The sequence below is a fragment of the Perissodus microlepis genome, chromosome 5 (genome assembly GCF_051167445.1).
Source record: "Perissodus microlepis isolate ML-2025 ecotype Zambia chromosome 5, ASM5116744v1, whole genome shotgun sequence".
Taxonomy (NCBI): Eukaryota; Metazoa; Chordata; class Actinopteri; order Cichliformes; family Cichlidae; genus Perissodus; species Perissodus microlepis.
Genome location: NC_140465.1, coordinates 18032878 through 18176126, shown reverse-complemented (window position 1 = coordinate 18176126; position 143249 = coordinate 18032878). Strand labels below are relative to the sequence as shown.

Here is a 143249-nt window from a genome sequence, read left to right as displayed (position 1 = left end):
CATGTTTGTCAGGAAACAGCTGTATAATGTATTCACAGCTATGTAAGAATGAAAAGACTCAAGCCCAGAGGCTCAATTTTTCACAAGGTACAAACACCTCGTCACAACAAAGTTTATGCCGATCAAATTCTGTTTTCTTTTCTTTAAAAAAAGTTTACTTATTTATTTTATTTTATCAAAGAAAAGAAAACAACCTCATGAGCCACAACCTTTTCCTTATATGCCTCTCCTGTTTAATTTGGTAGGTTTACAGAAGAATGATAAAATAAAACACCTACATAAAATTTCATTCAACAGAACCCAGAAAAACCAAATATAACTGGGCTGCAAAGCCAGACGTTTTATTAAAAGTCCTACTTAATAATAATAATAATAATAATAATAATAATAATAATATTATTATTATTATTATTATTATTATTATTATTATTATTAGAGGGTATTTTTTAAAAGGGTATTAAACAGGAATGAATTAGCATAACCCCTGCTTAAACCTCCTCACTGTCTCTGCAGAAGTACAAGTTCTGATCATGTATAAGGAATAAAGTCACACACACAGGCAGACACCCCTCTTTTAGTGAGTCTTTACCTTAAAGATGGTGTCCTCATCCTCGTGCTGGGGTGTGTGCCGTGTGGCGTGTTTCCATGGGATCCTGAAGCGCATGTTCTCACGGTCAAGCCACGTCAATCCTGGGTATCGCCCGCTTTCCACCTGCGCGACCAGCCAGGGCTTCAAGCGGACACGCCGAGGGGTGACTGCCATCCTCACTGCCGAGAAAACCCAAGTGAAATCAGTCCACCGTCAGAAGTCTTAATAACCCCCCCATATCCCCCCATGATCTTTAGTGCACCCCACGGCAAACTACGCTGCAGCACTTATCAGGGGGAAACAAACATTTTAGAGCTGCTGGACTTCAGCTCTGGCAGACGGAGCGACTTTTCAGTTGTTTGCCAGGTTACTTACAGACTAGGCCTCGTATGACGATTTTGCACGGTGTGTTTAAATAATATGTGAAGTGCAGTATCTGTGTGTCAGTCCAATCCAGTCCAAAAATCAAACACCCGACGCAAGCAAACACGAAAACAAAAGACGACACATACCTGTGGGCAAAGCAGGAAGTTGGATTTCTAGTCGGCCTGTTAACCAGCAGCTGGAAATAACACCGCTTCGGTGGGTCTAAACTCCCCACCAATCTCCCCTCGAAGCGAACTCACCGATTACCGGTTCGACGAAAGGCGACTAATAACAACGACAGGCGGAGAGCTGGAGCTCAGAATGGCTGATGTTCCTCACTCCTTTGGTCCTTCCCTTTCCACACCGAAACTCAGGTAGGAGTGTGACGTCACACCGGCGGCACACCTTTTCTGAGCAGCTGGGTGATCGTTTTTCACCAAGCATGTGGACAGGGCACTTTATTTTTCCACGAATATCTCAGCTGATCTCGGCGAGAACGACATTTTTTATTTTTGTCCTTTAGGAATTTATTTGATCAGATTCGTAATTTGGATACTCTACATTCCTTTTGATATTTATTTATAATATATCCATAAATAAATATAACGAGATACACCGTGCTTTTTGGGACAATTAATATTAAGAGCTTTTTTGGCGGGGGGGTAAAGCTGGCCTTTTTGAGAACACTTAAACTAATTGTGTCCTGTCAGCTTTACATGCTTATTTTTTATACTCACACACTTGCTTTGTTTAGCTAAGAAAAGCGCGACCGGTGTGACATGACTCAGCTGGCAGGAAAAGGAGGCGTTTCGACGAAAAAAACAAAACAAAACAATGCACACAATGAGTTTGCTCCAGACAAGTGGACGGTTGATGATGATCCTATCACCATTAGGAACCAAAAACAGGCCGACAATATCAAACCACTCCCTGAAACCGCTCATGGACTGCAGAAAGCGTGTCACTTGGCCTGCTTTTGTGATTTTTCCCGGTGTTGGCACAGCATACATCATGTGCTTGTTGCTTCCTGTGTGATGCTAATTGTGGGGTTTTCTTGGTTTTCTTTTGCTTGGGGCGATAGGGTCAGTTTACTGCCAACTGCCTGCAGTATCACCACGATCTGTCTGATCCAGTTCGGTTAACAGATGTTTCCAGTTTCTCCCAACATAAATGTGACCTTAGGGGCTGCAAAGGGTTTAATAGATGATTTAACAGATAAAATAGTGGGAGGCACTCCAAGAACTGAGATACAAGAAAAAGTCATGCGCAATCACTCATTTCTTTATATGTAGAAGTGGAAATTGGGAATAGATGCAGCAATGTGTTGAAACATATTCCGGCAGACACGGGAATACAGTTTACTGATGTAAGTAGGTGCTTTGCCATTCAAAGCCCAGAAGATCATTGTCAGAACTTGGAATTGAATTCTAAATTGTACCTTTAGCTACTTAGTTGCTAGCAGCCTGCTGCAAAAACACATAATTTGTTCCAATTTCTTTAGTTGAATCTATAAAAAATGCCAACAATAAAAAAACAACAACTATCTACATCAGATGAACAGTACCTGAAAGTCATGTCCACAAGAAATAAGTAAAAAAAAAAAAAAAAAGACATGACACAGGACCTGAGGGATGAATTTGACTCTTCAGTTGATCCGTCTCCTGTTCACTGAAATCCAAATTACACAAGAACTGGAATTCAGTGAAAGTCAGTGGCAACAGCTGTTATGATGTGAGGAATCCAAATTTGAAATTCTTGGTTCAAATCATGTTGAGTGTGGGTATGGTGGATGTTAGGAGAGAGGTACAACAGTTCTGAAGACTAGTTAAAAATTACAAAACAGCTTGCGTAAGAGAGGGTGTTCATACGAAAATCATCATGCCAAATACTGACTTCCAAGCTTCAGAGAACTGTCCAAATTCATTTTTGCCTTAGATACTGTTTTTCCAATGTATGTTTGCACATGTTTCAATGAAATGCTGCATTTTTCTGCATGCCATGTCGGATAATAGATTTAACAAAAACACTGGCCCGAGTATGTGTGAGTAAAATGCAATGGAAATATATTAAATAAAATGTTTATTCATTCACATAAATAATCATTAAGGACATCGTGCTTGGTATAAACTGAATGTATACCAATCAAGTATTTCATTCTACTGGATTCCATTAAAATGAACATTTAAAAACTGTTCAAAATTACATGGAAAAGTTGCATGTAATTACTGCAAATTAGATAAAGTCAGCATTTTGGATTCACATGATGAAACTACTTTAACTGACAAACTGTAAGTTAACGTCTACTTAAATATTGTTACCTGCCCAACCTTCTGTCCACCAATTAAGACCAAACTATGATCTCTTTTACATCTAGTATCAAAACAATTTCTTCAGTTTCACTAACATTTAGCATTAGGTTATGGCTCTCACACATTGCACCATCCCTTCTACCTCTGATGTGTCAAACAATACTGCCAAGTTTGTAATGCATAATAAACACTGGATAGAAGTCATACAGGAATTGGCAGACATTGAATCTGAAGACTGAAATGGTGTCCCACTAAAGCAATTTTCCCAGCCTCTACGGCTTAAAACAGTGGTATCAGTAGATAGCTTATACACACAAAAATTCACTTTCAGATCATTTGTTTTGATTTTTCTTGGATTCTTGAACAATGTGTCTCATGTCCAAACACTCCCTCATATAAATAAATAAATAAATAAATAAATAATTTTTTTTAAAAGTCTGAACTAAAATCTAAGAATGGACAGTAATATGAAGCACTTTGAGCATGCTGCAGACCTTCTGGGCAGTATTTACTTTTGTATTTTTTATATTTGAAAATATTACTTTTAACTGTTGACTTATGATGAGTGGAAGAGGATTGATGGATGATGTATAGCACACATGTAGCATTCAATTCATTTTTTAGTAAAATTCATTTAAAGGTTTGTAACAAAAATATCATGTGAAAAAAGATTTTGATCACAAGTTTATTTTGGGGTTTTTTTTTTAATACAATACTTTACTTTTCTTATTGTAAACAGTTATAACCTGTTACTGTAATCTAAATAACAAGCCACAATAAAGTAATGTGATATTTAGTATCCCAATATTTTATTATCTGTAAGCCTGTATGTTGCCAATGCAAACAATGGCAATAAGAAATGAATTAATTCTATGTCCCGTTATTAGCACTTTGCCCTTCAGATCAATCTATTGACCTTGAAGGAGAGGTCAAAGGTTAAATATGACAGGATATTTTAAATCTTTCAACATGTTAACACTACACACCACACTTATAAGTCTTTGGGTACACTTTGGCTCGCATACACCTCAGTGTTAATTGTTTACATGACTCCACTCTCCTACAAGGTTTTATCAGAATTCATTCACAACTCTTCAAGCTCTAAAGTTCACAGACAAAATTATGGCACGCACTCACAAACGGTTGCAAAAACATAACCTGCTTGGCTCAGTTAATAACAATCTAGTAGTAAAATAGTGCAGCTATCGGTTTCTCTGTGTACTCTTTTTGCTTCATGAAGATATCACCACAACCTGGTATGCAGTCGCTGCGGTTGTGACATTTTGTTTCATTTCACACATCGGTCATGTTGTCTTCTTCTGACTTCCTGGAATTACGGTGAATAAATATGACACAGGAGATCCGGGTTAACAAGTGACTCAAACTGACTGCTTCATTGTTACATTTGTCAACCAGCAGGTGTCAGCTTAGTGTCAGTTATCACTGCTTTATATAATTCTCCCTCTGTAAGCATTATTGAGCTTTTTGGTTGTTATTGACAGGAAGTATTATTTATCAAAAGGGTATGGATTTATGCAACTCTTTATGTTTACTCAAAGCTAATACATTCCTCCTTCTTTCCCTTTTTTCTTCAATATGTCTGCGCTAAAAAAAAGCAAAATAATTGTAACATCAAAGCTGAAACATTTAATCATGGTTCACGTGAAAAATCACCGGATCACAAATCGCTCATAAATAATCGGAACAAATTAGCAAAATATCCAGAAGTTGTTGAGATAGTTCAGTTTGGAAGAGGCGATGTAATTTCTACTCGAATGGTTGAAAGAGTGAAAAACTTCATATAATTTTATGTTGATAAAACAGCAGCATAAACTATAAATCAGGACTGAGTACGCGTGGATAATCTTCTTCCTCAGGTTGTAGTCCTGTCACTGTCCCACAGGTGAAATCAGGGCCACAGCTGGCCTGAAGTCCCTCAGCCAACACAGTGAGTCTTCTGCTGCTACTGTTTTAATGCAGATGTTGATAAGAACTACATTCAACAAGCACTCAGAATATTTCCCTATAATAACACGTCCTTTCTCCAGTCTTCTCTCTGTGATCTCTCAACTTACCCATTTACTGCGCTACTATCCAAAATAATACCACATGTAACAGTGATACGCTGTATTAAAGTCGGTACACCGTGTTCTAAGCTCTCACTTAGCAGCAGGTATGCATATAGTTTTGGTTTCATTAGACTACTGCTTCCGTCACCAGAGAAGGTTTCTTTAACAAGGAGAATGATACACTAATAATCAAATTAGCCACAAGAAGCACCAACTTTCTTTGACATGCCTCATTACACTGAAACAGGTTTTGAAAAATTTCATAGGAATGCAGAGTAGACAAAGTGAACTTTCATGAATTAAAAGAAACTCATACATAAATACACAAAAGTCACTATTCTCAAACAATAGAATGAAAGGACAGTAACAAATGGAGATAGAGGTATATATATAACAGCACCCTGACGACACACAGTGGTGAACAACAAAGACTTGAACTAAAACTCAGCATCAGGATTCACACCAACAGTGCCTTCATTCCTCGGGAGAAGCCGCAGATCTTCTTGTGAACACTTTTCGCAGTAATAATGAAAATGAAAGCTACAGTGTGGGTCTACGATGCTGCCATGCACCGAAACTGCTTTATTGCACACATTCTTTCATTCAGTAAATTTTAAGATATCATCAGTGCTTTCATTTCCACTTCCAGCCAGTTTACACCACACCATAATGGAATGCAAAAAATATTTGTGTTTTTTAGGTCTTCATTTCCTTTTACTTCAGTGCCTGTAAGCTGTCTGTCTTTTCATGATTCATAGCTAAAGTTGCAGTGGAAACAAGTGGGAAAAAGGAAGAAGCTCAGTTAAATAAAAAACAGCAACACTTCCATTGCTTATTTGTGGTAATTGGTAACTAAGTGAATGACGCTCATGCTGTGAGTAACTCTTTCTGTTACTGCTGTCTCATCCTGGGCAGTAAGTCCAGTGCTGTCAAGCAGGTAAACCATTAAAAGCGCATTCACACCACACATTCCTCACATTTCAATGAAAATCATGGCCACGATCACCTTCCATCAAGTACAGAGGAACTGGATGGACCAGCTTGTCTCCACGACGACCTGCTGCTACAGACAGACTTTTTTTTTCTTTTCTTTTTTTAAAAGGACGGACTGGTTTTCTGGACAGCAATAAAATAAAAACAATCAATTAAAGCATTGTGCCAAAACTGCGCTTACATAACGACATACTATATTTTAATGCGTATATTCCTCATCCTGTAATTTATAAAAAATATACTTAAGTTAAATCTGGCCCTACACTATGTGAAAGCTACGTATTATCCTCTATTTATCCAGGTGAAAAGTCTCATTGAGATTTAAATCTCATTTCATATCTTATGTTTACCAAAAAAAAGCAACTCAAGCATGCCTCAGAGAAAAAAAAACAACTTATGTTTGTGCAACAGTTACATTAAGCAGAGCTACTTACTTAAAGCATAAGTTGCCAGAGCTTAGTGTGCAAAATTAAGTGAGTTCTGTGAAATCTTAAGTTTGATTCAGTTAATATGCCTGAGTTTATTTCACGTAAAAGCACATCAGCGCTGGAAAAATGATTCACAGAGGCCTACGTTGTATATTTTGAAATCCAATCCAATCCAACTTTATTTATAAAGCACTTTAAAATACCCAGCACAGGACAAAGTGCTGTACAGTAAATAAATTAAGAACAACAGAATAAAAGAAAACAGTAGAAAATAAAATACATAATACACAAAAATTAAAACAGCCCTATATTTAAAGACAAGATAAAACAGCATAGAATAAACTAAAACAACCAAAATGAAAATAAACTAAAACCAACATCTCACAAAGTGTCAAAGGCCAGGGTGAAGAGATGGGTTTTCAGGAGTGATTTAAAAAACAGGCTTGTCTAATCTCTAAAGGCAGATCGTTCCACAGTTTGGGAGCTGCTACAGCAAAAGCACGATCTCCTCTAAGTTTAGTCTCAGTCTTGGGTACATTCAGCTGATCAGCTGACCTGAGAGAGCAGGTGGGCGTTTAAGGCGCAGCTCAGAGAGATAAGATGAGGCTAGGCCATGGAGGGCTTTAAAAGCCAATAAAAGAATTTTAAAATGAAGCCTAAAAGGAGTGGGCAGCCAGTGAAGTGAAGCTAAAATAGGGGAAATGTTCTCAAACTTTTGAGTGCCAGTTAAAAAATACCTGCAGCATTTTGCATCCTCTGTAAATGAGTAATGTATGAAGTACTGACCCCTATATAAAGTGCATTACAGTAATCCAGATCAGGTGCTAACAAAGGCATGGATAACTGTCTCAAAGTGCTGCTGTGAAAGAACTGGCTTTATTTTAACCAGCTGCCTAAGCTGAAAGAAGCTTTAATCCAACTGTCAAGCTTCAGTTCAGAGTCCACTTTGACCCCCAGGTTTGTGACAGTTGGCTTATTATACTGGGCCAAGGTATCTAAAAACACACTGGGGGTCTCAGTGGGGCTACCAAAAACCATCACCTCAGTCTTTTTGTCATTAAATTTTTAAAGGTTAAGAGACATCCAACCCTAATGTCATCAAGATACTGAAGTAATGGCTGTATGGAATATGTGCCTTTTTTCTTTAGAGGGACATAGATCTGACAGTCATCAGCATAGAGATGAAATGCAATGCCATGTTTTCTCAGTATAGAACCAAGAGGGACCAGATACAAAGAAAAGAGGAGGGGCTCTAGAACTGAGCCCTGTGGGACACCACACAAGAGAGGAGCGGAGGACGACACATGGTCACAGAGACAGACACAAAAAGTTCACCCAGCCAAGCAGGACCTGAACAACTCCAGTGCTGTGCCCCTAATGCCCACCCGGTGCTCCAAACAAGAGAGTAAAATGGCACAATCCACTGTATCAAACACAGCCGTCAAATCTAAAAGCACATGAACAACACAGTTCCCAGCGTCAGTAGCTAAAAATATGTCATTAAAAACTTTTAAAAGGGCTGATTCAGTGCTATGTGAGGGTTTAAAACCAGATTGGAAAACGTCTAAAACATTTTCCAGGAATGTCATTAATTAGCTGTGAGCTATCTTTTCAAGAATTCTGGAAAGAAAAGGTAGTTTGGAGATAGGCTTGTAATTTGCAAAAATTGCAGGATCAAAAGCAGGTTTTTTAATCAGGGGTTTGACTAGAGCATGTTTAAAATCTTTAGGGCATCAAACTAACATCAAACTGTGTTTTACCAGCTCAAGAACCAAAGGTCCAACTGCTGGTAACGCCTCTTTTAAGAGTCGAGGAGGGACATCGTTTGGAGACCCTGCAGGCTTAAAATGACCAAAAATCTCCTTTAAAGAGAAGAGAGTCACGGGCTCAAACCTGTCAAAGACAGCAGCGCAGGAAGTAGAGACTGAGGGGTCATGAAGGAGAGATTTGAGGCCTGTGGAGGAGACCTTCACAATAAAAAAGTGTAAAATATTTTCACAGGCTGCAGGCGAGGGCTCGATACAGTCAGTATGTGGTAAGAGTACTATGAGGTCTTTAAGGTAAGAGCTCTATATGTTGGGTGACAGGGATCTAAGTTATTGTGTTAGTTGTACTTCTCTAGATCGTAGCTGGATATCTATTGAAACCATTCTTTAAATTTAACATTTGAAAGAGAGAACCTTGAAGATGAGCACCGAGGCATCAATCAGTTCATCTGTTTCAGCAGCTAAATCTTAACACAAAAACACCAGAAAACATATCAAATAGTGAAAGGAATCAGCAACAACAAAACACAGCCAAGTGTTGGACTCTATTATCATATACAGTCTCCTGTTTTTAGAAGCACAAAATGATGTGGAATGATGTGAAATACTGTGTGCACAGTTTTGCGGCATTTGGCTGAATTTGAGCAGAGAGTATAACCCTGTATACTTCACAATCCACCCTGCTACGTCTATCAGCAGTCACATGATTAATAAACGCTAATGACCTTGCTCCACTGGTTCCATTTAAGAGTGTACATGACTGCTGATTTGGCCACTCCTTTTTCTGTTTCTCAGACTGGTTTATTTTGATTGTTCAGCCTAATGATGGCTTTCTTTACTTACATGGACATGTCTTTGGACCGCATGTTTAGAATTCCAGTTAACAATAGCAAATGAAAGTTCAAGACCTGAAATCAACTCCAGATCTTTTATCTGATTAGTTAGTTTGAAATAACAAGTAAGCAGGCTTTACTTGACCTTGAAACAGTTTATCACTTAATTGTCCAAGTACTTATGAGAACGATGTATCTCCAATAGTTAACTCAGAAATTTAAACCCATTGAATTAAAGCTGAAAGTCGGCACTCCAATTACATGTTGATTATCTGGTCTAAAATCCACTGTGGAGGTGCACAGAAAAAATGTATCATTGTCCAAAAAATTAATGTATCTGTGTCTGTTGCTGGATGACATGAAAATAAAATGTCAATTTTAAACCACATCATGTACTTAGTTATTGTAATGCTCGGACAAACTGAAGGCCTAAACTTTATCTCAACACTATTGTCAGAAAATCAGAATATTTTTATCAAGAATTTTATGTTTACTCATTATAATTTCTCCATTTTTAAGCTTACTGAAGTGAAAGGTTTAAGAGTTTAAGAGTTGACTATAATGCACTTTAGACCAATCAAGTACATTATTAATATACTGATAACACAGTTTATTAATAACAACGAGTAACTGCAGTTTTGAATTGAATATATGAGCACCACAAATTAAATCCTTCTAAAATGTTACGAAATATAAAGTAAAAAGTATAAAGTGTTTTATGAAACTGAATATCAGTGTAAAGGAAACATACTTCTACAAATTATTACTCTGCTACCAGCTGTAAACAACCCCAAATACCCACAGGTTGTTAAACTGTGATGCAGAGTAGATAAAATGCTGTTACAGGGTTACTTTAAGGGGTTAGCTCATCTGTTTAAGATTTTTGACCCCTTTTAACCAAAATCAAATTTATGAGTATCCTGCTTCCACGTTTCTCATCCTTCACTATCCTTAAGAAAGTCACAACAAGGAATGAAGGTTTTCCTTCAGTAATATCAAAGATTTATTTAAGATTAAAAACATGCATTTATCACACAAATGTAATGTTCCAACGTGAGCTAATAGCTAACTGAACAATTATCCAGAGGGTTGAATATAACTCTTGTGATTTGTTTTGTTCAAGCACCTTGCATACCTTAATGGAGAGAAAAAGTTGATTACTTTTACAACACGTTATAGCGCCATCATATCTTTGCTTGAAGTTTTTCTAATGTTTTCCAAGAAGACTTTATTTTAGCTTCCACACACCATAGCATTTTCAAAACTTCAATTACTGTGATTTATGTTGTTCTTTAATAATGTTTGTTTTATATTTCTATGTCAGAAATGTATTTTAGGTCTACCTGTAAATCACATGTGACACATTTTTTCTTCGAAGTGGAAACTATGAGGACATTATGATGCCTATACCTTGTGATGGAAATATGTTTTTCTTTCCTTGTTTTTTATGGCAGGCTCGTCTGTCACTCTGGTTCCCGTCTCAGCTTGTCTAACAGAAAGCTGAATGAACACATAGAGTAAGAATCTTTAAGTGACAAATGTCTTTCTACAGTCACTCTCTGACTGGATCACCAATGTGACTGAAACAAGAATGAAGAAATTATTTTATGATTTCAGTTCAGTGCAGTTTGGTTTTATTTATGTAGTAAAAGTTATTCTTACAATTTAAGTCCAAAACGTTGTGCTGACAGATTCATTTTATTTCTTCCCCACTGCTATCAGACTCCTGAACAGCTGACCTACCTCAACTACAATTTGCACATCAGGACAATTTGCACACTAAGTTCACTTTGCACATTAAGCTCCTTTGTATATCCTTTGACATTAACAACTGCTTAACTCACTTGTCTTCATTTACTTTTTTTTTTACTTATTTATTTATCTTTCACTATTTTTTTTTATCCTTTTTTACCTTATTTATCTTAATAGCTTGTCTTATTTTTTTTTATCCTTATTTATGTTGTTCCTTCAACCCTACCTAACTTGGCATTTGTGTATGGACAGCAAAGAAAGAATTTCATTGCACAGAGAAATGCTATTTCTTCTGTACACATGACAATAAACACTTTGAATCTTTGAATCTTGAAAAAAAATGGAAGGAAGGAAAAAGGAAGAGATACTATTGAAATAGGACTTCTTTTTTATATTAAGATATCTTAGGTATATCTGCTTAAATTTCTGTACACTGGCAGAAAGAGGAGTTTCACTGGTCCGGCTCACATGAGATCATAATGCGCTGTATGTGGCCTACAATGTAAAATGATTTTGACACCCCTGCTAACAGAGCAATTAGACAAGCCCCTATGAGCAAGCACTTGGTGACAGTGGGGAGAAAAAACTCCCTTTTACCAGGATCAGAGAGGGACAGACAGAGGATAATAAGCTACTGTGAGGTCTTTCAGATATGATGGCGCCTGATTATTCAAGAATTTTTATCTGAAGACAAGGATTCTAAATTTGAGTCTGAATGTAAGAGAAATCCAGTAGTGAAGTTAAGTCAATATGGGAGAATAATCAACAATTGTCCAGCCTACCAGTAATAAATACATAAACTAGTTTTTCAGCATCACTCTGAGACAGGATGTTTCTAATTTTAGACATACTGTGCAAAAGAATGAAGGCAGTTCTACATATTTGTATAATGTGCTCACTGAACCACATATCCTGGTCATAAATTACTCCAAGATTCCTCACAGTGGTATTGAAGGCAAAGGTAATATTTTTTTAAAGTAAGGCAGAGTACAGCAACCTCAGTTTTGTTTAAATTTAGAAGGAGGAAATTATAGGCTATCAAGGTTTTTATGTTTTCAAGACAGGCCTGAAGTTTAATTAGTTGACGTGTATCAACTTCATGCATATCTCCAAAAAGTTGATTCTGTTCATCTGGACGTAGCGTTTTGTGGGAGAAACGTTTCGTCTCATGGCCATTGATCAGTGGTCTTTGATCAGTGGGTTTTGGTCAGTGGTTGTTGATCAATGGTCATGAGAATTTGCATAATTAAGATTAAGGAACTGACCTCCCAGCCCATTGTTCCTTCAGTGGGCTGGTTTCAGTCATTATGCAAATGTACTGTTTATAAGATTGGGGAAACCTGCAGTCAGCTGAGACTGAAGAAGTCACTTGGATGAGTGACGAAACGTTTCTCCCACAAAATGCTACGTCCAGATGAACAGAATCAACTTTTTGGAGATTTATTTTCCCGGATGATTGAGAATGCATCAAGACAAAACTTCATGCATAGATAAAGCTGGATATCATCTGCATAGCCATGAAAACGTATATAGTTATCTATCAGCCAGATATAATTCAGGCCACTGCAACGCAGTTCCTTTAATACCAAGTGTGTGTTCTAATCTCTGTAGTAGCGTTTTATGGTCAGCACTGGTACTGAACACTGCACTGAGATCTACCAGGGCAAGCACAGAGATGAGTCCATGATAAAAGGCTGTAAAAAGATCATTTGTAACCTTCACTAGTGCCGTTTCTGTGAAACTCTTCAAATAAACCATTCCTTTGTAAACAGTCAGTTAGGCCTAACTTTTTAATAGCTGCTCTTCTAGAATTTTTGAACTAAAAAGGAAGGTTACAATAAACAATGGTTTTACTTTGATAATTGGTTTTATTTTATTCTTCAGACTTTAAACTATATTCATATGTCATAACAATTGTTTTAGGTGCACATGCAAGACACACAGATAGGGAAATAATTAATCATGTACATAAAAGCAGCAACAGCACACTACAAAATACCCCGTTACAGGTGAAATGGTACTCAAGCAAAAGTGCAATCAGCAAAATGTACTCTATTAAATGTAAAATCACCGGGAGATAGAAGGAGCCCTTTCAGTATTAGTCTACATCCTTACAGAGAACCAGTTTATTTAATGTTGTGGCTTTTAATTCATTTTGAATGATTTAATCAAGCACACTTTACAATCTGATTATTAGGTTTATACATTTCTTGGATCAAATTTTTAAGCATAAGCAAAAAAAAAAAAAAAAAAATAGGATACTAAAATGTTTCGACGTGTTCAAATGCTTTGTTTTATTTTACTCTTTGTTTACATTTATGACCATAATAGCAGTGACCTACATGCAATAAACCCTTGTTGTCTTTTTTGATTAAGATTAAGACCCGCGTTCCTGAGCATTTTAATGTGATCACTTCGCCCCATATTTAGAGATACAGGTAGACCAGTGCGCTAAAGCTCGGATGCGGATGGCAGACTCATCAAACAGTGAGAGTACAGGCCATTAACGTAAGCAAACCTGTGATTAAAGGACCTGATTCTTTCCACAGGTGAGGTTTGCGCTGGAATGTAAGGAGAGCCGAGGGCCTCACCTGCTGCTGCTGTTGCTGGGAGAGTACAGTCAGAAATAGGGAGGCACAATGAAAGGCGAGTGGGCGGGGTTTGCTCCATTTTCTCTGTCTGTCCGAGAAGTTTGCACCAAATCACTGGAGTCAGGTGTACCTGGAGAAACGCCGTCATTCAGAGCAGCACGTTTGCGGTTTATCCCGGATTTACCTGCCGGCGAGAATGCGCCAATGATCCGCTGAAGCCGAGAATCGTAGCTACGCATCAACTAATCAATAACAATGAAGAAGGGGTCGCTGAATTTTCTGGGTCGAAAGAATCATTCTCTTTTCGACACCAATGTCAAAATGCAGGAGATGGGTGAGTAGAGTCTTACAGTGCGGTCTGTTTATAAGAGCAGGTATCTACGCCTACAGTGAAGAGCAGCACGACCTTTGGACTTGGTGTTGCAATAGGACACATATGTTTCCACCAAGCTCCAAACTTTAGACGTGCTGACAGGAGTGAATCCTTCAGGTGCTTTAAACAAGTAGCAGCAGGTGTCATCTATGAAATTTGTTCGGTGTTTTTAACAAAAGTAAATCCATATTTTAAATCCAAGAGTCTGGGTCCTCTTCAGACTGTTCACTTTGATCCAAGTTAAGATTTCTCAGACAAAACTGAAGTTTTCATCTAGAATAGCTAAGTGTGTACCTTGGGTGTATTTCATATGAGTCAGCTACTCTTAGACATACACGGTGTTATAGATGAAAACAGAAATCTGTTACTTTTATTTACCTGACACAAACAAATTCACTCTTCTGGCCACAACAATGCATAACAGCATATTTCCATAGTACAACAGCTGGGCAAGCGCCATCTGCTGAGCAAGAGTGTGTGATGCAGTTTAAAGCCTTAAAAAAGGAAACACAACTTAATAGCTTAATAATAAAAATATTACTTTCACACACTGATATCAGTTTACTGATAAGCTCTAAGTGACATTAGTGCCATTTGACTAGCGAAAGCAGAAAAGGAGAGGACAATTTCTATGCAAAGCTGCAACACAGGAGAGATCATTTGCCTATTTAAATCAGAAAGGGGCGCAATAGGAAAAACAAATCATTTGCTTAGACTGGTTTAATACCGCAGCCAATTCATTCTGTAGTTCCCACATTTTCCTGAAATGACACAGAAGTGCATAAAAGCTATGAGGACCTACACCCTGTGACTACTGGGAATAGGTGGGAAAACAGTTCCCTTTCCTTGTCTATTATGACAGGCTCCTCTGTCACGCTGATTCTTGTGTCTGCTTTTGTAATAGAAAGCTAAATGAACACATAGAGTAAGAATCTTTAAGTGGCAAGTGTCTTTCAGCAGTCAGTGTCATACTGGAACAAAGGAATGTGTGACTTCTAAGTTTACGTTCTTAAATCATCAGTTTCCCAGGAATGTTATTGCTTGTCTTCCATATCTGAAAATGAGTATGGTCATGTTTCGGGTCTCTGCCTCGGTGCACTTTTAAGTCATCATTGAGTGTCTTGTGTCATCCCGTGACATAGATACATACAGAAAAACCAGGCTTTTCCACTGACATGAAAGACAAATGTGACTGGTCTCTTAACCACTTTGACTTAAGAATGGACGATCATTGTGTGGCACTGTTTGTTTAAAGAACAAAGGGTTATGCAACATAAAAGCAGCAACATTTGGCTGCATGTTATGAAGCTCCTCTCAAAGAGTGAACACAGTTAAAGCGTTTTTTTCCCAAGAATAAACCTGGAAATCATTCTTCCAGGCTTTGCGACAGATAAACTATTTACGTCTGGCTATATGATAAACATTGTGGTGTTGTACAGCAAGCAGAAGGTGGTGCAATGGATTTCAGTTGGCACCATAACTGTTTTCCCTTAAACACAATGGTGGACTTTAAATAAAGACTGCAATCATCGGCTCAGTTGTGCATAGCTATTTTGTTGTCAGCAGCCAACGGCCACACAGCAGATTATTAGGCTGACTGACAACTACTTAGAGGACACTTGGATGCACACAGTATCTCATTACCTGCACACTGCAAGTGTACAACCTCATTGTTTTGGCCTTGACTGGCAGATTAATGATGGAGATTTGATTAGAAATTTAATAGCTGAATCAATTCAATTGAACTTGCTTTGCTACCAGAGGCCCGCTGGATATTAATGATCTACTTTTTTCTTTTTCACAGACAATGTAGAGTTGGTCCTGGGGTCATCTGCAACTCCTGAGTCAGGGACTGCGAGCGTGCGAGCTAGACCCACAGTGAAGCATGGTGCTGTGAGTATCTCTGTGAAACCATGTGGTTCACATCAATTTTTACGTTCATTACCCAGTTTCTGAAATTGAAATGACATGTTTTACGTGTCTCCTGTCTCTCTACCCTCACCATAACCGGTCACAGCAGATGGCTGCCTCTCCCTGAGCCTGCCAGAGGCTTCTTCCTGTTAAAAGGGAGTTTTCCCTTCCCACTGCCACCAACTACTTGCTAATTGGGGGTCATCTGATTACTGGGGTTTTCCCTGTATTATTGTCGGGTGTTTACCTTACAATGTAAAGCCCTTTGGGGCAACTGTTGTGATTTGACACTACATAAAATGGAATTTAATGAATAAGATTTGCATGTGAACAGCTCCACCATTTTATTCAGTCTCAAACCCTGCGCCTGCAGATGCAAAGGAACTGATAGCTGACAGTTTAGTGTTTAAAGAGTTTATTTACTCGTGCAGTCTGATGTGTGACGTGGTCCGCACAGTAAAAGTCTCCACAGAGAGATCTCGACTTATTTTCTTCCAGTATCTCATGTGGGAGTGATAATGCTCATTTCTTTTTTTAGAATGACATGCAATATGACTATGACTATAAAAAACGACATATCTCACAGCGATGCTGTCACAACAGGTAATTTGCAGAAAACATGATCAATGATCTTCTGCAGGTCACATCACACTGCGCACAAAAGCTACAGCTGCCAAAGTTGCCATAAGAAATTAGAGCAGGTCAATTACAATTTAGTCTTGTACTTAAAGCTTGTGGTTCACTTCACATTTGATACTACTACTTTACCTTCCAGTTACTAGCTAACTGACGTGGCAAGATTTTGTTTTTAAAAAATGCAGTAAGCTTACTGATTGAATGTGTCTAGATAAAGATAAAAGTGACCAGTTTGGGTCCTTTATATGAGACTTCCTGCAAATTATTTAAGATGCACCACTTTTGCTTATAATATATTTTTTTAGTACTGTTCTATTAAAACATTTTGTTAAGTTTTGAAGTTTGGAACAATTCATCTTAACCACACGTCTCCCATCGCATTGTCATGGTGCAGACAAAAATGCAAAGCTCATCTGAGCACTTGGTTCACACACCTCAGCTCAGTGTTTTCTGGGAGTGTTCTGTGAATGTGTCTGTGGCATGTGGATGCGGCACACCCTGCAGCACATGGGCAGGACAGCTCTGAGCGCTGCGACAGATGAACGTGAGTCATAGCGCGGAGAAAAGGCGAGATGGAATCAAACAGGATCATACGCTGTCTTTAATGGCACGCCCTCGCTCCGTGATGCAGTTTTCATACCTTTCCAAATAGCTACGCAACTGGGATTATTAGCAAAAGAGGGTGTTATTCAAGGTGTGATATATCTTTTAGGACGGCAGCTGCCTGAAACTGAAGATTTTTATTCTTATCTATTGATGCTGATTTAATTCATTACTGCATACAATCAGCATGGCTGAAACATGGTAAAAGGGGAGCTCTTAGGGCATAAATTGAGTCCAATTAAAAAGTTGCTTGTTGCTTTCCTCCTCAAATGATCTGCAGCAGACTAAGATCAAAAGGATACAGCTGTTATGTATTCCTGGACTGAATACCTGCCCATTTGAAGGACATATAACTTTCCAAGTCTCTTAGATTTGTATTGTGTCAACACAGTCTCTATTTATTTGGTGTCGTAGAGAGAACAGCAACTTACTTTCCATAACTCTTCCTCTATTTTGCCCCTCTTGCCTACAACATAAAACACCCATGTATCTAAGTAACACGCAGTTTTCTCAGCCAGGCCCATCTTAGACAATGTGATGAATAATAGGTGTATCCTCTGATTCACCAAATATTTCTCATCACTCAAGTATGCAAACGTGTTTTCTTTTATTTTTTTAAACCTCTAGCTGTTTTATGTTGAAGAAGCCTAAAGGTTATACATGTACCTAAGTTGCTGCAAAGCAGTCTGACATATTTAGTACTTAATTTTGTGAACATAACCACCATCATAGAATTTTCACGTAACAGCACATTGAAATGATTTTGGCAGCTACTTCAGTTCTGCTGACGCTAAAAATGCTGCAAGCATTGGACAGGCCAACCTGTTTTCAAGGAACACTGAGAGCTGATATAGTTGAGAACTGGTTTGTGCACCTCAAGACCAAATACTTGCCAGACAAAAATCTCTGTACATACAGGCTACAGTATGTAGCCTTATCTCAATTTTACTGTTGATCTTTGTCTCTTGTGTTAAGGGGTTTGAAAAATCAAGTCTGATGGTGTTTAATTTTCTTCCCTCGCAGTCCTTGTCTGAGAGTTTCCAAGGCTTTGCTGTCCCAATGCCGAAAGTCCCTCTCCTGCCCCCTGTCAATGGTCCAAAGACCAACGGTTCAGGTGAGCATCTAGCTACCTTCCAATATGTACTTTAGGTTTAACTTGACTAAAAGGCAAGAATCCCATTAATTAGACCCTAAAAAGTCCACATAACTTGTGGGGCTTTTGCTCAGACTCGGTTGATGGATCACAGCAATCAAAATAAAGAGGAAAAAAAGGAGGGCAGGTTAATGTTTGCTCGGGCATTGCTCAATAACTCCCCCTGAAAATGTCCAAACGGTCATACCAGATGCCAAATATATTTAGATAATGGGAGTGTTAGCATTCTCAATAATAAGTGGAAACCATTTACTTCTTTTGTTTCCTTTTTTAACAATTCTAAATTTATGTAAGAAAGCTGAATTTGAAGCTTTATAAAGAATTTCCTTATTCTTTATAATCTTTTCTGCCTCTTTAATAATATTCTTATTATTGCATATTATATGCACAAATGAATTGCACTCTTTAAATGAAACAGAAGGATTTCAATTTTAGTCTCTTATTTATGCAGCAAGTTTGCATATTTGAATACTGTATCTGTTTCTGCAAAAACCTTTCTCATTTGTCCTGTCTTCTCATCCACAGTTGGTTGGGATCCGTTGTCCAATGGCTCCATTACTTCAGTGCCTAACCTTGATAAAGGGGAAATATTTGTTCCTCCTCCTCCTTCTGTAGCACCTCCACCACCTCCAAGTGAATGGATTCCACCTCCACCAGACTTCCTGGGTGACTTAAACACTCTAGACCTAGCAACCATACAGCCTCCTTCCATGCCCGCACCAAACCCTCCTTCAGTAGAACCAAAGGATTTATCCTTCCTAAAACCACCACCAATGGCTCCACCAAAGCCTCCATCTACCACTTCTACTGGCTCTCCATCATCCATACCCATCTCTAGTCCACCATCAGCTCAAGTTCCAGAGCATCCAAAATTTGCCGCCCCACAGCCCCCTACTGAAAGGCAGCAGAAGACTCAGAAGAAACCTCCTCCAAAGCCCATTAGAATTTCCTCAGTCTCCAACTCTGACTCCCCCCCACAGACTCCTGCACCACCACCCCCTGTGCAGACACCCACATTGTCCACTTTCAATCCCCAAAACACAGCAAAGGTTAACACTGCTCCTAAGACCTCATTTCTCAATGTGTTTGAAGACCGTGACAAAAAACCTAAGCACATGTTACTCCTGGAAGATTCCGGGTCTTCCAGCTCTGGCCCTGTTCTCGTCAAGGTGGACGGTAATGCTCCCAAAGTGCCTACACTATCTAAACCAGTTCCCATTGTAAAGGAGCTGGAGGAGAATTTACAAGTTGCCCAACCTTCTGAATCTACCCCATTTGAGCAAAAGACAGTGACTAAGACAGAGACTAAGACAAAGGCTAAAACAGAGACAATTTCAGTGCAACCAGAAATAACCAAACCAGTACAGCCACCGCCTCAGAAGTCTCTACAGCTTGATGAAGTTGACAATACTCAGATTAATTTAGAGACAAGGAAGGACAAACTTGGAGAGAACCAAAGTCCAAAAGCAGAAAGTCCAAAAGCAGAAAATCCTAGAGAGTACCAAACTCCAACCCCAGTCAAACCTGTACGGTATCAAAATCCAAACCAGAAATACAGTCCGATATTGGATCACAAACTACGTAACCTGAAAGGAAGTGAAACCCACGGAGCACGAGACGGGCATGCAGCTTCTCCGCTGGCTCTTCTAAAGGCAGCTAAAGAAAGAGAGAAAAACAGAACGACGCACTCTGTTTCACAGGAAAACAGTGGAAAGAACAATGAGCAGCCAAGTATTCACTCAAGTGACCTTTCAAGTTCTGGCTCTTCAGCTGTAAAAGTGACAGGAAAAATATTACCAGAGACTCCAAAATCCTTCAGTTCAGTAGACCGTCCACAAACAAATGATGCTCCTGAAACTTCAAGCAGTCACGCCCTGGTCAATGGTCAGGCACCATCTACCAGTCCAGCTCTCAACAGGATCATAGAAACCCCTGCTGTTAGCAAAAAAGCAGAGGAGAGACAAAATGCATATCAAAGCAGCTCACTGTCTCAGACTCCACAACCTGAGGGCAATAAAGATGGGTTCAGCATGCCATTACTGCCTCCACCACCAGAGTTTGATGATTTAAGCAAGATTATGGACCTGCCACCTTCCATCATTCCACCGGACCCTCCCACAAAAAAGGCACCGTCACCACCTGTAACCTCTCTTTCCCCTGCCTCAGTTCAGTATCCTTTGAATAAGACACAACCCTCTGCAAGTCCTCCCTCTTCAGTTCCACCTCCTCCTCTGAAGACAGCACCTCCAGCTTCAATTCCACCTCCTCCTCTGAAGACAGCACCTCCAGCTTCAATTCCACCTCCTCCTCTGAAGACAGCACCTCCAGCTTCAATTCCACCTCCTCCTCTGAAGACAGCACCTTCAGCTTCAATTCCACCTCCTTCTCTGAATACAGCACCTCCCTCTTCAGTTCCACCTCCTCCTCTGAAGACAGCACCTCCAGCTTCAATTCCACCTCCTCCTCTGAATACAGCACCTCCAGCTTCAATTCCACCTCCTCCTCCTCTGAACCACCCACCTCCTAATGTCCAACCAAAGACACAAGTCCAGACAAAACCCAAGCCAGACTCCACACAGCCAGCACGCACTCTGGACCAAAGACATTTTGATCTCCAGTGCATCTTAAAAAAGAAGCTGGAGGAAATGGCCCCCAAAATTTCCCACCAAAAGGAAGATGTAGAGCCTTCCTCTGATGAATGGGAGTCCAATGACCAGCTCAAATCACCAACTACCAAATATCACCAGAAAGCAGCAACTCTGGACATGAGGGAGCTGCAGCGTAAAGTGAACAAAAAATATCCAGATAACTCGCCAACAAAAGTTTTGACCAGGTAAGACTGTCATGCTCAAATGTCACACATTGACTTTTTAAGATGCCAAAACTCACTGGTTGGCTAATATATTCATACATAAAATGTTCTTCTTTTCAGCAATGGGCCGAAGTCTAAATATCAACATGGTATGACTTTCACAGTTCGGCCTGGAACCAAAAATCCTATTACTTATAATGAGTAGCGGAGATTATTAAGGGTCTTTCGATTCTTGGACATGTTGGGACCTTCAACACAGACTATGGGACACAACATGTGTGAAAGTACACTTTTATCAGCAGCAGTGTGTACCACAGCTGAAAAAGAAGGCTTCACACAGGTTATTTACACATTGGGTAGCAAATATGTTAAGAATGCCTGTTGACAAAGGACTGCCGAATCATAAAGACGAACACGACAGTCACTGTCAAATGGTGTTTTCTTTTCCATTGTGTCACAGTCAGAAAGAACGTTTTAAACATTTGTGTAGTTGCTGCTAATTATTTAGTCTTAAGCTATATTTTGCTATATGTTGACTTTTTAACCATAGCTTTGGGTAATGTTATTGTATAGGAAAACTCCATTAATATTCAAATAAAAAAAGTTAACAAAAGTTTTTAAAAAGTCTTTTATAAAACAATGAGAAACTTTAATTGTAAAATATAGTAATTTGGAGCATAACTGTTATTATTTCATGCTGTAATTACCTGCCAAATAATGGGAAATGTTCTTTCACTGTTACATCTCGATTATGAAAGTCTTATGGCGCAAAGTAGTAGGGGTCTAGTGTGATTCTCACATTTATCCCAAAAAATCCTTTATGGTTTGTATTGGATTTTCTATACCACTACAATAAAGACTGTTAATCTAGTTACGTATACATTGTTATTGATGGAGATATCAATTTGTATAATATGAAAATCACATTTGGACATTGCAAGATGTAGTTATATGTACATGTTAAAGTTGTATATAGAAAGTCAAAGTAGGAAATAAATAAATGTAACAAATTGCTGAGTACACATGGCTTGCATGTGTACTCAATTGTATGTAAAAACACTGCAGTGATTTGCATCATCCTAGTAATTAAAGCTTTTAGCTGTGGCTCAGAATGTAAGTACAGATTTAATATACTGGTAAATTCCCAGGGTACAGTATTGTTTAGTTTGTGGCTTTAGTTTGTTGTTAGGTGGTTGCTAGACAGTGTGACATCATCATAATATGTCATGCTTAGTTTTTGGGATATAAATTATGTGTTACTGTTGTGAAATTAAAATGATACAATACTTTTATAAGGCTCTTGTAGGTACATAAAAGCTACAAATGTGTCATTGTGCCACATTGTCAGGTGGCTGCTAGGCAACATGATGACCTCATAATATTTTATATAAACAAGAATCGTCAGGGCCCCATGAAGAACCTGTGTGCCAACTCCAGATCATGTAGGAACTTGTGTGCAAACAGAGATTTTTTTTTTGTATTAAAGTAAGATATAAGCTAGCTGAAGAACTGGTGTAAGTTTTTTTTCCCTCCTAAGAATTGTCCCAAGTAGCATCACACAATTAATTCCAAATAATTCCAAGATTCTGCTAACAAAGAAATTTAGCAGATTTATTTTTTGCTGTTTTTTTGTTGTTGTTGATGCAAATAACCAAAACATATCAAAGCACATGTAATTTAACAGACCTCCATGAAAGGCCTTAAATGTACCAAAAGTTATAGATCATTATTATCTACAACATCAGACCTCACATTGACACTGTTAGTGAATGACTGGGGTCTGCGTCAGCCACACCCTTACCAACACAGTGGTTTATATTTACAGGGCATGTGATCAAAAAGTTCCACCAATAAAATAAGTTCTGCCCATAAAAAGCAGAAAACAACAACAAAAAGAAACATTCTCAATTTAAATTTAGCTACTGTGCTACTCAAGATGGTTTCCTTCATCGCTTCTCCAGGGCTACCATTGCTTCTGCTATCCCACCCCATGTGTTGAAATGTCTTCTGCGTCAAAGCGAACCATTCTAGATCTGGAAGATTTAAGAGTGGTTGGTCTGAGGTCGAGCATTTTTGTCCTGTTTTTTTTTTCCCCTATATTTACTGGGTAAAGCACCATCACTGTCAGTGCACAGTTGTACTGTAACATCCCGAGGTTTAACAGGGTAAGCATTCTTTTCAAATAAAAACCTTTCACTCACATCCAAGTTGTATTTCCTTCTACTATTGGCCTTTTCCACAAAATGAATTTCCAAGTTAAAAGCCTAACAGGAATTCCAAGTATCAACTCCAAAATAGCTGCAGTGCTGGAAGCAGTGCAGAGGTGCATAAGGACATGACCTTGAAGGAGGGGGTTGAGGTTTATGGCTTTTCGGGGAAGAGGAACTTATTGACTGCACTTTGTGTATCCTTGAAAACTTCTCTTATTCCCACTACCTCACAGTAGTAACAGTTTATCATATCTGATGTCAGTAAACACAAAGAACACACCAAATGATGCCACTGATAACATTAGGTTACCTTTAATGTAAAATTCTGCAATACAAATGTGCTGCTTTGATGCAGTTACACAAAGACAAACTATACAGTATGAAAGAAGTGGATAGTGAGGCTGTGATGTGATTAGTAGTCATAGAGAGTATAAAAATATGGACGCAGCTATCTGGTCAGAAAAATGTGAAGACCACCTAAGGGCGAAAGCTGCGGTTGCAAAAAGACTCTCCTACAGAATTCCTCCTATACTCTTCAATAGCTCACTTAGTGGCTAACGACGTGTCAATCGCGTCACTAGCCAATGACTAAGCATTTTAAATCAGACCTGCCCCTCTGTAGCATGTCCATTTTTTGCAACCAAGATGGTGACAGCAGAAACGCTCATCACTAGGTAACTAGGTCCATTTTATGCTCTCTATGTTAGTAATGCACAAAAACCATGACTAGGAGAGCAGAATTCCCAATATTGTGCGGTTTTCGGGGGCTAAATTAAGGTGAGATCTTTCAGTAGATTTTCTTTTCTGCAAAATGACACACCTCAGGAATGAGGGGAGAGTAGTGAGGGGAAAACAGTGCTTTCCTTCAGTGCATTTCCAACTGATGGGTCTAAGAAGAGGAACTAGGAATGCCATCAGCTGGACCCACTTTATGGTGAAGCACAAGATGATCCCAGCCTACTGTTGTGAGGGTGGAGGAGCCATTGTGAAGCCAGCTCACACCTTTGACATAGTCCTGGTGCCGCCGGTCTCTGAGTCTACAAACAAATATGTGATTAGTGTTTTCAATAGAACAACAAACTAAATGCTTTCAGCATGAAGTACAAGCACTCACATTTCTCGCAGTTCAGAGTCCATAACAGCAACGCTACAGTCATCACTAACAGAGGCTAGCAAGGGTGTGCTGGGAAGAAAAGGAAGAAGTCAGAATTTTGTAAAACAGCAATAAAGCCAAAGGTGAGATCGTGACACACTTTACGTTTACCTGTGTGTGGAGAAGGCCAGCCCATTAACTCTGCGGCTGTGAACATTCTCCACCTGAGACGGCTCCGATCCCAGGAAGTCTTTTACAGTCACCCTGCCGAGCTCATCGCCTGAGACACAATGAGAATGTAAAAGAAAAAAAGGAAATCAACTTTTTCTCAATTAAACTCAGCTTTTAATCAAATGTGACTAAGTGCAGCGTCTTACCAAAAGCAATGGTGCTTCTGTGGTGAGGGTGCCAAGCTAGAGAAGTAGGGGAGCAGCTAGGTGACTCTACATCTGAGGCAAAACAAAAGCAGAAACTGAGAATGCGCTTGCCATCTCTCATTACTTACACAGGACATCCTGTACAGCATAGACATTGACATATTTCCAAGACAGCCTATAAACAGATTCCAGGAACAATAAGACAAAGTCCTTCTTTAATCATCCAGACAAAAATCAAACACTAGGTAGCTAATTAGGTAATTATGGAGCACTTCCAAAATTTGGAAGCACTCTATATAACTCTTTACCCCTTGAAAGCAACCCTTAAAGCTCTTTTGTGAACTGAGAGGTTTCTGTCATATTTCAGGCCTGCTTATAGTACTAAATGATGGATCTAAAGTTAGTGAGGGTGGTTTCTGCCTATGCAGCCACTCCTGGACAAACCTGAAAACTACTCTAATGGTCCTGAAATCACATCTTTATGGGGTTTGAGGTGTCAAAATCCATCATTCAGAGGACAGATAAAGTCTTCAAATGTGGGGGAAAAGTTAAGGCTCTACCTGCTGGGTATTAGTACATACTCCTATTTTAGCACAGATACATTTGCAGAGTGAATGACTGCTGCATAGTGTGTGTACTGGCATAAATATGTAAACATAACTGTTTGTTTTGGAACAAATTTTACTCTGTCATAATTCATTTCCTGTGCAGCTCTACCAAATCTCGACTATTCTTGCAGTAGTGTTTGGCAAAAGTGGTTATCAAAGCTTGGTGACGTAGCTTACATATTCTTGATGCAGGTTTGTTGGGCTTCCTCCTGTCCCACAACAACACACGGCCGTCCTAAAGAAGGGGTGAGAAGAAGTAGTTGAGTTTATCTGAATGATTGCAGCTCTGTGGTCCAAAAAATAAACCTCACCGACAAAAATGCAAACAACACGCTGATTAGTATCTTACTTGGCTACAGGAGAGAAACAGAGACTCATCTGTAGGACTGCAGGCAACACAAGTGACTGGCTGTGTGTGCACTGGGGGAAGAAAAAAACCAAGAACTGTTGAGTTAAACTTTTCACATCAATGACATTTATGACATTTTTGGCTTTTTAAAACCATTTTAATATAAAACTTTCCTTCAGCAATTAATTGTTCCAAAGGGTCAATAGGAATATGACACTGGGATAGTCTGGTAATGTCAGCAATAGAAAAAAAAAACCTTAGTAAATTAATTAATCTAAAATCTATACATACAGGAATGCTACAAAAAATAAACATTCTTTGCTTTTATTTTTCCACATTAAGGGAAAAAAAAGCATTTTCATAAGTTTTGTGCATTTCTGTATGAAGAAATGTTAAGATGATGCTTACCATTGTAGGTAGTGACAACCGTTTCCTGACTTAGATCCCAGACTTTAATTCTGTAATAATAAGCAAAGATGCACTTTAAGGGATGACAAGGGTAACTCAAAAATTAATTAAGCCAAAGTTTGAAACAAAAGCAATTAACATTGCTTCTGCTCTGTTGTGACAGGTGGAATGGTGCATGTATGTTCATGTAAAACAAGTCTAACCTACAGTCCATGCTGCCAGTGACTGCAGCGGTTGCTCCAACCACAGGGCTTACTGTAGTGACAATATGGTCATGATCATGCTTGGTAAAGCGATTAACCAGTAGACGTTCATCCTCTGCCAGTTCCCAGAGCTCCAAGGCACCTGCACAGACAAATGAGGCCAGTTTCATACAAGCTTCAAGTGCGTGCTTGATTCATCTGCCATAAAAAAACATTTCATTACCTGAATCTGACGCAACAATAATTCCTTTCTCTGACACCCATTTGACATCTGTGACACCAGCCTCAGTCTGCACACCAGCTTTGCAGAATCCCTCACTGGGGGCCTGGTCAGGGTCGCTGTAGATCCAAACAGATCCCTGCCAGCTTCTGCCAGAGAGGCTGGAGGCACCAAGTAGCAGGGTGCCATCTGTGGAGAAAGCCCAACGAGAAAACCCTTCAAACATCTATATTTTCATTCATCGCCTGCCAGTTAAGATTACTCTGACTGGTATTCAACATAAAATGTTATTTATTTAACATTTTCAACGTAGGACTTGAACAGTTTAGCACAAATGTAAACACACTAATAATAACCAACTAGCGGCTCCACGTGTTTACACGTTAACCTTCAGCTAGCGCTCCTTTTCCCAACCTTCTCTGTATTGTGCCGCGCACAGGTGCCTCTCCATGCACGCTGGAGCATTGGGGGGTATGTCCCACGGGTTTTCCTTGATCATGCTAGTATCCGCGGAACTATTCATCCAGAAACCGCACTTTAAATGTTGATGAGATTTCCTAAACTTCTACAACACAACTCCTGCGTTAGCTAGCTAGTGCTACTGCAGAAATGCTGCAGGCTTTGTCTTTAGTTTATTTGGAAAATATTATTACTATTAATATCATTAATAGTACACAGTCGGTTCCTAAAAAACACGATTAAGCCTGAATGCATGAAAAACGAGTCCGTAATTTTTTCGTTTCGCGAATGAATGACCGAGAGAAGCGCAACACATGGGACTATTAGCAAACACTTCCTGTCTGGTGTAGCTTTTTCTTCTTCTTCTCCTTTTCTTGGCCGCATGCACAGTTCCAGACGTGTTACTGCCCTCTGCAGTATTATTAGGCTTATGCGGCCTCTTCAAAGGCATAATGCTGTAATGTAATGCAGCACTGCCACCTGGAGTTACTATAGTTTTGTATTTCCATATCATGTTTTTATGTTTTTATTTATTTCGTTTTAACTTTTTGTTTTGAACGCTGTTTAGTTTCAGTTAATTTTCGGAGTGTGTTTGCTCATTTAGTTTGAGCTTTTATTCGTTTCAGTGTTAGAAATTTTGTGATGATAACTCATATTCAGTGGCGGAGGGGGTGGCTTACTGGGCTTAAGCCCGGGTTGTTTTTTCAGAAGCCCGGGGTCTTTTGGAGTGTAATTTTTTCATAGTTAGATGTAGGGCTGCCACGATTAGTCGACTAGTCACGATTACGTCGACTATCAAAATCGTCGACGACTGATTTAATAGTCGACGCCTCGTTTGAAGCATCACAAAAGACGCAGGAATAAGTAGTAGGATTTAAGAGTGTAATAACGGACTGAAACAGAAGATGGCAGCACCTGTATGTACTAGGATGCCAGCTGCCGTTAAACCCCAAAGAAGAAGAAGCTGTATCCCAGAATTCATAGCGCAGTGCAGCTCAGTTTACAACAATGGCGGCAGCTAGTTAGTTTTAATATTACTCTTATTATTCTTTCTGGGTTACAAAATAAACGATTAAAATATTTTCAGGCGAGAATGTAACTGTATAAACCTCAAATATTTGCTCAGTTTATCAAGACACCACATATTTTCAGAAGCGCTCCGACGTTTTCGGAGACGTCTGTTACCCACTAGCTCGGTAGCTAACCGGGGGCAAGGCTCACTAGAGCCCGTGAGAACACCGGACTCCCGCAAATCGTTTTCAAACCCACCGCTGTCTTTCGCTACTCAGGTTAAATATATATAAGTCACTTAGATAACTTCAAAATATTATTGTTTGGCTTTTTTTTAGTATTTTATTTGTTCCTGAGTAAATCGGTTTGGCTGAGATTAAAGTTATAGTTTTTACGCAGCTGAATAAAAGTCAAGCAGACAACTGATTACCAGAAGTGTGAGATGCTCGAGAATATACTCCGGTGTCCCGTTATATTTTAGATAGCAAGGAGCAGACGGCTGAGTTTATTAAACTTCACCGAAACAATCTGCAAATTTCATTAAAATTTAATAAACTATCATCTTGTCTTTATTTTTAGTTAGCACATACCTTAAACACTTAAAGCTGTAAACTAATGATAGTTATATAAGAGCAGATGCATGCTGGTGGAATAAGCTGTACGTTTTACGTCCAATGGATGCATGATCTGATTAGTCAACTAATCGCAAAAATAATCAGTGACTAGTCGACTATCAAAATAATCGTTTGTGGCAGCCCTAGTTAGATGCCTGGCTGACAACTGTATAAAACAAAAAACTACACACAATATTCGAAGCACATAGTGCACACTGTGGGAATTTACGACTGTGCGTAAATCCCCCCTAATATTGGTATGATCCGAGCTCAGGCACTAAGGGGGCGGGGCAGCTGCTGCCTGCGAGTGCGCTGTTGGAGAAACGGAGCCAGGCAGACAGAGGAGAACTGAAGTTCGACCAGGTACCAAAGCAAATCATTCGTACTGTACAAATAATGTAAATATGACGGTGTATCACGAAAGATTGATATCAAACTGATCACTTGGCCCATATTACATTACTCGCTCTTCAAGTGAATCAACAAATGGCGAAATGAAAAGCGGAACAACAACAATGCTGTTTCTTTAGAGAGTCTTAGCTTACATGTGTGTTTATTTCATATTTTCAGTTGTTTCCCTCCACGGCTAAATAAATCGGTTTCAGTAATGTACTGATATACAAGAATGGACATAAGGGGCTTCTTTCAAAGAAAAAACTCAGGTAGTATTTTATATATTATGCTTTGTATGTTGTTCAGTATATTTCTATGCAAAACAAGAGGTATTTCAAACCACAGCAGTATATTCACAGTTTAAACCAGATATTTACATACACTTTATGGAAAACACAAGAACATTTTTTTACTGTACAACATCAATTTAGAGTAAACTTGTTTTGTTTTGGATAAATAAATATTGAAATATCTTTTGAATTAGTTAAATGTCAGAATAAAGAGAGACAGAGCTGTCTATTTTTTTTTATCACTTTCATCAAATTTAGGAGTACATGTACACTAAGTTTATTGTTAATTAATAAGAAAACTCCAGACGATTCCATTCTGAGCTGAAGAAGCTTCTGAGAGTCCATGTGAGTAAATTGGTGGCACAGCTGTGGATGCATATAAGGCAAAACACAGAGTCTGTTTCTTTGACATGGGAAAATCCAGAGATGTCAACCAAAACACCAGAAAAAGAATTGTGAAGCTCCATAAGTGTGGCTCAATTTTGAATACAATTTGGTGCCATTTACAATTAAGAAATACAGATAGTTTCTCTCTTTACTCTTAAAGTTAACAAATATGTTTTTTATATTTATCAATCTAAAAAAATAAACATTTAGTCTGATTTGATGTTACAATTAAAAAAGTGTTTGTGTTTTGATCTGAAGAGTATGTAAATATCTGGTTTCAACTGTATATTTGATGATTGTCAGCACAAAGAGAGAGAGAGGAACAGAGAGGGAGATGGAGAATGAGGACAGAACAGAGATGGAACAAGAGCAGGTGAGAAACACATGTTAGTCAAATGGTTGTTTACCAAAAGTATCACCGTGTCATAGGTACTCGTGTATCTTGTACCTAGTGTTTCTTTTTAGGTTTGCTATTTTTCAAGTTATATATTTATTAAGTTATGCAGGCTTGTTTGCACAACAAGGCTAAATAATTATATAAACTTTTCTGAATCTGTACTTGGTAGAAATAAAAAATAAGTGTAGTGCAGGTCTATGATGATTTTTAGTGCTACTATCATCTAGTTTTGATTCTGGTTCTGTCTTGGTTAAGTCCTAAGTAGTCCTGATTTTGAACGGTTGTAGTCCTGTTTTAATTCCGGATCAGTTCTGGGTCTGGTTGAATTGGGGTTTAGTCCTCGTGTCTTCATACAGCCCTGATTTTGTTCTGCCTTGCTGCTTAATTAAAAGCACCCCCCCCCCCAAAAAAAAAAAAAAAAAAAAAAATCCCACATGCATACTACCCTTTAGGGCTAAGCCCCGGGTGTTTCAAATGTCTGGCTCCGCCTCTGCTCATATTTATAACTTATGGATGGCAAATAATGCTGATGCCATTTTTTTTCTCCATGTGGCAGAAACAGGTTTTTGTTGTAGCTTCTTTCTTCCGAAAAATAAGACATAATTCCAGCCTGTACTTTGATGTGAACTCCTATGTCAGTTAGTTAGTATGTTAGTTACAGACAAATCAGTCTGTGAGTTATTAATCTTTTCTTTCATTACATTCTTTCATTCCCAGGCTGATACAGCTAGCTACAGATACGAACTTCTAGATTCGCAATTCGGCAGATAGCCTATTTTGATGTTTATTTCACTTTTGTAATGCTCGTGCTGAGTGAACAGGAACATCAAAGCTAACTGAACAGCTTTAAAGCCCTTCAGCTTTTCATCACACCATCTGGTTTTGATCATAATGATAAAATAAACCTGATCACTGCCTTTTGTAGATGGCATTGTATCTGCTGATAGGTTCATTATACCACTGTAAAACTTGGAATTTCTACAATAACTTAAGGTATTATTATTATTATTATTATTATTATTTACAGCATATTTACTGTTTTATAATTTATTACAGGATTAGCACAGTTTTTTCCAGTTAATATGAGTGTAGCACTATTAGCTCTTTGAAAAATAAAGCAAGTATAAACATTACATTTAAACCATCAAAAAATGTGAATGTCTGCCATCCTAATATCGTCTAGTAACACAGCTATTTCATCATTAGCAATTCTATTAAAATATTCACCTAATGATGGAACGAGATGCAAAGACAGAGGACCACAAACTTATCTTGAAGGGGTATCTGTCTACCACAATCTATCCAATAGTTGAGATTCCTCTTTCTAAATATCACAGTAGAAGAATTGAGAATAACTACTTTATTGTCACACAACAAGATCAATGTTCATATTAGTGAATCTTTCAATAAAAGGATTTCAAGCTGGGTGACAGGTTTCCCCAGTGCCCTCTTATTGCCCAAGAAATCTGATATTGTCCTTTTTTCTGGGGCTTTAGAAGATAAATTCTGTGCCACAAGTCATATGTGACTATGGCATGACTATTTGGCCAGCTACCTTCAGAACTTAATTTGATGTATAAATTATGTTACATATATTTTACTTTTTTTTTCAGGTCTTCAGGATCGGGAGGACATCAGACCCCCTTCTGCTATTTCACAAAATTCCCATGTCCTCCAAGATCCTATTGTTTTTTTCCATCTCTTATCAAACAGGAGGCTGAGCTGGAGGTGGAAAAGCTGAAGACTTTTATTGGGAGTGATCACAACTGACAGCTCAGGCTGAGCAGTTTGGAGAGAAAGGTAGAGAGGCAAGACTGAGAAGGCTTGGACGTTCTCACTGGGGACAGTGGAGATATTGGACAAAAGATGTTAAATATGTAGCCGCCATTCATGGATTTAGTGATGGAGGACATTCAGAGGGTTGGTTGTCAAAGAGAACGCTAGGGATAGGGTGAGGTGGAGGCTGATGATTCACTGTGGTGACCACTGGTTGCAGCCAAAAGAGGAAGAAAACATTGTTGATATATTTTAAAGCATTTTTAAACTTCATGTGCATACTGCAAAAAAAAAAAAAAAACGTAAAAGAAGAAGAAAAAGCCATGACATAACATTATGGATGTAATATCCATTGGAGGTAGAGCCGGTCATCTACTAATCAGAAGGTTGGTGGTTTAATGGTTTAACTGGCTGCTCCAGTCTGCATGCCAAATATCCGCGGCCAGATTCTAACTCCAAGTTCTTATCCGATCCATCCATTGGAGTATAAATGAATGAATGAATGATTGAATGATTGAAAGAAAGAAAGAAAGCATAGAAAAAAAATTATGAATAGGTAAATGAGGAATGTTGTATAAAGAGCGTGAGTGCTCAGGTAGAGTAGAAAAGCGCTATATAAGAACCAGTCCATTTACCATTGTTTTTCTAGACTGAATGTGGCAAAAAGTAGTCCCTTTTATGTCAACTCCTTATCGAACAAACCCCACAGTAAAGTGACAAGAGAAGAAAAGCAATTACAATAATGTAAATGCGCACGTATAACTACGTCAAATCCATCTGCGCTTTTATTGTGAAGGTAAGCAAACGGAAATAAAGGTTACATTGGCGAAAACGTTACAGTTCTGTCCCCCTACCTAAAATCGATAAGTGATTGGCTTACTTGATGGTTAAGATTTTGTGGGTGTAGTGCTGTCGTGTTCACAAAAGGTAAGCACACAGCCATGTCAAGTTGTAAAACGTGTGTGTGTTTTCTCTCCTTATACAAGTGTCGTCGGTGCACATAACGGTAGCTTTGTAACGTTAGTCGTCGTTACAGTGATGCCTTTGTCTAGGCTTTAACCCACCAGGTAACGTTAAGGCTAACCGTTAACTGTAGCTAAGGCTAGCTGCTCCGAGGTGCGTACCTGTCCACGCTGAGTGACAGACACTCAGGTGTGTGGACAGCTGCCATTCTGCATGCTAGGCTGCTGATGTGTGCACGCTGGACGGCAGCCTGTGCGCAGCTGCTGGGGAGCATTAAGGGAGAGCTGTTAACATTCTTGGCGAGTCAGACCTCCAGACATACCAGCATCATTGCCGCGCACTCAGAGAAATGTCATTCGAGGTGAAAGCAGTGAGCTGCTGGGTCTGCAGCATTTAACAACGTAAAATAAGGTACTTAAAACCTACTAGGAGAGCAGAGGGTTTGTTTATTTTTATTTTTTATTTTATTTTTTAAACACCTTCATTTTCCTAGTTCTCCTCTCCCGAAAGTATATGTTAAATACCTTTAAATTCATCATTTAAGGCTCCAACGTGCCTTTTTGGTCCTCCTTCCACTGTACACAGTGCCAATAGTATATTTTTTATTACAGTTATTGACATTTCTGCGTTAGGCCTATTGTTTGATATCACATATGTATGAGGATCACTGCTGTTTACTCTGTAAATGAGTACAGTTAGTTTTAGAGGCAGACTAAGCTTTCTACTACTACTGCTTTTCTACAGGGATATAGCAGCCAAAAATCTGCATTACATTTACTGAGAGCAGTGGCCAGTGTTCACCTATGGTGCTGCATAAATCCTACTTTGGCTGTTTCACAAAGAGGAATGAATGACAACAATAATACTGATCATTTGGTACTTTGTCATTTTACACATTAGCGTTGGTACAAGAATTGACAGTTGGAGCATCCTCACTTTCTGTACATTAAAGAATACTCCTGTATAATGTAAAAATGTCATGTATAATATAAAAGTAAACATAAGAAGACAAAATGTGTGCATTTCACAATCCACACTTTAAATGGATATGTATGTATTAAATAAAATGTAAGCTATGGGCTATATTGACTTGGGGTACAGTGATGCGGTATTTTAGAGATGGGTTTGGATTCTACAGGCTGGTTTGCATGTTCTGCCTGCAACTGTGTGGGCTTCTTCTGGGTACACAGTCTACACACAGTCGTTAGTTTTAAATGGGTGTGAATGTCAGTTACATGATAGGTATCAAGTACACCCTACATGAACATACACTCACTAACCACTTTATTAGATAAAACTGTCCAAGTCCTTGTTAATATAACTAATATACAATCAGCAAATCACATGCGACTGCAGTTTATTCAATAATGCAAAGATCAAGTAGACGTAATCAGGATGACCAGCTGAAGTTCAAACCGTGCATCAGAATTGGGTGAAAAAAGGTGATTTAATTACTTTGAACATGGTATGTTTGTTGGTGCAAGACTGGCTGTTTCAGAAACTGCTGATCTACTGGGATTTACCCAACCATCTTTAGGGATTTACAGAGAATGATCCGAAAAAGGAAAAATATCCAGTGCGGGCAGTTCTCTGGATAAAAATGCCTCGTTGATACCAGAGGGTAGAGGAGAATAGCTTTGAGCTGATAGGAAGGGAACGATAACTCAAATAACCACTCATTACAACCAAGGTATGCAGAAGATCATCTCTGAATGCAAATCATATTGAACCTTGTCAAATCACCATGCCTTATATTCATGGTTAAGCCTGATTGTGGTGTTGTAATAAGGCCGGTGATATTTTCTTGACCCACTTCAACCCCTTCTTTTGATCAAGGTCTTTTTGTTGAACAAAGAATTGCTTCCAACAACAATTACGGCAATATTAACAAACAGTCGTGCCCCCCCACCCACCCATCCAGAACAGTGTAACTAAAACCCAGCCAGAGAGGAAAGAAGAGATAAAATAAAAGAAAATTACAGATACAAAGTAAATAATAAAATAAATGAACAACAGCAAGGGAAAAAAAAAAAAAAAAAACAACAAAAAACAACAAAAAAAAAAACCCCACTCACACGCACATCAAGCGATAGTATCCGGACTTAATCTTTCAAAGTAAGTAAGAAAAGGTTTTCAACCCCTTCTTAAACTGAGCATCGTCTAAATACCACAACCTACCTGAGTAATGTTTCTGACCATGTCCATCCCTTTATGACCATAGTGCATCCATCTTCTGATGCCTGCTTCCAGCAGGATAATGTGCAATGTCACAAAACCGGTTTCTTGAAAATGACAGTGCACTGAAATGGTCACCACAGTCACCAGATCTTGATTGAATAAAGGACCTTTGCGATGTGGTAGAACGGCATATTGGTATTATGGATATACAGCCCATAAATCTGCAGCAACTATGTGATGCTATCATGTCAATATGGGCCAAAATCTCAGAGGAATGTTTCCAGCACCTTGTTAGATCGACGTCACAAAGAATTATTGTATTTCTGAAGGCAAAAGGGAGGCCAGCCTAGTACTAGCGAGATGTACCTAATAAAGTGCCTGTTGAGTGCATGTGTAAAGGAAAAAAATGTGGGTTTGAGGAAGGACTTTGAGTTGGGAATAAGATTAGTAACTACTAACTGAACTACTGTAACTAATACTAATAACTATTGCTGAACCCCACAGAGTGACAGTTGATAAACAGCCACTCCTTTCAGTGGGAGTCTCTCATGCTCCCCATTCTCATACTCATTTAAGCTTTACTTGCTTAGATTTTTAATCATTTTCATAACTATTAGTCATACAGTGTGGTTGTGTGTACAACAAAGGGTTTGCGGAAATTGTTTTCACTGACGTTCTTGATTTTACTGAGACTCCTTTAACTAAATACTTAATTGCTTTTACCATAACGAGAAGTAACATCATTTATTGCTAGTTTTTCAAAGTGAAAGTGTATGCCAGAAATCCAGAATACTTGAGAAACCTGCATTTTTTTTCTTAAATCAAGAAAACAACAGCCACACTGTATGCTTTGAGCCTGATTTCTTTGTGTTTATTTTCTGCCCTTTTCACGCTGTTTGCAGTACATGTTGCGCTTAAGGATGAGAGGATCTGTCAAGAAGGGGAAGAGACCAGTTCTAAACCTTAAGGCAACTTTTTATGTTTAATACATGAAATCATCTTAGTGAGATTTTGAGACCACGTTATCTGTAGGTAAAGGAAATCACATGTCAAATTGTTATTTTATGTTCATCCCTTTTGACTCCAAGGAAAGTCACAGCAGCGCCGCCATGAACAGCTGGCATTTCAAATCTTTTGACTTCATAATATCAGTTTATATTTTTCATGAGTGACAATCTTATCATCTGCTTCTGATACAGTACAACTGAGTATAGCTCTGTTATTTCTGTGCATTATTTCCCAAATGCTGTTACTTAATTGGACTTTGTCTTCTCAGGGGTTCGTCATGGCCTTGAAAAGGAGAAGGGCGACGTCTCCCTCTAGCAGTGTGAGTGGAGGAGATTTTGACGATAGCCAGGCTTCGTCGTTAGTGCCTTCATTTGGGAGAAAGAGGAGAAGGACCTCAAACATTCCTACTGTGGATCCTGTAATTTTACAAATTTCAGTTACCATTTCTTAAAAAATGAACTGTGAGAATTATAGTGCCACACTGACCGTAAGTATTTAATGACGAAAAGGGTGTGGGTGTTTTTAAGTGTTTCAATTTTGCCTTACAGATTGCTGTATGCCACGAACTATACAACACAATCAGAGATTACAAGGATGACCAGGGGAGGATGTTGTGTGAGCTCTTCATTAGAGCCCCGAAAAGGAGGTGATGAGAGGGATGAGTGATCATTAGATATACTTACATTATTAAAATCCTATAATAGCAATCCCAAAATGTGAAGTTGAATACAAACATTACAAAAAATTATAATTTTCCTACAGGAATCAGCCAGACTATTACCACGTGGTGTCTCAGCCTATTGACATGATGAAGATCCAGCAAAAATTAAAGATGGAGGAGTACGATGATGTTGAACAACTAACTAGTGACTTTCAACTTTTATTCAACAATGCAAAGACTTATTATAAGGTAACAAATAGATATTTCTACTCTAAATGGTTTAACATATTTGTAACGGAAGTGTAAGGTCCAGAGTATGAACATAAAATTAATTTGTCTTGCCCTAATGTAGTCGGACAGTCCAGAATACAGAGCAGCCTGCAAACTGTGGGACCTTTACCTGCGCACCAAGAATGAGTTTGTTCAGCGAGGGGAATATGATGAAGATGATGAAGATGGATACGATGCACAAGACAACCCTGGAGGATCTACCGAAGATGAGGTGCATTTTAGGGATACATTGTTATTCTTCAGTATAAGCCATCTACTGGACAGAATCAGTATTGAATCAGCTCTCAGTGTATTTTGTTAGTAATCAGCAAAGTTTCTACAATTTATGGTTGTCCCTCAGTTGCATTTTTACTACAGCTTTAGTTAGTGTAGTTGTGATCAAAGCTAAAAAATTATGTTAGCCATATTAGCCCTGCAACAACTGGAGTGTCCCATTCTTTGCACTGTTCCACACTTGCATATATAGTATTTCACTGGGTTTTCAGTTTTCCATGGGATTGGCAAACAGAAAAGTTTGATTTGGGCTATTTGAAGTTTATACTCAGGTTATTTGATTTGCTTTACTTACCTTCACAGCTATTTTTAATATTTTACCAGCGCTAAACCCACCAAAAGACCAAAACCAAAAATCTACAAACATGAGGTTGCTGTGTTAAAAAATATGAGTCACACAAGCAAACTAACCAATAAATGCAGCAACAGAGTAACAGGTTGTTGCTTTGTTTTCTGACTGCAGCCTACAGTTAAAATGATAATGATCAATTAATGCCATTGTGCTCTTTAAACAACAAGATTTCTCCAGGGGTTAATTTGTTAATAAAGCTGACCATTTTTATGTGTAGTAATAATGAGAAAATTAATCATGAATTACAAATTTTTTTAATAGAAAGTGTGATTAAATTTTAATGCATTATGTAAACTTTATACCAAGATACTAACACTGATCTTAACAGAAGAAGTAGCGACCGGATAGGACTTTAAATTTTTCTGAAGATATTGCAGTTGCAGTTCTGTCATGTGAAACATTTAGCTCATCTGTTTTAAGGACTTTTAAACTCAGTCCCAGCAGTAACAGATCTAAAAGCCATCTTTTACTGTGTCAGTGTTTATACGGTCTACAGCTGACATGACTAAAGATGATACTGTATTTTGCTGCTTGACTGATGTAAATACTTGCATATCAGAGTGCACCTACCTGTTTGAAAGAAGTCCTTGAGCAGCTCCTTGATGCTGTGGTGTCGTACACTGAGCCCACTGGTCGCCTTGTCAGCGAGCTGTTCCAGAAGCTTCCCTCCAAAATGGTACGAGAACCTTGAGTATGACTTGTAAAATGAAACATAAAATACGTTTGTTTAGTTTGATTTGCAGTTTGCCTTTTTCATTTAGCAATACCCAGATTATTATGCCATCATTAAGGAACCAATAGATCTGAAAATCATTGCTCAAAAGATTCAGGTACGCTTATATTTTCCTGTTAAATTCTGATTTAGTGTTTTTAAATATTTTCTTAATGAAATGTCCAACCAATACTTTTGCTTTTAGTTGGGCCATTACAGGAGTGTCAATGCCATGGCTAAGGACATAGACTTGTTGGTCAAGAATGCCAAAACCTACAATGAGCCTGGATCACAGGTGTTTAAGGTCAGGGTGCATCTGAAAGCACGATGCAGGCTATTGCCGGTGTCCAAGACTAACTTGTGACTTGCTGTTGTCTTGCAGGATGCAAACACCATTAAAAAGATTTTTGCACAAAAGAAGTCAGAGATAGAACACGGAGAGCCAATCAAGTCCAGCATTCGTATCAGGTACTTAACACCTGGAATAATGTAGAGAGAAGTTGTGTTAACTGTGTGGTTTTAACTCGGCTCTTTAAATTTTTCGGTCTGTCTTTGCAAGGAATAGAAGATCTGCACAGGGAGACCGCCTCTCAGCTATCACCATGGCTCTTCAGTATGAAAGTGATGAGGAAGGCATACTCTCCGGTACATCATCATCTCATTGTTAAACTGTTGGATGTTGATTAAGTTGCTCTTTACGGTGTTGTAACAGAGATTAGCCATTAGCCATTTATCTCCTTCTGTGTTTGACAGGGTCTGTCCACTATGATGAGGGAGAATCAGAGGCAGAGAGTATGACCTCTAACATGGACATGAGTAATCCCATCTTCCAGCTGTATGAAGCTGTGCGCGGTGCCAGGAACAGCCAGGGCCAGCTGATTTCTGAGCCTTTCCTGCAGCTACCGTCCAGGAAAGACTACCCAGACTACTACCACCAGATTAGTCAGCCCATCTGCCTTCATCAGATCAAGTATGACAGAACTGTGTTTTCATAGTGCTGTTTTCATGCTCTTAAACTTGTTTTTTTTTTTTTTTTTAAATTTTGGTAAAATTATTTGTGGTTCAGAATTTAAAGAAATCAAGAAAGAAAACTTCATTTTCTTATATTGGCAAATATCAGCTCGTTTTGTTCCTCATTTGTTCTTCAATGTTTTCATCAATGATTTGTTTTTTGTTTTTTTCACCTGCATCCTGTCTTTTTTATCTTATGTGGGAAAATGTGGCATCAAACACACTCACTGTACAGTTCAGTTTCCCTGTGCCCTCCTTCCCAAATGTGAGAGCCCATAATTCCCCACAGGAACAAGATGAAAAACAATGAGTATGAGAGTGTTGAGCACATCGACTCAGATCTGACATTGATGTTTGAGAATGCCAAGCGATACAACGTTCCTCACTCTTCCATCTACAAGCGTGCTCTAAAACTTCAGCATATTCAGCAGGTCAGTGCCTGCCCGTTCCTTGTAGTTGTGCGTCTATGTTGGATTTGCTTGGAGATTCTCTTTAAAAAAGAGCTCCTTTATGGATTATTAAAGATTACACCTTTCTGTCAGTTTTGTGGTGTTTTGTTTTGTTTTGTTTTTTTGTTAAAGAATTATTGTAACTCCGGATTGTTTTTATCACCTTTCACCTAGATGAAGAGAAAGGAGCTTTTACAGAGAGATGATGATGATGGAGACAGCATGCTCTCCTCTGCCACCTCTGACACCAGTAGCACAAAAAGAAAAAGGTGCACTTTGTCACGTACTTGTTGAATTCTCTGAAGTTGGTCATTTCTTGGAAAGGGGATACCTGTGTGACAGTTCTTTGGTGGTTTCTCTCTGGTTTCTAGTCACAAGAAGAATACGAAGAAAAACAGGATGAAAGCTCTCTTTGCTGCTGTGACTGAGGCGCGAGAAGCCGGCACTGGTCGCAGATTGTGTGACCTCTTCATGGTCAAGCCTTCGAAGAAGGACTATCCCGACTACTACAAAGTCATCCTGGAACCAATGGACCTGAGGACCATAGAGCACAATATCCGCTCAGACAAGTACCTTACCGAAGACTCAATGCTGGAAGATATGAAGCTGATGTTCCGCAATGCGCGACACTACAATGAGGAAGGCTCTCAGGTTTGATGCGCCTCCCTTTTTTTGATACATTTTAGAGATCCCAGTTATTTGTTCTATATTTTCTAAAGTTAAAGAAGCTGATTTGTTTCTTGTTCCTGAAGACAAGTCCTTTCACTATTAGAGTAGATAGTATGACAAAAATCAAAGGTCTCCTTTGAGCTTTTAATTATTTTCAATCATATACACACACCTATGAGCTTGAAGCTCAGACTTTATTTATTAAGACCAGATATCTTTGATATCATCATCTAAGCCACGCAGTTCTGTCAGCGGAGCCACTTCAAATCTTTTGTTTGCAAGGGGCAGCCAATCAAAGGAAAGTTGGCTTGTTTGACACAGAGATTGAACCTAGAGGGGGTCTACCCTGAACTTCTGTATCTGTAGGTCTACAACGATGCAGACGTCCTAGAGAAGATCATGAAAGACAAGCGCAAAGAGCTTGGCCCAGCAACTGATGATGATGACATGATGTCCCCAAAGTTGAAAATAAGTATGTCACTCAAGTAACATAATCAAACAATATATGCAAGTATGTAAATTTCTTATCTGTCAAGAATTAGAAATGTTCCTACTTCTGTTGCAGGAAAGAACAGCATTACTCTAAAGAAGTCAAAGTATTTAACACCTCTACAGCAGAAACTGCATGAACTGTACGAAGCTGTCAAGAACTACACTGATAAGCGGGGCCGTCGTCTCAGCACGATCTTCCTGCGGTTGCCTTCTCGTGCTGAGCTGCCTGACTATTACATTGCCATCAAGAAACCTGTGGACATGGAGAAGATCAGGAGCCACATGTTGGCTAACAAGTACCAGGATGTAGATGCTCTGGTTGAGGACTTGGTGCTCATGTTCAACAACGCCTGCACTTACAATGAGCCAGAGTCTCTGATTTACCGCGACGCTCTGTTGCTGCACAGGGTGCTGTTAGAGACGAGGCGTGACCTGGAGGGAGGAGAGGATGCCCATGTACCCGATGTGCCTCGCCTCATCCAGGAACTCATTCGCAGCCTCTTTGTTTCTGTGCTCGGCCACCAAGATGATGAGGGACGTTGTTACAGCGATTCACTCGCTGAGATCCCAGCTGTTGATCCCGCTAACCCAGAGAAGCCATCGCTCAATTTTGAGATTATCAGAAATAATGTGGATCGAGGCCATTACAAGAGGTTGGATGTATTTCAGGACCACATGTTTGAAGTGTTGGAGAAGGCCAGAAGACTGAATCGGTAAAGTATTGCTGAACATTGTACACAAAACCAAATCAGTGCTTATTATTAAAAGAAGCAGAAGTTAGTGTTACATCATTTGTTCATTACAGGACAGACTCAGAGATCTTTGAAGATGCTGTGGAGCTGCAGCAGTTCTTCATACGTATCAGAGATGAACTGTGTAAGAACGGAGAGATCTTGATGTCCCCAGCGCTCAGCTATACTTCTAAGCATCTGCATAGTGATGTCGAAAAGGAGAAGAAAGAGAAGCTCCCTAAGGAGTTTGAAGAGGACAAAATTAAGAGAGAAGAGGAGAAAATCGGTATTATGTCAAACACTTTATGTATTAAAACTAAAAGTCCATAAAAAGTGCTATCATAGACTACCATGCATCTGTGCATATAGCCTTGTTTTGCTGAATATGTGGTGAATTCACAGAAGCAGAGAAGAGGGAGGATCCTGTTGGAGGATCATGGCAGTCGGGCCTACAGCGCACATACAGTCAGGACTGCAGCTTCAAGGACAGTATGTACCATGTGGGAGACTACGTGTACGTGGAGCCTGCGGAGCCTAACCTCCAGCCCCATATAATCTACATTGAGCGTCTTTGGCAAGACAACACCGGTCAGTCTCTTAATACTAATTAAATTGTTTTGTCATTAAAACAAAAAATCATATTGATATTTTCAGGCAGTAAAACTGAGTAAGTTTTTCTACCGCTTATACACACAGGGGAAAAGTGGCTGTATGGCTGCTGGTTCTATAGGCCAAATGAAACATTTCATCTGGCTACAAGGAAATTCCTGGAGAAGGAAGTTTTTAAGAGTGACTATTATAACAAAGCTCCTGTCAGCAAGATTATGGGAAAATGTGTGGTCATGTTTGTGAAGGTAATTCACTGCTTTTTTTGTTCTTTTTAGATTAATAATAGGTTTTGTTTTATGGCGGCTGTGTTTTAAATGCGTTTTTCATTGAAGGAATACTTCAAGCTTCATCCTGAAGGCTTCAGAGCGGAGGATGTTTATGTCTGTGAGTCCCGTTACTCTGCCAAGTCCAAGTCCTTCAAGAAGATCAAGATGTGGACGATGCCCTTGAGCTCTGTTCGGTTTGTTCCCAGAGAGGTACCCCTTCCTGTAGTCCGTGTGGCATCCATTTTTGCCCAGAAACAGGAGGAGAAGCCACCAGAGATTGCAGATGAAAGCAAGATTACAAATGGTATAATAGACAAGGTAAATAGCGATTTGACTGCTTCTATAAAAACTGGTAGTGTGCATATAAGTCTCGCTGTCAGCAAAATGATTTGTGTCTGCAGGAAAGGGAAGATGTGCCATTGGATGTGACCAATGGGGAGCCAGGGTGTCAGTACTACGAGCAACTCTGCTACAACAACCTGTGGCTTAAAGTAGGAGACTTCGTTTACATCGCTTCTCATGGACTTGTGCCCCACCGAGTTGGCAGGTAGCGTAGCTGCTCCTGTGAAAGTTGCGTTATGACAGACAAAACTTAGTATTATATTATAATACTAATATTTTTGCTTAGTTATAAAGATATGCTTACAATTCAGTTTGCTTTTTCCAAACTGCCATTTGGAATATGCCTCATGCTTCCCTGCAGTTATAATAATTGAAACTCTATTGTTTGTATGCTGATAATAGTTAATCAAATGCTTAAAAAACAGCGTCTTTTATATTTTTTATTGAACAGGATTGAGAAAATGTGGATGCGCGATGGAGCAGGTTACTTTTTTGGTCCCATCTTTATTCATCCTGAAGAAACGGAGCACGAACCCACAAAGATGTTCTATAAGAAGGAAGTGTTCCTCAGCAACCTGGAGGAGACTTGTCCCATGACCTGCATCATAGGTACCCTAAACAGAACACCGTCAGTTTTGTGTACTACTTTATGATGATAACATTATCAGAAGAATCCTTAAAAGCATTAATTAAATCTGTTCTCATTTCACAGGAAAGTGTGTCGTGTCGTCCTTCAAAGACTATTTGTCATGTCGGCCGACTGAAGTGCCTGAAGAGAACGTTCTGCTCTGTGAGAGCCGCTACATTGAGAGTGAGAAGCAGATGAAGAAATTCAAAGGTCTGAAGCGCTTCTCACTCTCTGGGAAGGTGCTGGAAGATGAAATCTACTATTTTAGGTGAACAGTCTGTACGCTATGTATGCCTATCATTGTTGGTTGGTGATAAATCAAGATGTCTCAGCTATTAAGTGTTAAAGAGCAAAGTAATAAATGTTTTATTGGTCCAAACTGTTTTAAAGACTGGCATAGTTTGCATAGAGACAGCTGATCTTTTCATACTGGATGGTTTTCATTTCTGTGTGTGCTTTAATTTTCTACTGCCATCCATGTATGTATTTGAGTTACTGAAAGGAGAACTTAAATCAATTAGCAAGCTTTTCCTAACTGAAGAATTTATTTGAAAAAGAAGAATAAATTACACTGAATGTCTTGTACAGGAAGCTAATAGTACCCCAGAAGGAGCCATCCCCACTGTTAGATAGGAAAATTGAGGAACTGGAAGCTAAGTTTGCTGACATGACTGATGAAGAGCTAGAGGATCTTGGGGATGATGATGGCGAGCTAGGGGACCAGACTCTTCCACAGATGCAGTCTTCCATGTCTAGTGACATGGATATCATGCCTTACACTCCTCCGCAGGTTAGTATGAAAGTAATTATTTTAAATAATTTTGAGCAATAATAATTGTGCGGTATTTTTACGGATTATTCCCCTTTGATTGGTTACAGTCCACACCAAAGTCCATAAAAGGGCTTTCAAAGAAGGAAGGCTCAAAGAGGAAGATCAACATGAGCGGTTACATCCTGTTCAGCAGTGAGATGCGAGCGGTGATAAAAGCTCAGCACCCAGACTTTTCCTTTGGGGAGTTGAGCCGCCTTGTTGGCACAGAGTGGAGGAACCTGGACAGTTCCAGGAAAGCAGAGTATGAAGGTGAGTATTTTTATTTGATATTCCTATTCAGTTAATAGCATAGAGATTGATTGATGGATTGACTGATTGAATCTATCGATCCACTTATTTATGGCTCACGAATTGTGAATGATAAAGTTAACACCTTATACTTATATTTCTTGTGTTTCAGAGCGAGCAGCAAAAGTGGCTGAGCAACAGGAACGTGAGAGGGCCCAGCATCAGACGTCCCCTAGAGCAGGTACCCCAGTAGGGGCACTGATGGGGGTGGTGCCTCCCCCAACCCCCATGGGGATGCTAAATCCCAGCATGACGCCTGTGTCAGGTAACCCCTCATAGATGCAGATGGATCCCCAGTGCACACTACAAGACTGGAATAAGAAGCTTAACTGCTAGAATTACTCACATTTTCAATTTTTTGTTTTGATTTTGCTGTGATTTCCTTTTATATTGCCTCTAACATTATTTCACCTAATTCATAAACTTAAATTGTGCATAACACCCATTATGCATCACCCAGACACATAATAAAAATTGTAGAATCTGCATTTCAATTGGATCATGGAGTGTCCTACACATGAAAGGGTGGTATACACCATTTAAGGGTTTATACGGTAAAATGAATGCTTGGCCATGCTGCACATACACTAAAACGATTTCATGCACATTTCCCATTTGTGTGACCTTTTCCCATTCATTTATATATAGTAACATATAACTGCATGCCTGGTAGTGAATGCATGTTTGACTAATGCATGTTGCTGTTTTGTGTTACTACTGTTCCTTCCTAAGAAGGTAGGATGGGTGCATATAGGTCAGCTATGATGCCCCTGCAAGGACATGTTGAAGGCATGGTTAGTATGACTGGCATACCACCACATCACATGGGGGTGCCTGTCTTTCCCCAACATCTCCTACGCGTTATGCCTGGGTTCCCTGGAATACCATACTTTGGTAAGAGTGCTGTCATAGCCACACCACCTGTCAAGCAGTTGCTTCCTGTCTACCAATCTGACTTGCTGGAGGGGCTACCTGTACCAATAGGCTGAGGTCCTTAAGTTGATGACTAGACAGCTGAGAGCGCATAGTCTCAACAAGGACTTGGGTATTTATGCAGCTCATTACCAACAGACCTGATGGTAATGTGTTAACATAACCTTGATTATGATGCTAATAAATCCACATGTAATCATCTTTTTAATGATTGGCATTTCTGAAATTCCTAAAAACACTGGTTAATTTCTAGTATTGTATTTTTAACATAGTATTTGGAATATAAACCAGTAGCACTTGGCTGGCTCAAATTTGTCATGGATTAATATCTTCACAGGTATTAATGGCGTAGGTGGACCTGGAGCAGGAAGTGTTCATGGATCTCAGGTAATCAGTTGGGCTCTGAAAAAGAAATCCCTTAAAACTGTATATAAGATTTGTGTCTAGGTATAGTTTGCAACCTTGATGCAGATGTGTGTTTGGATATAAGCCTGGAAATCATCAGGTCATTGGTTTAAAGTTTACATCAAACAACTTCAATACAACTTCAGTACCTGAAAAACTTCTTTAATGTTTGCACTTTATTTAGCTCCCTCCAAGAAAGTGTGCCTTTATGCCATTTGCATTTTTACACCTCAGAGTTTGTGGATCCGCTAAATCGTGAACGAGGTGACGTAGGAGTTTGAAATTGATACCACAGGTATATCTACTAATAATTTTGGACAAGTTCGAATTCTGGTGACCTTGATCTTAAGGTCAGGGGTCAACTTTTCTGAAAATCTTGTAAATACAATAATTCAAGAAGGAAGTCACCTAGGTTTATCAAATTTATACCATACTTGCATCTACTAGGAGGGGTAGCACTGGCAGCTGCCAATATTTTATAGCTTTGTATACATGTCAGTACTGATGATGATCAAATGTAATGTGAATGTCCTTTTTATATTTTTTTCCTGCTTGTAAAACCCTTTCAACCTCCACATGTGATATTGGGCTGTATAAAGAAATTGAGTGGAATTGAGCTGAATTATAGTTTGAATCAGAGAAATAATGGAGTTCTTGCATTGTTATGTTTAGATGGGTTTGGTTGGCCCAGGACAGCAGGCTCCACCACCGTACCCTGGTCAGGCTCAGATGGGACAACCTGCACTGCAGCAGCCATCCACCCCAGTGTTTGTGTCCCCGCCTGCCAAAAATCAGCGGGTGCTCCACTCTGAGGCTTACCTGAGATACATCGAGGGCCTTACAGCAGAATCCTCAACTGTTAGCAAGTGGGACCAAGCTCTCTCAGGTTCATTTTATACTTCAATAGTTAGTCATTCAGCCTACATAGAAAGGTAGTTACAGTAGTAGAAATATCTTCACATGCTGCGGGTATTTCTTATCCATGAATACCAATATTTTGTTTAATTGTACTTTTTTCATATTCATCTTTGATTTAATGTCTTTGCAATTTCAGTTCAAAAACAAGATGTGCGTTTGACAAAAGAGCAAGAGAGCAGACTGCCATCCCACTGGCTGAAGAGTAAGGGCGCCCACAAGACAATGGCAGATGCACTTTGGCGACTACGTGACCTAATGCTGCGGGATACCCTGAACATCCGTCAGATGCACAACCTGTAGCATGCTCATACTGCGAGCCTCTGTTCCGAAACCTGTGAGACAGGATGAGGGTTAAGCTCACTAAAAAGTCTTTACTTTGTGTTGTCATAATAAAAAGAAATGTTTGCATTCATACAAGCTGCTTTCTGTGTTGATGCTGTTTTCTGTTTTACAGTTTAAATATGCTGTTCAAAGTGCATTATTGTTAATGACTGTCATTCTGTACTGAAGGATTTCACGCGTTCACAATTAAAATGTGAAGAGTTCAGCACGGCTGCATTCCTTGACTGATTTGCTATTTGTTTATGTTTGAGGAGCATGACTTGAGAGGTCTGCAGCAGCTGTCTGTATCCATTACATTTCAGTAACACATGCTGCACTCCTGCATTTTACACATTGCTCTGAATCATGTTTTCCTAATGGTCGTGTGGCTGAACTTATTCCAGACCTATTATTAGCCTAGAGAATATGACTTCCTTTTTTCTATTTCTTCCAGTTGCCTTGCTTGGCCCTACTCTCTTGTATACTTTATCTTCCCTGTTCTACTGTGCGGCCACTTCTTTTTCATTTTCAACATGATTAGGAGGTTTTTTCTTCCTATTTTACCAAGTGTCACCTCCATGCACTGTTGTAGTACCTGTTTAGCCCCATGTGTGCCATTCCACCTCCCCATTACCAGTGTGCTGGTACCCAAATAAACTCAGTTACCCTCCCCCCCACCCAGTCTTCACAGTAAATCTGGCTGGTTCTTTGAACTAAAGTGATGCACACTTTGACTTAGACAGTCAGAGATAGTATAATTCTGATCATTTATCAGTACTGACACTTGTGAGACTCGTGAGATGTCGGGTCCGCGCTTTGTGTTTACATCTTTGTGTGCAGTCCATTTACCTGCTCTCATTTGCTGTTTTAGTTGGTTGCTGAAAAAGTTTTGTGAGCTTTAACCTGAGATTCTGTCGTTTCTGGCAAAATACATTTATATTTATAAATCAATTCAGGATTTAATGAATCGATATTGTGTTATTCAAGCTAAAATCGATTTGAATCGCAAAATCATTTTTTAAACCCACCCCTACATTTAATTTTTAGTAGGCACCTTTGAAAACATTCAAGGGCTCCTTACAAACAAATATGTGATATTTAGTTTGCGTACTTGGATTATTCCAATGAATGATTAATATATTATGCTAAATCCATACAGATTTTTCAATTTGGATATCATAGAGTTAGTAAACCTCTATTAACATCTGTGAAATGAAATGAAACTGAATTAAAAAAAACTAACATTTTGTACCCTAGGCAACCACCAAGATCCCAGTGCCTACAGACATTGAGTAACACTCAGAAAAATATGCTGGTAATTAGATAGTGTTAATAAATATCTTTTACTAAATATGAAAGTTTTTTTTAACATGTCCTAGCTTATATTATGAACAAAATCATTATGAGTGAGAATCTCTTGAATGATGCCACTCAGGCATCATTCATACCTGCTCTGTAAGCAGTTCCTGTCAGAAGGAGGGGGCACAGCGCGGGCGTTGGGGGGCGGAAGGCGGTACCTTAGTGCCTCTCTCCTTCTGAGAGTTTAAAAAATTTTCTTTTTTTATCTATCTATCTGTCTGTCTGTCTGTCTGTTTTTTGTCAGCAGATGCGGTTTGAAGTGTCTGTGTGGTGCAGCTGGTCTGGTCTGTCTCTAGGCAGTCCAGGCTGCACCCACCTGTAAAAGGTGGAGGCTCACCAGGACATACACAGCTCACAAGCTCCTGGCTCTGTCCACCCCTCTGTAGAAGGGTTTCTCTGAGAGGGGAAGGGCAGTGAGGCACAGCTCCCCGTTCCCCAACACCCCCCGCGAGGCCACCACTTCTTAGGGAAACCCTCTGCAGAGGAGTCATGAGAGCCAGGAAGTTGTGAGTTGTGTATGTCTACTCAGGCACCATTCATACCTGCTCTGTAAGCAGTCCCTTTCAGAAGGAGGGGGCACTGAGAGTTTAAAGGCTTTTTTTTTTTTTGTAAATGTGTATATAATGTTTATATAATGTCATTGAATATTTTAACTCCACTTGGTCCCGACAGGTGGCCACCTCTTCCTGAGCCTGGTTCTGTCGGAGGTTTCTCCCCGTTAAAAGGGAGTTTTTCCTCCCCACTGTCGCCAAGTGCTTGCTCATTGGGGATTTTGTTTTTTGTTTTTTTAAAGCAACCACTGATAAGTTCACTGGCATCAAATTTAGAACTCAGCAAATATGTAAATGGATGATTTGTCATCAAGTGAGGAATCATCCATTTAAAACACATTTGTAAGTCATGTTTAGTTGTATCTAAATATGATTTCTGGGACACTAAGGCCAATCACAGACTAATTTGGCCAATGGGGAAAAAAATAAATTAAAAAAATAGAAATTGATGTGTCATCGTTTCAAATAACATACATGACGTCAGCATATTTTTGCATATCTTATTTGTGTGGCATAGGGTTATGACCGGTGGGGTGCAATTTACCTGGCAGAAAAGTAACGTGGACCTAATGTTTAACATCGGAATCACTTTTACGGTAGAACAAAGAAATTAGCCACAGTTGCGTTAATAATATGCATATCTACTGCTGTCCCAGGTTTGAATGGTAGTCAAAATGGAGAGATATTTGACAGTTATGAAAAGAAAAACGTGTTGCATCTGAGACAAATGAGGCAAGTGCCGATAACTAGCCAAAAAATAAGCCAGGAGAGGCACTGAGCCAGGAGCTCATACTCCCTGGAGCTTTAAATACGGTGTCAAGTATGCTCGATGAGATGAATGCTGCAAATATTAAAGGCTGTCCCTCTCTCCAATGACACAGTTGCAAGGCGCATATGTGATATTTCATGTGACACTGAAGAACAACTCATTGATGCGCTGAAGGACAGACTTTTTGCATTACAAGTAGGCTACAGACAGCAACAAAGACTGTCTGTTAATTGCTTATGTGTGCTTTGTCATGTCAGAGTCTCTGTGCGAGGATTTGCTTTTTTGCAAGTATGTCTCAAGTAGAGTGACAGCTGATGAGCTCTTCAAGCTTCTTGACTGTTATCTTACAGAACATGACCTTCAATTGGACAATTGTGTGAGAATTTGCATGGATGGTGCACAAACTATGGCAGGGAAAAAGAAGGGTTTGCACGCACTTATCAAGAAAGTCTCCCCAAATGCGCAATGGACACACTGCCTTGTACACAGAGAACCCCTCGCATCGAGGCAGATTAACTCCGAACTCAAGACTGTTTTAAGCAACGTTGTTGCCGTGGTGAATTTCATGAAAACAAGACCCCTCAGCGCACAACTGTTTACCGCACTTTGTGAAGACATTGGAGCTGAGCATGTAGCTGTTTTGTTTCACAGTGAGGCAAGGTGGCTTTAGTGAGGTTAAGTGTTGACACGAGTCTTTGAGCTCAGAGAGGAAATTCTGATGATTTTATAGGAGGAAGGCATGCATGAAGTTGCAAGCAAGTTTAATGATGAAGTCTTTCTGATGAAGCTGGCCTCATCGATATATTTAAAAAGCTTAATGATTTAAATCTTCAGCTTCAAGGCAGCTTCAAGGTAGAGGCAAACATCCAACCAAACAAAATCAGTGTATTCACTTTAAAACTTGAGATGTACAGCAGATGACTTGATGAACAAAATGTTGATTCCTTTGAGAATCTAATCAACTTTGCCGAACCCAGTGAGCTGGGAGCTAGCACAGTGATCTTGTGTTTTAAAGAACACATCTCTTCCCTGAGAGCATTTTTTCAGAAATTCTTCCCAAACAACAGTGCTCAGTATGCCTGGGGGAGAGATCCATTTAATGCATCTGTACCTGATGATTTTACTTCTGCTGAAGAAGACCAGCTCATCAAGATCACCTCTGACTCCACACTCAGGCTGAGGTTTGCAGCTCAGACACTGAGTGAATTCTCGCTGGTGTGGAGAGGGAGCATCCACTCATAGGACAGAGCTGTGGACATTCTGCTTCTGTTTGCCACGTCCTATCTCTGTGAGATGGGGTTTTCTGCTGTTGTCTCACTGAAAACAAAGCATAGATCTAAGCTGAACATTAAACATGATTCGAGAGTGGCAGTATCAAGTCTGCAACCACGTTTTGAAAAGCTCTGCAGTGGAAAACAGGCACACTGCAGCTACTAAGAGTGAAAAGTATTAAGCTCTTACTAAATTATATTTTTTCATCTCTGTTCGCAGGTTTCTGGATTTCTTTTTTTAATAAGACTAAAACTGAACTTTATTTTTGCGTTCCTGGCAAAGTTCACATTCTGTTTAACTTGCTCCTTTTTTGTAGAAGTGGTGCAGACTAATGAAGCAGTCTAGTGACAAAAGTCACAAATAGTTGTTTGAAATGAAAGTTGTTCATTTAAAACAAAAATTACTGAAGAATTCATTGTGAATGAGTTTGCTATCTAAATAAAGATGCAGCTAGGATTTTCTGTCATTTGTTTGTTTGCATGGGGCGTGAAAACATTTCTTCCTGTCATGTGGGGAATGATGTAAAAAGTTTGAGAACCACTGATCTAAAGTATGATTAAAGTTCAGCCTGATTAATATAAATGTCACTGACAATTACTAATATTTTGGAAAACCAACATTTTTACCACTCAGTTGATGTCTTTCTGTTCAACAGCTCCTTTTCTAGACTTGTAGGAGTTTGATGTAATGTGGGGAGTGCTGGTCCCGACCCTCCAAGACAGTAAGAAGCAAGCAGAGGGAGAAAAACCATAAAATTATTTAGAAGCTGATTTAATCCTTAATGGCTGTGCAGCCGTTATAATTTACAACACAGAAGGTCAATGCAGACCTCATACATCCAAATTAGACAGTCACATATAATATTAAAAACACCATCTACTACTGTGTCTGAATGTGTGGTATTGCCACTGTTTAGACCTAAAGAGATATGTGTTTTAAAAAAAGACCACCTAATTTAAATATAATCATTACATCCTTGTCAAAAGCTAACTTCTAATATATAACGTTTCTAATAAGCACAATGACCAAACATATCACAGTGTTTATATGTAACATAGGCAACAGCAAAATGTTTCAACTGTGGAATTCAATTATTTGTTTGGCAGGATGAGCTAAATTACTTTATTTTCAACTATAAAGCCAATTTAGGCCACTGGTCTGATTTATGGCTTTGGACTTTCACAACAAAACTTGTATCGAAACACATTTTTAACAAAACAAATACTATTATTATTATTATTATTGTTGTTGTTGGTTAAAATGTAATTAAACAGAAATGTTTGTTAAATGTAAAAGCAGTATGCTTCTGTTGCTAAAGAAAGGGTAGATTTGACATTAATAGGTACCACAGATGTTCAAAAGCACCCACAAAGCATTAAAATAATACAGGAGTTAAGAATATAAAGTTCATATGTTATAAAAGTTCATATGGATTGAAAAAAAGCCCCCAGCCCTAACAGCTGCACCTTCCGAAAAAGCTTTGTCTGCGCTCTTATCAAGTAGCTGCTGACTTTTCTATTTCAAACAATCAACAGAAAATTTCACGGAGAGATTTTTATATGAGGTTTTTAAAGCCGTGGGGTTAATCTTTAAGTAACATGAGCCTAGAGGCATCAGCGATGCTAGACTAACACTAGCTAGCAAGCTGTTTATAAACCTGGTGTTAAACTGAGAGAAGGCACAAAACAGTTTGAATAAGAGTAAACATTTACTCAGCAAATCAGTGTATCACGCAAAGAATCACAGCAATGCCAGCAATAATCTCTTGAGCTGAAGCTTCTCCAGCTGAACCCAGGTTTGGACAACACATTCCAGAAAAATATGTGGGCGCCATAAACATGCAGACTGATCTGTGCGAGGGAGGAGGAAAGCAGTGACATGGCATTTTCAAACCATTGTTTTATCCTTCCCACTGGGAAACAAAATTTCCAACTTAGTTTTTTAAATTTAAGACAACTCACACTGAATTGATCAGCTTTCTGAATAAAAAGTAGTGGTGACTTAAACAAATTGATAAAAATCGTGTTCAGTCTACTTCATCTTATGTTTGTGGCCTTAAATTTGTTTTCAAATTGTAACACATACATTTAATTAGTGCCGGGTATTGTCACTGGTTTCTATTATCGATTCGATTCCGATTCACAAGGTCCAATTCCATCCTAAATTCGACTCGAATCGATTCAGTTTTGAGTCAGTCAGAAATAGGGGAGACCGGGGATAGTTGTAACGTGGGTCAGTTGTAACACTTCCAATTTCTCCAATCAGGGCTAAGTTTCAAATGATGTGACTCACCCTGTGCACGCCCAATTCAGTTCTGCTACCACATGTGAAAATCAGCACACTTTGTCAAACACAGACAATTTAACACGAAAAAAAGTAATTTGTATGCCAAAAAGTAAGTTTTTCTACTTTATTTCAATTTCTAATAGCATTATCTGCTTTGTAGTTAAACTCATCAAACTTAAATTATGTTATTTGTATGTCTATGGGGATATATTCTGTGTAGGTCTTTGTCATGTATTGAGATATGGCTATGTCTTAATGTGATGACTTTTGAACCGGATGTTGTTGTCCGAAGGAGGCCCCGTTAAGTGGCTAGTTGTCAGATGGACAGTATTCAATAAAGATAAAGACCGTACTTTATGTCCTGATTCAATTCAGAATGCTCTGCCTAATTTAGTAATAAGGTGGGCACACAACAGTCTTTAGTGCTAATGTTTTAGCCGTTGGCTGTAATGTTAGCTAGTTCATGGCTATAGGAGTCTGGGTCAGTTGTAACAGCAACAGTCTGGGTTAGTTGTAACAATAATGCAGATGTTACAACTTACCACACTATTACTTTAACTTATATTAAACAAGTTGGGGCAACGACATCAGCAGAGAGAGGTTCACTGGTCGCTTTTGTATATGCGGTTAATGCCATTGGCAACACAATTCCTCCACTGTTTGTGTTCCCACACATACATTATGCAGACCACTGTGTCAGAGATGGACCAGTAGGAAGTACTGGTAGTGGAAATAAATCAGGATGGGTGCAAGAAACAGATTTCCTCATCTTTCTGAAGCACTTTGCAAACCACACCAAGGTAAGCCATGATAAAAAGTAATGGAATTGCGATGCTGGTGAACAACTACGTTTTTTCAGCTTCATTGTTATGTTCAAAATTGGTGCAAGAGTTGTAGGTTATAATGCCCACTGAGCCAATGAGGCCAAACTCAAGGAAGACCAACCAAAATTAATGAAATATTCAGTTGCAGAAAATTCCATAATTTGTCTTTTTTGGGGGGTTGGAATATGTTCAAAAGCTAGATTTCTGCATTCTGTCACACACACACATAGCTACATAAATGGCTCTAAGTGCATTCATGTGTTGAATAAACAAAGATTACATGTTAATGTTTTGTTAGTACCCTTATTTCATTGTGTTACATTTTACCCCAGGATATGTTACAACTAACCCAGACTATGGGGTTAATTGTAACATTTCACTCTTTGTGTTTGAGACCATACCATGCAATGGGTAATTGTGCTGCAGAGAAAATAGCTGCACTATTTAATAGCAGAGACATGTAAATACTTTGCATTACATTTTGAATCCACTACCTTAAAAGAGCTCCAATTTACAGACAGAAATGTCAAAAATGTTACACTATCCCCGGTCTCCCCTACTATAATTCTGATTCATTTATCAGTACTGACACTTTGAGATGGGAAACTATTCTTAAAGTATACTGAGAGGGAGAGAGAGATGTGCAGGAAGTGTGATTTTATCGTGGTGGAAGCAAAACAGCAAAAGTAAGAGGGGATTAATGACGATATTTATCAAATGTGAAGCGTAGTTTTGATCTTCTTTTGCTGCTGATTCAGTGAACTTTTGTTGGAGCATCGGAATGAGGCTTCCAACCGCGACGGCATGTCAGTACGTGCCATCGAGTGACAGCCTACATCTCACTAATTCTGATGCGTCGGGTCCGCGCTTTGTGTTTATATCTTTTTGCGGAATCCGTTTACCTGCTCTCATTTGTTGTTTTAGCTGTTTGGTGGTTGTTGGAATTCAGGCATTTCTGGCATAATACATTTATATTTAAAAATAGATTCAGGATTTAATGAATCTATGTTGAGTTATTCAAGCCAAAATGGATTTTTTAAAAACCCACCCCCGACTTCCACCTCAACTGGAACATTGTACTTAAACCTAGACAAGGGGCGTGCCTTACGACGTTTGCGTGACATCTGCGCTTGCGCAGTACTCTAACCGCGCAGTTCCTTTTACTCAAGGTATTTGAAAGCTGGCTCGGGAAGCGGTACGTCTGTACGACTTGTGGTGGCTCTCCATCCCATCCTAAATTAAACTCACTATCACGGTAAGGCGTCCCACTGCTTTAACAGTTGTGGTATTCAGTGACAGTTAATTCGGTGTCTGACATTTGTTACGGTTCAATAACTTAAGAGGAAATTCACATTGTTCGGAAATTAGCTAACTTTATGGTTAGCAGCAAACACATTAGCAAGCTAGTGCTAACTGTAGCTGGATGACTTGGACAGGACCGGCTGCTGGATCAGTCTATTCACTGGAATCGAGATCCTGCTTTCCATCTTGCTTTGAATAGGCTTTTTTTATTTCTTTTTGCTTTGTTCGGGACAGTGATGAAATGGTTTAATATAACGTAGACCTTGCATACTGTCCAATACATGCGAATCTGCGACGGCCATGTGCTTATATTAAAACTCGCAGGAGACTAGACAGCCTTTAGCCTGCTAGCTCAGACGCTACGCCGCATAAACCGATCTGGAGTCAGCAGCGGTGCCAAATTATGGCTACATTACCTCAATCTGGCATTGGCAGTCTATAGTGCTTAGCTGCTACCAGGCTAAAATGAATGCATGAATGATTTAGCCTAGAAGACACACTGTAAACTTAGGAGTCAAGAGTCAAGTTGGGTTGTTAGAGCAATGAAACGGCTTTCAATCAAACCAAGTCAAATTACGTATGCACATGGGAACTTTTATATTATTTTGCTGGAAACAATGCACAGGTTTTAAGGCATTGCTAAAAATGTTGTAGATTTAGTTAGATCGTTACATGTTGTCAACCTATATGAGGTACTGCATTTAGTGTCTTGCAACGCACTTTTTGTTTTTCAGTAATTTACTCTTTCAGTCTTTTTTCCACTCCCTTATAGTTTTGATCATGGAGCTGAATGATGCTAACCTACAGACCCTGACTGAGTTCCTAAGAAAAACCCTCGACCCAGATCCATCAGTCAGACGTCCTGGTAATACACTCTAATGACAGCTTGCATATCAAAAAGGAGTTTACAATGAATGTTGTTGTTCACTTATTTATTGAGCTATGAATTATTTATTTACTTCATTTTACTCTAATAATTCCTTTACAACATTTCTTTTTTTTTTTCCTCCCTTACAGCTGAAAAGTTTCTTGAATCTGTAGAAGGAAACCAGAACTATCCACTGTTACTTCTCACGTTGCTGGAGAAGTCCCAGGACAACGTGATCCGCGTCTGTGCTGCTGTGACATTCAAAAATTATATAAAAAGAAACTGGAGAATTGTGAGTCTTGCTGAATAACAGCCTGATTGAAAGTGTTTTTCTCTGCACATGTTTAATATCTTTGAATAGAAATACACTGTGTTATCATTGAACCCGGGTCCATTTGAAATTGTTAGAGTTCACTTTTGTTATCTGCTCGCTAAACTGAAAGAAACGTTCTCCTTTGTCTCTCCCATGCACATAAAATACCTCAGTGTTAGCAGTGTGGCATAAGCCCTTCAGCTTCGCAGTCCAGGGGTGGGGGCAGTTAAAAATGCATTGCCATTCATTTACACCGGCACGGCACTACATAAGCAGTGTATTCAGCACTTTAACAGCACAATATAAAGCTGATAGGTTGTAGTGATCTAGATTAAGATCTTTTTCCTCTTTATTCCATTAATAATTGTTTTGATTTTGTCATGTGTCTGCTGAGGTTCTCGAAAAGTATGTGTGTAATACAATTTAACACCTGTGAGCAGGTTTGTTTATGCTGGCCTAATTCTGTGGTTTGTTTACTCACAGGTTGAAGATGAACCCAACAAAATCTCTGATCCTGACCGAACGGCAATAAAAGCAAACATTGTAAATTTGATGCTGAGCAGCCCGGAACAGATTCAGAAACAGGTGCGTCCCAACATGCCATTGTCCCTAAAAGGTGTACTTTAAAGCAAAAGAAGAATATCCATAAATTCACTCCTACTCATGTGTCCAATCTGTCTTCACAGTTAAGTGATGCCATCAGCATCATAGGACGTGAAGACTTTCCACAAAAATGGCCAGACCTTCTAACAGAGATGGTGACTCGCTTCAGAAGTGGAGATTTCCACATCATCAACGGTGTGCTGCGCACTGCACATTCACTCTTCAAGAGGTAGAACTCTCTTCTCAGTGATTTTAAAATCTTTTATGAATCTGTTTTCATAAAAAAACTTAATGTGTTCTGCACCTTTTCTTCTTTTTAAGGTATCGCCATGAGTTCAAGTCAAATGAGCTTTGGTCTGAGATAAAACTGGTTCTGGACACGTTTGCTCTACCTCTGACTGAACTATTCAAGGTTTGTTATCGCAATTAAACCAAATGTTATGTAACACCTAACAAAATGAAACTTTTAAACAAGGTTTAGGAATACATCTGACTTTGTTGCAGGCCACAATCGAGCTGTGTCAAACTCATGCTACAGATGTCAATGCCTTGAAGGTCCTCTTCTCATCACTCACACTTATCGCCAAGCTTTTCTACAGTCTTAACTTTCAGGTCAGTTCTATGAAATAATAAAATTAAAAAAAAAGAATTTTAATGTAGGTTAATGTAGTTGTATAGTAATTATTGATAAATCAGGATAGTTACAAAAAAGGTAGCACTACTATGTTGCCAGTAACATCTGGTTAGCTTCAGTCTGTTTAGGAATTTATTCATGTGCACTGTAAGTAAACGCTGCCGTGTCACACAGGACCTTCCAGAGTTTTTTGAAGACCATATGGAAACCTGGATGACCAATTTCCATGGCCTACTGACTTTGGATAATAAACTTTTACAAACAGATGTGAGTTATCTTCTCCTTTACATTTACTGCAACATAGTTTAATCACTTATTGCAAAAGTGTTTTTGACATTTGTGTGCGTCTCCCAGGATGAGGAGGAGGCAGGTCTCCTGGAGCTGCTGAAGTCTCAGATCTGTGACAATGCGGCTCTTTATGCTCAGAAGTACGATGAGGAATTTCAGCCATACCTGCCACGCTTTGTTACTGCAATCTGGAACCTTCTAGTTTCTACTGGCCAGGAAGTCAAATATGACCTGGTGAGAACAGTGAGACCTGACTGTGTTTCTGTTATTTTTGAAGTTCACTTAGCCCATACTTACAGTTCACCTTGTCTTTGTTGCAGCTCGTAAGCAATGCTATCCAGTTCTTGGCATCGGTCTGTGAAAGGCCACACTATAAGCATCTGTTTGAGGACCAGAATACACTCACAAGCATTTGTGAGAAGGTCATTGTGCCCAACATGGAGTTCAGAAGTAAGCCATCAAATTACACCTGGAAGTGCTTAGAGATTCAGGGCGCTGCTTGCTTGGATACACATGTGCTTATGTGCTGAGTGTCACTGACCAGATTGACATTTAATGTCGGATTAGGTGCAGATGAGGAGGCCTTTGAAGATAACTCAGAGGAGTACATCCGAAGAGACCTGGAGGGATCTGGTAAAAATGCATCACCATCTCTTAAATTAAATTTGAATGAAAAAAGTTTTGCTTTTTACTTAATTTAAAATGATCTTAAAAACGTATAATGATGTTATATAGTTGTTATAAAACATTTTATCAGAATGCTTGATGATAATCCTATTTTGCCATCCTTTCTCAGACATCGACACTCGCCGTAGGGCTGCGTGTGATTTGGTGAGAGGACTTTGTAAATTTTTTGAGGGACCAGTCACAGCAATCTTCTCCGGCTACGTGAACTCGATGTTGGCCGAGTACGCCAAGACACCTCGGGAGAACTGGAAACACAAGGATGCTGCCATCTATTTGGTCACATCGCTGGCATCGAAAGCCCAGACACAAAAGGTGTGGTTGACATACACACTCCAAAGTTATTGAATTTGACGTATATCATATGTAACTGCTAAAACATTTGTGTTAAATGTGAAATCCTTTATACTTGTTTTATCTTATCCAAACAGCATGGAATAACACAAGCCAACGAGCTGGTGAATCTGACAGAGTTCTTTGTGAACCACATTCTCCCTGATTTAAAATCCCCCAATGGTAAGAAAACTGCTAATACTTCACATCTTAATGTGCCAATGCCTGTGCGATACAGCAGTTTCTTCACATTTATTCCTCTGTAACCAGCTGGATGATAGAGATACTATTAATTTTGAGATCCTAAAGATTTTGAGATATTGTGTAAATGTTCTGCCATTTACAAACGAAAATGTGAATTTTCTTCATGTCATTTTCATTGTAGTTAATGAGTTCCCAGTGCTGAAGGCTGATGCCATCAAGTATGTCATGATCTTCAGAAGTCAGGTATGACTTCCTGCTTTTTTTTCCTCCCCAATGACTAGCTCAGTTTCAGAAAAAAAATCCAATACTGAGAGTGCTTCTATCTTTTTTTTTTTTTTTTTGTCTTCAGCTTCCTAAAGAGCAGCTGCTGCAGGCAGTCCCTCTACTAATAACTCACCTGCAGGCAGAGAGCACAGTGGAGCACACTTATGCTGCACATGCTTTGGAGAGACTGTTCACTATGAGGGGACCCAACAACACAACACTGTAAGTATCAAATAATATTGTAACACATATAATCGTAATAATAATAAAGATAATTATCATAAATATCTTTGATAGAAATGTAAGGCAAAGTTAATGGAACTTCTTTCCATCCATGTTTTGATAGGCAACACAAAAGTCCAATTATAGTGACAATAATGCTGAACCAGTCATGTGGCTGGAATAGAGCCATGTTGGGTTAAATTGATGCATGCAGCACAGAGCATAGGAGAAGCATCTGGCAGCAGGACGTGTTACTGTAGCTGTATGCCCCAGTATGTTGAAAGTGTGAGAGGGATAATAGAAAAAACCAAAAGTAAAAAATGTTGATTAAAACTCGAGCAGTGGCGTTACCAAAGAAGACACCCTAGCAGACACGGCCCAAGGCTCAAATCGCAGAGAACAAAGAGGTCAGAGGACTGCTGTGGGGATGTTTTGGCTTTTTAACTCGAGAAAGAAGCAGAAAACAGTGCACTGCAAATTGTGTTGGTGCAAATTGGTTATAACACCAATTGTTTTTAAGCAGTGCCATCTTTAGTGCACACACAATGCAAGACTCTATAGTCCCATTTTGTCCATCGCCATTTCTTGAGTTTAAAAAAAAAAAAAAAAAAAAGTGATACAGAACATAAATTTAAATTAGTGGTTAATGAGTTGGACTGATCTATGAAATAAAGCTGCATGTTAAAATCAGCATATAAGAAGGTTTACATTTCCCAAATGTAATACCAGAGTTTCTACAGTTGTAAAAAGGCTGCAAAAGTCATGGACATTTAGGGTGGAGCATTTTGGGGAAAATCCTGGAAATGTCAACCCTAATTCTGTGGGGAGATTAATCAGTTTTCATGGCCTATGGTGTGGATGTAAGTTTGCACAATGCCAGGAAAGAACAGATTTTAATGTGTTGCATCATGTTTGGTGATAGTTAAAGGTAACTAACGTCAAACTAGGGATTGTTTTGATCATTGTTTGCTGAGGTAAAGCTTACAGCGACTAGTTATCAGCTACAGTCGTGTAGCATAGACAGTATAAAAGGTGGATGTAGCTTTTAAGACAATACTCACTGTTTTCTGAAGTCTGTACTGAAGCCTTAATAAGAGTTTCTGCCATCACCATCTTGGTATCAAAAACAGATGTGATGAGGAAGAGTACATGTACAATTACAGGTCTGTTAGAGCCGCAAATGTATGTCAAACCCTGTTAGTGAAGTAAATTTTAATATTAACTTAATTTTTTCATTTGCAATAAAGAGCATTTATTCTCATTAGAATGTTGTCTCAATCATTAAAGGGGAAAACTGTGTATTAATCCTGTAATGTTGTGAGCACTCATGCCTAGCAGTGGCTATATTGCCTGTTAGTATCCTTTTCTCCATCCATTTAGTATTAAACTGTAAGATGAAATGATTCCAAAGTGCAGTCAGTCTTCTTCTTTGTGTGTTATCAGTATCACTGCTGCAGAGATGGCACCGTTTACTGAACAGCTGCTCAACAACTTGTTTAAGGCACTGGCTTTTCCTGGTTCTGCAGAAAATGAATACATTATGAAAGGTGAGCCTGACGTGCCTGTTATCTAAATGCTCCTCACTCACTGTCACACAAAGTCCAAAGTTAATAACATAGCCTAATTGTGCATATTAATTTTTTTTCGTTTCATTTTCAAAGCCATCATGCGCAGCTTCTCCCTGCTGCAGGAGTCCATTGTTCCCTACATCCCAACGCTGATTGGTCAGCTCACTCATAAGCTTCTCCAAGTCAGCAAGGTAACACAATGTTTGTTAGTACTTATAGATACAGATAGATTTGTTTTGAGGGGAAACGCTTCAAGTATTGAAAATGTTTCGTCTGCTTTCAGAATCCCAGCAAACCTCACTTTAACCACTACCTGTTTGAGTCCCTGTGCCTGTCTGTCCGCATCACCTGCAAGGCGAACCCCGCTACTGTCAGCAGTTTTGAGGAAGCACTCTTCCCCGTCTTCACGGAGATCCTCCAGAACGATGTTCAGGGTACGTCAGTTATTTAAGTGTAGATTGTGTTAAAACACAGTTGGTGCCTCCTTTAGGGACAACTCAACATCTTTATCCGTCTTCTTTTGCAGAGTTTCTTCCATATGTGTTCCAGGTGATGTCTCTCCTCCTAGAGATCCACTCCAACTCTATTCCCGCCTCCTATATGGCCTTATTCCCTCATTTGCTGCAGCCTGTACTTTGGGAACGAACAGGGAACATCCCCCCTCTGGTGCGCCTCCTTCAGGCTTACCTGGAGAAGGGAGGTGAAACTATTGCTAGGTCTGCTGCTGATAAAATAGTGAGTATGGCTCCTCCTCCTCCTCCTTCTCCTTCTTCTTCACTGAAATTTCATGAACAAATACTTTTAAATTTGATATTTACAAGTTGTTATTTTTTTTAATATTTATTTATTTATTTTTGGCCAGAAGATGACTAATTTAAAATCTAGCTCAACCGAGTACTTTAATTGCTAATCAGTAAAATAACTATACAAGTTTTCTTCTGATTCTCGTTTTCTTACTCGGCAAAAAAGATGGCATGTTTTTCTTATTGTTTGTCGACTTTTTCCTCAGCCTGGCTTGCTTGGAGTTTTCCAAAAGCTTATAGCATCCAAGGCCAATGATCATCAAGGATTTTACCTTCTCAACAGCATCATAGAGCACATGCCCCCGTAAGCTGATAAATCTTCTCCTCAGTGGTTCATTTATAAAGTGTTGTCTTTGGCAAAAGACAATGTTTTTTGCTGTTGTTAATGTTTTCCCTTCCTTTTGCCAGAGAATCACTCATTCAGTACAGGAAACAGATCTTCATTTTGCTCTTCCAGAGGCTACAAAGTTCCAAAACCACCAAGTTCATCAAGAGTTAGTATACCATTACCATTAGCAACATTCAAGCTTTAATCTACTCCAGCAGTGCCAGCGACTGAACCTTTTTATCTCCCCTCTCATAGGTTTCCTGGTGTTTGTCAATTTGTATTGTGTCAAATATGGAGCTATAGCACTTCAGGAGATTTTTGACAGCATCCAGCCAAAGTAAGTGTTCCAAAAAAAACAAACCCCAAAACAAAATGTTGTTTGATCCATCAGTTGCACAAAAGAAGCAACAAGTTCTGTTGACAAGCTAATTTGATGGCTTTCAAACTTACTGCAAAGACGCACAATTTTCTCTGATCTATTTTAAAAGTAACACTTATGTCAAAACTTAATTAATCATGCACCTCTTTTAGTTTCTTCGCTAGCTTGGGTGCTTATGAAAAATTAAAACTATAGTTGACTCAAGTGATGACATTGCAAATTTTTGTGTGTGTGAGATTATAGAGTGCAGTAGTTACCAGTAGCTGTAATTTAATTTCAAACCAAAGACCGATTTAAAAGTGTATTAAATTCACTGACTTTGTGTTGCAGAATGTTTGGTATGGTGCTGGAGAAAATTGTTATTCCAGAGGTTCAGAAGGTGTCTGGACCAGTCGAGAAAAAGATCTGTGCTGTTGGCATTACAAAGATCCTCACTGAGTGTCCTGCAATGATGGACACGGAGTACACGAAACTCTGGTAAGAAAACATGAAGCTCGAACATTTAACAACTTTACACAGCAGCAATGCACACTTTTCATTTACACTGCCTGAGATGTCAGGATGCCACGATTGAAGTGGACAGTGGATCATTATATTACAGTAACTTCAGGGATGTCAGCTTGTCCAGTTAGGAACTATAAACCGCTCTGAATCCACTTCATCTGCAAAGAGAGCAGGTTCACACTCAAACGATTATTTTGATAGTCGACTAATCAGATCATGCATCCACTGGACGTAAAATGTAAAGTTTATTGCACCAGCATGCATCTGCTCTTATGTAACTATTATTAGCTTACAGCTTAAAGTGTTTAAGGTATGTGCTGACTAAAAAGATGATAGTTTATTAAACCTTTAATGAAATTTGCAGATTGTCTCAGTGGAGTTTAATAAACTCAGCCGTCTGCTCCTTGCTATCTGAAATATAACAGGACACTGGAGTATATTCTACCATCTCACACTTCTGTTTAATCCCTTCTCTCTTTTCTGTTTATTCAGCTGTGTGAAAATTATAACTTTAATCTCAGCCAACTGTTTTCTCAGTAAAATACTGACAAAAGCCAAACAAAAATATTTTTAAGTTATCTAAGTGACTTATACATCATGTTTAACCTGAGTAGCAGAAGATCTGAGCGGGGATCTGAAAACAATGTGCCGGGAGTTTGTTCTCGCCGGCTCTAGTGAGGCTTGAACCCCCGGCTAGCTATCGAGCTAGTGGGTAACAGGTGTCTCCGAAAACATCGGAGCACTTGTGCAAAAATCTGGTGTCTTAATAAACCAAGCAGATATTTTCAGGTGAGAATGTAGCTGTGTAAACTTTAAATAAGTTAAAAGTTTATTTTGTGACCAAGAAAGAGTAATAAGGGTAATGTTAAAACTCAGTAGCTGCCGCCATTGTTGAAAACTGGAATTGGCTGGGCTGCGCTATGAATTCTGGGATAGGGTTGGGCAACGAAGGATACACCCGACCCATCTTTCAAATCTGGGGAAATGAAGGACGAATTTGGAGGAGTCTTTGAATTTGGACAGCCTTCCTTGCGTCGCTGTAACGTAATTGGCCAACAAATGTGGCCTCCGAAAGATGCAGCCCCTGAATTTGGACACAGCTACGATACCGGAGACTGATTTTTCTTCTTCGGGGTTTAACAGCAGCTGGCATCCTTGTACATGCAGCGCTGCCGTCTTCTGTTTCAGTCCGTTATTACACTCTTAAATCCTGCTACTTATTCCTGCATCTTTCAGGATCTTACAAAGCTTCAGATGACTATTAAATTAATCTTTGACGATTTTGATAGTCGACAAATTGTGGCAGCCCTAGTTCACACTGAGCACATGAGTCTGAAGATGCTATGGGAAATAATGGGCTCCTTGCACTTCAGGTGTTCTCTGGAAAATGCCAGATGATGCTGGGATGTAAGCAAAGGTCCCACTAAAGGATTTGGGACCACAAACACGCACACGTAACCCACAGCACTCCTCCTGTTCCTCCTTGGGGAGATGGCTGCTGAGAATATTACATATTAGTAGATACCAATGTTTATTTGTTGTCCTGAGTAAAACAAAGACGAGTTATTGTATCTCTTCAGGACCCCACTGCTCCAGGCCCTCATCGGTTTCTTTGAGCTTCCTGAAGATGACAGCATCCCAGACGATGAGCACTTCATTGACATCGAAGACACACCGGGCTATCAGACTGCCTTCTCACAGCTGGCCTTTGCCGGGAAGAAGGAGCACGACCCAATTGGAGATGCTGTTGGCAATCCAAAAATCCTGCTGGCCCAGTCGTTGCACAAGCTTTCTACTGCCTGTCCTGGAAGGGTAAGTTCACAAATGCAGGCAGTTTTGTTCTTCTTCTGGTTTGATTCAATGTGTTTGGAATCCAAGAATTGTCACTTTGGAAACCATATTGATAAACATTGTACTCCCCCCCCCTCCCCTCTGTGCAGGTTCCTTCAATGCTGAGCACGAGTCTGAATGCAGAAGCTCTCCAGTTCCTGCAGGGCTACTTACAGGCGGCTACTGTGCAGCTGGTTTAAAACCAAAGCAAAATCTCAGTACCCTGCAGGAATAGCTACAATGACCCCCTGGTCACATGACAGACCTGCTTCAGTTGAACTCGAGACCTGACAGTTAAATGGATTTACCAGAGAAGTAAATTTTGCCTGAATTCAGGGTGTGTACTCCAATGGAAGTCATTTTAAGGTTTTTCTTTTAAGAAAAGGAAAAAATGAACACGACCAAAACTGAATTACTTTAAGATATCTGGGCCTTTTTCTTTTCATGTGATAAAGGCTAACAAGGATTTGAATGTCAGGTTGTGAAGCACTTACCAGTTTATTTCAAAAACATCAGCAACAGCAGCAGATGTAAAAATAAATAAAAGAAATTGAACGTGTGGGACGCTGAACATGTCTTTCAAACAGGAGGGTTTAAATCATTTCTTTTGTATGTTTGACTTCCTTTTTACGGTTATGATGCTGTAGTCTGTGGCTCAAACATAAAGCTTAATATTTTTCTGTTGCATGTTTCCCTTCATTTGTTAATGTCCGTTTTTGTTGTTTCTGCACTGTTTGTTAATGTGAATAAAAAGAGGCACTTGTATGGATCTGTTATCACTGCAGTCGCTATTCTATCCACACTGTTGTGAATTGTTTTTATTTCATTTGCGAGGCCCTTTAGCATCAGCAGTGGATACTTAAGCAGCTCAGCATTCGCGACAAATTGCTTCATACAATTTTGCCTTTGGGAAGTCCTGGAAAAAACGAACGTAAGCAGATTTTCACAGAATATTATAAAGACACCATTAGAAATGTTAGCACGATTTGGTATGGCCGTTGGAGGTCTTCATTTCAATGTTCTTGATGAATGGTAGCATGCACTTGTCGCCTCCCATGAAGCGATACGTTGCAACATTTGCCTCCCAAGGTAGTAAGCTAGAAGGAAAAAAAGAATGAACTTTGTTTTAAAACTGGGATTTTTTTTCCTCTTGGGTATGCAGTGCTAAATGGCTGCATTCACATAATAAAAACCATCAACAAAAATTAAACCTCTTTCCTGTAATGCAACTCCAGCAAACATTCAGGTACGCTGTGATAAATTCCAGACCTTTTAAACTGTTCCAAGCCTTTATTTAGAAGTACAATAGATTTTGAGAGGACTAAGTGCTTATAGCGGTTTGCTTTACAGTTGGTTGCTTTATACCAGGAGTCAAGCATAAGGCCCAGGGGGCTTAATCGGCCCAGCAAAGGCTCCAATCTGATCCACTATTGACAGCTTTGGAAAATGTGAAGAAGGGCACGAGTTTCGGACCTTTAAAATGCATTTGATTAGGTTTAACAGCTTTTTCATGCTGATAAAATAATGAAGTAAAAGATAAGCAATTAAAAGACAGCCAAATTTTTACGTGTCCACAGTAGGATATTTCCCGTAAAGTAACAGAATCTTCGTTTTTTAAATTATAGCAGTGTGTGCAATGAGCTACCACAGCTGTTTGATTTTTTTTTTTTAAACACATTTTTCTCTGACAGTTTAACCCCAAGGAGTCATGCTGACTGATTTCTTTCATTTACTACAGAAGCATTTCTTTATCATGTAGAAAAGCTGAGGAATATTGTTTAGACGCCTCAGGAATTAAATGTGTAGTTTAACCGTTTTCAGTAGCAGACAGGATAGCCTCACTGGCCCCGCCCTATTTAGATCATCATCTCATTCAAAATAAGTTTGACATCAGTGCTCTATACAGTCTCCATGAGAGTAATAACTCTTGAAAAGGGATATGGGATGGATCATCAACAATTTTCTGAACCTGATGAACAACAGCTTTCTCATATTTTGGTTTGAGAGACCGGTGTTCTTTGTTTCCTATGATTTTCATGGCAATTTTTACCTGTTTCTCAATTGTTGATTTTGACTTTACTGTAAGTAAACTTTAGAGCTCACGCCAAACAATCTGCGCCTATGAGGCAATTTTTCACATTAAAAAAACAACAACATTGTATCAGTATAGATGCCCAAGTACTTACATGAGCTAACATGCTCTATTGTACATCCATCAAGAAATGGAAAACAAAAGCCCCATATTAATTTAAGCCTTGGTAAAAGCAGCTGATCATGCCATATAATCCACTTAGTACTTACGCTCTTGCAAGAAAGAGGATGTACATAAGACGAGGAATGCAGATCATCTGCTGTTCTGCTAGGATGGCTTTCATAGACTGCTGCACAGTGTAGAGAGGCTCAAGGGGTGGAATTATGCTGCGAAGCTCTTTCCTGGTAAATGCAATACAGAGGCATTAAAGGACATACTGAAATGCAGCTTTACTTCATTTTTACCACCCAGGAAGCTCCAGTTGTGAATAATTGCATCTCACCTGATTTCACAGCCTGCGAACATCCCTGTGTCTACAATATAAGGACATACTAAAGTGGTTTTGATGCCATTCAGGTCTTCTGCTATCAACTCATGTGTCAGTGACTCGTGGAATCCAACAGCTCCAAATTTACTAGCACAGTAATCCTGTAGGGGGAAGTAGAAAGACCAGAGAGAGGAGCCTTTAAATGAGTTGTCGGGTCAGTTAACATACGCTTTGGAAATTATGTTTCTGTTAAGTTTGTGCTCGAACAGTCCTTTGCAGGGTACCTCAACGCAGGCAGTGCTGAACAGTCCAAGTGCACTGGCGACGGTCACGATGTGGCCGTGATTTTGTTCTTTCATCCGTGGCAGGAACGCTTTCGTCATCTGTTGGGTGAAATTAGGAAGGTTGTAGCAGTAAGTGAAGCAGTAAAGCTTATCATGGGGGCCAGGAACCATAAACCTTTGCTTAAAGCTCAAAATCTGATTTGCATACTTTATGTGTCTACAACTTTTCAGAAATTAAAGTGGAATTATTGTGCTTTTCCTTATTTTGATCTCGTGCAGTGATGATATTTAAAAGTATGCAAGTAAGTACTCAGGCCAAGTTCGTAAGACAATTACAAGTCCAACAATAAAAATATGGAGCTGCAAACTTGCACAGAAGCTCCTTTTAAATGTAATTTAAGAATGCTTTAAAAGCCATTTAATGGGGCAAAAAGTCAAGTGAGGACATTCCCAAAGAAATGCTATTAATGGCAAATGAACTTTTGATTAGACATGCAGAGAAAAATAGTTGACTCCAGGTAGGCTTTAGTGTAAAATAGCTTGTGTAAATACATACCAACCCCCCAAAACCTATGAAGATATGGGAATATGCACATGAAGGTTGGCTTTATTGTTTGGAGGATCTTGGTTTTGAAAACTGAAAATGGGACATTGTTGATGTTTCACAGCTTTATGACTTTAACTGATACTGTATTTGTGCTATGAATATGTTTTCAAACAGTGAAACTTGGAATAAAAGCTAATACGTGGTTAAACAGGAGAGAAACCGGAGAGAAACAAGTCTCATTTGACGGATCAGGTGTATCTTATTTGATAACAATAAAGAGAAAAGCCGCCCACCGTTTGTCTCTCGTCGATTTTACGCAAATCCGCTTATTGCCACTTATTTTGTGAGCAGGAGATTGAGGCTTTAGGAGGATCAAAAGCAGGATCACGTACCTAACTTGATGCTGGCTTGTAGCGTGTTTTTATTTACATGTGTACATGAGTTATGATCATCATTATGACGCATCAGTGCACAAGTCCAACCGGAACCAGCGAGGAGGACGCTAAATGGGTGTTACATAACCCCTGTGAGACCGGTGGATCGGCCTTTTGTTTTTTTCTTTAAAGTGGTGGTTCACGAATGTGTGCGTAAAAAAAAGCATCAGATATCTCACCCAGAAAAGCGCGTGGCAGTTCACCAGCAGAGTCCTCTCCAGAAGCTCATCCGGACAGTCCAGCAGCCTCCGTCCAGCCACTACGCCTGCGTTGTTGACCATTATGGAGACATGCCCGACCTCCGCTCTCACCCGGTTTGCTGTCTCGTAAATGTTCCGACGCTTGGACAGGTCCACCGTGTAGGTGTGCACCCGGACGCCCAGTTCTCGCACCAGCCTGGCAGTCTGCTCGTTGGCAGCCGCGTTGCAGTCCCACAGCACCAGGTGCGCCCCCTCTTTGGCAAACTCCAGGGCGAACAGCCGACCCAGCGCGCCCCCGGCTCCCGTGATCAGACACAGCTCCCCATCGATGCATTTAAGCCTCGGCCGAAGGAAAGTCTGCAGGATGGCGCTCAGGATAGAGCCGGTTAGGTCGATTAGCATCAGCAACAAGTCTACTAACACAATCATGACGCTTAGACACACCTGCTCCGTCTGCGTCCAGGAGAAGCCAAAGAGTCACACAAAAAAGAACGCCAAGCTTTGGAGTGCAGTTACCTCTCCGTGTGACGTTGGGGTTGGAGGCTTGTTTTATGTAACTGTGCCGGATTATAGGACGGCCGGCTGATGGCGGCCGCCAATAGAGCAGCTTTTTGTTTGATAAATGAGGAGCTGAGTGACTCACTCGAACACACTCATAAAGAGCGGCTGTGGGATTGAGGCAGGGATTACGATAACACTCAGTGGACCCAGAGTTATTGCAGTCTTTTACTTTCTAATGAGCTGTTATTTTAGTTTTGGGTTCATGTTTTCATCGTAGTTTAGAATCAAAAAGTTTTCGGGGGGAATCTGCTCAGTTGAGCATTTTATTCAAACATATAAACATATAAAAGTCTCACTGTTGCTTTCGGTCATTTTAATACAATACGATTTCTGTCGGCGTTTGTGACCACCGGAATAGGTGTTACAATGCAAACACTTGGCGAAGAAGACAGCTGTTCTCAAAGTCATGACGTAACAAATCAACAAACGTGCACGGAAGCCTCATCAAGCAGGCTGTGCAGTTTTGTAAGTTCACAAAATGTTTATTATCTCAAGTGTAGATTTTATTTTATTTTTGTATTTAATTTAAATGAAATATTTTAAGAGTTTAACTTTCTTATATATTTTTATTTTATATTTTAACTAAGTTATTAAAAATATTTTAAAAGTATTAGTTATTATAACTATTTTCTAATTATACATTTTGAGGTAAAAAAAAAATCTGTCCTCCTTATAATAAATAAACAGGGTCTTATTTCAAAGTGCGACTTATAACCTTTAGTTTAAACGTGTCACAGTTACTACAGTAAACGACTTTATGATATACATTCCTCTCCTTTCATCTTAGTATAGAAGTTATTCCTGATCCATGATGTGAGGTGGATTATCCAACTCTGTACAAAATGTTAAGCTGATAAACTGTTCATCATGTGCGCACAAATCTCTAATAAGTAGCGTTTTTCATAAACTCATATTCTTGGAATATTTTCTCGTGATCTGCTGTTTTTGTGTTATTGCAGTGCTCGTGTAACAGACGTGACTACTTCAGTTAAGGTTGTTGCTGGCGTTTACTGTAGCTTAATCCTTTTCACAACCTCGGTCATGGTGTAGAATGATGTAACATAACTTTTACAGTCACTGAAAAATATTTTTTGTTGTTTGGTTATAGTCTTTAACAATTTCTTCTTTTGGGTGCTCCCTTTAGGGGATCATCTGCTTCCATCTCACCCTATCACTAGCATCTTCCTCTGTCACTCCAGCCCTCTGCACATCCTCCTTCACTAGATCCCTGAACCTCCTCTGCAGTCGTCTTCTTTCCTCCTGCCTGGCAGCTCCATATTCAGCATCCTTTATCCATTTTGTCCACTATCTCTCGTCTGCACATGGCCAATCCATCTCAGCCTTGCTTCTATAGCTTTACTCCATACCACTCAACCTGAGCTGTCCCTCTGATACACTCATTTCTAATCCTGTCCATTCTGCTTGCTCCCAATGAAAATCTTAGCATCTTCAACTCTGCCACCTCCATCTTAGCCTCCTGTCCTTTTTTTCAGTCCCACTGCCTCCAAACATACATCATATCAAGGCTCACTACGATCTTGTAAACCTTCTTTTTAAAATGGTTAAACTATAACATTTTTAGAGTGAACCTTCCATAGAAATCTCTACAGTGACAATATTAAAAGGGATTAGAAAATGAGATCATACTTCTCCTATATCAACTTCTCTTTATCGGCTCCCTGTTAAATCCAGAAGTGAATATAAAACCTGTCTCCTCTCATAAAACTCTTGAATAATCAGACCACATCATATCTTAAAGGCCCGATAATACCATATTGTCCATAAAAGCACAAAGCACTTTGTTCTCAGACTGCACACTTTCTGGTGGTTCAGAGAGATCCTAAAAGTAGAATGTGGGACTTCCCATGATGCACTTCTTCTCCATTCCTGTCTTTGCACACCCAGCGTGTTTGTAACCCCACTACTGTATGTCATTAAATTAAATTGTGTCTCTGCTCTTTCCCATATTGTTCATATACTGCTTTCATACATTCACACTTCCACTACAATGGATCCATTAGACCAGACTTGGGGTTGAGTATCTCGCCAAAGCCTGGGCTCATTAGTCAAGCAAAAATATTGTTCTGGTCCCAGTGTTCTAATTGTGTTTGCTCCATTTTTGCTTCTTATGGAAGAAAATGGACAGTTGGATGCATATTTTTACCTTGATATCCACGTCACCTTAAGCTATTGAAAAATGCAATAAAAATAACAATAACTGTAAAAATAATCAACAAGTAATTAAGTGTTGATGTTGGTATTGGTGGTCATTGTTGGCACAGAATAGAAACTTCACTGGTCACTCATCATTAAAACTAGATGTACTGTCTTTGATGCAGGAAATACAGTTTGTTCTTCCATGTAAATTAATGGCATACTGGGACTGCTGTGGAGAGTTGCACCAAATCTGCTCAGTATTTCTCTATATGAACTTACCGGTGAACCCCTCCACAACAGTCCCAGTTTCTCATGTGGCGTCATGGGAAACTTAACCTCCCACTCCTGAAAGTTTAGTCAGAGACATCGGATCCGTACGCATCTTAATGGATACGAAAACATACCACTAGAGGGAGCTATTGTATAAAACAAGCAGTGTTTATCCTCGACCCTTTAGCTCAGGCTTGTACAATCACTGCAGTTTGCTGTCACACGTTGTTATGTATGGAGGACCACAAGAGCCACGCGCATCGAAATAAAGAATTCTGTGCTTAAATAATGAACTGTCTTACAAGAAGAGTGAGACTCGCAGGACCAACACTGGATTATTGTCTTTATTAAGCATCAGTCAATAAAATGAGAAATCTGCTTCAAAACTGCTCATTATAGACATTTTCCTATAGCTTTTTATTCTCTTTTCTTTTCTTTTTTAGATAATATTTACAAGTTCTGTGTGTCAAAGTTTCATAGCGCTACATGCACTGAACAATGGGAAATCACAAATATTCTACAAAGTCAACTGGTACAAAGTACTAAACTTTACAAAAGAGACATTTTCCCAGACACAGATGGGGCGACGTACAGACATGCGTGAGTTGAACAGAATGATTATTTCCCTGAAGGAGGGGGAAGAAAAGGATTAAAATCAAATGAAGTGTCTGTATTTGGCTTGAAATGCTTACTCAGTGATCAAACTTGTGCTTTCCGGAGTTGTATTTGAACCAATGTGTAACTTTGTATTCTTTCAGTTTTTTCTTTGTTTGTGTTGTTATTCCTATTCTCGTTAAGAAGCAGAGGGCTTAATTTAGGCAAATTAAATAAAGTGCAGTTCAGAAAACAAGAGGAAATTATATAAAAAGCAACAAGGACATTGTTAACATTCACCCAACACAGAAAAAAAAATATTCAAATAGACTATGGCTTGTTTAGAAAGTCAACTAGATTAGAGGCTCATTTTCCAAAATATTATTTACTGCATGTCTGACTGTTGAATGCTAATGAGCCTTCATTCTTCACCGTGTGACACATGCTCCCCCCTTTCCTTGTTCTTTTCTTATGTCCCTAGCACCTTCAGCAGCCAAAGTTATATGACCATTTGTCAGTTTGACATTTTTATTCTATTACAATGCAGCATTGGGCTGGGCTGCAAGAAAAAAAAAAGCAAAGTAACTACACAGTCAGCGGTGTAGCTGTGTAGCTTCCTCCAAGCCACCCCTTTTGCCAGACTTGCAGGCAAAGTTTGTTCCTCAAAAACTGCGTGACGCCATCTGACCATACACACTGCTGTAACTGAGCCTTTCCTGCAGGCTCAGACCTTTCCGGTGCATGCCCAGGATTGTATTTACAGACTCACTGAATTGAACACATCCTCAAAAGGTTGCCTCATCTGCCTGCTTTGCACTGTCATTCTTCACAGAAGACTCGAGCAGAAGGCTGGGCCTTGTAATGGAAAATGCATACGAGTGATATAATCTGACTGCATAACTCGGCTTCTTACTGACAGAATGTCAAGGCAGTTCTTTTGCCTGAGAGACGCTTTACTCTTCCCAAAAATGAGCGAAAAGAAAAAAGGAAATTTCTTTGTTAATACTTCCATGCTCTCCTCTGAATGATTAACTTCTGTCTTTGTTGGTCATGAGGTGAAGGAGCAGAGGAACGTCAGTTATAATCAGGGTAACAGTTCTACTGCACAGCTAGGAAGCTGAAGTCTTTATTAACTGCATCACCTTAGATGGGGGCATATGTTCATACTCTGTCTGCTGTCTTGTAATTTGCTGAAATGTGTCCATGTTTCTATGAAAAAAAGGGAATACGTGACTGTTTTTAAGAGGCCCATAATCCAGTTTTCTGTTTACACATTTGTTTTGAAGCCTTCACCACACTCGAGTGACAAGCGAGCAGGGAACAAACTGAGAGGAATGAACAGAATGTGAATGCTGTCTGCACTCTCAATATGCTATTTGAGTCTTTAAGGACTCCATCTCTACAAATTCGACTACTTGCTTGCATCAAATCTGAGCCATTCAGTCATCTCAGCCATCACCATGGAAACAGTGGTTGTTCACTCTACCGAGCGAGTCCCCACCTGTTTGTTTGTGTGGACCGGGCCTTTTCCGTGCACCCGTTTGGTGCTTTTTGAGTGAAAGTGCACAGGAAAGACATGAGAGAAAGGGCTGTAGATATCTAATATATCAGTCTGACAGTATGATGACCCAGTTCTCTATGTGTTTATTCGCTGTTTGTTTTATTGTCATTCAGGCTCCATTAGACAGGGCACAGCGACAGATTCAGTGTGCAGAGTAGGCGTTCTTAAAAGCAAAGGCACCAAAATATCTAACTCATATTACGTCTAATGACTGCAGACATTGCACAGCAGTGAATATTTCTTTTAAGCTTAAGGTCCACTACTGAAAACGACTGCTCGTAGCTGGCTTGCATGATATGTTGTAAGTTACAATAATATAAAACTGATACTTGCTTGGTTTCTGTAAGAAAGAGCATGAGAGCACCGGATGATCAACGCCCAGATGTGTCCGGTGATCATGTGCATTCAGAAAAGCGGGATGACGGATCCCTTTGGTTGAACTAAAGTGGCCTAATGTACCTCCTTGCTGTTTGTGTATCAGAGTGGCAAGCTGCACATAGCTGCGAGGTGTCTTTAAGTTTATAAGAGATGTCATGTGGACTCAAGTGAGCATAATGTTTTGGATTTCTGGAAGCGAACCACTTGCCAGGATCCAGAGAGTGTAAATAATCAAATTAGCTTTCTAAATGGATCTGAAATAAAGTGCTTTGTTCCCGCCTTCCTTTTTCATTTTCCTATTTCATCCTCCATCAGCAGTCGTCTTCTTCAGGGGCCAGCACGCTCTCTCTGGCTCACATGTTTGTCCCCAATGAGCGAGTATGCCCCCCTGTTATATGTCACGTTCTGCTGTTTAGAAAAGGAATGCTTCAATTTCTAATATTCTTTGAGATAAATCATCTGCATGAGTTATCAGACAGAACAATTCTTTGGTTCTTCACATCACACAAAGAACAGAAGGACAGACAATTACTGGGAGACAGTAGCAAACAATACAAATGTATGCACTGCAGAATATTGTCTAATAAATGCAGCTCCATTGAAATAATGCAGTACTTGAAATGCAAAACTATGAGATTATGCACAATATATTTATCTAAGAATCCATTCTTTTAGAAAATAGCTTAAAAATATAAATTATTTTGATTCTTTACCTTGTACAATAAATGTGTATCGTTGTAACAGATTCTACTCGCGTAATTAGAAATGTACAATATTCACACTCGGAAGCTCAACATCTGAAAATCTCTGGGATTTTCACTGCTGTCTTTCCAGCTGTTTTGATGCTCATAAGCAGTGTCATTTAATGCAAAGTTTATCAGCTACACCAGGAATGGTGACTCCCCCTCAGCTCCTTCAAGAAACTTTTCATCAGTGTCAGACTGTTTTTTTTCCGTTTAAGTTTCCTCCACATTGGACATGAAGTCTAAGAGACATGCAAAAGACATTTAGAAACAAAGAAAATAGGTACACAAGCACGGATAACGCTTTTTTCTTCTGTGTTAATAATAAAAAAGTGCTCTCTCTCTCTTTCTCGCCAGCAGCCTGGCACAACGAGAACAGGAAGGACATTCACGGATATAACCTCACAGTGTGTCTCTGTGTCGTTTAATGTGACCTGTGCAGTAAAAAAGAAAAGAAGAAAAGAGATCAACGAGTATGACACTGAACTTTTTTTTGACGACAACAGACTGAAACACTTGAGTCTTACTCGAGATCACACTCAAGACAAGAGACCACAAACGTTACATAGGAATAAATATAGTAGATATGAAAGGTAATGATTAAGCACACGTGTATGCTGCCTGACTGCCTGTTAATTTCTGGCTTTCGCTCTGCCGTACAAACATAAAACACAGACGACATGTACTAAGGCCAGTTTCGAAGAAGGAAGTTAAAGGAAACAAACTACGCATTTTCCCACCTCTTCATCATATACGCTGAATATAGGTTATACACTGTGTAGAAAGTAAAAGAAAATGTGTATTCCCCTTACAACTCAATATGCCATGTTTCAATGCCCTTTGTGGTTTGCTACTGATTTGACAGCCTTTGCTATTGTGGCGTCAAAGTGCTATCCAGGTATGCCGGGAAAGTAGGTTTTTGCCTTATGAAAAAGAATAACTGTAGTCAACTAGACAGGCTAAAAGAAATGTATAAATTGTAAAACTCTTCAGAATGTATTCCTTGCTTCTTTTTTTAAAATCTCTTAAGAGTTCTCTGCTAAAAGGATTTATTTACGAGTTATTAGTAGAAAGAAGCTCAAGAGGACACAACATTCTTTCCCAGTGTGCACAGTTACTGTTTCTTCACGGGATAGAAGTATTTTTGTAAGTCTTTAAATGTTCCCGCAAATGTTTTCCGTGCCTTTCATAACGCTGGGAGGTTCCCGGCGCTTCTTATTTGCTTGTCACCTCCTTTGCTTTCTATTCACGTTCTGTCTGTTGTCTCTTTTCTTTTGGTTCTTTAAGAGTTAGAGTGACTCTTCTCTCCCTGAAGTGGCTGAAGTTCCTGAGCCACGTGGTTCTCCTGCCCATCTAACGGCAGTGTGCTGTTTCCCAGCTTCCTTTGGAGGCCCTCCATGTGGTTGGGAGCCTGCTGGAAAGTGGAGCGATGGCCAAACCTGGGGCTGGATTTCTCCAGGAGTCTTTGGGCTGGGCTGGCGACTGAACCATCATGCGGGTGCTCCTCCTCATCTGTGTCAGCATCAATGAACTTACTGACGGAGGCATCGTGGAACGTGAACATGCTAGGCAGTAAGTTTTCTGGGCTCTTGCTGGGTGTTCTGCTGCTGGCGGTCGTGTAGATGGACGCCTCGGGGCTCTGCATGGACGAGCTGTCGGACAGGACTCCCATCCCCGAATCCTCACCGCCTCTGAAGTTGACTTTATGAGAACGACTTTTGAGTGGGTTGTTGATGTGTGTGCCTCTGGAGTTTGTACCTTTGCCTGTCAAGGGTGTTGTGGCGCCTTCATGCTCATTTTCCAGGGTGGTCTCCAGGCTCGGGTTTGTACTGACCTTGCCCGGGATGTTGCTGATGGGGCTTTGGGAAAAGCGAGAGCTCTCAGGTAAGTCAGTGGCACAGCTGATAAAGCTGTCGATACTGGACATGCTCTTCATGTCTGTCACAACCTCCAGTGTGCTTGGGATAGCTTCATTGGGGATGCTTCCCATCTCAAGCTCAGCTCTTTGTCTACATTTGGACGGCTGCCCCTTTTCCTTGCCGGTGAGGCTGGGTTGCGTTTGGGTCTTGGTCATCTTGTTGTACAGCTCCTCCAGTTTCTGTGCACTGAGGTGCTGGGGGCTGCTGGACGGCTTGGCCTGCTCTACATAGTTTGATTCAAGGGTCTTGGTGGGGCTGCCTGGGTTGGTCTTTGACTTGTTTTTTGGAGTCCCTTTGTGGATATTAGGAGACACATGGTTATCCTGGAGTTTCTCCTTCTTTTCATCAGATTTCTCCACCATTACGTCCATGAGCTCCACACTGCGGCCAAATGCGTCTTTAATGTTCATAGAGACAATGCTACCATTTCTCCTAGCTCTCTCCAGAGCCTCCCTTCTTTTGATGGCTTTCTCCTGTCTCTTTTGCTCTTTGTAGAATTCAGAGAAGTTATTTACAATGATGGGGATAGGCAGGGCGATCACCAGAACCCCCGCAATGCAGCACAACCCGCCGACTATCTTTCCCAGCAAAGTTTTTGGGTAAATATCTCCGTAACCCACTGTGGTCATAGTAATGGTAGCCCACCAGAAGGAAGCTGGGATGCTCTTAAACTTAGTGTCTTCTTCATCTTTCTCAGCGAAGAACACCAGACTGGAGAATATCATAATTCCCATGGCCAAGAAGAGGATAAGGAGACCCAGCTCATTATAACTCCTTCTGAGAGTAAAGCCCAAGGACTGAAGACCTGTGGAGTGACGGGCTAGCTTCAGAATACGCAAGATCCTCATGATCCGAAAAATCTGAACCACACGGCGGACATTTTGAAACTGCAGCACGCTCTTGTTGGATTCTGTCAGGAAGATGGTGACATAGTAGGGCAAGATGGCTAACAGGTCAATAATATTCAAAGGACCTTTAAAGAACTTCCATTTGCTGGGGGAAGAGAGAAAGCGAAGGAGGTACTCCATAGTAAACCACGCGATACACACGGCTTCCACATGGGCCAGTTGTGGATTGTCGGTGGGTTGATCAAACTCATCTGTGTCCTGCAGCTCTGGAAGTGTGTTCAGAGACAAGGCAATGGTGGACAACACAATGAAGAGGATGGAGATGATTGCCAGGATCTGGAAAACACAGAGAGAAATAAATGTTTAAAAAAAATGTCTGAGGTATAAACTTCCAATGCTCTGTACTCATCTATCGCTATTTCCCCAGAACAGTGCAGGTCAGTCAGTTCTCCCCTTTGGTTCACACTGAAATAGTTTAACAGCACTCCATAGTCCATCGCTGTGGTAAACCTGAAGGGGGAACAAGGAGCATTAGCATGTTAGCAGTGTCAGTTACTTCTATTTTAGTAACATTTAGCTAAAATTCAGCTATTTGTAAAATTCCTCACATTTTAGACTACAGAAGCTGAGCTGAACAAATCAAAAAGCGTGATATTGATCAGCACATGCATGCCAAATGTGGATAGTTTTGGAGTAATTGCCCAATCCATTTTGTTAATCTTACACAAACAAGAAGCAAATGCTTGATCATCAGAATATCTCTTAACCGATGGCCTTCTAGACAGAAGTGAACACTTAGAGATTAAAAGACTGCACAGAGTATGCAACAAGTCTGAAGCCATCTGTTTTGTATTTATGGAAGGCTCCTTCTCATTACCCTGAATATGGAGCTCGCACCACAGTTTTTATTTTCAAAACCAGATTCATCAAAGTTATTATTCGCAACAAAGAGGAAAAGTATCACAGATACATCAAACATTGCTGTACATTCAGGGGAGTCATTTTGCTTTATTGCAATTCACAGCGAATATCAGTGCAGATACTAAAACCATCTTTTGACTGAGTTAATCATGTAGAGAAAATCTGATCTGATGACAGCCTTGATGGGATATTTTTTTTAGACCAGATGGTTTGAAAAGCTTCTTTCAGAACAACACTCAGTGTTTTCAATTGACCTTCTGGCTTTTCTTCAAGCATCGCCGGCTAATGGAAACTGACAGTCAGGTCTATGACTGGGTGTCTGCTGATGAATGGGAAAAACACTGCCACTCCAACTCTGCACTGGCACAGTACAGCTGGTCTTCAGGGCTGGGATCAGGTAAGATGCTTGACTGAATCAAAAAAGATATAAGAGTTTGAGTCTTGTATGGCAGCAAGGACGGTCATTCCCAAGAGAAACTCAGTATCAAAGAGAAGAACTGGTGTTGCTCCATTTGTAGCATTTAACTGCATTTTTCAGAAATAGCTAAAACGCCCTGGTTCATCCTTTTGATGATATTAGTTCATGGCCCCTCTAGCTTTTCTACTTTCATGTCAGCATTTCAAAAGAAGGGTCGGAACTAATGTGAACTCTGGGGCATTTTTCTTTTTGTAAGTGTCTTGCGTTACACTGGGAGAGAGTGTAAGCAAAAGACAAGAAAGCGAGAGAGCGAGAGGGAGTTTCTGATTGTACCGATACTCCTGAAAAAAAAAACCCCCCAACAAACAAACAAACCCTTTGACACTTTACTGCCTCTGTCTCCATTTCTATTCATTCTGCTACAATCCTTCAATGCCCTGGGCTTCAAGAAAACCCGGATGAATTACTTTGCTGCAAAGGACAGCATGCGTAGCAAGCAAGACCCACTGAAAGGCTACTGGAGACCTTTTAAAGCACTGAGCTACCTACTAATGATATAATCTGCTGAGTACAACAGGGTCTAGTCATAGTGCTGGGGATTAGGAAGCCTACACCGTTGTGGCTGTGTAGGTGTGCCACACCTATTATTCCTGTCCTGGAGTCAGTGTGAAATCCAGCACAAGGTCACTGTGGAGGCCATGTCCCAGGCAACTGGAGAGCGGGATTATTCCCTTGTGCCAGTCAACCTCTATAAGCTTTAATTAATCTTGACAGGTGAGCGCTTGCACACCTAGCTTGGCCTTTAAAGAGAGAGGGGCTAAAAGCAGTGAAACTTTTGTTCGGATGAGGCAAGAGAGGACAGGAGTTTAGAAGCAAGAGGGAATTAAAGGGCACCCCGAAATGTAAACTTTATCAGAGCTTTCCCTGAAATAGCCTGCCTCCAGGTCTGGATCCCAAGAGAGTCAAAATGATGGATTAAACTCTGAAATAAGACCTGTTAGAGGTAGATTTCAGGTAACTAAATAATCACACTCAAGAGAATAAATCAGCTAAAGTTATAAAAAAACACAAACGTTACCCTTAACTGTAAAAGGTAAAAGATTGCGGCATTGTTTTCAGCAGTTTTGCGAGGATGTGGAGGTCACACAACTTAGCAGAAACCCTAAAGTGGAGTTTTGGGAAAAGCAAATCATGCAGGGAGCGCGCTGATTTAGCATCAGATTGGGACTCAAGACCGAGCCTGAAGTGTTCAGTGGAAACAGCGCTCAACAGATCAGGACTTTTCTAGCAGGCTGGAGTGCACTTTAATGTATCACGCTGAAACCTGGCTGTGTTGTGTAAAAAGAGCACCTGAAGGATGATGAGCTCCAGTTCCCATCAAATTATCTCCCTCGCTCACCTTTTCTCCTCCCACCCTGGTAGTGAGCCAACTAGGGTCAGCCAGAGAGGAGATTATAGGAACGCAAGCTCGCTACAGTGATACAGACAGACACAGGCAGAGAAGGATGTCTGCTGAGGACACTCGGCGCTGTGACAAATCTGTGACGAAGGGAAAATGAGGCTAACCCAGTCTGTGCTTTGCAACAGAAACCAATGAGCTCCCTGTCGTAAGGACACATGGAGTGCAATATGATTGTGTTCCAAAGTTAAAGTTAAAATGAATCAGTAGTGTCTTCATGTAGCTGACACAGTGCACAACTGAAAGCTGAAATATGTATGGGCGAATGTATTACAGTACAGCAGGGACATTAAGACGCAGATGCGCTGCTAAAGAGGGTTATGGTCAGTGCTGTGTTACCTCATTAGCTCTTAATGACAAGCACTGGAGTCATGAGGACAGCCCGTCCCACTTCCTGTTTGCATAAATGGAAGATAAATCTGATCAAGGCTGTTGCTGCTTCTGCACAACCATGGCACATGCTCACCCCTAACAAGCACAAACATATTGAGAGAGAGACACACACACACACACACACTCCCCCCCTCCAGCTCAGTAATTAGCCCCAAGCCTCCTTCCCTGCAGGCCTGTAGAGGCAGGAGACTGAATATTTAATATCCTCCTCAAGTGCAAGCTTTGCTGTCCTGGAAAAGGTGTGCATGAGTGGATCCTCAGTGGGCCATGGCGGACTGCAGAACCAGAGATGTAGCCTAGTTTTCACACTGCGTTCACCACTCGGGGTTTGGTTCAACTTCACGCTTGATCGAGGGAGGAATGGACAGGAAAGCAGGGTGTCTATTAACACCTGGCAGGAGGCTTCCACAGGGAAGGAGTGTCCCGTCAGGACCGGAAGACAGAGGGAAGGGGGCCTTGACACTGATACAGTTGTGTAACCAAGTCGTGCTCATTTGCCAGGATGGAAAAAACAAAGCATTTCATTATTTTTAACGAGTGTCCTCACCTCTATATTTTATCAGACATATGTTATTTTGTTTCTCGCTGGTGTTGAGTTCAGATATATGGTTAATAATTAACTTGGACAAGCAACAAGGCCAAAGTTGTTGTAGTGACTGTTTAGGAAAAAAATTGCCAGCCCCAAAACAATGATTCTTTTTTTTTTTTCAGGCAAAATGAATGTCAAACTTTGCCCAAGTTTGTGGCTTGTTCCATCAAGACAGATGCTATAAAACTTATGCATTACGGAGGCAGAGCACTTACTTACAAAAGTGAAGTGATATTTCCATGGGGAGGAAATGCATCACAATATGATGCTTTCAAATGCTTCTGCAGCGCATTTCACCCATCAGCTTTCCATCAGTTTCTTGGCATCTCTGAGATCATATTTATGTTCTCAGAGCAACTTGTAGCCTAAGCATGCTAAGATTTGCCAATTGGCACTTAGCACAAAGTACAAGTCAGCATTATGGGAGTATTATCAGTTTTAGGGGCATTTAATCAGAAACTAACCTTTGACCACATTTACATTTTGGCTTCAAGAGCTGTTACTTAAAAAGTAATCATCACAGAGTTATTACAACTGAGGACGATATGAATACAGAAATACATGTAGTAAGGCAGGGGTTTCGAACATGAGGCATAGGGGCCAGAATTGGCTGGTAAAGACTCCAATCTGGTCCACAGGATGACTTTGGAAAATGTGAAGGAGAAAAGAAATTTTAGACTTTACACACTTACTTCTTACTTCAAAGAGTCATGCTTACAGATGTCTTTCTGTTGAAATAGCATATTATTTTTTTAAATATACACATCTATGTACACTGGCAGAGAGAGAGTTTTCACTGGTCCGCCACAAAGTGGTCTGGATGTAGCCCATGATGTAAAATCTGACATCAAGAACGGATTTTCCACTGCGTCACGCTGCGTGAACCAATGATTCACTTCTTTGTAACTGGATTTGCCTTTTTCGCAACAAGAGACGAATCAATAGGGGGGATTATGTCACGCAGTGATTCACTTCATTTTATTTTATGTGTGAATGTTGAGTGCAAGATGGCATCTCTAATCCTCTCATTGTTGTACTTGTCTGTGTCTGGCCAATAAATGTTTTCCTGCCCTTTATGCAAACGACTGGCCCGTCCTCTTACAGGGGCTGCTGTGGTGCTGCAGTTATTTCCTCTGCGGGACACTGGGTGAGTGTTTTTGTTTTTTAATAGAGACAGGGGAACAGATGGATGGTATTACATTGCTAATAAATAAAGTGGAAAGTCCTCTCCTTAGTGGAGAAAAGGCCTGTTGCAGCTATAAACACTATAACTCCCCAGGGTTACAATCACCTTCTTGGAAAGTTCCACAAAGGGACTGCGGTGCAATAAAAACTGCTCTCACCTGCTGCTCTTACATAATATAATTATGATGAACCCCTGAACATGCTTTCCTTCCTTTTATTTCTCATATAGTACTTTTATAGTTTCTGGGACAACATTGTTTTCATTTTTTAATATTTTGCAACTGTGAACAAACCTTACAAAAAGACTTTTAGACTTTAACCGGTCTGTGGGCCTCTACGGCATTGAATCCTTTTAAGGATTAGGTTATAATAAAATGTGTCGTAACTGCATAAATTGATTTAAAGACAGACCAACCAACTACAATGAGGGAGAACACAACAGAGAACAGAGGGAAACACACAGAATATATACACAGGATAACGAGGGAACAGGACACGGATGGGAAGACAGCTGACAGGGGAAGCAAAACTAAACATAGTACACACGAGATGGAGACTATCAAAGTAAAACAGGAACTAACACACACAGAGACTAGATGTCAAAACTAAGACCAGAAAATAAAACAGAGCAGAAATATAACAACAACCACCAAAACCTGGAACACAAACCAAACCTTAGAATATTGAATAAAATGTACGTGATGATACTGGTGAGTTGAATAGTAGCAGAACAGCGCACAAGAGCGCCCCCTCAAAATCAAGTAAACGGAACCTGATGTGTTTTTGGAACATACAGAGTCTTACAACACAGGAAGGGCATCTGCCAAATCAAATATGCGGAGCTACCCATTGTTGTGACCCTTGGTGAATGAGGTGACAGCTGAAAGTAGCTTCTACAGTAATATAATACAGAAAAGCAACAACCAGCTTTTAAACAAAAAACTTACTCCGAGTCTAACTTGAGCATTGAAATTGACAAGACCTTCTGTGTCCCACACAGGCGTACCCCCCTGCTTCTTTTCACCTTACCTAGCAACCTTTTCTGTCCCAACTTTGAGCCTCTCCATAGAGAGCCTTTGTATATCCTGTGCTATGTACTGAGAAGACAGGGAGATAGATTACTGAGCTCGCGGCTACTCACAGGATGTGTCCTTTTGAAGGTGTGAAGGTGGTGCTAAAACGCTGAGGACAAAGTGCGTTAAGTGTGCGCTCACAGATTTCTGTTTTTTGTCTGACTTTCTGTGAACCTCTAGAAGTCTAACATGCACAATATTTTGCATTATTTTAGTGGTTATCCAGTTCAGATTTAAAAGATAAAGTATAATTTAAGATATAGTATTAAATTCATTTCACCCAAAATGTCTTAAATTATAGTATGAGTTGTAAAAAAAGAAAGTGACCTGATCTGGGCTAATATTTAACAGTCTGCAGTGCATTTCATCTGATTTTTCACTGTATTAGGAGCTCATCATCAGGCGCTCAGAGGCTAAAGACGTCTGCCTTTCGAGGATGGCAGAGAAAAGGTGAGCGGTGGCATAAAGAACAGAGGTGGCTCGGTGAAAATGAAGACAAAATATGGGAGAAGTGAGAAAGTGAAATGAGATTATTCCCTATGGATGACGAGCACAAAAGTCACCAGCGCTGCTGTCTCCTTGATAAAACATCTGTACTCCAACCGGAGGCCACAGAAACCTTGCGTCTGAAATATCTGGAGCACCTGCACTAGATGATGTAGACTGAAGGATCTCTAGCACTGTGGCCTAAAAAACAGATGTTTATTATAAACTGTTTTAGAGATTTTAAAGAACAAATCTCACGTAGAGTGGTCCATTCAGAAGTTTCATATCTAAATCCTGTTTTACACTTTCTTCTTTCTTCTTTTTTTTTTTTACATTAGTTTTTGACATTAAAAAAATGTAACTTTTTTTTTGCAGTGTTGCTATAAAATGTGTAGACAGTATTCTAGATCATTTTTTCCACCCATTTTTAACCACTTATGCAATTCAGGATCAGAGGGGGGTGGAGCCTATCCCAGTTGTCAGGTTACACCCCCAAAACGTTCACCAGTCTATCCAGAGCTAACAGGGAGAGTCAGACAACCACACTCACATTCACTCCTAAGGCCAATTTAAAATCACCGGTTAACCCAGGGGTGGGCAATCTCAGTCCACGAGGGCCGGTGTCCCTGCAGGTTTTAGATGTGTCCTCGAACCAACACAGCTGATTTAAATGGCTAAATTAGCTCCTCAACATGTCCTGAAGTTCTCCAGAGGCCTGGTAACGAACTAATCGTGATTCAGGTGTGTTGACCCAAGGTGAGATCTAAAACCTGCAGGGACACCGGCCCTCGTGGATATAACAACAGCATATATATACAACAGCATTAGGTTAACCCACCCCTGGGTTAACCTAATGCTGTGCTCCTGTCAGAAGTAAAGTCAGAAGGCAAGTATTTTGCTGTATTGTCAGTGATGAACATGAATGGCTCTACTTAGCTAAAGAACTGAAATAAATCCTGTTTTTCCTCATTTTTCTGGAACACATTAACTCGGGAGTGGCGTCACTCTGTGCTGTATCTGGAACGCAGCCTACAACATGCATAACTGTGAACTGTGATTACTCAGAGGAAACCCACACAGGCACGGGGACACAATGCAAACTACACAGAGCGATCAGTGGATTCAAACCCAGGATCCTTTTGCTGTGAGGTGACACTGCTCCACCTCATGTAAGAATTATTCATAACATACAGCAATTACACATAATTCTTGTAATAAATTCTACCATTTTCATTAGCATTGTGTTGATGGACAAGTCAGTGGGCGGGTTTCACCACAAAGACTTTAGAGAAAAGAGAGATAACTTGTCTGAAGAACTGCGAGCCTTTAATGAACTGCATGCTGGCTGCACTCTCTGCTGAACCTCAGAGACAGGCTGGGCTTTCAAACAGCATGTCCCTGTTTAAACAAACCTACTGTGGTAACCCACAATAAGCTTGGGAAGCTTTCCTCCAAGCTGGATGGGGAAAAAAATACAGTCTGCATGGGTGAGCCCTGCTAATGGAATAAGTATGGTGTCTGTGATCCTCAGATGTACAATCCTGTTAGACAGTGGGCGTTTTTCTGCTTGCTGAAATTCAGCACACTGGCAAGGCTCATGGCTCACAGCCATCTCACATCTCCTCTCAGTGAAGACACATCACACCCAGCTGAAAATGACAAGTTCTCAAAATCTGTCTTTGTTCTCGATACTTATAATTTTTTTTTTTTTTTTTTGCAGGCTGGAGCTCCAGCTGTCTCTTGTTGCTATGGTCGTTGCTCACTATGAACGTGGCAGCAGTGTTGGCAGGTGAATGGAAAACGAACAGAATTTTTCAGCTGAATCATTACCACTGTGAAAATGGACCATTTGGTGCTGTAGTGCATAACAAGAGCAATGAGATTCTTGCTTATCGTCTATGAAGGCTGGGGTGATGTTAATTAGACAAAAGTACCAGTCGAGAAAGGAACCGGAGCTTGTTGTAATTAATATTCCAGTGAAAACAGGTTTACCTGTAATTAGAGACGATAATCAGCATCAAGAGCTGCTTAAAGAGAGTCAGCAGCCATCAGACACTACCATTTAGCAGTGAATGGTGATTACTTACATGGGTGGGGCTTTTACTGTCTTGACTTACTTTTTAATGAGAGGATTTGTCTTATTCAGGTAACTTCAGGTTTATAACTGGGCTTTTAGTATTATGAAGGGGGTTAACCTGCTCTCTAGCAGGCAGGTACGAAATCAACGCCTCGTGACCAAGAAAATAGCACCACCTTCCTGGGAGATCCCTGAGAATCTCTGTGAGCAGATAGTAAAGGATCACTGCCAATACTGATGGATTATAATTAAGCGTTTCATTAAATTAAAAAAATTTAAAAGGACGGTTTAAGGTTTTAGCCCTCACAGGTGGCATCTAATGGTCTGAGAGCAAGACTAATTTAGAAACGAAATTCAAATGCAGGCTTAGTCTACGTGCAAATTTGTTACAAATTTCATAAGCAAGTAAAGCGTAGGTGAATCATTTTAGGCTCATATGTTGAGGCTTAGAGAATAATGAAATTGTTAAAAAATTCTTTGCAGCCTGCAGAAAAAAACAACAACCAAGAAACAAAGTTACATCTAAGACTATAAACACAAAGACATGATATCCCCTATCCACACATACACATCTGAGAGAACTTCCAGTGATGGTTACGTTATTTTCCAGGGGATCAATTAGTCAGTAGGTGGTAAATTTTGTACCTGCTGATCTCTAATCTGGATCCTAACCAGCTATGAAGCAGGTTAGGTTTGCAGCACAAGTTACCATGGTGGTAGGACAACGAGGACAAAACGGGAAGCCCCTTTGTAGTACAGAAAACCCAGAATTAACCAACAGTTTACCCGGATAACACAAAATCCTTACTTGGCATCTGGACTCATGTGAGCATAACAGAAAATCTGACGACAACAAATGAGAAGACAGCAGGAGATAGCTGGAGAACGAAGCACATCTGAAAGTAAGTAACACAGGTGAAGACTGGTAGGCCAGGATGACAGGATGACTCACAGAAAGTGAAACTAGACACAAGAAAACAAAATCTAACCTTCAAACTCAAACAGGAAGTAACTAAAATATAAATAATAAACACAGACACAAGAAGATTTACATCAGACACAATAACAGGAAGGGGGACAGACACTAACAGAAATACAAGACAGAGTCAGGGAATCACAGAGGTACTGCTGAAAAGTACTACTACTAATAACAGGATATTATCCAAAACAGAATAACTACAAAGAAAAAGCAGGAATCAAAGAGTCAATCATAGTAAAACAAATACAACTTAATCTATTTGCATAATGGTCCTTGTTTACCACAAAGACTAAATGTCAGTGGGTTCCTGTGACAGGATTGGGTGTCAGCACTGAGTGGAGATAGTTACTCGTGACGTTTACTGTAAACACTACCTGCAACAGGAGAGGCCTGGTTTTTGTGGCTGTGATGCTAACCGGGCAACATGAACAAGTTTTCGGTTTTTGTGCTGGACATTCAATGACTTCACGATAGACTGTGCAGTGGTACTGTGAAATAACTTAAGGGAACAGTTCAAGATTTTGACTGTTACTCTCATTCAGACACGCAAGAAGTTAAATACTAAAGGGCAGCGGGCAAAATGCTAATGCAGCAGCTTCAAAATGCAAAGCCCTGAATGATTGTAGAAAATTCATGCAGTCTATTGTTTACCCCACAGAGTAATTACAGATGGACACAGCTAACCTGGCTCCTTAACAGCTCACAGAGGCCTTTCTATGTAAATTTTACCATTAGACCCCACCAGGCTAGCTGCTTTCACTAGTTTCCATTCTTTATGGTAAGTTAAGTTAACCAGCTAATGGTTTATATTGAATATACAGATATGAGATTGGTATTGCTCTTCTAACTCTCAGCCAGACATTGCATAATCTGTTATATAATTCGGTTATGAATATCCACAGGTTCACTAGTGACCTGTTTGTGGGACTAGTTTAGGTTTACCCATCCATTTATCATCCCCAAATAATAATCTTACAGCATTTAACCTGTAATCCCAAATTGCACACTATATATTGGCAGCTGATATTCAGGTGATAGACCAGGTCATCTACCAATCAGAAGGTCAGTGGATTGATCCCCCGTCTCTTCCAGTCCAGTAACCTTGGTTAAGGTATTGAACCCTGGTGGATGTTAGGAGGTTCATTATTTACAATATGTCCCTGTTGCTGATTTTAAAGTATTATTATTTTTGGATACATAATCTAGTAGAGCAGTAGAGAAATTCTGGTAACATCTCACATTTATATGTGTGTCTGCGAGCCTGTGAAACTACTAATGCATCAAAACTAAAATTATCTTAACTGGTCCCAGTGTGCAGACCCACTACTCAGTGTAGCCATGACAACAAATTCACCAGGTTGCAATTATAGAAAGTGCTGCGCCACTGGATGCCTGGCAGAATCTATTTCCTTCCGTTCCCGTTCCTTTTCCTTTCCTTTATGTCTTTCTTGGTTTATGTGCGTGTGTATCATATAGTTTTTTTCTGGTTTGTAAAAATTTAAAAGCAGTGGAAAGTAAGTAAATAGTTAGACATAACAATTAATACCTGATGCAACGTGCACTTTGCTCTATTAGACATTGTCAGCTTCACATACCTTTCAACCACAATATTAAACCATTCTGCCTAATAAAAAGTATGATCACAAATTTCCATGGCAACTGATGAAGATGAATTTTTTTGGATCGTTAATACTAATGTAAGAGTCTGTGTTGTGAGGTAATGAATTCTGCAGTAAAAGCTGAAATCACAACTTTTAGTGTACCTGATTTGCGTCAGGTCAGTTTACCCTTCAAGGTCATCAAGGCCACCGCCTCTTCTACATCTAGACCTCTCCCAGCGTGACTGCTATTTTTAGATCACAACCTGGAAATCCCATTCTGACCACTGAACTGGTTTGCTCCAGTTTCAAAACTATTGAAACAGTAACCCATCAACCTGAATTTCATTCTGGGGAAGAGAATGAAGGTGCAGGTAGACAAATCGAGTAAGTAGGGGAAGGATTGCCGCAAGCAGAGCCTGCTTGCTGTTGAAAAAGAGGCAACAGGCAAGTATGTGGCCATTAACATTTGTTTTTGTCTCGTAGAGTCATAGCTGGAAATCTATCTGACACGGAGGTGGCTGTGGCTGAGCAGATCATCTACTAATCAGAAGGCTGGTGGTTTTATCCCTGACTGATTCAGTCTGCATGCCAAAGCAACCCTTGGCTACTGAACCCAGAGTTGCTTCAGATGTGTTTGTGGGAATATGAATGTTAGATAGAAAGCACTTAGACATGGAAAAGTGCTTAAGTGAACGAGTGAATGGGACGTGTTTGAGTACAAAAGTGTTTTTTAAGAGTCAGTCCATTTACACTGTGACTGATGATCCTCAATGACACTGTATCATAGTATCATAGTAAGGTTGGTGTACAAATTTCTATATTTAAACCTGCCCTTTGTACACGTTTGAGGTCTGTGATGGACAGGTAAAAAGTGCAGGTGGTCAGAATGGAACTTTTAAAAAACAACCTGAAAATGTAATGCACTGTGGTGCACAAAAGCAGAATGGATCTCTTCTGCTGTTTTCAACTGGGAATGAGACCTTTTGCATTTGGTTACTGAGTCTGGCAATGGGACAAGTCCTTTGGGTTGATCTACAAGTAGGGGTGAAAGGGAAGGGACTCTGGATTAGATCTGTGTGTGGGGAGTTTGGAGAAAGGGCCAAGAGCTTAGACTATTTTTCATCGTGGTTGTTATATAATGTTTGGATTTTGCAGAGAAAAAAATGGTTACCTTGATAATATGACAGTAAATATATATATAGCATATATGAGTGTAATATAGTATATGAGTATAGTGAGTGGCAGATTCCACCTTGGACTTTTTTCCTCTATTGCTGTGGGGGAACAACTAGTGTTTTATTAGTTGACTAATATTAACTGCCCTCATAAGGATCTAAGATCTTACATACTTTACACAGATGCAAAGTGCATCATAAAAACATCTATTTTCCTTTCCGTACAGATGAAACTCCTGCTGTACACCAGCCAGTGTTTCCTCCTAAAGGATTTAGAAGAGTGGAAAGGCAGACCAAGAGATTTCCTACGTGACTACAGTCGACCTCAGCAGTGTGTCTCGTGTTCATACAGTAAGACTTCTGTGTCAGTGTCAAGCTGCTCATTTCTGTCCAGTTGAGGTAACAGCACTCCGAGGCACCTGCTCATCCTCCGTGGTAAAATGGTAAAATGAAGTCGGAAATACATAATGTAGAAAGGAACCAGCAAAAAAAGATGTTTGAAGTGCAGTGTATGGTGTATAATGTATGCAGCTGAGATGTACAGGCACTAAGGAGCCCTAAGGCAACAGGCAGAAGAGAAACTTTGGAAGTGACCTATTTTCCTAAATACCTCAGTGAAATGTTAAAAAGAAGTTGTGCAATAACGGGCAACTTAAAGAAAGAAAGAACTGAGAGCCTGACATTTACCATAGGAACAGTTTAGAGGGATCTAACCTTTAAAATGAACATTAGTTCAGAGCTTAGAGGCCTGGGATACAAAAATAAAACGTTCATTACATCTGACTTTGTGATGGAGCCTTTCAATGCAGGCTGAAAAAGAACAGGAGAAAATGGCAGGAGCAAAGGATACTTACTTCCAGTAAGCTATAAAACTACTGTATTTACAGTGATATAGAAGAATGGTAGATTTCTGCAAACTGGGCTGCGTGGCCTTTCAGTAATGCTGTAACAGGAGTGGACAGAGATTTTAATGAGACAGAGATGCATGGCCAGCTGTCTGCCACAGCATATGGTGAGTGCAAACAAAGGCAGGCAACTGCATGTGATCTGTCTGAATCACTGGACCAGGATTTGGACACTGATTATTTAAAAAAAACACAGGAAAAGGAAAGATTAGATTATTAGTCATCATGTACAAACAGTAAAGAGGGAAAACATCACTGCTACATGCAGAATTATCCCCCGCCTTGTTTGTATTTATAACATAGTTATAAGAACACAAATGCCCTGACAGCAGCACAGTTGTACCCAGATATCCTCATGAGGAAACTGCAGCACTTCAGCGTACAACCCAGCTGATAGTTTCCATGGTGACTCGAGGCTTTTAAGAATTTGCATAACAGATGCAGCTATTCATAAAAAAGAGGACATGGAAAAAACCAGAGGCCAGGGGGCAGGTTATCACACTGAAACACACAGGAGACACTACAGTGCGATTTACAGCACTGGCTGACATGTTTCTATTAAGACACGTGTTCAGGAGGCTCAAAGGAGCTTGTTTGGCACTCAGGATTTTTAAAACAAATCGGTCACTTCAAAATGATTTATAAATCAAATCTAAGGAGCTTAGAGGTACAGAAATCTACACTACATGTCAAAGATCATCATGGCCAAGATTTGTCTTTTTCTTTTGGCTGCTCCTTTTAGGATTGCCACAGCCAATCATCTGCTAATCCAATCTTCTTCATTCACATTAACTTTCTGCTTTCTTCCTCATTCATTACATCCATCAACCTTTCTCTCTGGTCTTGCTCTTTTCCTTCTGCCTGGCAGCTCCATTTTTAACATTATATCTCCAATTTGTACACTATTCTTCCTCTGCACATGTCCAAATTATCTTAGCCTTGCCTCTCTTCAGCCAGCTCTCCCTCTTTGCCAGTCATAGTCCCTACATGCAATGTCCCTACTCTCACCTCCATGTTCCCACCTTTCCTCTTCTCTCCCTGACTCTGAACGCACCTTTGCCCTCTTCTTCTCTCTCTTCTTTCCAACTCCGCCTCACTGGTCACCAGCACCAATGGCTAAGGTCCTTCCTGATGCAATCCCCTCAATTTATCAGGGCTTAGGCCTGACACTAGGAGTACACTGGCTTGTGACCAGCAATGTTCTATTTCTATGTGTGTGGTAGACAAAGCTTTGCATGAGTGCATGAATGTGGCTTACAGTGTAAAGCTGTTTGAGAAGCCAGTAAGACTAGATTCTCTGAAGACCACATCCAATATCCTTTATATTACACCAATTAGATTACAGAGGGTAAAAAACCTCTTATTTCTGTTCAATTTCCGACATTTAAGTAGGCGGCTAGAAAAAAAAAGCTCCAGGCATGCTGTGCAAATTCTACGAAAATTTGAATTTATTAGATTATCGGATCATTTAGTTGAGCAATATAAAAAACCCAAAACATTATTTTGTTCCAGTTTTAAAAATTTCTACACTGAATGTCTAGTGCTGTTAAAATTTGGTATGGTTCCAATACCAAGTAAATACAGGGTCAGTATTGCAGATACCAACATAACGATACTTTGAACTTATAAAGGCAGCTTATGTAGGGGAGAGCAGTGTGCCATGATTTATGGGATGAATCATCATCAATCTGCAAATATTCAGAACACATTTTAATGACCACTGTGATTTTCACTTTCCACAATAACTAATACAACCAAACACACCTTTCAGCTTTCCATGTATTTCAAAGTGGGTTTTTTTAAAGATCTGGAGTATACATGTGCCCTGCACATGTGCAGTTTGGTTCAACTTCTGTTGTTTAAATGTGCCATAGGCTGTAAATAAAACAGATGTAGCAGTCAATGCAAAACAGCTCAGAGATTTCTCATTGTGCAGGTTTGATGTATAATTTTTAGTTTCCAAGAAGAATAAAAATAATTATTTAACACAAGTCAGTGGTTCAAATACTGAACGTAGGATATAGAAACAGTATTATAGCAGTATACTATACTGTATAGAATAGCAGTAGTATAATAGTACAAGCAGAAGTATCAATCCTATCATGCTAGATTTGACCTGATACCAATATCGATATCTGGATCGATCCGCCCACTTTTGGTTTGGACTAAAGAAGGCATCTGATGATTTAACACAGACCTTAACAACAACAACCTTAACAATCAGTTTGTTTCCATAGTAATCAGTAGATTATTCACACACACACACACACACACACACACACACACACACACACACACACACACACACAGGAATGTGTATTGATAAACATAATGGTGTCAGCTCAGTAATCAATAATATTCTTAGCTTATTCTTACATTCTTATATAATAATTTAAGGGGAGCCCAGGAAGTTACTGCTGTTTATCTGGATGCAGCATTTTCAGTGATGAACAGATTTTCCCACTAAAAACTGTATTTCAAGATTGAACAGACTCGACTTTTTGGATTTCCTTACTTGGATTATTGAGCTTGTATCAAGTCAGTTTCAGAGGACCTCACTGTGCTGCTGTTATGTTAGCAATAAAGGATAAAAAAAACACTTGCATCAAGCTTAGACCCCTTTTTAGAGGAAGCACACAAAAAAAATGTTAAATTCTCTGTGGAGAAGAAAATTGATTTTACTCCTCTGAAAGCCGTCTCACAGGGAGCCAAGATGCTTTTAACGCAAATATGTTACTAATGTATCATTCTTAATACAATTTTTGAATTGTCCCAGGCTGTGTGTACACTTCTTAAAACAAAAAACTATCTTAGTGTGTTAAACGTAGCTTTAAATGTTTAATATATAGCTTTTTTTTTGCCTTAAAGGAGATCTATTAACCTTAGTTTTTACTGGCTATGGCTGCTCATATTACACATGACCAAAGTTTCAAATGATGTGCTCAGCGTAAAAAGTCCTCCCTGTGAGTCAGAAGCTCTGTCTCCAGACTTTCTACTCCTGGCTCTGTATGATGTCAGGGAGAGAAAATATCTTTTAGAAATTAATCTCAGGCAAACACCTCTGGAGGCACAGAAATTCCACCCACCTGATGTTCAGCCAATCAGCAGGCAACCATCCCATTACACTAATTGGACAGTTGGCTTAAGGGGAGAGAAGCTAAACAGCTTATTTCAGAGGTGAATTGAGTGGACGCACCTAGGCACAGAATGAGATAAAGGTTATTTTCAATTCTGGGTCCAATAACAAAAATATGGAGCTGAAAATTAGCACGATAGGTCCTCATTCATGAAATACCCATAAGAATAAGTAATGTCAGAAAAAGCTGCCAAGCCAACATGGACTGTAGCAGCATGCTGATTTTCAGTCGGGCTGTGCATCCCAGTTGTATAAAGTTGAAATGACAGAGACAATGATTTGCAAGTGGAACAAAACTCTAAATTAAAGAATGTTTTTAATGCTGGTGCCATCGCTGGCATCATGGGGTGGAGATACTGGACAGCAACCGAGTGAGAAAAGCCTGTAAGAAATGAGTAGCTATAATTTAACCATGCCATTCTTTTAAAAAAAAGTACACTATTGTCTCATAGGAATGAGCCCTAACTTTAGTTTCCTACGCATCATGCTCAAGAAGAAAGCTACACTCACTGAATAAGAGGCTAAACACATGTCAGACTGCTGGATGATGCTCCACACACTGCCATCCATCCAGCCTGCTGTAAACTGGCCGACAGTCAAGCATGCCGGCCCAGCCAGTCGCTGCCATACATGGAGATTCTGACCTCAGATTAAAACACAGTGAACGAGTCTTCTGCTGTCGCACCTGACCCTCTCATCAAGACAACTTTCTTATAAAAGATCCGCTTGACCTCCATTACCACCCATATCAGCTGATTCTCAGCTTACCTGCATGATATCACTTCCTGTAAGTCGCCACACACACACAGTCGCTCTTACTGATCAAACTTTACTTCAGGCTGAGTAAACACCACTTTATTGCCTGTCCGATGGGCAGTCACAGCGCTTCCTATTATGAAAGAAATCAATCAGGGAGCTGTTTTAATTTGCAGCTGTTATCCTTCTCACTACTAATCTGCCTCTTCTGCTGCGAGTACAGCTGCTGTCCTGTCTACCAACTACTGTTTTGGTTAATTTATTAAAGAGCAGATGCAGAGTTTCCCGGCAGTCTCAGAGTTCCTCTCACCCCTACTTTTGGAGTCTGGAGCATTTTCACAGGCGTCCAACCGGCTGTGTTGCTGTGACTCCACACTTTGATGTCAATGAAATATCCAAGTGAAAAAAACAAACATGCTTTTTTTAATTTATCCTTTTTGTGGTGATTCATTTGTCAGTCAATAAAAATTCCTCTTAGGTGAAACCATCCAACAAAGCTGTAGCTGAATGTTAGCCAGATTTTAATGACACTCCAAACAACAGCGCCAGCACTTTCTCTATGACCATTTAACTAGCAATTATCCCTCTTAATTTAATTATTCAAAGTTCTAAAGGTAAAAACAATTCATTGCAATTATATTTTTCTGTGGTTACTCTTAAATCATTTAGATAACAGTCACTTTCCTTTCTTCAAAAGCTCACTTCCTAAATAATCACTTCAGCTGATCTTTCAGGATTTCAGCTCAAGTCTGCCATGTGACCACGTAACCAGACTATGTACTATATCGAAAATCAGTCCAACAATTCTGTAATAAATTTCACTTGACAGAAAGTTATGTCTGTTAGCAGTCCGGTATCACCATGTGTCACCATCCTTCTCTTTGATTATGTTCTCTTAAATAGTGTATGTTCTACAGCGAGCGAGCATTTCCCTAATCACTTTTGGCATTAGACTCAGGAAGTGTGAGATCACACTCAGATTAGAAGGCAAATCCTTAGAGATTTGGCAAAACTGTTGTTGGCATTATCCAAAGAGCCAAGGTTGCCCTGGGATTTCCATCTAATACTGATTTTGATCTTGGTAGAGGTTTGATGAAGAGGCTCTAATAAGCAGCCCTTTTCATCTCATTTTCTTAAAGTCCCGTCCTGCTCAAAAACCCTCTGGACTGACCACAGGAGGAACGGTATTACATAAGCATAATAAGATATAAATAGTTTGGACATGCTGTCTTTGTCAGCATCACTTTATCTCAGATGGGAAAGACCAAGGATGAAGTCTGTCAATATTAACTCCTTTAAACATGAGGGCGCTTATTATTTATTTGACTCACCAGTCACAACTGCACAATCCTGGTGATGATTAACGACAGAAGCTGAAGCGATGTGGGTTTTGCCAAATCTGCAAATGCAGGTGCATGTCTGCATGCAGACCTTGTGACAATTGAAACCTTTTGCAGCTCAAGCCTTAGAACTTTTATTGACTAATGCCTCAGCCATCAGAAAAGGCATATTTGGTGCACCGGCCACGGCAATATTGAATGCTGTGAGCAAAGCGCTCTGCTTGAAAAACCAACAAGTTCACTAAAGATGGTGGGAAGGATGGCGGTGTTGTAAAGACAAGCCTGTCAATGATGAAACCACTGTTTGTGTTTGTTCTCACTCACTTTCCCTTGTTTATTGGTTACTTGAATCACTAACAGTACTCAGTCAGTTTACAGTTAAAATATGACCTTTCACAGCACATAAATGAGTACACATAAAAAAAGGATGGTAACTGTCAGGCATAGGCATCCTGATCAGAGATGGGCAGTAATGCATTACTTGTAACGTTACTTGTAACTTGTTACTTGTTTTTTCAAGTAACGAGTAAAGTAAGGGATTACTATCGCAAAAACGGTAATTAGATTACCGTTATTTTCCTGTAGGAACACTGCGTTACTAAAACCGTGATTTCTTTGGGAGAATGTCTCATGACAATGACGTAAGCGAGTGCGACGTTCGTGACAACAGCTGTGTGCAGAGCAACAATGGATAATATATCGAGTGCAGGAGAGAGTATGAGCGTGCAGCGTTTAAAGCGTGGAAGTACTGACCTTACTTTGAGTTTGATTCCATAAAAAGTGACAAAAACATTAGTGTCCGTTGTGCGTGGGAAGAAAACTTCTTTTTACAGCGAAAAAAAAAAACCCTAAACAAGCTCCGAGTGCGCAACGACGTAACGGGAAATTCACAGAGAAACTCGCGGATTCTTCAACTGACCGCTGCAGCACACCTGCACCAGAGTAAACCTCCGCCTACCCCACTCCTGCTTTACAGGTGAAAATAGAGCAACAGGACCGCTAGTCTTTGACTTTATTTATTTTCTGCTGTGTTTTACTTGCATCTATTTGAAAGACTGAGTGTAAACACAAATATTTTATTTTATGTGCTGGAATGTGCAGAAAATAGGTTTAAATGTTAAACTAATTTCTTCAAGTCAGAGAATGGTGCTCCAAATCGTGTTTTTAAAAACACGTCCCAAAAGGTAAAAAGACTTTGTGGATATTTTAGATGCCAAAGGGAAAAACCTGAGAAAGAAAACAGGTTTGAAAGGCCATTTGAAAAGAAACCTACAAAAAGAAAATCAGCAGACTTCTATAACAAAGTCCTATATGAAAATTAAACAAAATCAAACTCTATCAAAAGGCTGGACACGGGAAAGGCTGATAAAAGGTACTTGAGAAATTAGGTTTTGTCCAGAACTGAATGCAATCCAACTCTAAACAACAGATATTGTTAAAAAATGAATAATGCTAAGCATATACAGAAAACTTGAGATGGGCCAGGGGTAAATAAATCAATTCCACCTTAGCGCTCCACTCCTCGGGTTCATGCTAATATGATCTTCACACATTGAGTTCTTCTAAATCGTCTAAGCTCAGTCTGTGTTTGGGTCCAGAGAGAGCTGCATCTGGAACCACAAATGTGTTAACAACAAGGGAGTCATGTTTCCCACGGATCACTAACTCTTTCAATTTACATCACGGCTGCTCAGTTTTCACAGGAGCCATTCAGTCTTAGCTCCTGTTCACATGGAAGAGGAAGCTGCCTGAGGTAGGCAATAATGATGATGAATGTTCTGTGATGATGAGTTTAAACCTGAAGCTTTAGATACATGTCATGCAGTAAGTAATGTTCATAACCATAAAGAGAGCAACACAGATTATAAAAGATGGACACAGTTACCGTGACATCGCCTGCTGGTTTTGTGGCCACAAAATATATTGTAAGTAATTAAGTATTTTTGTCTTGGACTTCAATATAATCGGACTCCTTCCATCTTTTACATACAGTTGATGGAATAAAAAGAAGCCATTAAAGTAGGTTTTACAAAAGATTAAAAGAGAAAATAGAGACAGCTGGCACATAGTATTAGTAACAGACCATCAGCTGATCCTCTCCTCTCCTCTCCTTTCCTTTCCTTTCCTTTCCTTTCCTCTCCTCTCCTCTCCTCTCCTCTCCTCTCCTCTCCTCTCCTCTCCTCTCCTCTCCTCCTTGGCCCACTTAAGACCAATATGCCTATATATGTGGCCTATATCACACACCAGACAGAGGTAAGCTGATGTGCTTCTGACTGGTGCCTGGTAGGTGGAGAGACGAGAAATGAGAACAGCGAGTAGGCTGCGGCTCTGGCAGTGGACTGAAGAAAACAGGGACTCCTGGGACTGCTGCCTGGAGATTAGTGGGATAGTGACTGAAACTCACACAATCCACCTACTCGGCATTGACTGTCAGCTTCAGTGGTTCTTACGGTGCGGTATGCTAAGGACAGCAGTTAAATTCGCATGGATGCAAATTAATGAGAAACCCGTGCATGCCAGTAATTCGATGTGCTGAGTGGCTACAGGGTTTCATGTGAGCTACCCGAGGAGGTGCACTGCTTTCAGCTGCTCCCCAAGGACCTCCTCTGTGTTATCCTGGCAGTCATGTACCACTATGATGTTCTCCCGAGGCTCGTATGGCTCGTCTGCACTACTCTGCTACCTGAAGCGCTACTCTTGAATGTAATTACAGCATTAGTTCCTCTTCAGTCAGCACACCACAGGAGTCTTACATAATTACCATCAATATTAGCATACAAATACCACAGGGATGTGGCCTTTGATCCTTTTTCACTTAACCATGTGTTCACTTTGGATTGAGCATATTTTGAACTGACTTTTGCTCTCTCTCTCACTATTTGACTGTCAGGCCTAGGAGTGCATCTGTTTTCCCATTTGCTTCACTGGATGACAACTTTACTTTGAAGCCCAGAGGATAAAGCACACAGATGATTGGCAGCAGAACCAAAACTTACTCTCATGCGGAAAAATATACCATTATATCCCTTTAAAAAATAGAGGCAAAATCAGCTACAACTTTGTTGACCCAGAAAATCTTCACACACCCACACGCTGTACAGTGACGCAGAGCAGCCACTACATTAAAACCACTGACAGTTGAAGTGAATAACAATGCTCTGCTGGGAAACCTTTGGTCCTGACTTATTGTGGATGTTAAGTTGGAACAGTCACCCAAACAGTGCTGCAGACCAAGTATACCACCCAATTAGACCCGGTGCCAAGGAATGACTTGTTGACCGGGACAAAGAGACCAAACCTTGACTCTGCTCCAAAACCTGCAACCCAGTCACCCAAGGATGTCCTGCCAACGTCCCTCAGAGACAACCTAGAGATCCTGTATCCACACCCCCTGCTTCAGACCTGCTTTGGTTCTATGAAGACAGCCTACATAATATCTAGCTGTTTATATTTCATGTGTGGAGACTTAGAGCTGTTGAATGGAAGAGTTGCGTCATCTCCATTCATGCCAATAGACCTTTTTTTTTTTTTTTACCACAATGTCATATCATGGAGCCTCGCAATAGTTTCAGAAGTTAGCAACATATGCTAGCTGTGCCATATAGATATAGCAGCACAGAAGATTGAGATGTACTTTTTAAAGATGTTTAAAAGTAAAACTCTATGCTATCAGTACAACCAGATAAAATTAACATGTGCTGTACATGTATTGATAGATGTAGGTTTTGTAAATATAGAAAAGATCAGGATACTGTTAGCGTGACATAGCTATAGTCACAGTTTTGACAGTTCCCATATTTTACTGTTAAAATGCATATATATGAATGTAACCACATATACAACTGTATGTGCTATGTAAATATTGTAAATTAGTGGCTTTAAAGATTAATAATTACCAAAAATTGTCAGTCTCTCTTTTAATTTAAACTTGTTGGTAAGCACTGTCGGAGCTACTTGAAGTCTCCATGTATCACATGACAACAAAAATCGATAAAGGATATCTCCCCATATAAAAATTCAAATAAAATTACATTTTGTTAAACTTCTTTCCTTTACACAAAGTGTGAGCAAGTAAAGAGCACTGTAAAACACCACCTTCAGACCATTTTCCGTCTTCAGGCACCGCGCTATTACACCAATCAGCTGAGTGTCAGCCTGTCTTATCCCCCCTCACACTCCCTTTTTGTCTTCGCCTCGGTATCAAAGAACACCTCTGCTGTACGTTCTGCTGATTTAGACATGAAGCATTCTTCTGAATCTGACAGCCTGCTCACGGTGAAATTCGATGACTTCCAAATAGCTCAATGTTGCCCAGTATAAAAAAAGAGAAAAAAAGGGTTCCAGTCTGTCACAAACAATCAACTAAATTACAACATCAATGTGTCTATTTAAAGATATGAGCGTGCGTGTGTTTCACGGGGGGAATGAGTGTGAAAATAACAGGCTGAAACAAAAAAGCCGGTGACAAGATGGGAAAATGTGTACGTATGTGTGTTTGTGTACCTGCGCGTCTGTGTCTACGTGACAGTGCATTTATTTATAGAAGCCCCTTGGGAGCAGAGTGCCATTACCGTGCTATGGTAGGAAATCTGGTGGGGCTGGGCTGGATGCCAGTCTGAGGTGGCTTCATAACTTTGTGCGAGCGATGGCTCATTAGGGTGGGCAACACCCTGCACAAAATTAAGAACTGATTCACTGCTGCAGTGTTCTTCTAAATGTCTTTGGGTAAACTCTGTTATTAACAACACAGCACATCTCAGGGGATAAAAGTGTGAAAATACTACAATGTCATGCTTTCTCGTGCAAATTAATTGTGTGTTTTTTTCGTTTTAGCTTTTGTTTTTAAAAACACCCCAAAACAAACATATACAGGCAGGTTTTTGATTCTGCCTTCCCTCTGTTTGAATGAGTTATTTTGTTCCATAAGAGTGAAAGGGAGTAGGAGGCTGCATTGATTCAAAAATCGAACTCAACTCTCCAAGACAGTTTCTCTCTCGATAGAGTAGGCTACACAACTTTTGCCAACACACAGGCTAATGTGCAACCTTTAAAGTCCAAACAGACAGAGGGGTGATGAGATCAACAAACACACAAAAAAGCAAAACAGAACAAAGACATAATGTCCATTTCCCAGCTTAATCTGTGACAACAGGGCCACCCGGAAAATCTCTTGCATCATTTCCACTGAAACCAGTCCGACCTGAAGAGCTACATTTCCCATATAAAGGCTCAGAAGCCAAGCAAACACCTCATGAGGGGGCTCAATGAACCGTCCTCACGTGGCAGACAACCAGAGCAAAAGCTTTGGCTTAAAAGCCGAATGGACACATCTCTAGCTGTAAAATGAGAAGTGTAAATGTTCCTGTGTTTGCTGTGCTTTTTCTAGTCACTTTGCTCTCTCTTGTCACTCGATAGCTATTTTATCTCCATCACATCTTGTTTACAGCCTTAGTTTCCCCCCCCCTCTGCTTTATCATGTGCATCAGTTCATTTAGAAACTGTATTTCAGATCAGGATGTTTGTTTTATGCACAAGAACCTGCCAAAATGATGCAAGGTGATATGCTCGGCACATCTGTAACTTGAGTCGCTTATTTAACTCAGCCTGCATACTGCAGTAGAGTGATGCCCCACAGCAAGACACTGGAGGTGATCTTTTGTTAATTCAACCCTGTCGTTGACCATTTGTTCATGGAGCTTTTAGGTGTTCTGTATCAAGTTCAGGTAATTACTGTTTCTCAGGCTGCAAGTTGCTGCGAGCAGCAGTGTGCACGTGGATTTACTCCTGCCTTCAAAGATGAGGAACTTCAAATACCACGACTGCATTTTATTCTAAGGAAATGTGAACTTTGTTGTTTGCAGCGGTTTGAATCTCCACATGCTGTCTTTCAGAGGCTGGTTTGTTTTACTTTAAGTAAAGCCTTTCTTGTCATTCAGCACAACATTACACTTTCTTCTTCCACGGCATATCTTGTCATGACAGGCACACACAACAATAAGCTAATGGACCTAGAAGGAAGAAGCTGATTTGAGTGTGTGTGCTGAACCTTGTCTACCCCTGCGTATCATGTGACCTGTCTCATCTTAAATAGGAAGCCTACAGGAGATAAGCATTACACCAAAGATACCGTACGCTCAGCTCAGCACAGCAGTAAACCGCAGGAGTGTAATTACACTACATTTCTCTGTCTGCTCTTTCACTGAGAATAAATCATTTAGGAAGAGTCGTTCTTTTTTCTCAAGAATTAAACACTTGCCAAGAGATCCAACATCAAGACAGCATCACTGTTCCTGAAGGAAAATTCAGGCTAAGTGGGTCAAAAGTGAAGGTTCTGCAGGGCATTAAGTGTAAATGTTACATTGATTAAAACAACGTACGAAGGAGGGTTTGTACTATTCCAGCACTGAATATTAGACATACGCACACACAAAAATTAATTATAGGCCCTCATATGCATGAAGCAATAATTTAAGTATAATATAAAGAAATTGATGGTTTATTTATTCAAATAATTAATCATTAAGGAAAATATGCTTGATATAAACTGAATCTGTACCCAACAAATATATTTGATCTGATGAGATTCCGTAATTTTTAATATTTTACACTGTGCGAACAAAATTACATGGAAAAAAATATATGTAAACAAATTATTTGAAGTCTGCATTTTGGGCATAAATATTTTTGGAGTGTATGAAAGCATATCGCAGGTTTATTTTGCCCTCATTTTGTACTGTGACAGTCCAGAGCAGCGCACAGTGAGACAGAAAAATACAGTACGCGTAGATACACATGAAAGGCATAAACATATTTTTTTAATACCAGAAAAAAGACATAGAGTAAGCTTTCGTACGGGAAATGCACATCCTGTTGTTGTCAGAGAGCAACCGTATAAGTTGTCAATGAAAAGCTGTGACAATGGGCTTTTCACTAAAAACTCATATTTCTAGTCTGAGACCTCATCTTGTCCTGAGTTCATATTAATGTAGCCCACTGCTAGACCAATCATCAGCTTTTTATGCACCTCAGGACATAAATGATTGTTTTTTGTAATGTGCAACAATTTTTAGAGCCATCAGTGGGCTATAACTAAACTTGGCATACCACACCAAATTTAGATTACAGTTTATGAGCTTAGCTGTGGATGTTAATACTTACAGCTGTTAATTAACAAATATATTGGTTTCATTGAATAAAGGGACATTTAATGTTTTGTCCCAGAGTTTAAAGCTGATTTATATCTCCAGTCCCTTGGCAGGTTACGTGGAAAAGATCACCACACCAAAATTTCATTATAATAACAACATGTTAACTTCTTGGGTTAAGTTACACATTTGCAGCTTTAGTATTGAGGCTAGTTTCTAGAAACACAACACTGGGGAGGTTTCTCTTCTGGATTCTGCAGCTGTCAAAACAGAATCCCATAAAACCTTCTCAGAAAGTCATGCTGACGTCCAATCAGATGAGCCCTGAACGTCCTTGTTACTTCATTGTGCTTCTTTACCATTTGTTTGAAAGCTAGGTGCTTGAGGATGAAATGCACAAACCATTTTTTCCTTCTGCTGTCACCACCTGAACAGGAGTGAGTTAACACACGTGTAGCACTTCAGTTAAGATGAAGGCAGAGGATTAACATCAAAGAGCGTCATATAAAGAACAGTCTGTAATGCCTCAGAGACGGATTACACAGGTTTAAGCTCCACAGGAAATATATCTGCTGTCAAAAAAACAAAAAATGCACTGGACTGACAACAGAATTTCATGACATTAGCCAGTCTTTTCTTAGAGGGTGGCTAGAAACTGACCTTTTCAATCACAGCCCGCCAAGGGAGCAATGAAAACCTCACTGGCAAGTGTAGCGTAAAAAAAAAAAAAAATCTGTAGCAGGAAATTAGTTTGGGTTCAAACATCCAACTCTCTGGAAAGTTCTGTTGTATCACAGGTCCCCACACCACTCTGCATCTTCTTGAGTGATGTTCTCTTACTGACAAGTCTGCCTGAATAATGAATGAAGTTCTGCAATAAAGTAGTCATGCCTCCATCCCATTGCTATTGACCCGTCACCTTTTAAATGTCAGCATCAGTGAAAACTTCTGCAGCTACAAACCCAGTTACATCAGTGAGGAGCAAAAAAAAATAAGCTAAGGCATTGTACTAAAAATAAAACATGGCTTTTTGTAGGTCTAACAAAAAGACGTACTATATAGTTAGACTGTGTGGTGCATGTGTGTGCGAGCCCCAGCTGGTTTGTGTGATAAGCTAATGTAGCGTAGTAGATCACCTCCCTCCATGGAAACCAGTAATGAAAGCTTTCAGAAGCCTTCATTTGCCTACTTCTTCCTAAAAGTAGGAGGAAGCACTTTTTCCTTTACTGAAATACAATATTTATTAACTCTACCTGCTCACTTCACTGAATTATTATATCCCACGAAAATTATTATTTTTACTTTTTCAGCTTTATTTGATAGATGCAGTGAAAAGAGGACAGGAAAGCAGGGGCAAAGAGAGAGGGGGGAAGACATGAGGCAAAGGGTCGGACTCGAGCCTGGGCCAGCCGCTCTCAGCCGTATGGCATGTGGTCAAGAATCGCTTTTACTGAAAATGAAATGCCTTGTAAGCTAATGTAGAAACTTTTCAGCCACCAGTTCCCAGAAGACACCGATGAAGTCGTGTTTCTGTCTAATATTCGCTCTTCTTCATTTGCCCTTCACCAAACGCCTGGCTCATTGTTTCCCAACCGAGTGTTTATTTTTGGCTGACAGGAAAAAGCTGCTGGTGTACAATGGGTGTTTAAAGCTTTTCAACTGAATACAGGTGGCTGTAGCTGCAACTGTTGATGGTAATGAGCAAGCACTGATTAGCAATTATTAACCTTTCATTCACACCCAGTCATGCGATGCATAAATATGGAAAAAACCCAAACTTATAATGAGTAGAGCCGAGGAAGACACCGAGCGTATGCCAGAGGTGTTTAATTAACCAGAGTTTCTAAATGAACTCATTAACATATTGTGTGAAATCTTACGGCTGCTGTCAGCTCGTGACACTAATTTTGCTGGTTTACATGTCATTACTTCAGATAGAAAACATATATGAACCAGTGCATGGGACAAACTAGCTAATGCATAGCAGCCTTGTGCACAGAGTGATTTGTATAGTCACACAATTAGCCAACCATAAAAGAGGTCCAGAAGGAGAAGACAGTTACTGGCAGGCAAATTGAGCAGCGTGTCCATGTTGGAAACACAGCACATTCATCAATGAGGGAAGCCATTTATAGAAGCTCCGCTCCTTGAAACGTGGTTTTCCTTCCATGAACAGTGCATTTCTTCAAGATCTCAACTTTGTTACGCTAGAAAGTAGTAACAAAGCTTTCAAGAATCACCTTAACTAAACCTTAGCTCTTATGCAATGAGGAAGTGCTGCTTGCAACATAATGCTTTGAAGTCTCTGTTAAATCATTCAGGCTTACCACAGAAGATGCATATGGAACACACTGCGACCACTACACAAACAATTTAATCCACATCTCTGCGGCTCACAGATGGGCAGATCTTCTCTATAGATTAGCAGCCACTCTGATGGGACAATTACTTCCTAAGGTGAATTTCTGCCAGCTGATCAAACAGCATCAAAGGCTAGATCAATAATGCTGATGCCTAAGTTTAGAGCACAGCTTAATTAGAGCCTGTGTAGTTGACACCGCGCAAGCCAGATTTCTTCTAAGGGAGCACAAAAATGTACATCACTCTATCTTAGTGTTGTGGCACCAGTTTTAAGAGGAATTTTCCTAAATGTGTGATTGTGAGATATTATCTATTTCCATTTACACAAATAAAAGTAATACAGTTATAGCATCCTTTCAATCTTTGTTTATAGTTTGGACAATAACGATTGCTTATATGCCGATCAGATTATTTGCATTTAAATAATGAGAGTGAGCATGATGGAGGAGCAAGGATGAGAACCTCGTGACTCTGTGTTATCCCAGTTGATGCTATATGGCACTGCAATCAGCCTGGCAGCTGTGAAACTGTGCACCATTGATTTATGGCTATTGAAAGCTCACCTAAGCACAATGGAAGAGCTGCTTCACTCTGCAACGACTCCAGAAAGCAACTCATAAAATGCAGACTGTTCTATAGCTCTAAGTGTGATTTTAAACATATATTTACACACAGAAACAGCACAAGCAAGGTAGGGCGAGAAAGAGCTGCACAGAGACAGAGGCGGCTCTCTGTTCCATTACAAAGCTCCTGTTGAAAACAACAACAGAGTCACCGTTACTGTACTGCCACATCTCTTCTGATCCTCCTGCGCTCCCTGTGACACACTACTGGAGGTGGAGTGAATTCCCTCATGCAGAGCAACAGTATCAGCAGACAATGGCCCTTGGGAAGTCATACATCTTAGGCTTTCCTAGAGCACTTCTTAAATAAATTCAGTATACTTCATATCTTAATGTATTTGCCACTGATTTCCTCCCATCCGTACGAAAAGTCATCTGGCGAGCCGTGTTGGGTGAATATGCAGCAGGTAATAGAGCACAGTGCTCTGAGCCAATAGCCTCAGACACACAGAGTGATCTCAGACTTCACAAACAGCACAGCAAAGTGCTTACAGAGAAGTAAGTCGGGCATATCTGATGTGTGCTAAGAAGTTCGGTTAAATGCCTCTAGTCATGGTTGTCTCTGGCTCACTGGGAGGAGATGTTTCCATGCAATTAGTTCAAATAGCCTCTGCTGAGGCAAAAGAAAGAAGTGTCAGTTTTTATTGCTCAGTATCTTGTTCTGGTCCACAGCTTCAGTGGGTACAGAGGCAACACTGAAAGGCGCTGAGAAGACAGGGACTTATATTTCAAGTGTGCGAGTGTCAAAAAAAGTCTGTTTTGGGAAAATTTTATGTGCCCCAATTTTTTTTTAAAATGAAATTTAACATGGCATCAGCTATCAGCAGCTGCTCGCATTAAGTTTGAAAATAATCATTATGGTTTATGAAATATCCTTTGACTCTGTCCTCCACAAAGATGACATTTAACAACCTCCTCTGTACCCTTAACAATTAGTTTGACAAAGTGGCTGAAAGTACAATTCCTCAAACGGCCACTACAAGCTTGCTCCCATATCAAAATGCCCAAACTGAATGATAGTGGATGCTGACACGAGTAGGTAGCTAAACGCTAACTGTTGCTAAATTTGACCTCTTTAACGTGTTTGTGGTGGTGGTGCCTTTTGGAGCATTTTTAAAAACAACTATTGGAGAAAAAGGCTATGGTTTCGTATGACTTATGTGTCCAACTGTATAAGCAGTTCAAGAAGGCTGCTGTAGTGAAATTCTATCATTATTTATTGTGTTTTTGCTAGCAATAATTAGATCAGCACTAGCATTAGCACAAGCTAACCAAGCTAGGTAGCTAACGTAGCTCTGTCTATGCTTACAATATATATGTTTGCCTTCTGATACTGCTTAAAGTTGGCCTGTTGCTTGCAGATTCAAATAAAAATAAGGCATTTAAAATGTTTTTTAATTATTTCTAACCACTTAGTAAGAATTCAATTAATTAACAAACAATTAAATTTGCTTGAGATAAATACTTGTTATATTGGTAATAGCTACTTTTGGCTCAAAATGTTCAGAAAACTGTTTCACGGTTTAGAGTAAGGCCTGCTTGATGCCAAATCCTGACTTAGTGATTTATTGATTGGCCATGATTCCTCTGAGACTGAACTGTACCTCGGAGAGCTGAGCAACAGAAGCATGCTGGGATCTGCCGTATTACATAGCCTGATTTCATTCACAGCTGCTTAGTCTTTCATGCCACTAGGCCACACTACTATAAATATTACAACATTCGGTATACTCTTGCCTGTATCAACAAGAGCTTATCTGTTACTGATGGAATGATTACTGGAGAGTTTATGTTTAGGATGGACCAATTACAAATCCAGACTTGAGTGTTTGCAAAACTATTCATAACTCTCCCAAACATGAGTGCAAACTATGAAGTGCTGCATGTGTCCTTCACTGCTTTGATATGAAAAATGGGGAAAAGAGTTATAACCTCGGGGGTGGTTATAACTCCAAAAGGCCCAGAATGAAGACATCTGGGGCTATAGACATTTTGAATCACACCTTGTCTCTCTGGCATTAAGTCAAGCATTGTTAATGTGCAATAAAAAATTTATCAGCACTGAAAAATAAATGAGGCAGAGTATGTGTTTGGGAACTAGCCACTTCACTGATGCAACTTTTCAATTAAGCTTTAGGAACAAGATTGCATTTAATGGCTGCTATTTAGCCTCAGTTGGACTTTTTTGGGGGGGGACTTTTCTCTTTCCCATATTAAAGCACTGTACACCCCATAAGGTAAAGCCTCTATTTGTCTCACCAACACCCACTGCCCTCTAGCTGCTTTCCTTCAAATGTTTCGGGGCCCCATAATTGTATATACAGTCTTCATCATGTACAGTTCTTATGTGTTTACCTCAGTGCTATATACTAGTATAAGCACGGAAGGACATAAATTATCCACCTATTTCAAACTATTGGGCTGTGTAATAAATTCAAGCACGATGGCACAGCCTTAGTGGAAAACGGTCATGTACCAGTGTTGAAAAGTACAGTAATGCATGTAAAGAACCTAGAGGCAATACATGAGCTGGAAATGATGCTTCAAAATGTTTTTTGAAACCTGTGTATAATAGTTTTCAAATATTTCACACGAATGCCAGATTGAACTGATTATTCATAAATAATTGTGCTGTGGACAATGTCACAAGCTTATCATGAATTTGTAATGCGTGAATTTGCAATGTAAACAATTAGTATTTGGTCATGCTTCTGATCTCTGTTTTATAACTAGCAGTGAATAGAAGCTGATTCAGTTTATTCAGACTCAATCATTTATTTTCACATTTAGTCTCACTGTGCTCAAGTTTATTATTCCATGTATTAATATATTAATAAAACCTGTTAAATTTGTTTACATTCACAAGGTGTGGAATATAACATATAAGGCTGGTAGCTAATTTTTATTTAGTTCTTTGAGTCGCTCTTTTAGTTTAGTTGTTATATTTTCACCCGCCACGTTTAACAGATGGCTGTAGACACTTGCTGTTAAACATCTCTCTCTCCTGACCTCCTCTGTACAATGAAATTTGAAATTTGGGTTTCTTACTCCGTAGTGCGGTCCTGTGTAATGCGGCATACCTCAGCCTTTTCTACCTGTTTCTCTTCCTTAAGAATGGCTTCTTGGCAGCTGCCCTTCCACTGAGAACATTTCTGATGAGGCTTCACTGAACAGTAGATGATCAGCTGAAGGGCCAGGTGCATCTTTCAGGTTCCATGTCAGGTCTTTGCTGGATATTTTCTTAAGGACATGACTTTCATATACTGTTCATCTCCTCTTGGTCTTTTTTTTTGTTCGATTTTTTCTTTTTTCTTTTGTCCTCCATTTGTCTAGGTTTCTCAACACTGCACACCGTGCTGAGATATGCCAAATTTTTGGCTAATAACTCTTTGGCAATCACCTTGTTGGTGCAAATACGCTATTTTATGCCTGTGAAACTGTGATATTTGGCATTTTACATAGAGTCATCTGAAGAAACTATTTTAATAAGTAATCACAGGTAAAAATGTAAATGTAAAAATGATTTTGCAGTTCCTGAGGTTGTGATATTTTAACATGGCTTTCAGTTATAATTAAATACTGCAGTCTCAACAATAATTGTAAAGGGTGGTGCTAATAAATATTGAAATGTTTCTAAGTGAACATTTAACAAAGAGTGCCTGCTAAACTGGTGAGTCGGGGAAGGCTGTTATTTATCACCTGTAAATAAAGAAAGAAAGAAATTGCTACTCATCAAAATGTACTTGGTAGATCTTTACAGATTTTGCCATCATCACAAATATGTGGCCAGACACTAAAATTATAACACCCTCAGTGACAAACATTTCATTGGAGATAGGAAGATTTTGTTGTGTTTTCAAACATGATCTGTTTAAACTGCATTGTTAATGGGATTTGACATAAAGAACAAAGAATGCTTGCTTGTTCCAGTGTTGACAGAAGGTCTGGCATAAAAATGGAGGGTGGTGTCATAATGGGACATAATTTCTTTGAGCAATGTGGCTGAATATTAAAGACAAATAATTAGGAGCTTCAGAAATTCAAGGTCAGAGATAGAGTAGGTTCTTTGAATAGACGAGTTACATAAATTATGCAGGGACCCCTGTTTCAAGGAGGTGTTTGAGATTTCTTTGAGTAATGATATTGCCATGAGATCTTTTGTTTCTAAAATACTTAGCGTGCTGTTCCATAGGGGAGGCATTCTCCTGTCTTCCAGATATATTTCAGGCATTTTGAGATGACACAAAAGAGAAAGTAAATTCAGTCTGGAAAAACCTCCTTTTCACCTTGTTTAGTAATGAAATAGACACTAAACAGGAATTTGCAGAATTCACAAAAACCCAAAACATGGAACCGGTTTTGTTTTTAACATTTACTCTGAATACTGATTCAGTCACATCTTTGGCGAGTTGGTTCACTTAAAAAAGTTGTTAACACGACAACATCCATCGATCCAGAGGAGCGCACTTCTCTTGTTCCTGCACTGTGTTGTGAGCCTGTTAATGAGCTGGAAGATTGAATACTGAACTGGAAATGAGACAGAGGTGGCTAATAAAGCCAAGAGGGGTGACAGTGGGAAGGAGGAGGTGTTGTGTGATGATGTCTAAAAATACATAATGTGCACATGGAGGCTTCTCGCAGTTATGACATTGATGAAACTCTTCATCCTCTTTGTTGCCATTTAAAACAAACATTCAGTAATTACCGCGGGAGACACTAGAGTGGAACCTGTGAAGGGGAATAATGAAAGTTGTCATGTTTTCATGCTAAAAGACAAAAGGAGGTTTAATTGACTCACCGGAGAACACAGCATCCGGCGCTTTCTCCATGGAAAGCGCACCTGGTTGGCATTAGATTATTGATCAGAGAACAGCTAACAAAATTTGTTTCCACAGCTATACTATTTGAATAGAGAGTGATGAATAAGCAACTTTGCAGACAGCTTTGAACTTCACCTCTTGAGCACAACAACACCTTTTTCTCTATGCATCGCTCATTCTTTCTGCCCTCTGTGCTACAGCTGCGGGAAGTGACAGCTTAAAAGCCCTGGTTCAGGTCAAAAGAAAGTCAGGCATTAGATCAAACCAGTCCCAAAGAGAGATTTACGCCAGCTTCTGGATGTTAAACTGGAATTCACGTCCTCTCTTTTTTTGGTTTGTTGTTGTTTTTGTCTTTAGAAGATTTCTAAATTTAAACCTCAGTCGTCAGGATCCAAATATGGAGAAACGATTATCTAAAACTTAAGCGACAGACGCCTTGCTGGCTGTTTGCTAAAGCCACAATCTCTCAGTATACCCACTACTTTCACTTGATCTCCTGTGCCAAAGTGAACACCTGTAAGAAAAAAAAATGCTGAGTGACACACTACCTTAGCAGCAAATGATGAGCTTGGCTTTTCCAAGAGGTCCCAGAGTTTCTTCCTCTTTTCGGAACAACACGTGGTAGTAAACTCCTCTCCTTCCCTCTCCCTCATGTTCTCGGCCTCTCTTTTGAGCTCTTCGTTCATCTGCTCCTTTTTCTGGTGATACCTGGCCTGGCAGCAGGACTCAAGGTAGATCTCGTCGATGCCCCAGAAGTCCAGCTCTTGGCTGAATGAGAGAGCGCACATTTCCTCCATCATGTGCAACTTCCCAGTGCGATAGAAGTTGAGGATGGAGGTGAAGGCGCCGGGGTGTCTGTCGAAAAAGTACTCGTTGGTATCCAGGCTATAATCATCGCATATCTCCATGATAGAGTCGTGGGTGTTGCAGTCTCGTAGTTTGCCCAGACGTGTGCGGGGCAGCCTATCCAGAGTCCTCCACAGAACTTCGTGGAGAAGACCCCCAACGTTGAGTCTCACCCGGCGGGAGTGGGTCTTGCTGCGGATGATGTCAATTGTATCCGGCGGCAGCGTGGTGCCCAACCGAGGTCCTGTTTTGATCATCTTCACTCAAGTCACTGGGTCACTTGAAAACACTGGAAGATGCAGGATAGTGGATTAAAAGAACATGGTCCTGGAGATGACCGCATCAGGGTCCCCTTTCGTTTCTTTTGCCTGACAAAAAGAAGAAGAAAAGGGGGGGAAATTAATGTGGGTGCTGCTGAACGGGCACTGCTGGTGTCCTACAATAGCAATGTCAGGTGGTTTATCCACTCATCAGAGAACCAAATAGATATTTTAATCAGCTTTAAGAGGCACAGCCGCTTTTCTTGCTGACAAGGATGGCGGGGTGGGGGAGCGGAGTCAATGATAAACTGGATTCCACTTGCGAGCGCTGTCCGGTGCTGAAACGTCCATCACTCCCAGGACCGCCGTCTTTTCGCTGTCCACGAAATCCGGTGCTGAAATGTCTCAGCTATCAATCTCGGCCCAAAGGCACTTGTGTTAGGTGTTGTTATGAGCATACGTTGCTGAACTGTTCTCTGGAGTGATATTAAGCTGGGCTAATGCCGATTATCAACTTTGATTAAGGGCTCATAACACACTGTATCATCCTCTAAGACCATTCTGTGGACTGTCCTCACAGTAGTGCAGGGTTTTCCGGGGTTTACATAACGACAAGTTATTATCAAAAGAGGAATAATTGATATATAAAGTTTTTTTTTTACCCCTTTAGTCAAACATGCCGTGACCACTACTGACTCATTCAGCAAAACTGCATTTACATATATATTTTTAAAGTCACCCACATGAGCTGAAAGTGGAACTCGTGCATGTTGTAACGATGGCCAGCTACGCCAAACGAACAGGACACAGCATCTCGAAGTCCGCTACAAAATAACAAAGCTTATAAGACTTAAACCACAAACGAAAACAGGATCGCACACGACAAAGAAATAAACGTAACTCATACCTGTCTTCTTTATATCCCGATTCACCTCAAGGAGCGGCATCAGCAACATTTCGAGACTAAACGCGTTCAAACTTGTTACTGCTCTCCGGCTCTTCGGCTCTCTTTTGGGAGCTGATGGAGGCATCATGAGCTGCGTACCGACATGTTGAAAACTATAAGTGCTTTTTGCAGGAATCAACACGTCCAGTCTGCCCTGTGCACCGCTCCGGAAGCGAATCAACAAGTAGAGCTCCTGAGAGTTAGTCGGGAATGCTCCTGGTGTGTCTCCTCCACCTGCTCACAGTGTGCGTGCGTGCTGGCCGGCGCCTTTGACTGTGAACGGGATCCTGCAGGGGCTGATTTCACTCGGGCTCCTCCAGCGGCGCAGGCTGTGTGAGTTTAACCCTCGCGGGCCCAGGCAGCCAGTAAAAGCTCAGTGCATCAGTGCTTCGTGCTGGAGTGTTATAGAGCTACAAAACTCACATGTCTGGCCAGAACTGGACAAAGTATAACCTTTCACAAAGTTCATGCAGGTTAGACAATCTGTGGAGTTAGCATTAATCGAGCAACTTGTCATTCAAAGCCGATACTTGCACTCTGCACTCACATCACAATAAATAAGAGACATGCTGTAAGTACCTCTTCGATCCTTAAGTGCTTCCTAAATATTAAAATACAATATTTGACATTAGGGAAGAGTGGCCAGCTACTTAACTCACTCTTAGAGAGGACAATCTGACAGTCTGGGTTTTGTGGCTTGGCCTGATGTATTGCAAAAGTTTCTCATTAATCTTCACACAATGGGCTAACATTTAAAAGACAATTACAGTGAGGTCTGCGGGAGCATTTTCCAGTCTGGATTTAAGACACAGACATCCTCTCTGCTTTTCAGATTAGCCTTTAAACTTTCATTTTTGACAGAGTATATAGTTAGGTTGGATCAGGTGACCTGGAATCACCCTTAGTTATGCTGTAATAGGCATGTGCTGTTGGGGGCTTCACATTTTCTCACTCGCTATGTGTTTATAGACCGCTCTGCATCATTAGTTATTACTTTTCTCTGGCTCTCTTCTTCCCCTCACCACAAACTGATGTGGCAGATGGCCACGCCTCCATTTGCAATAAGTGATATAACACACAAGATTGTTGTCCTTTGAAGACCTGCACAGTGCTTTACAATCTGTGACCTATCATCTCCTGCCAGTGACTGATCATTGCTTTCCAAACAGTGTATAAATCCAAACTTCACTTCGCAAACAGCAGGCGTGTTAGTGTGACAGATGTGTGACTGGCTCTGTTTACAGTACAGGCAGTCCCTTCATTACACTCAGTCTCTGCAGCTGACAAAAAAAGAGTGCGTACATTTTTACTGTTTCCTCCCCCTAAATGAAGGCAATTTTCAGTGTCTTATGAGGTTTTACTGAAAAATAAAACGGTAGGTGTAGAATGGGCATCCAAAAAACCCTCTCTGAAGAAGACTGACAGCAGAGGATTACAATATTATTTATATTTATTGATAAATAGCAAAGAAAAATGCAAACTTTATTACATAAATAAGAAAATATAAAATTACAAAGGACATAGAGACACTATAAACAAAGTTTTTGTGTTGAAATGTGCATATAATTGTTGTTCTTGCTCATTTTCCTAGTGAGTATTTCGAGGTTTATATCGGACAGGCAAGTCTCCTTCAGGTTGTAGCATCCCAAATCCATAACGGCTGGTATTTATTTCTGGCATCTGAGCATTTGGGTCACAAAGCTCCAAATCATAGTCAGTCAACACCATGTAAATAAACCTGTCGAGGAAAAACACAGATAAAACACAGAATTAGGGTATTGGAGCAGAAATGTAAAACTCTAGCGTGGAACGTTTTGAGGCTCTCAACAACCCTAAAGTTGTAGAGTAAAAATAAATCTAGGGCACTCACTGTCTGATGGTATTGATGGCAAACTGCTTTCCTACACAGCCATTGGTCCCTGCACCCCAAGGCATAGTGTAATATTTCAGCCGCTTCTCTCCTTTATAAAAATCCTTCTTCACAGATCCGTCTTCTCTCAGAAAGCGATCGTACTTGTATTTCTGGAAAGGAAACAGTTTTTGCAAAGCAGCTATTAGATGCAAGTAATATCAGAATAATCACTCAAATGCATTGGCATTTGTCTGACATTTATTTCTTAAGTATGCCCTGCTATGTCCTTCCCACACCCATCAGCTCATTTTCTGTTCCCATGCTCTGCTAATCCCTCGGTGGCCCACAGCTCCGGACTTGACCTCTCGCTGGGTAGCACAAGGTAAGCTTTGTGTAGGCGTTGTTTCCATGTTACATAAACAACCGCAGGTGCTAATGACACTTAACTCTGCCTTCAATGAGTCCATAAGATAATTACTGCTATTCCTGTTGGCAGCACAGGGAGATTTTCATGGATTAGAGACTGGAAACAAGACAGGAAGACAAACCTGTGGCTCGTGGTAGATCTCAGGGTCCATTTGAGGGCTGACGTAGGGAAACAAACACACTCTGTCTCCTTTTCTCAGCAGGTACCGTCGGCCATCGGCCATGCAGAGGGTCTTTTCCCGCACTACCTCTCTTGTAATGAACGGGCCGGCGGTGAGTCTCAGTGCTTCTTCCAAGGCACTATCTGAGAGGGGGTTGAAAAAGGCGCTTTCAAATAAAATGTATTATCATTATTATTATTATTATTAAAGAAATGGTCAGTATCTGCACTATTTCTAAACTTTATATGATTTCTTTTGCTACTACCATCTTGCTATTAACAAACTGCAGTCATGCTCTTAAAAAGCACACCATTGTGGTCTGACGGTTAGCAGCATCGCCTCACAGCGTGAAGTTGCTGGGTTCTACTTTCTCTGTTGTTTTCCTCTGTGGGCATACCAGCTTCCTCCCACAGTCCACAGACATGCATGTCAGGTTAACTAGTGATTCTAAAATGGGCGCAAGTGTGAAATTTTGTCTTTATCTCTGTGTTAGTCCTGCGACAAACTGGTGGTCTGTCCAGGGTGTACCCTGCGTCTCACTGCTGAAATAAGCTCTAGTTGCCCTTGAATTGAATAAGTTAGAGAAAACAGATGGATGCACCTGTTAAAGGGGGTCTATTATTGTGCCGTTCATTGGTGTAGTGGTTAACACATGGGCCTAATGCTTAAAGCTCTCAGGCTCAAGACTGGGAGGAGACACAAATCCCTGAGAGGGTCTTGTCAGGAAGAGAATCCTGTGTAAATCAAATATGTGGCTCTGTCCACTGTGGTGACCGCTTGTTAATAGTGGGCAGCCACATGAGGCTTTTATTTATTTTCTTTTTCTGTGTGCTGCACAGTGGTACATGCTCATATTAAACATGGCTATAGATTCAGTAAAGCGCTATACAAATACAGACCATTTACCATTTAAATAATCAAATCTGTCTATGTGAGCCAAAAGTGGTCAGACTGCTCTAAACACTTTAAGACTGTTTTTTTTTCTACTTTTGGACATATATGATGCCGCCAAGAGCTAATGCCCCCATTATGGTCATCACACAGCAGTCCCATCCACCTGCTGCTCAAACCTTTTGTTTTTGTGGGGGCAGCTAGTTTACGTAAAGGGAGGGGGAAAGGAACTCAAACATCTTGTTTATGTTCCTGACACTATGATAAACCTACTGTTTACACAGGCTGGAGAAAAGCCCTTACCAAACACCGGGGTGTTCACTTGACTGTCCATGAGGGGAGTCCCTGTGGTGGTTTCCATCTGTGTGTTCTGGCTAAACTCCCTCTTTACTGCCATCAGGGCTTCAGGATTTGTCAACAAGAAGCCCAACAGCCAAAATGCAGCAGGACCAACATTACCCTGGAAACAAACAAAGACTCACATGAGGAGGATGATGATAAGGTCGCTCACTCTGGCGTTGCATAGTGACAGCGCAGGTGGTTATTTGGTAACGGCAAATAAAAACATCACACGGCAACCTGAGTACTTACACAACCTTCTGTTGAAGTGATAACAAGCCATTATTTTTATTGAAATAGAAGTTTCATTAAAACAAAAAACGTAATGAATTTGCACTGCTGGAAAATAATAAAATAAGAATGTCTGGGATGAGAAGAGCCACTCTCTGGATTGTCTCACTATTGGCAGAGGCACAGTGCAGTAATGGTTTACTTAAAAAGGAAAGCCATTGGAAACCTGAGGTCCCCTGCCATCTGCTTGCTTCCAAGGACAGGACACTGAAGCTATTCAGTTTTATAGCAAACTATGGTGCTATTATCTTAGGGGGAAAACATAACATAGTGAATAAATTATCACAAAATTGGCTGTTAGTTTACTGGAAATACACTAATAAGACTATTAATGATCACTTTACCAAACATAAGCATCTCTGATGACAGCACTTGTGTATCCTTTAAAAAGATTTGTCGCCAGGACACATCTGGCCCATGTATCACAGTCCTAAGTGTGGAAGAGCTTTCCCAGACACAAATATTTTCTTTATATTTAAAGTCATTGGCGTGACTTTGTGCTGAACATTGGGTAGGGGGGTATTATAGGTATAGGTAATTACTGAAATGAGTAAAGAAAATCAACAGCTTATTTATTCTTAACATACCATTTGTTGTTGCTGCATTAACTGTTGAGCAAATCCTGACCACATTTTTCAAATGTGTTTGATTTTTCTTTTTTGAGTCATTTGAAAATGTGTTCACGAGTGTTATGAATCAAACAGAAACAAAACAGGTTGACATAAAACAGCAAATGGCTTATTGTATAGGCCAAAACACATATATGATAAATCTTTCATGAAATAAACTCTCCAGCGGGGCTGTGAGCAAGACTCTGAGTCAAAGTCCAGCTTCAAGGAGTTAAGATCAGCTCACTAGCCCAGCTTTACTTTTTGTTTTACAAATATGAAAATTTTTTTATATGTACACGCTACTTGATAACAAACACATGCACTAATTATTTTCATACTGACTCTTGAATAAAACTAACCTCAGCAGTTAATCAGTCATATCTAATACTGCGACAGCACTGAAAAGTGCACTCAGCTTCTGTACCATTATCTGTCTCATAGTGCTTAATCCTTGTAATCTGTAGTGAACAGCACCCTCATGTGCCAAAGAAGAGTATTTCAGTCCCGCCTAAATAAAGTTTTTTTTGGACACAAAGGGCACAATTAATTAATTTTGAGTGAGCTCTAGTGTAATCACCAAAAAAGCCCTCGTTTGTACAAACAGGTCAACATTTCTAGGTTGTCTCACTCACCTGTGTGGCCCAGAGCTGCATCAGTATAGCCCTGTTCTGCATCTCTGCATCGGTTCCATCTTCCTGCAGAAACTGCCTGTAGGCATGCAGCCAAGGGCTGGACCCCGAATCGTCAGTCAGACCTGCTGGAGCCAGAAGCTCCCAGAGTTTGTTTTGAACACTCTGAGCTGTCTTCTTCTCCTCTGTTACACACACATAAACATCATTAAGTGAGTGAATGAACCACGGATGTTACCAAATATAAACAGACGAAGTCACAGTAAATGTCACTGGGCAAGATGCCAGACAAAAATATGCTATTGCATACATGCACAAAAGTACGCGCTAATATTTTAACTGGCTCCCTCTGCTATTTTTGTAATGGGTGGAACAGATGGAACTGTACACAATAACGAGGGCCAAGTCCTGAGGCGACAGGCTCTGTGTTGTGATAATGAAGTAAGTTATCAGCGGAGTGACATCGCAGCATATGTGATGACGAAGTCTTTAGAAACACAAACTCCTAGACACTATGTAAGCACGTGAGTAAGCAATCCCCACCATGGTAACCACAAAACAAATCTATGGGAGCAGTCAGTGGTGATGTCAAACCACATTAACCGAGACATGATGTAAACAGTGACGTCTCATCTGACTCATGACTTCATGCTTCTTTTAGTGTTCATTTAGTAAAAGTTAACCACAAAACTCAACCCAAAACTAAATTTACATGTTTTTTTTCTCCAGACAGTAATGTTCTTTATCCATCTGGAAGATTTTCATCCAAGTTTCATTTTGAGATGTGCACCTTCTCTTGAATATAATGGAACTAAATAGCACTCATCTTGTGGTGCCCAATATGCCATAAAGGTTTATTTAAAAATCTCACAATCATGACTCAATTACTCCAAAGCAAAATCCACAAACCTTGGTGCAAGCAGTCACATGCAGGAGCTATGTTTACAGAACTACAGCCTGTGGAAGGAAGCGTACGTCTACCTGTGACATATTTACAGCTTCCCTCTTGACTGAGCTGTAATGATAGGACCATTATTTTGCTCGTGGGTGTAGCTCAGTAAACAGTAAATAGTTCCTAGATGAAACTGCTTACAACTAGGTTTGTAATTATTTTTGAGTGGCAAGATTTCTGCAGTGTCATCTAATTATGCTTACGGGAAGGCTGGCACCTCTACAGCCAATCAACTAAAAGTGCTCCTTTGATTTTGAAGTTCATCTCTTTACCTTGCCTGAGAGTGCCCCTTGCCATTTTGACTAGAAGACCATCAAACTTCTTGTACTCCTCGTAGACACTCGAAGGGTCTATGGGGTTGTTGTTCTGTTCTCCTCCGAACAGCGTCAGGTACCCCGCCCTGCACGGAAAGAAGAAACAAAACGTGTGAGTGTGTGGGCGATGAGAAGATAACCAGCACATGACACAGTTTTAAATGGTACTTTTCCATTTAGTCCCCATGACACAGTAAAGATCCCCATAGCTTTCATTTTTAAAACAACCTTTGACTCACATCACATCAGCCAAAAATGTTCAACCGGAAAAGTGACCCACAAACATTTTTATGACACAGCGTGGTCATCCTACATTTTTGTTGCTGGGTTTACAAACAGATGACCACAGGATGGATCGGTGTGTAAACTGTTTGGTCGGAAGCTTTTGACATTCTTCTTTTGACATAGTTAACAGCATTAGTGCGTGTGTGGGTGGATGGATGAGGCTTTTTCATACCTAAATAACAAGCTGTAAGAGAAATTAAATAGTCCCTCCTCTTTCCAGTCTTTCTGGTTCTGGGTCGTCTTTGCTTTCATCAAGGCTTGCAGGTTTCTGCTCATGGCGCTGTTAAGAGTGGCCAAGTTCATTCCCACAAAGTGCCTGTAGACATAAACCATTAAAGAAAAGGTTAAACGCCATTCTGCGGAGGGTTAGTCTTGCAAATCAGCTGACAATAATTGATTGTTAAAAACATCGTTGTAGCAAACATTATTTTAAAACGAAAACAAAAATTGATTGAGCTAATTAATAAAGGCAGGGTAATTAGAAAAATGGATGACGCAATCTGAAGAAGCACAGTGCCCAAAAATTCACCTATGACGCTGAAAGATTTTCTCCACCCTTCAATGAAAAAATGTGCATGCCGGTTAGTTCTGCACAATAACAAGACCTAAAATAGATTTCCAAGTATGTTGCTCTACAGGAATATCCTCAGTGTTAGTACTTATAAAACCTTAACCAGTGAATTTCCAAGAAGATTCTCACTTCCCAAATAACATAAAAATGAAATTGAAAATTTAAAGAAAGTGGTTTTTGCTATTGCTTCAGTACCTTTTCATGATTTCGTTTGATTTAGCCTGCTGGCTATACGGGAGGCGCAGTCTGAAGATCCTCTCCATCAGCACCTGCGCGTAACGTGTGAAGTCCAGGGAATCGGAGTCACCCAGGACTGTGTCGTAGGAGTGTGGATCCAGGAGCATCGTCACATAGCGGCCAGCAACTCGCACCTGCAGAGCCAAAAGCGGACACTGAGTAAATGCTCTTAAAACATCTGTATACGCTTGAGAAAATGCACTGAACAGATGGCAGTGCTCCTTAAGTGCTCTGAATGACACCAACGTAAAAACGTAAAAATATACTTAAAAGTATATTTAAAACAAACAAACAAACAAAACTATGAAATTTTCGTTCTATATCAATGTAACTTAAAATCACAGTTCCTTATGCATCTAAACTTGAATATGTAAATGCATATAACTCACAGTGAAAACGTCACCATGCTTCATCTTCATGCGATTTATGAACTTTGATGCATCTTTTCCAAATTCAAGTGCATGACCTAACCACGGGATAGCTCCTTTGTCTAAAGGTGGTTCCCCCTTGGATCTAAAGGAAATAAAAGAAAAGAAATTGTGCATTCAATCTAATGTTTACAAAAGCATGTTGCAACAGTTATATGTGACTCATTTCCTCCTCACAGCAAAGTGAGCTGGAATCTTTTTTATTATTATCATTTTCTTTTTTATTTAGTCTTCCACATCCGTTTGAATTTGTAGCGAAAACTGATCTTTAGCTCGTGAATGTAGCCTACTATGGAGGGAAAAAGCACAAATAGCATTAACTGGAATTAGCTGAAAAGTCGCAATTACATCATAGATTTTGTCGCTCGTAATTCACCAAAGCAAAACAAAAGCCAGTGAGGTGTGACGCTCAGAGTTGTTTAAGCACACAGCTTAACCAGCATTCCTCAAACCGGAGCAGGGAAAAGCCCCACTAAACTGAAACAGATTCGCTCCTGGTCACTCCCCAATAATTCAAGCCGGGTTTTATTAACACTTCACGAGGATTGCGCTTTAAAATTCAGATATTAAAGAAAACACGACTTCACAACAGTACGTCATTCATTTATAAACAAAACGTGGATGAATGAGTTACTTACCTCCATCTGTTTGTTAAAATAAAAATGAGTAGGACGAGCAGGAGGATAGTCCAGATCATCTCGCGTTGTTACGTCTGCGCTCGCTCGGAGTGTCACTGGAGCACCCTGAGACCTCACACTGCATTTATACCAACCCGTTGCTCAACCCCAGTCATAACAGTGTCATTGTTAACTCCCATGCCATTATCCGCTGTATATTTGATGGCGTCATCACAACAAAAAGAAAAAAAAAAGTCTCTTGTCTAAACTGTGACCCAGTGACACGAGGGACTCGAACGTCATTCGTCTCATTTGCGTTAGGACCAAGTTTTGCACGTCTCTCAGACACTCCCAAAGAATAATAAGAAAGACAAAAAAAGTAAGGTGACCCTAAAAGCCTGAACAAGCTTTGTTTCTTATTCACTTATGGAAAGAAAAATGTAAGCGGTGTGGGAAGGTGGAAAAAGTGGTAAGCAGTGCTTCATATCAGGTGCCAAAACCTGTTTGGTCCACATGAAATTTAACACTGAAAGTGACGTTTCCATTAAGGCTCGCTTCTTCTTTTTTTTTTTTTTTAAATTAAGGTTCACATAAGAACTGAAAACATTTTTCTTGGTTTATTTTTCCTCCTCGGGAATATCCCTTGAGTGTGTGTAGTTCCTGCTTCTTGGAGTCTTACACACTTCTTTGGAGGTTAACAGAAACCTGCCAGCAAGAACCAGATTGTAGCTGAAGGCTGTAACTCTCCTTGAGTCACTCATGCATGCAGTTGTTTTCTTTAAGTAATGTTTCATCATGTCTCTTCTTGTGTTGTGCTCAGGTCAGCACGTTGACTGTGAAAGATAAAGAAAGGAAGGTGAACGCCCCAATCAAGAGTGCTTGAAGCAGTGTTACCCCTCTCCCCCTTACTAGGTGCAGTTACCATAACAACTTGAAAACCCTAGGTGACTTCCTTTTACAGTTAATGCATTCAAAACATTTCCAGAAAACGTGACCTGACTTTGACCTTGAGGTCACTGAGATTCAAACGCATAAGATATACTTATGGTATCAATTTATAAATCCTGTCGCCTTGTTCCCAAATTCACAAACTTAGGTTTCCACAACACCCACCTCATTGGTGAAGTGACAGCAATCAGCCTTTTACAGCTGAGGGGTAAAAAACATTTTCCTGTCCTGTGTTTGGGATAAGAGTGGACTGAGACAACTGCTGCAAATGGTGTGAAGAATGACTAAATCAAGTGACAATATGAGTGAGCCTTTATTAGTGGACACATTTAATTTGAGGGGTACAGCCTCAACCTTCAGCAGGATTCTGAACAGTAATATGACAGGTGAACAACCTTTAGGAAAACAGTGTAAAAACCATCAAACCTGCAGATCACGACAGCTTCTTGGTGAATTACAAAGTAAATTGCTTGGCATGCTTGATCGGAGAACTTGGTTAAAAAAAAATGTATTCAATTGCTAAATATAAATAAAATCATTTTAACCTGGGCTCAATTTAAATTCACAACTGAAATGCTGGGTGTAACTTAGGAGAGCTCCTTGTCTTCCTTTTCATCCCCCTGTGTGTTAGACATTCCTCGTGACTCATGGACATCCTCAGGAGTTTGGCCAAACACCGCCCCGGTCCGCTTGAGGAGGTAAACGCCAGCATGTAAACCCCCGACATTGACCCAAACAGTGTGCAGCTTCCTCCACAGCCCTCCCATCCTCGATATAGCCTGGAGATGACATAAATCCCATGAAGGCAAACTAACAAATTAGACATTTGTTTTATGTGAATTATAGACAAACAGTGAATGAAAGTGGGGGTTTTTTTATCGTGACGGAGCAAAGTTAAACCCACATTACTTAAACATCTGAGGGATTATTTAGACATCAATTCGAGACAAATTCAACCGGAAAAATCATTCATTAAGTAGAACGACCATAAATACTTTTTTAAACTTGAAGAGCAGCGTAAACATATAAAACATGAGCCTTTTTTTTAAACAGCTAAAGGATAGCAGTGGTGAAACAAACAAGCAGAACTGGCTTTTTCCAGTTTGGTGACATTAATCATTTATGATTGAGTAAAGCTGGGAATTTACCACACACTATTTTATTCACTGCGTTAGAAAGGTTAATTCCTGTTACCCTTCAAACCTTTTTAGGTTAAAAAAAAAGTTCACTGCAGTACTGCTCGGTTTGAAAATGTGATATTTTAGGAGAGGAGGAGGATTTTTTTAAACTACACTGTACAACTAACAACAATCTATTGTTACATACAATGTTGATTTGTTAACACAATACATAAACATTGCAAAATCATCTGTTTTAACTCAACCCTACAATGTAAATCCGACACCTTCTCCCCGCTGCATTCAAACTTTTTCAGGGCATGTCAGCAGTGCGGGAAGCGAGAATCGGTTCCCAGTAATTTAGTTCCTTGGAATTCTAAGTCTGACTGCCTATTCATCCCGGTCATGTGCCGGAGGAGGAAAATAGTGGTGGATATGGATACAGTGTGGATATTACTTTTTATCTTAAAAGGTCGACAGCATTTTAGGTAAAACAACATCTGCATTGTGCTGCAAACACAACTTTGGCTCTTTGTGAGCACGCAAACGCTAAGCTAGCCAAGAACCCAGAGTGATGTTAAAGATGAGTGAATGCTGACCCCAGCCCAGCAGCCAGACCCTAAAGTTCAAGAAAAGTAGTGATGAGCAGTCAGGCTGAAGCCTTCATTTCTACTTGTTCACGTTTCTAAAGTAGAATCTCCGTGGCGATCGCTTTGAAGATTTGTGTTGGTGTGTGGGACTCAGGTTTATACTGTTAAATGGTAATTATGAGACGATGCGTTTCAGGTCATTTTACAAAGAAAAGTGAAAATAATATAATGAGTAGTATTACTAATTCCTCTCCCTTGGGAATAATTAAGTACCGTACTGCATTACTTTTAAGAAAGCGTTGTGTATAATATTTGAAATAATTACTTATTTGACAGGGCGATTGTGGCTCAAGAGTCGGCAGTTCGTCTTGTAATCAGAAGGTTGCCGGTTTGAGCCCCGGCTCCAACAGTCTCAGTTGTTGTGTCCTTGGGCAACACCACCTACTGGTGGTGGTCAGAGGGCCCGGTGGCGCCAGTGTCCGGCAGCCTCGCCTCTGTCGCCTCTGCCCCAGGGCAGCTGTGGCTACAATGTAGCTTGCCATCACCAGTGTGTGAATGTGTGAATGACTGAATGTAGTGTAAAGCGCTTTGGGGTCCTTAGGGACTAAGTGAAGCGCTATACAAATACAGGCCATTTACCATTTAATGACCCCAACGCTGATCACAGAAAAGAGGGGAAATACCTCCAACATGAACAAACATCTGACCCACAGCATGCAATTAATTTGCACAAATGTAATGTCTTTGATAAGCTGCTTAGTGATGGTGGTGACTCTCAAGTGGAGCCAATGAGAAATGAATAGGAATCAGTGAGAGAATCCATATAGAGTGATATCGACAAGGGAAGCAGAAGCGCTAAATTCTTATCAATTCCCATCCCTGAGTGTGGGTCTATAATAATGATCAGTCAGTCCACCACTTTAGCTTTAGACTAAAATATTTTAGCTGCTGATTGGATTGCAGGTTTTCCACAGACACACATTGTTCATATTGATTTCAGTGACTGTAGTATTGGTATTACTTCTTTTTTTTTTTTTTTTTTAGCTCAACTAAATTAGAATTTGTTTACAGAAAACACAAGTGCATGCTCTGTTGGGGTCTCACACACACACACACACACACACACACACACACACACACACACACACACACACACACACACAAGATAACAGTGTTGCTAAACAAAGTCTCAGCAAAAGGGAGATAACAGCTGAATTCTTCCTAAAATCTGTCATCACATTTTAATCTTTTTTTTCTTTTACACATTCCGAGCAGTACGACTTGCACACTATGGGCTCATGATCAGGCTCATGACTACTGAGGAGGCGGAGTCAAAAGGAAACCTAATGACAATAATGAATCATAATATTTTGGCTTTGATGAGTTGAGTGTATAAGAAAAAATGGTGAGGATGCATCCCTAGGGCAACATAGTGAAACAAGAACGTGTTAAAATGCCATTAACCTTCACCCACTGTGATAGTTCAGTTAAAAAAAATCCATCAGCCAACAAATTAGGCCACGATCACTGCACTGCATCCCCATCAGGGACTTTACGCCCTTCCACACAGAGCAAATACCTGGTACTGAGGATATTCCCTGACTGTCCTCGTAGCTACATTTAGCAAGTTTTAACTCCTTTTTAACTTGTTCCTGTAATTCCTTCTATTGATCTACATCCCACTGATTAAAGAAGATATTTGGAATAATTTCTGACAGCTTTGGAGACTCATGATTTATAATTGGGACAAATGTAAAGTGATATGAGTTCATGCAGATCAGAGATATTTTTTAAAGAAGTCCAAGTCAATGTAACTGAAGCAGTCCTGGAGAAACTGAACATACTTCTCCAACCAGACTGGGCTCAAAATCTCTTCTGCACAGAGTTTTACTATGAAATAAAAATAACACGTTTCATCACTGGACATACTAAAACACACATGTAACTTTGTGGTTTCAGTGTGGGCTGTGGCCTCAGGTTTGAACATACTTTCTCATACACTGTTTAATGTGTTAAGGTTTTGGGGATTCTTTCCTGTTGATGACGTTTTTGGTACAATATTTATCCTCTTATTTTTACAAACTCAGAATATAATGTGGCCTTCTCTTTACCAGAAATATCAAGTACTGTCTTACTTGCAGAAATCTGACAGCAAGTAATACAATAAGAAAATGGGATTAAAAGAGGCTCTGGTTAGTTTGTGAGGCTTGCGCAACTAGCTGGGAACTTCAAAACAGAAAAGGCGTAAAATCTGACAGCATCAATTTTAAAACTGCACCATGGCGACAACTTACATATTTACAAACATCCCACGTATTGGCTAAACCTCGACACACCTCCATCTCAAACTCACTACAAAACAATAAATAATAAATGGGTGTAGATGCAACGCAGGACAACCTTCCTCAGGTGGAGCATGTGACTTATGTGTATTGTTCTACAGTACTACGAATGCATGCCTGCCCAACGTCAGAGACAAAGCATCAGAGGTTGCTCAGGGTGCAACTGATCCATTCAGCAAATAGGTACAACAGTGATTTGTTAAGCTGGTGTGTCTACCACTTCTGTGTCGGGGTGATTTACACAAATTACTGTAATAGCCGTACCATTGAAAAATGACTACATCTAGTGTTGATTTCTTCAGCACTGATTAAAAGCCTAGTTAGCAGGAACATCACAAAATGCAAATTAAAGACATTCTGAATGACTTTTTTTCCAAGTAAATTCAGCAGGTTAAGGCAAGCAACCAAGGTCTGGATCAAGATTTAAGGAAATATGATGCGGAAACATCATCTGACATGAATTACTGGAAAGTTCAAAGCAAGATAAAACTTGTGGCACTGTGGATTTTTTTTGTCTTTCTCCTGTACTGATTTCAACTTCCTTGGAAACTTTCATGAGAATATATACCCAAATATGCGTTATCTGCAACATTAACATGGCTACCTTGGCAAAGCACTTCTTGTCCTGGGTTAAGAGGACAGCCTTTCCAGAACCTGGTCTGCACACACGAGCCATTTCCCTGAGACATAAGGGGTACAGGTCCCAGTTCTTCTTCTTGGAGCCCATCCTTTGAGAAAACAGAAAAAAACCACCATCACACAGCTACTTTACTGCTTTGCTTTAAAGTGGGTTTAATGCCTCATCTTCCATGTGCATTTTTGTTATACTGTGATCTAAATTTCTGATTTCAATCTAATTCTAAGTGTTGAACAGCAAAGGCATTAAAAAAAAACCACACATACACTTATAGCATTCAAAATCTAGATACAGGAAACAAATCTTCTAGTGTTGATGGTTATGGTACCTCTTGCCAAATGGCATATCAGTGATGATAATATCAACAGAGCTGGTCCTTATTGGTAAGCTGCACAGATCCCACTGCACTGTGTCAATAGGCAATCCAGATATTCTGTTTGAAGCCAGAGAGATTACATCATTATGGGGATCATCAACCACATGTACTGCGTTCAGTCTCATTCTCTGTGTGTTCACTCTCACCTGCCCTTATTGGCCCCGCGTTTCTGGATGTGACATATATTGTTGACTGTGCGGTTAACTGCCATGTCATTGTTGTCGCCAGCAATGTAGAATGAACTGCTGAATTCAATTGCACCCTGAAGAGAAGAAAAGCAATACACAATTAGTGGCCTGTGGTTTATTGTTATTTGGATCTTGAGGCTATCGATGAATAATTCTGCCTTCCGCAGAGTCTCCGGAAGACATATTTGTTAATCTCCACCTTTAGCAGTATCCAGGTTGTGTGATCAATATTGCAGTAATAGCAAGGTTGCAGAATGTGGTGCTTGGATGGCAATATACAAGAGATAATTTACAGACTGCTGCAGGCTCAAATCACTCGACTCAGAAAACAAAAACAATATTTGAAGTGTGCAATCTATAGTTTCTTAATCAAGCCAATTCTTTTTGGGTACCCACGAGAATTGATCTAACTGTGTGGAAGCACTGACTTGTACACTTTTCACTGTGTAGTGCAAAATTATCTACTCTTTCTTATAAAAACTGATGTAGTTTAAGGTCATTATCAGGGTCACGATAAGCTGTGTCTCACCTCCAGTGGTATAGCTCCAGTACCACACATAGGGTCAAGTATTACATCGGATGCCTGAGGTTTACACAGCCTGTCAACAGACAAGGAAACGAACAACGTATTTCATAAGCATTTCATCTTATATCACATTTACCTCTCATATGCTTCTTTTGTAACAATATTACACGCTTCAGATGCTCCAACTCAGCAGTCAGACATAAAGTCAGCACATACAACTACTCATTTAACTCCTTCCATCAGCCTGCTGCTACAGGGTCCCTGCATCCAGGACCCAAATGGCCAAGAAATCATTCATCTTAACTGCTAATAATATGATTAACAGCTCATAATGGAATTTTATAAATTTTCCTTTTCAAACCAATGTTTTAATCTTGCTGTGTGCCGTCTTATTTGTTTCATTTTTATACACTGAAAGCCAAGTTTAAGACAAATTTCCACTGCTTTGCAATAAACAATGTTTTCTGATTCTGTGGGACAACCTGACAGAAATTATTTTGTACAGTTGAAATGTGATGTGTTATAAAGGTTTTATATACACTGTCAAGATACTTTCCAAAGGGACCGAGAGCAATGATGGATAAATATTTAAAGAAATCGTTCAGTGTTCATGTAATCCCACCTTCAAAACAACTAATCTAACCCTACATTCCTGTGCTTCTCAGATTTTCACCTTTTCCCAAATTAGGAAGGAATTCCTGTGAATTTCACGTGCTAATGTGCTTTTATGGTGGTAATGTGGGACTAAAACACAGGGATAAGAACAAACAAGCTCTTGTTATAACATACCACTGTGCCATTTGCAGATTATTTTGCTTTGCCAGACTTCCTATTTTATGTATACAGTGATTAGTGGTTATTAATTCTTCCCCCCCCCAAATCCACTTCAGGGTCACGGTTGGGCTGGAGCCCATCAAAGCTGTCATGGAGTGAGAGGGGATGTACACCCTGTACAGGTCACCAATCTACCACAGGGCTCACACAGAGAGAAAGACTCCACGTGGAGGATGGTAGCCGGTGGTTTCAAAACCAGGACTATCTTGCTGTGAGGCGATGATGGCAACCACCATCAATAACTTAACCTTACAACAGAAATTAAAATGTGCATAATTTTATGTGTGAAAGCAGCCACCAGACCACAAGTTTTTCCCAACTTGAAGTGTAAATGCTCACAGTTTGAAATTCATTTATCTAAATATTATTATGTTATGTGTGCATGCTTTATTTAACTGGCAATAGAAGAGTCACCAACATGCTGATGACGCCCAAACCACACAATTGTAAATGTATACAAAGAGAAGTCCAAATATTCAAGTGAATATCACCGTCTCTGTTTCAAAGGCTTAAGAATTTAGAATCTATTGTCTCTCATTCTTATCTTTATGGAAAATGTGAGTTAGAAGGACAGTTCATTGTGTTTTGTTACACCTTCAAATAAAGGCTGACGTATGACTAGGAGACACATCGCAACACAGAGGAATTCCTCTTAGTATAATAGAGTATGGTTGGACATACCTACATTTCAACAGGGTGCCAAGAATGACTGCCTCACCACCCACCTGTCGGAGTCCTTCACTAACCTCATTAGTATCAACACAACAATCATCACTTTTTAACAGAAAGATTTTGGAGCCTCAGTCATATCTATGAAACTGGAATTGGACACTATGCCAAACAGTGAACGTGCACCACTGTTTACTACACATCTGCAAAATAAAGAAATTAAAAGGCTGCAGGCAAACAGACTAAACATTTTTCCCCATCTCTCAGTTTTGATGTAGTTGAAATAAATAGAAAAAATATGATAATAGAAATAATAATAAGGAAAGTGAATAAACAAGCAAGCAAAATAAAAACATGAACAACAGACAGACAGAATGTATACAGCTCGTCTTGGAAGAGCGGGTGTGCTTGGCACAACAGAGCATTCAGATCATAATTCTGGTTGCCTGACAGGTTAACAACAACAAAATGAACAAAGTCTATCCGTGAAGCTGGATTTAAGAAACAAGAGTTTAAAAGTTAAAGTTTTTAGACAATGTGCAGCGCCATCTTGTGCCAGTACAGAACTTGACATCACTAGGGTCATTGGTTGGTTGGTCAGTTGCTGCCAACAGACCTACATTAATTTATGTTAGCTAACTAGTGACAGAACTGATAATTAACTGGAAAACAATGAGACAAAAAAAGGATATTCTGTCAACGTTCACTCTGTCTCTGTAGCAATAAATGGTTCTTCCATAGAATCTGCTGCTGTCTGTAAGATGCGATCAGACTGATTATATGCAATAAATCAGTCACACCCAAACAGTTTACTACATGAGCATTGCACCACCTCAGCTCAGGTAGAAGTAGAGCAGGTCATCTACTAATCCGAAGGTTTGTGGTTCGATTCCTACAGTGTACATGCCAAATATCTTTGGGCAAGATACTCAACCCCGATTTGCTCCATCAGAGCGATCATCACAGTGTGAATGTTACACAAAAAGCACTTATGAAAGAAAAAGTAAATCAAGTACTTGATCGGGTGAATGAGGCAAGTTGCACAAAAGCACTTTGAGTTCTCAGCCCATTTGCCAACCCAAACATAACTAGGTTTGTTATCAGCATCTTGGCAGGAAAAACAGGTTAATGTGGATTCATTTTTTTTTAGAAATTCTTATCTCACACTATTGTCACTGTCATCATACTAGAAGAAAGAAAAAGTGAAGTCCAACTCTATGTGAAGGAGACTTCTATAGACATGCTAATAGATATCAGGATTCCTAATCATGCTTCAATAAGAAGCTTAGTTATGTCTGTGGTGTGATGCAGATGTAGTAGCTGCTTATGAAGCTGTTTGGGAGTGCCTGGGAAAGGAAAGACTATTTTATTGCATAAAATTGTGCTGATCACATCTTGTGGACATCGAACACTGTTGGACTCCAACTTGTTGGACGGTGAACCACCAGTGCAACTCACTGAAATGGGCTTTTCTCCACACGGTTCCCATTCATAAAGTGATCTACAAACCCGAACATTATGGCTGACAGGTGGATTTTCATTTGAGCTAGTAGATCCTTTTACTGCTAAGACAGAGTAAAAGTGGACAGAATATCCTTGTTTTATAACGTAAAACTCACTGTTGCAGCCAGGGGCAGGACACAACTGACCCCCTTAAACTGCTTTTTAGTTTTAGTGTCCTTATGAGTTTCCACTGAGTTGTCAGTTCTGTCAAAAGTTAGCAAACATAAACTAACGAAAGCTTATTAGCAGCAAACAACCAACCAACAAACCCAGTGACATCATGTTCTGTCCTGGCACAAGACGGTGCTTAACATGCTCCAAAAACTTTTAAACATTTATGTATTAAGTCCCGCGTCACAGACAGAGTTAAAACTATGAGTTTTTTTTTTTTTTAAGAGTAGGCCATCATGGTGTAAATTAGCCTTTGTACATGTAGTGTTTCATGTCCACTTTAAGCAAGTATGACAAGAAAACATTATGTGACATAAATTATTGGAAATCACATCCCATCAACTCTTGGACTCAAACAGTGCAATCGTTGTTAGAAGACTTACCTCAGCATGCCGTAGCACAAAGTGGACCGCAGGGTAGTAGGTCCAAAGTGACTGATGTTTCTCCTGTGAAGGCTCTCTTCAGTTAGTGCAATACCAATCACCATCTCCTCATTGTGTATGTTGAGTAAGACCTATAGGAGAGAAAGATTACTGATGTGTCCTGAAGCACTTTATTATGTTATATTATATCACTGTGAGTGTGCTGAAATTATTTAACGGATTAAAATAAATTAATTGCAGAGTACTGTAACTGACATGTTTTACTTTGTCATATGGACTAAATTAAGAGAAACAGATCTGCAGGTCGTTAAAAATTGAAAATAACAGTTAGTAGAAAGTTTGATATCCTTAAACTTAAGCAAATAAATAAAAGCAAACTAAAAAGCTGGCAAGAAGTGGTGGAGAGTGTAATAAAGTAGTGGATTAATAGATGTGATTACCACCACATTGGTGGTGGTGGTGTTTGGGGGGGGGGGGGGGGGGTAAACAGTGATTTGCAAAATGTACACATCATCTCTAATATATCTCTATCTCTAATATCTTTAAGGTGCTAAAGCATTTTTCCTCATCTTGTCACATGATATAAACACTTTACCTAAATGGTAAGTGTTAATTACTTTGTTACTCCCTAATATGCCTCGCAAGCTTCATTCTTTTTTGTGTGATATAATGTGATGGTGTTTACTTTGCATCTATCAATGCTGAAGCGTGCCTACCTCTATGTCAAACTTTGTCATGTCTGCTTTCCACTGGAAGAATTCTTGCACAGCTCCCCCAAAGTCTCGAGCTGCCTCATTAGAGGAAAAGCTGTGTTTGTCACCGGCCCTGTTACATGTCACGCGAAACTTGATGACTCTGGCCTCAGGTGCTGCCTCTTGCAAGTCCTGTTCGCAGGGCTCAGCGTCAGCTGCGCTATCCGCCTCCAAATGGCTTTCAGCAGCAGACACCACCTGATGTAGCTGCTGCTCAGTGTCAGCAGAAGCTACATCAGCTGTGTTCCTGTTAGGTTTCACTTTGGTGGTGTTGCCTCCTTTTCGGTGGCCTTTCTTCTTTTTAAGTGTTCCATTTAGTTTCCAAACCTCAAGGGCATTAGTCCAGGGGAGTTTGGAGGCGAGCTGCTGCAGCTCCATCAATGTCTCCTCCTGTAGAAGCCAGTGTGTTTGTTATCCTGACAATGACATGCACCTAACATCAGCACCAAGAATAAAGACGGGCCTGGTTTACCTTGGATTGTTTAAACCGGTAATGATCATATTCCTCAACGACAACAAACAGGTTGTCTACAGACCTCAGAAGATGAACCTACAGCAGGGAACGCCAAGTTAATCAGACACAATGATTTTAGATTGGTAAGCTTGAAAAAAGCAGACATAAAAACCCAACATGGCAACATTTTTACCTGGAAAAGCTTGTCAGTAGTTATAGGAAAGTATATGCGACCGCGATCTTTGCTAATTCGTGCCTCCACCCCAATTTTCTCCTTGACCTCCTCTGCAGCAGTGTGTTCAAAACCTGTGGGCACAGTCGCCCCGATGGTCACAGTAATCACGTCTCCACTTTTGGCATCCGTCTCTGAGGAAGAAGAGGTGCATGGTCCCACGGAATTGGGGCCCTGCTCTGAAGCTCCATCTTCTTCGCAGGACATATTTTAATATGAGGCCCAATCTTCAATAGACACGGATATACTTGTGTCTGTGACAATCAATATCAAGCACTGCAGCTCACCTGGAGGGAGACATATGTGACGAAGCATTATACTATTTAAACGTCTTTTAAATAGTTAGTGGCATTAAATTAGCATGAATGTCTGTGTGTCTAACCACTGTAAGCAAAGACCTTTATTGTTACTTCTCGGGAAATAACGCTTTCAGTTAGCTGGCTAACGCTAGCTTTAAATGACTAAAAGTTGGTTTCGCGTGCAAAGCCACGAAGCGTTAGCCGCTGACACGCTTTTATATTTAACTGCTAACCCATATAAATATGTGTTTATGCATCAAGCCCACCGTCTGAACACAAAAACCTTTTAAGACTAAGTTGTATTATGTTTGCTAAATGTATTAAGACCAACCTGTCACACACGAGGTAACAACATGCTGCTTCCGCTCGACAACAGCAACAGCTTCACTTTTTTCCGGACTACATTCTTCAAAATAAAAGCATATCTTGAGCTATTAGTCCTGGGTTGAATCTCAGAAACCCCACACTGGGTTAAGAATGAAGTCAAAAGAAAAAAGAAAGAAAAAAGAATGAAGTCACTTCAAGTCAGCAACACATTTCTTTTTTTCGAAATTAACATTTAGATACATACAAAAAGTGAACAAAAAATTATGTGCAACTTGAAAAAAAATCAGCAGGAACAATGCTTTAGAAATATTATAATAGAAACCGTATAGGATTTTGACAAAAACGTACAATATAATTCAGGGCATAGAAGCACTCGCTTGTCCCCTGTACGTCAAAGTTTAAACACAAACGCGACGCAAACCGGAAACAGAGACTGTACGCATTCAAAGTAAAATAGTAATCGTTTGGTGAACCACATAAATGAGCAAATCGATTAAATATTTAACACATTTCACATATTTCTGTTCCTTTCATATAACTAGTCGCCTACGGGGTGCCAAGAGAATTGTAATGTGGGTGTCCATATATGTGAACAGAAAAAAAGAAAAAGAAAAAAAAGAGAGTTGACCGAGGGGAGGAGACTCACCGAGAGCCTCTTAGATTGTTGATTGTTAAAGGTCTTGTTAATACTTGGACAAATTATGACATCCTGGGCGGTATAATCATCATCTTGTATATCTGCCCCGACCTATATATGACGTCACCGCGCTGGAGGCCGTGAACTATTGATAGCTGGAGCATGGAGAAAACTTGCTCCCACTAACGCAATGACTGACAGACTGAATGAGAATACCAGCTCAGCTCCAGCTTCTCTTTCATATTTCAGCAGATTTACGGCACAGGCGTTTCCATCTGAAAACTTTACCATTGTTATCATAGCAACAGAGACCAAAACCCTTTCCACAGAAACTGTGAATATTCAGGTTATGTCTATGAAGCTGTGTAATTCCTTCATATTACCACATCTTATTTACATAGTAACTTGATGTGACTGGAAGGCTTTAGTGTGAAATTGCTTTCAAACGACAACTATAGACTATTTTAATGTTCTGCTGCAAGACTTGTTGAATAAAAATAACTATTAAGACTAATTAATGAAAATGAGTCACAGGTCATTATTTTGATTGCTAGCCAGAGAACTAAATCTACTGTGTTCTGACAAGTTATGTTGACATGTGGTTGTTTGGCTTGCTTTAGCTTACTGTATTACAAAATGTAAACCTAAAGTCAATCCATAGAGGCTTTATATAAGCCGCATTACAAAGAAATATAAGCTTTGTCAAATGCTTTGTCTACTGATGATTTATTGCAGATAAAGTGCTACAGTGGTTATGGAGCGTCGTTGTTGGCTGAGCATCTGCACACTAAGGTAATAATACTAATGTCAGGAAGCCAGCAGAGATCATTTTGCTCTCATAAGGTAAAGCTGACTGAAACAAAGCCTGATCCTTTATATAGCTGATATTAATAGTCATGAACACATAGATAAATTATGTACAGATCATTTAAATCTCTTGCGCTGTGATATTAAGTCACAGAAACACAGAAAAGAGCTGATTCACCGACCCGAAATTGCTGTTACCCATAAAGCCAAATGGTAAATGGCCTGCATTTGTATAGCGCTTTTCTAGTCCATAGGACCCCAAAGCGCTTTACACTACATTCAGTCATTCACCCATTCACACACACATTCACACACTGGCGATAGCAAGCTACATTGTAGCCACAGCTGCCCTGGGGCGCACTGACAGAGGCGAGGCTGCCGGACACAGGCGCCACCGGGCCCTCTGACCACCACCAGTAGGCAAACATGGGGTTAGTATCTTGCCCAAGGATATTTGGCATGCAGCCAGGAGGCAGCCTGGGATCGAACCACCGACCTTCTGATTAGTGGCTGACCTGCTCTGCCACCTGAGCTACAGCCACCCCAATAGGCTCTTAAAAAAGGATTAAAAAGAAAAACATGTGACTGGGTTATTACATATGCACTCCTGAATCACAGTCCTCATGACACTTTATCAGTGTGTGAAGGCAACACAAATATTTAAGTAATTTGGAGGGACTGTTTTTCTATCCAAATACACATGACTGTTTTCAAATAGAGGCGCTTTTGGAGCTGTCGTAAAACGTTTTGTGTCCTTATTCAGATGAGCCTTTTGCGTCACAATAACAACAAAACAACTAAATAACAGAATTTATGGCTGTTACAAATCCACTAAAAGAAACCAATTTTTTTCTTCTTCTTTCATTTACCCGAACACGACAAACCGATTAAAAAATCGACCGGCAGAGGGCGCTACAGAACAATGCTTTGAGATGGGAATGAGCACAAACCCATTCATAGAACATGGAAAAAGAAGAAGCCAAAATAAGAAAAACAGACATGGGAAGAAAGAGACATCACATGTATCATCACACAGCCAAATATTCAAGTATCCTATCATATAAAGAAGACAATGGACAATTATACACATGGAAAAAGCTCAGAGAAAATCTAGTAGGTGAGATATGATGGAGGGTTTAAAACCATCATCTCTTTTATAGATTTACATGTCTGTTTTTATGAATTGCTATCTATGTTTATTTGTGATCGTGCTTCACATATAGGACTGTGTTGATATTTACGGATTTCATATTTCTCACAGTGACAGTGTACAGCTACATGTCACAGGTAAACCCAAATACACTGCTATTGATTTTTTTCCCCTCTTGAAAAGTGTTAGTCTTTCCACTGGCCAGTGCACTCAAACACAATCTCCGGTCCTCATTTATCATTTGTCATTAACAGAGATGGGCAGTAACGCGTTACTTGTAACGCGTGATAGGATACTTGAACGCGTTACTTGTAACGCGTTACTGTAATCCGATTACTTTTTTCAAGTAACGAGTAAAGTAAGGGATTACTATTGCAAAAACGGTAATTAGATTACCGTTACTTTCCCGTAGGAACGCTGTGTGCAGGTCAACAATGGATCGACTGCGGGAGAGAGTATGAGCGTGCAGTGTTTAAAGCGTGGAAGTACTGACCTTACTTTAAGTTTGATTCCATAAAAAGTGACAAAAACATTAGTGTCCGCTGTGCGTGGGAAGAAAACTTCTTTTTACAGCGAAAAAAAACCCCTAAACTTCCAAGCAAGCATCGAGTGCCCTACCACGTAATGGGAAATTCACAGAGAAACTCGCGGATTCTTCAACTGACCGCAGCGGCACACCTGCACCAGGGTAAACCTCCGCCTACCCCACTCCTGCTTTACAGGTGAAAATAGAGCAAAAGGACCACTAGTCTTTGACTTTATTTATTTTCTGCTGTGTTTTACTTGCATCTATTTGAAAGACTGAGTGTAAACACACAAAAAAATATATATTTTATGTGCTGGAATGTGCAGAAAATAGGTTTAAATAGGTTTAAAACAAATTTCTTCCAGTCAGAGAATGTTGCATATAATTAAATTTTTGCTTGATGCATAAAGTTAAAAGATTAAAACTAATAAAACAAGTTTTAAAAAGGGACTTTTCCATTTGATTACATTTTGTATGATGGATTGTAGAAAAAGTAGAATTGGGCTGAAAGATCTATCGCTTCATCACCTATTCAGGTTGTAAATCGTGTTTTAAAAAGTAACTAAGTAACTAAGTAATTAATTACTTTTGAAAATAAGTAATCAGTAAAGTAACGGGATTACTTTTTTTGGGAAGTAATCAGTAATTAGTTACTGATTACTTTTTTCAAGTAACTTGACCAACACTGGTCATTAATGGAGATGAGGCTGTGGGTGAAGATGTGAATAATGGCCTTCTTATTCACCATTATTCACCATGTGAATAATGGTAAGTGATCAACACTGAAGCCTCTAAGCAGTACAAGATAATGTTTGCTTTTTTTAATGCAAACATTTGCAGAGAACAATAAATATCATGTCTATTTATTCACAGTGTTTTCTATACTATTATTGTGACGTGTAAATAAGCGCTTTATGAATCACTGGTATTTAAGATGCTTATTTGCATCACCTTCTAAAACAGAGAAATGCCCCCGCGCCTCCCCACACTGCATCCTCTGTGTTTGTTGAAAATGTTTAGTTGTTTTCCAACTTTTTGTTGCAGGTCAACTGATTAGTAAGCATCAAGTCTGAGAGACAAGTGGGCGTTTTATCTCTTCAGGGAATGAAAAGTCCTGCTCAACAGATGGCAAGTGCTGCATACGAACAGAGACTGCAGAGAACTTACTGGCAACTCAGTGCTGCTATAAACACAACTACCACCTATTCCTTAGTGATACTTCATGCCTTGAGTCCAGCTCAAAGATCAGTAACTATTTTTATTCCTTGCTCAGAATTACTATTGTCAGAAGTGTAGATGAGTTCAAGACAAGAAAGACCAAAGCCATCTCTCTTTTCTGGGGAAGCTTAGGCCCTTTGAAATCTGGATGTGTTCCGAGTCTGTGGTGGCCATTTCTCATCCTTGATGCCGAGGCACACTCAAGCAGCAGACTGAGGGTAGCAGAACCAGCATAAACTGATCCTCCAGGCCAGTAGCGCTGTGGGTGTGGAGCTTGACTCTCAGATGGCGGTGTCAGAAAGGAGGATGCTGTCCAAGTCACGGACAATATTGGACAGTCCTGCACACTCTCTCCATGACAGTCACCACAGATGCCCCACAGGAAACCACAGGAAACCATTCGTACCCGTGTCCATCAAAAAAGTCCTTCCTATGACACCTGAACTATTTAAATTAGCTTTATGCTGTATAGATTGTACACAGTATCGTTCACCTTTTGAGCATTCGTCTTTGAATATTGCGTCTTGAATAGAGCACTTTATTTTTTTTTACATATAGGACATATTTTTCCATCTTCCATATTTATATATTAATTGAGCATCTGATTCTGAAAAGTCCTTCTCTTTGACCACATTTTACATATTTAAATAACACATTAAATACACAGTGGGGACAATGCATTACAAAGTGACCTCAACCTTAAGAGGAATCCTAGCAAATCATATGATAATCATTCTTGGTAAATATACAATCTGCTGTCATGTGTGTCATGATGGGTTTCTGTTGCATAATTTCCTGTTTCTTTCTCTGTTGTGTGCACCATCCATGTATTAATCACTTCCTGTTTCATTTTGACATTTGTTTAGTCTTACAACACAGTTAGTTGTGCTTCCAGCCCACTGTTCTGTTTTACACACTTTTCTGTGGCACAACAGTGTCCAGTTAGCCAATCATGCTCCTCAGTATACACCTCCAGTTGTTTAACCTAAAACTTTGCAGATTGTATTGTGATTGAACCTTATTTCTGTGCTTGTGTGGTTTCTGGCCAAGTGCCCGGGCTGCCTCCCACAGTCCAAAGACATACATGGGATTACGTTAATTTGTAATTATAAATTGAATGGTTTTCTGTCTCATTCTTTGTTAGCCATATGAATGACTGGTGAGGCGTTCAGGGTGTAACCTGCCTCTTGCCTTTATGACAGCTGGGATAGGCTCCATCTCCCTGTGATCCTGAGTATAGCTGAATTTAAATACAAGCCAATGTGAAACACCAGTTAAAGTGCAACTTTCCTACCTTAAAGCGTGCAGTGCTTTAGCTATTACAGTTATATGTGAAACCAACAGCCTCTCCTCATCTTGCTTACTATGATTCACTGATTGTTTCTTCTTCACTCTTCTCTGTTCACTCTATGTGTTTAGAAACCATTCCTCATTTAATCATTATTATTAATCTCTGGCTCTCTTCCACAGTGTGTCTTTTGTCATCTCTCCCTCTCTGCAGCCCAACCGGCCACAGCAGATGGCTGGCCCTCCCTCAGCCTGGTTCGCCGGAGAGTTCTTCCTTCCCATTGTCGCCAAGTGCTTGCTAATAGGGGTTATCTCATCCTTGCTGCATTCTATCCACTATTGTAGGATCCTTACCTTACAATCTAAAGCCCTTTGAGGAAACTGTTGTAATTTGCTGCTATATAAATAAAACTGAATTGAAATAAAAGTCCCCCAAAACAACAACAACAAAACCCCATTATATTTTGGACAGATTAAAAAAATGAACTCTAATTTTTTTAAAAATCCCTGAACAGTTTCATTAATTATCTAAATTTATTTTACTTGTTATGAAAGCACCTGCAATGTCTAAGAGATTTCCAGCTAATTCAAGCAACATCCACCCTGTAATGCTGATCTCTGTCACACCTGACACACAACTGAGGTGCTCCCTTATGGCTTCACTCTTCAGACGTGTAGGTGATGCATAGGGTCTGACAAATACCTCACAAAGATACAGAGTTATCTACACAGTAAAGACACACAACACAGGAAGACGCTCGGTTTCTCTTTCATATCCAAGCTCACTGAACCCAGACATAGATATACACACACAGCCTTTCAAAGGCCATTTAAAATTCCTCTGGACCTTTTACTCCTGTGAAGAGGCTTGTGCATGCTGTGTTCAACAGCCTGAAAACATCAGTTGACATCACAAGGCCAGCGAAGAATTCAAACCTAACTCCTTAAATCATAACTGGTGAGAAAGCAGCAGGGTAGAGCAAGCCTGCGTGCACACTGTTTGAGGGAGACAAACGCTTTAGAGATCTTCTGTGTGGTAATTGATCAATTAGATGCTTATTGGGTGACTAGCTAATTGTTCCATCTCATTTGTACCATGTAATATGTAAATTGTACTTAAATTGGTGTTGCTGGCTGAATACTAATGCAGGCCCTTAGCGTACAATGATATGCTATTTCTTATGTCAAATGAAAGTAATTTGTAGCTATATTCTGAAAACCCTACATGTCTTGATAATTTAATGCTCATTTGTAACAATTGATTTACAAAAACAGTGCCATGCATACAGACTTTCTAATGGAATCAATAATGTTTAATACACAGTTCATAAAAGATTGAATAAACCATACTTATAAGTCATTAACCCTTTGAGGTCTAAAACTATCCTAACTAACTAACTAACCTTAGCCTATGAAAATCTCACAGTGGTATTTTTTATAATCTTTCGTTCTCTAGAGTCTTGGTAATCTGTAATCAGGGAACAAAGAAAATAATCACCAACCTTCACACATCGAAAGCTGTTCATATTGTTTCCATGAAAGTCTGCTTCAACTGAGGTAGGGATATCATCTATGATGACTTAGACCTCAGAGGGTTAATGTGTGAAATTGAAATATTCTTAATGTGCTTAGATATAGAAAAGAAAAGTACTTGTATGAATGTGTGTGATTGGGTGACTGAGGAAAAAGTGCTCTGATTGCTCAGTTAGAGAAGCAGTATGACTAGCAGTCCGTTTACCATTCTTTTTTCTTTTAAATATCCCTGTGTTACATCATCTCTTCCTTTAATAGCACTCTATGCGCATTTAAGAAGTGAACCAAGGAGTACAGTTGCTGTACTTTAGAGAGCAAAATATTTTGTCTTTCTTGCTTAATATGTGATTTCAGCTGAATCGGCAGTTTGGGTCTTCCTTTATTATATTTTTAGTTTCAGAAAGCAACAGATGTCTTCAGTGAGTGGCATGTCTGGTCTGTGGGAACCAGTCTTTTACCAGCCATACAAAAGCAATCTGTATGGCTAGTAAAAGACTGCTTCCCACAAACCTGTATATGCATTTGTATATATCTGTATCTGCATCATATGATTTCTAGAAAGAATTTCTTAATTTGACTTTAACTTCATGTCAGCAAATCGTGAATGAGCAGGAGTGGAAATAAACCTAACCTAAGCCCCAAACAGGTCTTGGTGGGCGTAAAACCCCTTGGATGTAAGTCATCACTGATGATGCCAACCCTAGCACTGAGCTCTAACCAAAACCCAATGTTTGGAGTCAAGCAAAAGGCAAAAAAGCTGTTTTTTGATGAAAAATAAATATTTTTGATCTGTATCAGTGAGAATTATTTCCCCCTGATTGCTAAGACTTTGAAGAACTGTTTTAAACAGAACAACATTATATATTCTGATAGCATAAGATTTGGATTGGACCTCACGCAGTTAATAACATCTGCTGTTGAATCATTTTGCAATAGCGAAGTTAAAAATCTCACTTTCAGGGGGAAAAAAAGTCTTTCTTTCTTTCTTCTTAACAATCAAATGATTGTGTTTTGAAATGTGGCAGAACGTAGATCTGGAATCTGTCAAGTGTCAGCTCATGATACTGATGCCTGTGAACTGCAGATGGAAATAAAATGCAGAGATGTATAGTGTGTCAGTATGCCGATTT

The 143249-nt window shown here is 39.9% G+C and overlaps 9 protein-coding genes across 14 annotated transcripts in view; 3 read left to right on the top strand and 6 right to left on the bottom strand.

The window, feature by feature from the left end:
* The window catches only part of irf6 (interferon regulatory factor 6), a 5060-nt gene extending 3724 nt beyond the window's left edge, over window positions 1-1336 (bottom strand). The window contains exons 1-2 of the mRNA XM_084928428.1: window positions 1102-1336; window positions 590-768 (exon numbers count right to left, since the gene is read on the bottom strand). Coding sequence (XP_084784554.1) covers window positions 590-763 — 174 coding nt within the window. The 5' untranslated portion in view covers window positions 764-768; window positions 1102-1336. The remainder of the gene's footprint in view (window positions 1-589; window positions 769-1101) is intronic.
* A 12471-nt stretch (window positions 1337-13807) lies between these two features.
* LOC146387085 (uncharacterized) lies at window positions 13808-23685 on the top strand. The gene is made up of 5 exons (XM_084928426.1): window positions 13808-14030; window positions 15874-15962; window positions 18243-18333; window positions 18898-21205; window positions 21305-23685. Exons 1-5 carry the CDS (start codon window positions 13952-13954, stop codon window positions 21387-21389), a joined length of 2652 nt encoding a protein of 883 aa, XP_084784552.1. The 5' UTR covers window positions 13808-13951; the 3' UTR covers window positions 21390-23685.
* A 5-nt stretch (window positions 23686-23690) lies between these two features.
* On the bottom strand, window positions 23691-27477 carry wdr77 (WD repeat domain 77). Its single transcript, XM_084928427.1, has 10 exons — window positions 27067-27477; window positions 26656-26841; window positions 26433-26574; window positions 26230-26279; window positions 25822-25892; window positions 25650-25707; window positions 24865-24936; window positions 24659-24767; window positions 24509-24577; window positions 23691-24431 (listed from the first exon to the last, which is right to left on the bottom strand). The coding sequence occupies exons 1-10, from the start codon at window positions 27173-27175 to the stop codon at window positions 24284-24286; spliced, it is 1014 nt and encodes a 337-aa protein (XP_084784553.1). The 5' UTR covers window positions 27176-27477; the 3' UTR covers window positions 23691-24283.
* Window positions 27478-32783: 5306 nt separating this feature from the next.
* Window positions 32784-47537, top strand: LOC146387083 (protein polybromo-1-like). 5 transcript variants are annotated; one of them, XM_084928422.1, is made up of 29 exons: window positions 32785-32906; window positions 36397-36546; window positions 36677-36774; window positions 36891-37038; window positions 37142-37291; window positions 38265-38381; window positions 38467-38535; window positions 38623-38721; window positions 38800-38885; window positions 38983-39062; window positions 39171-39387; window positions 39718-39859; window positions 40052-40146; window positions 40249-40528; window positions 40913-41018; window positions 41112-41751; window positions 41844-42055; window positions 42172-42357; window positions 42466-42623; window positions 42711-42962; window positions 43046-43191; window positions 43438-43595; window positions 43699-43882; window positions 44203-44404; window positions 44494-44695; window positions 44847-44999; window positions 46005-46054; window positions 46745-46958; window positions 47127-47537. In XM_084928422.1, the coding sequence occupies exons 2-29, from the start codon at window positions 36406-36408 to the stop codon at window positions 47288-47290; spliced, it is 4749 nt and encodes a 1582-aa protein (XP_084784548.1). In that variant the 5' UTR covers window positions 32785-32906; window positions 36397-36405; the 3' UTR covers window positions 47291-47537. The 5 variants fall into 5 exon arrangements, with proteins under 5 accessions (XP_084784550.1, XP_084784548.1, XP_084784547.1 ...); XM_084928421.1 differs by having other exon boundaries at window positions 38977-39062; XM_084928423.1 differs by having other exon boundaries at window positions 32786-32906; window positions 36397-36447; window positions 38977-39062.
* Window positions 47538-55507: 7970 nt separating this feature from the next.
* cse1l (CSE1 chromosome segregation 1-like (yeast)) lies at window positions 55508-66275 on the top strand. Its single transcript, XM_084928417.1, has 25 exons — window positions 55508-55627; window positions 56447-56539; window positions 56692-56834; window positions 57339-57440; window positions 57542-57687; window positions 57780-57870; window positions 57963-58070; window positions 58267-58359; window positions 58447-58614; window positions 58701-58830; window positions 58948-59013; window positions 59177-59379; window positions 59496-59580; window positions 59783-59844; window positions 59951-60087; window positions 61531-61634; window positions 61749-61846; window positions 61939-62089; window positions 62182-62390; window positions 62665-62762; window positions 62867-62952; window positions 63042-63123; window positions 63496-63642; window positions 65250-65481; window positions 65610-66275. Exons 2-25 carry the CDS (start codon window positions 56455-56457, stop codon window positions 65697-65699), a joined length of 2916 nt encoding a protein of 971 aa, XP_084784543.1. The 5' UTR covers window positions 55508-55627; window positions 56447-56454; the 3' UTR covers window positions 65700-66275.
* Window positions 66276-66284: 9 nt separating this feature from the next.
* LOC146387081 (retinol dehydrogenase 10-B-like) lies at window positions 66285-70136 on the bottom strand. Its single transcript, XM_084928419.1, has 5 exons — window positions 69463-70136; window positions 68303-68401; window positions 68034-68179; window positions 67801-67932; window positions 66285-66596 (listed from the first exon to the last, which is right to left on the bottom strand). The coding sequence occupies exons 1-5, from the start codon at window positions 69910-69912 to the stop codon at window positions 66476-66478; spliced, it is 948 nt and encodes a 315-aa protein (XP_084784545.1). The 5' UTR covers window positions 69913-70136; the 3' UTR covers window positions 66285-66475.
* Window positions 70137-72801: 2665 nt separating this feature from the next.
* LOC146387080 (potassium voltage-gated channel subfamily B member 1-like) lies at window positions 72802-114303 on the bottom strand. The gene is made up of 3 exons (XM_084928418.1): window positions 113970-114303; window positions 112505-113170; window positions 72802-78850 (listed from the first exon to the last, which is right to left on the bottom strand). The coding sequence occupies exons 2-3, from the start codon at window positions 113057-113059 to the stop codon at window positions 77030-77032; spliced, it is 2376 nt and encodes a 791-aa protein (XP_084784544.1). The 5' UTR covers window positions 113060-113170; window positions 113970-114303; the 3' UTR covers window positions 72802-77029.
* A 1193-nt stretch (window positions 114304-115496) lies between these two features.
* LOC146387079 (prostacyclin synthase-like) lies at window positions 115497-123747 on the bottom strand. Its single transcript, XM_084928416.1, has 10 exons — window positions 122634-123747; window positions 121957-122080; window positions 121526-121701; window positions 120932-121075; window positions 120433-120560; window positions 119212-119393; window positions 117642-117798; window positions 116409-116590; window positions 115879-116030; window positions 115497-115746 (listed from the first exon to the last, which is right to left on the bottom strand). The coding sequence occupies exons 1-10, from the start codon at window positions 122690-122692 to the stop codon at window positions 115596-115598; spliced, it is 1455 nt and encodes a 484-aa protein (XP_084784542.1). The 5' UTR covers window positions 122693-123747; the 3' UTR covers window positions 115497-115595.
* Window positions 123748-123854: 107 nt separating this feature from the next.
* On the bottom strand, window positions 123855-135080 carry thumpd3 (THUMP domain containing 3). 2 transcript variants are annotated; one of them, XM_084928414.1, is made up of 10 exons: window positions 134966-135080; window positions 134297-134622; window positions 134122-134199; window positions 133614-134039; window positions 132898-133028; window positions 129341-129410; window positions 128770-128885; window positions 128576-128680; window positions 128215-128338; window positions 123855-124339 (listed from the first exon to the last, which is right to left on the bottom strand). In XM_084928414.1, exons 2-10 carry the CDS (start codon window positions 134540-134542, stop codon window positions 124148-124150), a joined length of 1488 nt encoding a protein of 495 aa, XP_084784540.1. In that variant the 5' UTR covers window positions 134543-134622; window positions 134966-135080; the 3' UTR covers window positions 123855-124147. The 2 variants fall into 2 exon arrangements, with proteins under 2 accessions (XP_084784540.1, XP_084784541.1); XM_084928415.1 differs by lacking the exon at window positions 134966-135080 and adding an exon at window positions 134734-134924.
* Between the last annotated feature and the right edge of the window lie 8169 nt (window positions 135081-143249).

Coding starts and splice junctions, on each gene's coding strand:
- LOC146387085 (XM_084928426.1), top strand. CDS start 13,952: ATGAAGAAGGGGTCGCTGAATTTTCTGGGTCGAAAGAATCATTCTCTT. Junction 18,334..18,897: donor TCCAAAGACCAACGGTTCAG/GTGAGCATCTAG, acceptor TCTCATCCACAG/TTGGTTGGGATCCGTTGTCC. Junction 21,206..21,304: donor CCAACAAAAGTTTTGACCAG/GTAAGACTGTCA, acceptor TCTTCTTTTCAG/CAATGGGCCGAAGTCTAAAT.
- wdr77 (XM_084928427.1), bottom strand. CDS start 27,175: ATGAATAGTTCCGCGGATACTAGCATGATCAAGGAAAACCCGTGGGAC. Junction 26,280..26,432: donor ACTGGCAGCATGGACTGTAG/GTTAGACTTGTT, acceptor TTATTATTACAG/AATTAAAGTCTGGGATCTAA. Junction 25,708..25,821: donor TGTTTCTCTCCTGTAGCCAA/GTAAGATACTAA, acceptor CCCCTTCTTTAG/GACGGCCGTGTGTTGTTGTG.
- LOC146387083 (XM_084928425.1), top strand. CDS start 36,406: ATGGCCTTGAAAAGGAGAAGGGCGACGTCTCCCTCTAGCAGTGTGAGT. Junction 38,886..38,976: donor AAGTCCAGCATTCGTATCAG/GTACTTAACACC, acceptor TGTCTTTGCAAG/GAATAGAAGATCTGCACAGG. Junction 39,063..39,170: donor TGAGGAAGGCATACTCTCCG/GTACATCATCAT, acceptor TGTGTTTGACAG/GGTCTGTCCACTATGATGAG.
- cse1l (XM_084928417.1), top strand. CDS start 56,455: ATGGAGCTGAATGATGCTAACCTACAGACCCTGACTGAGTTCCTAAGA. Junction 57,441..57,541: donor CGGAACAGATTCAGAAACAG/GTGCGTCCCAAC, acceptor CTGTCTTCACAG/TTAAGTGATGCCATCAGCAT. Junction 59,014..59,176: donor AAGAGACCTGGAGGGATCTG/GTAAAAATGCAT, acceptor ATCCTTTCTCAG/ACATCGACACTCGCCGTAGG.
- LOC146387081 (XM_084928419.1), bottom strand. CDS start 69,912: ATGATTGTGTTAGTAGACTTGTTGCTGATGCTAATCGACCTAACCGGC. Junction 68,402..69,462: donor ACTGCCACGCGCTTTTCTGG/GTGAGATATCTG, acceptor TTCACCCAACAG/ATGACGAAAGCGTTCCTGCC. Junction 67,933..68,033: donor TTCGCAGGCTGTGAAATCAG/GTGAGATGCAAT, acceptor TGCATTTACCAG/GAAAGAGCTTCGCAGCATAA.
- LOC146387080 (XM_084928418.1), bottom strand. CDS start 113,059: ATGATCAAAACAGGACCTCGGTTGGGCACCACGCTGCCGCCGGATACA. Junction 78,851..112,504: donor GCTCATCATTTGCTGCTAAG/GTAGTGTGTCAC, acceptor TGTGTTTTCCAG/ATCCTGGCAATCATCTCCAT.
- LOC146387079 (XM_084928416.1), bottom strand. CDS start 122,692: ATGATCTGGACTATCCTCCTGCTCGTCCTACTCATTTTTATTTTAACA. Junction 122,081..122,633: donor ATTTTAACAAACAGATGGAG/GTAAGTAACTCA, acceptor TATTTCCTTTAG/ATCCAAGGGGGAACCACCTT. Junction 119,394..120,432: donor AAGGGGCACTCTCAGGCAAG/GTAAAGAGATGA, acceptor TGTGTGTAACAG/AGGAGAAGAAGACAGCTCAG.
- thumpd3 (XM_084928414.1), bottom strand. CDS start 134,542: ATGTCCTGCGAAGAAGATGGAGCTTCAGAGCAGGGCCCCAATTCCGTG. Junction 128,886..129,340: donor CTGGAGCTATACCACTGGAG/GTGAGACACAGC, acceptor TCTTCTCTTCAG/GGTGCAATTGAATTCAGCAG. Junction 128,339..128,575: donor GATATGCCATTTGGCAAGAG/GTACCATAACCA, acceptor GTTTTCTCAAAG/GATGGGCTCCAAGAAGAAGA.